The 142,885-nt window shown below is 38.7% G+C and overlaps 12 protein-coding genes and 1 pseudogene across 29 annotated transcripts in view; 5 read left to right on the plus strand and 8 right to left on the minus strand.

Moving 5' to 3' along the window:
* The first annotated feature begins 900 nt into the window (after nt 1-900).
* LOC103709544 (probable 2-oxoglutarate-dependent dioxygenase At3g111800) lies at nt 901-5,075 on the plus strand. 2 transcript variants are annotated; one of them, XM_039124291.1, is made up of 3 exons: nt 901-1,801; nt 1,963-2,296; nt 4,724-5,075. In XM_039124291.1, exons 1-3 carry the CDS (start codon nt 1,311-1,313, stop codon nt 4,967-4,969), a joined length of 1,071 nt encoding a protein of 356 aa, XP_038980219.1. In that variant the 5' UTR covers nt 901-1,310; the 3' UTR covers nt 4,970-5,075. The 2 variants fall into 2 exon arrangements, with proteins under 2 accessions (XP_038980219.1, XP_038980220.1); XM_039124292.1 differs by having other exon boundaries at nt 910-1,801; nt 1,966-2,296.
* Nucleotides 5,076-12,682: 7,607 nt separating this feature from the next.
* On the minus strand, nt 12,683-18,918 carry LOC103709524 (annotated as a pseudogene).
* Nucleotides 18,919-22,180: 3,262 nt separating this feature from the next.
* On the plus strand, nt 22,181-26,881 carry LOC103711125 (trihelix transcription factor GT-3b). Its single transcript, XM_039124293.1, has 2 exons — nt 22,181-22,603; nt 22,693-26,881. Exons 1-2 carry the CDS (start codon nt 22,316-22,318, stop codon nt 23,230-23,232), a joined length of 828 nt encoding a protein of 275 aa, XP_038980221.1. The 5' UTR covers nt 22,181-22,315; the 3' UTR covers nt 23,233-26,881.
* Nucleotides 26,882-33,518: 6,637 nt separating this feature from the next.
* LOC103709517 (zinc finger CCCH domain-containing protein 33) lies at nt 33,519-36,234 on the plus strand. Its single transcript, XM_008794927.4, has one exon. It carries the CDS (start codon nt 33,709-33,711, stop codon nt 35,746-35,748), a length of 2,040 nt encoding a protein of 679 aa, XP_008793149.3. The 5' UTR covers nt 33,519-33,708; the 3' UTR covers nt 35,749-36,234.
* On the minus strand, nt 36,027-39,848 carry LOC103709513. Its single transcript, XM_008794913.4, has 2 exons — nt 38,372-39,848; nt 36,027-38,287 (listed from the first exon to the last, which is right to left on the minus strand). The coding sequence occupies exons 1-2, from the start codon at nt 39,225-39,227 to the stop codon at nt 37,923-37,925; spliced, it is 1,221 nt and encodes a 406-aa protein (XP_008793135.2). The 5' UTR covers nt 39,228-39,848; the 3' UTR covers nt 36,027-37,922.
* Nucleotides 39,849-45,534: 5,686 nt separating this feature from the next.
* LOC103709505 (omega-3 fatty acid desaturase, chloroplastic) lies at nt 45,535-48,547 on the minus strand. Its single transcript, XM_008794899.4, has 8 exons — nt 47,797-48,547; nt 47,608-47,697; nt 47,416-47,482; nt 47,224-47,316; nt 46,951-47,136; nt 46,768-46,848; nt 46,149-46,286; nt 45,535-46,053 (listed from the first exon to the last, which is right to left on the minus strand). The coding sequence occupies exons 1-8, from the start codon at nt 48,312-48,314 to the stop codon at nt 45,862-45,864; spliced, it is 1,365 nt and encodes a 454-aa protein (XP_008793121.2). The 5' UTR covers nt 48,315-48,547; the 3' UTR covers nt 45,535-45,861.
* A 4,084-nt stretch (nt 48,548-52,631) lies between these two features.
* On the minus strand, nt 52,632-81,566 carry LOC103709502. Of its 5 annotated transcripts, XM_039124295.1 has the most exons (26): nt 81,181-81,566; nt 80,749-80,907; nt 79,704-79,784; nt 77,504-77,634; nt 73,770-73,854; nt 71,577-71,630; nt 69,992-70,083; nt 69,769-69,872; nt 67,295-67,364; nt 64,656-65,118; nt 61,189-61,521; nt 60,872-61,072; nt 60,693-60,791; nt 60,528-60,600; nt 57,162-57,289; nt 56,766-57,051; nt 56,436-56,674; nt 56,221-56,348; nt 55,474-55,591; nt 54,327-54,382; nt 54,144-54,237; nt 53,861-54,056; nt 53,702-53,779; nt 53,512-53,615; nt 53,376-53,438; nt 52,632-52,961 (listed from the first exon to the last, which is right to left on the minus strand). In XM_039124295.1, the coding sequence occupies exons 3-26, from the start codon at nt 79,704-79,706 to the stop codon at nt 52,854-52,856; spliced, it is 3,306 nt and encodes a 1,101-aa protein (XP_038980223.1). In that variant the 5' UTR covers nt 79,707-79,784; nt 80,749-80,907; nt 81,181-81,566; the 3' UTR covers nt 52,632-52,853. The 5 variants fall into 5 exon arrangements, with proteins under 5 accessions (XP_038980223.1, XP_038980225.1, XP_038980224.1 ...); XM_039124297.1 differs by lacking the exon at nt 79,704-79,784; XM_039124296.1 differs by lacking the exons at nt 79,704-79,784; nt 80,749-80,907 and having other exon boundaries at nt 57,162-57,247.
* A 2,828-nt stretch (nt 81,567-84,394) lies between these two features.
* On the minus strand, nt 84,395-98,941 carry LOC103709488 (phosphoinositide phosphatase SAC8). Of its 2 annotated transcripts, none has more exons than XM_026805244.2 (20): nt 98,600-98,941; nt 98,002-98,076; nt 96,489-96,616; nt 96,200-96,291; nt 95,910-95,967; nt 94,838-94,894; nt 94,723-94,756; nt 94,373-94,453; nt 94,125-94,231; nt 92,575-92,661; nt 92,397-92,474; nt 91,569-91,633; nt 87,279-87,377; nt 87,041-87,140; nt 85,601-85,709; nt 85,433-85,505; nt 85,261-85,354; nt 85,058-85,144; nt 84,780-84,846; nt 84,395-84,681 (listed from the first exon to the last, which is right to left on the minus strand). In XM_026805244.2, exons 1-20 carry the CDS (start codon nt 98,844-98,846, stop codon nt 84,650-84,652), a joined length of 1,770 nt encoding a protein of 589 aa, XP_026661045.2. In that variant the 5' UTR covers nt 98,847-98,941; the 3' UTR covers nt 84,395-84,649. The 2 variants fall into 2 exon arrangements, with proteins under 2 accessions (XP_026661045.2, XP_008793079.2); XM_008794857.4 differs by having other exon boundaries at nt 84,395-84,685; nt 98,600-98,939.
* A 1,585-nt stretch (nt 98,942-100,526) lies between these two features.
* LOC103711117 (gibberellin 2-beta-dioxygenase 6) lies at nt 100,527-103,562 on the plus strand. Its single transcript, XM_008797135.4, has 3 exons — nt 100,527-101,084; nt 102,721-103,045; nt 103,142-103,562. The coding sequence occupies exons 1-3, from the start codon at nt 100,627-100,629 to the stop codon at nt 103,370-103,372; spliced, it is 1,014 nt and encodes a 337-aa protein (XP_008795357.3). The 5' UTR covers nt 100,527-100,626; the 3' UTR covers nt 103,373-103,562.
* A 2,316-nt stretch (nt 103,563-105,878) lies between these two features.
* On the minus strand, nt 105,879-116,401 carry LOC103709481 (acyl-coenzyme A oxidase 4, peroxisomal). The gene is made up of 13 exons (XM_008794844.4): nt 116,132-116,401; nt 114,493-114,597; nt 111,416-111,522; nt 109,874-109,951; nt 109,676-109,799; nt 109,476-109,549; nt 109,339-109,398; nt 109,080-109,189; nt 108,705-108,864; nt 107,727-107,803; nt 107,485-107,656; nt 107,289-107,381; nt 105,879-106,181 (listed from the first exon to the last, which is right to left on the minus strand). The coding sequence occupies exons 1-13, from the start codon at nt 116,154-116,156 to the stop codon at nt 106,050-106,052; spliced, it is 1,317 nt and encodes a 438-aa protein (XP_008793066.1). The 5' UTR covers nt 116,157-116,401; the 3' UTR covers nt 105,879-106,049.
* A 2,212-nt stretch (nt 116,402-118,613) lies between these two features.
* On the minus strand, nt 118,614-122,917 carry LOC103709465 (metal tolerance protein 1-like). The gene is made up of 2 exons (XM_008794812.4): nt 122,734-122,917; nt 118,614-120,011 (listed from the first exon to the last, which is right to left on the minus strand). The coding sequence occupies exon 2, from the start codon at nt 120,009-120,011 to the stop codon at nt 118,746-118,748; it is 1,266 nt and encodes a 421-aa protein (XP_008793034.3). The 5' UTR covers nt 122,734-122,917; the 3' UTR covers nt 118,614-118,745.
* Nucleotides 122,918-127,829: 4,912 nt separating this feature from the next.
* Nucleotides 127,830-130,992, minus strand: LOC103709460. Of its 6 annotated transcripts, none has more exons than XR_003386070.2 (4): nt 130,849-130,992; nt 130,069-130,211; nt 128,300-129,384; nt 127,830-128,207 (listed from the first exon to the last, which is right to left on the minus strand). XR_003386070.2 is itself a non-coding variant. In XM_026805411.2 (4 exons), exons 2-4 carry the CDS (start codon nt 128,809-128,811, stop codon nt 128,115-128,117), a joined length of 522 nt encoding a protein of 173 aa, XP_026661212.2. In that variant the 5' UTR covers nt 128,812-130,211; nt 130,849-130,992; the 3' UTR covers nt 127,830-128,114. The 6 variants fall into 6 exon arrangements, 1 of the variants encoding a protein (XP_026661212.2); XR_003386062.2 differs by having other exon boundaries at nt 127,830-128,218; XM_026805411.2 differs by having other exon boundaries at nt 128,300-128,480; nt 128,564-130,211.
* Nucleotides 130,993-133,684: 2,692 nt separating this feature from the next.
* LOC103711112 overlaps nt 133,685-142,885 on the plus strand; it is a 20,636-nt gene continuing 11,435 nt past the window's right edge. For all 7 annotated transcript variants that reach the window (XR_005510924.1, XM_039124299.1, XM_039124300.1 and 4 more), the window contains exons 1-4: nt 133,685-134,113; nt 134,512-137,705; nt 142,302-142,431; nt 142,510-142,598. Coding sequence is in view for 6 of the 7 variants with exons in the window: in XM_039124299.1 (XP_038980227.1) it covers nt 134,757-137,705; nt 142,302-142,431; nt 142,510-142,598 (3,168 nt within the window). In the remaining variant the exon portion in view is untranslated. The remainder of the gene's footprint in view (nt 134,114-134,511; nt 137,706-142,301; nt 142,432-142,509; nt 142,599-142,885) is intronic.

Below are 142,885 nucleotides of genomic sequence, written 5' to 3' on the forward strand. Positions count from 1 at the left end.
CACAAAAGACCCAGAAGGGCTGGTCATGGGTCTACCAATGAAAATAATAAAATAAATACCCAAGCGAATATCTCACATGCTTAATAACTTTCGTGGGCCGGCCGTGAAGACGGAATAGAGCAGTTATTTTTGAGAGCGACCCAGCCACGATTATTGGTTGAATCCGAAGAATCACTAGCAAAAAGTGTGAGCGTCATCCTCTACTTTAAGACATCCAAGCCGTGGTTAGTGGTGGTGTGGCGTTCCACGCCAAGCATATATATAGAGAGGCCAACAGAGTCGCGGATTGGATGGCCAATCACTCTAGAGGTACCCTATGAGTGGAAGAAAGGAAACCTGGGATGTATTGTTTTTTGATTTTTTTTTTTTTTGATGTGTCCACACTAGAGTTATATAAATCATCAATCTCTAAAAAAAAAAAAAAAAAACACCTCATGGAGAGGATGAACAGTTCCAAAGACAACGATGTCGGCAGAACGTTCTTGATCCGTGCCGCATTTTGACTCCTGCCACTCCACATTTAGGCTGCACATACGCGTTGATCATTAGATCGCGATCTCAAAGCATTATAAACTCTTTCATACATCCGATTATACGGATCTCAATGCGATGATTGCGCCATATAACGGTGGATTCGCGCGAAAGATACAGCCCCTGTGCTGTCCGTCTCTCCCCGCGTCCACTTGCTATTCACGCTAGCTACAGGGAGAATGGAGAAAGACTTAACGAGAAGCAGCCATAATACCACGTCTTGCGTAACCACACGGTTTGTCTGTTCGTATCCTTCGAGTCGCGTCTGTTTTAATTTTCTCGGGCTCGTGCTTGTCGGCCCTGTCGACGTCGCAGCATTATAGGGACAAAGGCCCAGCTTCTCTCTAGTTAAAATAAAAATCCAAACAAAACAAAAATAAAGCCTTCCATTTGTTATCCTCCCTTGGCATCTTTTGTTATTGAAAGGGAGGCGATCACCGCCCGGCTATCTCCCATTGATATCACGTTTGCGTCTACGTCCCTTTCGTCCATCAAAACCATTCACAACCCTTTCCCTCTTCCACCCTCCTCCAGCTCTTATCCACCTAGCTCTTTTCCCACTCCTTTTACTGCTTCCACCATTCCCCTCTCTGGCTTTCTCAAGTGTTCTTCTTCCTCCTCCTCATCCGTCTCCTTTTATCTCTTTATATATGAGAGTGAGCATAACATGGTTTGCCGGGAAGAGTCGTGCCATACCATCGTCGTCGTACAGGCCTTTTGTACTCGTCTCATAGAATCCGGTCTCGGCGATTGGATCAGGAGGTGAGATATTGTGATGCATGGATTGCCTCCAAGACTGGCCCGAACCAATCGTCCGCGTCCAGTCCCTTTCGGACAGCGGCGCCACCGCGATCCCCGACAGGTACATAAAGCCGCCCTCCGACCGTCCTTCTTCGGCCCCATGCGCCAACCTCGGCATCCCGGTCATCGACCTCGCTTCGCTCGCCAGCGGTGGCACCGCCGACTGCGCGGCCGTCGTTCAGGCCGTATCCGACGCGTGCCGGGACTGGGGATTCTTCCAGGTGGTGAATCATGGCGTGGACCTAGCGCTGATGAGAAGGATGAGGGAAGTGTGGCGGGGGTTCTTCCATTTACCCATGGAGGTGAAGCAGGCGTATGCCAATTCCCCGAAGACCTACGAGGGCTACGGCAGCCGGCTCGGGATCGAGAAGGGCGCCATTCTTGACTGGGGCGACTACTACTTCCTCCACGTCCTCCCCCCCTCCCTAAAAAGCCATGACAAATGGCCTGCCCTCCCTCCTCCCTTGAGGTACATAACAACAAGCTTGGATCATTAATTCTTCCTTTGTTTCCAAGTTAAGATGGGAGCCACATCGACAATTCGTTAGGATAACAGAGAAAGCAGAAATAATTGGATCGAATTCGTATTTCTTCGCATATCTAAACGTACCCGCGGTTATTTTGGATCAGCAGGGAGATCACCGACGAGTACAGCCAAGAATTGATAAAGCTGTGCGAAAGAGTGATGAAGGTGCTGTCGTCAGGCCTGGGACTGGACGAGAATTTCCTGCAGAAGGCGTTCGGCGGGGACGACGTCGGTGTTTGTATGAGGGTCAATTTCTACCCCAAGTGCCCCCAGCCGGACCTCACGCTCGGCCTTTCCTCGCATTCGGATCCCGGCGGCATAACCGTGCTCCTGGCCGACGACCGCGTCAAGGGCCTTCAGGTTCGTCGAGGCGATGGCTGGGTCACCGTTCGGCCGATTGCCGACGCCTTTATCATCAACGTCGGCGATCAAATTCAGGTTCCTCTCTTTCCCTCCCTCCTCTCCCTCTGCACTCGTTCACCGCGACACGTGCTGGTGGCTCAGTGGAGACAAACTATCTGCTGTCGCCTAGCTGCAAGGTTCCGATCGAGAAGCCGGTCTCCATCCTTCCCTGCTAGTTCTTTGCGTGACCAGCTGCATTGAGTGGTCTATATATACCAAGGAGTGGTCCCATTGCGAGGGCAAATAGAAAGAGGCCACCTCGGACCAGTGCCTTGTCTGCTCGACCGTGACCGTCCATGAGCCTCGAGCCTCTTTTTCTTTGCCCTCTCCAGGACAATGCCTCCGCAAGCTCCCAAAAAACGCCGGAAAAGTCACCCGCAGGGCAGCTGGAAAACCAGCTCAGTTGTAGGCTAATTAATTTTCACCACCTGGACATTTTAGCCGCCTAAACATAATGCTTTAAAACAAAATAAAACCAGATTGGGCCAAACAATTCACCTCCGCACTCGAGCCAATGAAACCCTAAGTGCTCCGCCTTCCTCTCTCCCTTTCTTCTTCTTTTCTTCTTCTTTTTTTTTTTTTTTTTTTTTTAGGTGGAAGATGTTCGAAAGAGGTTCGATATCACGATATAGATGGTGCTAGCTCGGCAGAGATTTTAGATTCTATTCATTTGGGAGAAAAGGACGTAACGCTCAGCTAGGATTTCATCCACTCAAAAAAGAGATGAGGGTTGTGGCGCTCGGCTGAATCATTATTATTTTTTTATACTAAGATGATCAAAATATCTGGAAATAAATATGTGTGGTGTATCATTTAGCTAGCACACAAGGATAAAACCTGTAATTGTGGCAATCATGTTGCACAATTTAGCATGTCAATTCCAAGGGAGCAAGCAGAATACGCCACATTGGAATGACTTTTAAGAGTACCTTTTTGAATTAATTTAGCATTTTCCTGTTTTACGGCCGCTTGGATGGTTCTGTGCTCGTACACGTCTTTGGACGTTCTTTTCGTGACCCTCGTGGAGGAATTGTAAGTCTACTTTTATTTAGCCTTCAACACTCTTGTCTTATCCTTAATCTGAAGGTCATTTTCTATTGCAGAAGCTCCTGGATGCCTTTGAAGAGAAAGATAGAAAATTTGCTAATCGACCAAAGTTGAATGTATTTTTTAAAAAAAATATAAAAAATAGAAAAATTAACAAGTGCATGATCTAGATTTTTTTATTAATATATAATAAAACTAAATTACAAAATCTCTATTTATATTAGAAAGATCTAAATTTATATAATTCAAGCTGAATTTTTCGTTTAGTTAAAAGATGTTATATATATATATATATATATATATATATATATATATATATATATATATATATATATATATATATATATATATATATATATATATATATATATATATATATATATATATATATATGATAAATGAATATAAACATAAAAAGCTAAATTTTTACGAGATGTAGATATCGGTTTCTATATCAACTTTATTTTTAGTCACTTTATTTTTTTCTTTCTCAATTAAGAGATGCCCGATCAAATTATTTTTGGAAAGATTTTTTTTTTTTTGATTGGCCTGTTTCAAAGTCCAAATAATAAAATTTGATCCTAATCTATTGGCACATCACATTCTTATAGAATGGTATCTCGTCATAGAGCTTTAAAAATTATCTGATCTATAATATATATATATCTATATCTATATATATATATATATTTATTTCAATTAGATGGCGCAAGGACAAATTAAAATCTTTTGGCTTTCCGCTTACTCTTGCACCCATACCAATTCCACCTGCAGCGGCAAGGTAGTTTACTTGAAATCTAGTGATCATCCTAGATCATGTCTTCAATCAAAACCTGCTGATTATTCATGAGCAGGCTATGGTCTCAATATTGCTGAGGCAGGCATGATCAGTGAAAATTTAGAAAAGTATAGCCGCCTCTTATAAAAGGATAAAGTTCAGCAATGGATAGAGGAATCATGTCACATATTTCCCAACGGTCAATATTTTAGAGAGCAAAGGGTATTTCTTGTCCAATTTCAATCCCACGTGCTCATTCTTTTGGTCCAAGCCCTCCCTGAGTCCCCACATGCCACGCCTCCCATCCTGCTGCGACACCACCGCATCATGGCTCCTCTAATTCTCATTAAAAATTACCAAGAAAATCACTAATTAATTGGTCTTTTGAGTCACCATTGATGTCGGATGCGCTACCACCTTAGCCAAAATTCTATATAATACTGGAGAGTCAGATCTTAAAATAGATACCACTTAAAATTCCACATGACATTATTATCGCATGAATACTTTATGTCGACACACTGTGCTTATTTTTAAACTCCAAAGAAATCATATTATATCATTACTCATTACATACAAGCTTACAATGGATATCCATAAGATATGATGAAACAATATTTGTTTCTAATTTGTGGCAGGTGCTGAGCAACGCGACGTATAGAAGCGTGGAGCATAGAGTGGTGGTGAATTCGGATTCGGAGCGGATATCTTTTGCCTTCTTCTACAACCCAAAAAGCGATCTGTCCATAGGACCAGCCCCAATACTGGTGACACCTGATCGCCCTGCACTCTACCAACCGATGACCTTCGACGAGTACCGCCTCTACATCAGGAAGAAGGGACCTCGTGGAAAATCCCAAGTAGAATCGCTCAAGGCCATCTAATGTTATCTTTGATCTTCCTCATCTCTTGTATTCTCATCTATATATATATATATATATATCATTGGTATCGCAATAGTAAGAATTCATACATGTAAATCTTTGGCTACGTCTCTCTCTTTATTTCTCTTGCATACGTGGAAGATTGAAATGGAAAAATTCAAAGGAAAATCTGTGGTAGACCCGGTAATACTCATTGGTGTCCCCGTTGGCCTTTCGCGTGTAGGGTGGGAGAGATGCTGATGTCGGGCCTACCACGAAGCATCCGCGATGATGCTCGAAATACGGCCACGTGTGATGCGTGCGTAATAGGGCGGGTGGGTGGACGGGTGTACGATGGACGGGGGCTGTATCTTTCGCGCGAAAGAAGGATTCGCCCTCCTCCGTGCGAATATATCGTAAGATCGCGCGATGGTCGCTTCGAGATCCGTGCAGACGCATGATTGGAGGAGTTCGGAGTGATTTGAGATACGTGCAACGGTCGACGTTGCGAAAGGAGATCGATCATTCTTTTGCGCGGGAGATCAACCCGAACCGGTTGCATGATTGGAGATCGAACGGTACGATGCCCGACAACCAGGACCATCTCGCCGTCGCGCTCCTAAGTGAAACAAATACCACCGACCGAAGCGGGGCCTACTTTTCTTCTTTTTTTTCTTTTTTTTGTCCCCAGAAGCCACGTACGAGGTGATGATGGTACCATTGCTACATTAATAAAGGAGACATAGTTGTTGGATACGCATGTTTTCTGCAACTCTAATCTTGGTGGATAAAAAAAATAAAAAAAGCACTAGGGGTAGGAAGTTTCTAATGTTGCTATGATGTATAATGAGCTTATCAAGCCAATAATATTGGGTTTGAGATTTTTTTTTTATATGCATTAACCAGGAGCCTCCAAAGTATTTTATGATTTCTACTGCCCCTAAACCCTACCAATGGAACAAAAATACAGTATCATAATGGTGAATTATAAAAAAAAGAAACCTAGACTAGGTTCTCTCGGCCTACGGAGACCTGCCATTTAAAAAACTATAGAAAATTTTTGCAACTTGAGTCTAAGAGGATCTACGGAGTTGTTGATGATTTGAGATGCCACCGGATAGGTATTATGTCGCAGCTGCAACAAGCATGTGAAGTTGAAAAATATATGGTGACGCGACAAGCTACTAAAATAACCTAGCCTCAGGGGAGTGGCTTAGATTTCAATTTGATAATATATTATTATTCCAACTTCAGATTGAGTCTGCTTAACTTCGATGAGAGAGAGAGAGATGCAACTTCTTCGAACAGCATATTTCATAACTTGGTTCAAACCATTTCCAAGGTGCTTTCTAATAGACTTGCCTCTCTATTCCTTGATCTTCTTGATCCTGCGCGAAAGGCTTTCACCAAAGGCAGGTGTATATTGGATAGCTTTCTTTATGCATAGGAAATAATTTATCACTGCAAGAAGAAACACCTTTATAAGCTGGACTTCGAAAAGGTTTTCGATCATCTTGATTGGAGCTTCCTATTCAAGAGGCTCGTAAAGGATTCCCCTGTTTATGGATTAAATGGATTAAGATAGTTGAGCAGAATTCTCAACCTAAAGAGAAAAAGAAAATTAGTATATGTGTTTTAGGGGACCTCAACTAGGAGGTAAGCTTTTGCAATCTGCAAGCTGCGATGATAGTAGTATTTTCTATCAAGCCAATGCAGACCAGGTGGCTGTTCTGAAGTTTATGCTCTACGCTTTCGAGATAGCTTCAGGTCTAAGAAATAACTTTGCTAAAAGTTTTGCTGTTGATTTGGACAAAGAAAATACAGATGGCAATATGTTTGCTATCATGTTTAATTGTATCGGAAGATTATTTTCCCATCAACTATTTAGGACTGCCTCTCTCTGACTAGTCTCAAGCAAGCGGACTGGCTACCTCTTCTTGCAGGGTTCAGCGATAAAGTAGCTGATTTGATGGAAGCACCTTTCAATTGGAGGAAGAATCCTTTTTGAGGATGCTGCCCTTTCTAGTCTCCGTTATTACATGTCAACTTTTAAGCTGCCAGCTTGGGTGATGAAGACAATAGTACATCTACCTAAATTCCTCCGGAAAGGAGTTGCTAAAGTGAATGGATTTTGTTGCCTTGTTAGCTGGGGTGAGGCTTATAAAGCCAAAGAATGAGAAATCAAAATATTAGATTCTTTTACCGATCGATGATTATTAGATAATAAAAAAATAGAATTAGAAGCCTTGAGGACAGCAGCGGTCAGATGATAGATGACTAGTATCAGTAGGAAACTCCTGCAGTTTTTTAGATTAAGGTGGATGGCTCGGATTGGCAGAAGTGGGTTGTCCTTCAGGCCAGCACTGACGGAGAGGATATCAGAGGTGGATAACGCAGTCCTTCTCCGCTCGATTTCGGCCTTTAGGAAGCTATTTGGTCTTTGGGCGAAAATAAGACTCTGGAGTCGGATGGGTTTCTTCCAGCCTTCTTCAGGAGATATTGGTTTATCATTAAGCAGGAGGTGACTACGGCCATCCAACAGTTCTTCGAGACGACTCTAATGCCTAGGGCCTAGAAGAGGATCTTTATCGCTCTGTTTCCGAAGAGCCAGAACGCCACGGTGCCGGGCCACTAGAGAATGATCGGTCTATGCATCACTTTGTACAAGGCCACCATGAAGATTTTAAATTCTAGTCTGAGAGAAATCCTGCCCTGACTCATTAGTCTTAAGCAAGGGGCTTTCGTTGGGGGTTGTAGTATTTGTGACAATGTCCTCATTGTCCAGAAGTTCATGTTTGGTCTCCAAAGAGCCCTGTGCCCAAGAAGCTTTATGGGTATTAGGCTTGATATGGAGAGAGCGTACGATTGGATGAGCCGGTGCTTCTTAATTCGCTCCTTGGAGAGCTTTAGTTTTCACAAGACATGAATCAGATGGATTATAGACCGTGTTCAGGCTCCTTCCTTTGCCATATTGGTAAACGGTATATCTACGCAGTTCTTTGAGTCTTCGATCGAGCTTTGACAAGACTGCTCACTTTCTCCTTTCCTCTTCATTATCTATGCAAATGCCTTGTCTAGAGCCCCCCAGGCTGCTTCAGTGTCTCAAGCCTTGGAGGTCCATAGGCCCGTGTATGATTTCGTGCCTCCTATTTGTTGATGATTGAATGCTTCTGGCTAGAGCGATGAAGCAGCCTATGTAGGTGATTCGGAGAATCTTGGCAGAGTACTGCATAACTTTTAGGCAGCAGGTCAACTTAGCCAAGTCAGTTATGTGCTTCAGTTCGAAGATCAAACCGCGGCTTAGGACCACTATTAAAAAATTGTTGGGTGTGGGCGAGCAGGAGGACATCTTGAGATATCTAGGGGTACCTATCACCAGTCGATGCCTTCGCAGGTCAGATTGCACCACTATAGAACAAAGCATCAGGAAAAGGCTTGAGGGATGACAGTCGGGCGCTCTTTCTATGATAGGCAGGGTCACCTTGGTACGGTCTGTCCTTAGTTCTATTCCGATATATCTACTATCCAACACTATTATGCCCATGGCACCATTGAGGACTTTGGAGCAGATGTTTAAGAGCTTCGGGCAGGCGGGAGAGCAGAAGTGGAGTTCACCTGATGGCTTGGGATGTGGTTTGTCAGCCTCTTAGCAGTAGAGGGTTGAGAATTCACTCCTTACTTGTGAGGCGAGAGCTCCTTGCTACCAGATACGTTTTCAGGTACCTTCTTGAGCCTGAGAGCCTATGGAGCACCCTGCTGAGGGCCAAAAATGGCACGTAGACCTTGGCCCTTGATTTCCATACTGGGCAACACGGTTCATTCAAATGGAGGAAGATCTGTACTTGTGCACTGGTGGTACTCCTTAGGATCAGATGGTCTGTCTATTAACATGATGGATAATAGATGGCTGACGGAGCGACTGCTTGCCTTGTGGCCTACCATGATCGATCTGGAGAACTTGGCCGGCTGCAGAGTTTGTGACCTGATTATCTCTGAGAAGAGAAAATGGAATGAGAATACTACAAAGAGAGTCTTTGAGGTCCAGTTGGTCGAGAGAGTCCTAGCTCTACCGATTCCAATTAGGGGGGTCACGGACAAGAGGATCTAGAGAGCAACCGGCAGGTCAAAAGTCAGTGCTTGAGACCTACCATGATCGACTTGGCGGATTGATGGTGAATGGATCTGGAGGCTTCGCATTCACCCTCGTGTTGCCTTATTCATCTAGAAGGTGGCAAGGGGTTGTTTGTCAACTAGGAGCATGCTGACCAGACGGGGGTTGAAGATCAGTCCTGCCTCTGATGGGAGCCCAGAGGTCGAGGAGTCTGTCACCCATGTCTTGTTTGGTTGCCCGCGGGCAATTCAAATTTGGAGGGGGACTACGGCTGTCTCGAGCTTTTTGCAGTCCGGGTCCTCGGCTGAGGACTTCCTTGGCTATCTGAAGGATTCTATAAGGAGCCCTACTACTGTAGCTCGAGGTATCAAGTGTGTTTATGTGGTCTATTATGTTTGGCTAGACATTAATGCCCGCATCTTCGAAAATAGAAGGATGCATTTGAGGATCGTGGTGGATAGGGCACTTCTACATGCTACTGAAATCACTCAGCCTTCTGCTCTTATTTCATCTAGGATAGCTAGGAGCATCTAGGATTCCCATTCAGCTTTTACAGCGATCCGAATGGTTTTCATCTCTTGGGAGCCTCCACCTCTGAGCTTTCTTATGTTAAAATTTGACGGCAATGTGACTGATGGCGGCGGCAAGGGAGGTGTTGGCTTTGTGATCATAGATCACGACTCCAGACTAATAGTGGCCAAGGGTTGACGCATCTTTGACATGTCTACCCCCGAAAAAGAGTTGAGAGCCGTCTGGAAAGGCCTTACCTATGCAGAGCTCGTTTTGGGAGTGGATAGGATCCATCTTGAAGGAGATTATGCTACGATGATCGAGTAGATTCAGAATCTGCACAGGACCGGTGATGGACACTTATTGCTGTTGGACATTTGCAGGCTGTCGAGAGGTTGTAGTGCATTCCGGGCTACTCAAGTCAACCAAGAGGCAAATGGGGCTGCTGACTGGGTCGCCTCGTTTGCTGCACAGCATTCGAGTAGAGTCCTCTGGGAGAACCACGAGGCTACTCCTCTTCTACGACAACTCCCTTTTTTTGACTTTCTTGGTTCTACTCATGCTAGATTGGTACGAGTCACCATTGTACCAAAATAAAAAAGGCAAGGAAGAGAAAGACCTTGGCTTAAAAACTCTTGATGACATGAAGGGAGCTCTCCTCGCACGATTACGGGAACTTCAAAAAGATGTGAATAAGTGAACGGTAACATTGAAATAATATCAGCAGAAGCAAGTCGTTATACAACAAGAAGTGTATGGCTTGTGCCATTGCTCTCCTTATATAGGAGATTCGGTAATATGATCTATTGTACTGCCTCGTACTGTACCATACCGAAAGAAAACGGTATGAAATTTAACTTCGAGTCGGTACAAATTCAGACTGCCCTATATTGAGGTGTATTGATTTGTACCAAAATGTACTGAGGCATACCAAAAAGTACCGAGGTATGTACCAATTTATAAGGAAGTGTATCGACCTGAATCGAGACGTACGGAGATAAAAATTGAGAAAAATAGTTAGAAAGCTATTTTGGTACCAGAGTATATTATACCGTACTATACTGATAAGATATTGAAATGGTATTTGGTACTTAGATTGTAGATCTTGATTAATAATGTGCCTATTCTGCACCAAGAACGATCACTTGTCCCGTCTGCAATACTGTGTAGAAGAAAAACTTCCTTGCGCTGGTGTCCTATAGATTAAACGTTATTAGTGTCATTTTGCAACTTGAAAAAGCCACGTCCATAGCAGCACGGAATTTTAAAACCCAGTGGGGCACTTAGCTCAGCTACTTTATATTGCGAGCACATTGTGATCAGTACTTGCGGTTTTATAAAGGCATTCTTTTTCTGCCAACATAGATGCTTTTGCTCCTCAAGGGAAAAAATATACATAATGGCGATGAATTTTCCCTACTTCTCTAGAAGAAGGAATAGAAAAGAAATACGGACACATGATTGCAGCTTTAAAGAGTATATTTAGAATTTAACATTAACCACCAATGTGCTGCTACAATTTTGAAATTATCAAACTATACGTACGTAAGGCCATATATTTGCATTTGTGTTGGAAGACATTGATTGAAGGTGTTGAGGCCCTTCCCGTGCACTGCAATCATTTTAAGTAACGCAAGGAATGAACTATTAGCAAGAAAGATCCTAATTATTTTTACCTTTTTTCTTTCTTCTTGAATGCACATAAGTTGATATCTAACAAAAACACTCACAAACCAGATATGTCCCCATAATCATAACCATAACCATTTTATTTTTATCTTTTCCTAACTATTTAGGCTGCAAAACATATGCATGAAAAGAAAATGATCCTCATTTTCCTTGATGAAGTTAACCTGAATCTAATCAAATCAATGTCTAGCATCGTAACGACCCAAAACCTCATCCAAAAAGTCTAGCCATAAGGTATTAGCTTGGGTTCCTTGGCCTGCATAAGCATCGAAAATCTTTTCAATACATAATTGACATGTGACTAAATACAAGCCTGTATAGATCCTCACATGCTCCTCCTGTTTAAAACCCATTATCTTTACTAGGCTAAAGGTCTAAATCTAGTCAAATCTAATAGCTAACACCATAATTAACAGTCAGTATAAAAATGGGCTTTTGCTTCAATGTTCACTAGTCCACATGGACCATGGGCTATGTCTATTTTGATATCATTTATAATAATCTAGGACCTCATCCAAAAAAGCTAACAAGACTGTATAAGTATGCAAGATCTACCTAATGCATAGCCAATATGAGACTAAAAACGTCGACATAGATCCTCATATACTCTCCTTATATAAATCCAAGCAAAGATGTGCCCTCACTATGCTAAGGGTCCAAATCCAATTTAATTCAATCACAAACAGCATGATTGGCTCATAGTTAGTCCCAAAAAGGATCCATGTTGTGATGCCCTTCAGTCCACATAGGATATAAACTGAATATGCTCTAATACTATTTATAATGACCTAGAACTTCACCCAAAAAGGATAGCCAAAATATATTATTTAGGTTCCTTGGTTTTGCATAGATACCCAAGATATCTCTAGCGCACAACTATTGTAGGACTAAGCATATGTTCGTAGGGATATTTAAATACTCCTCCCACTTAAGACTTAGCTTACTGGCCACTCTAAGAGGCCAAATATAGTCAAAGCCAATTACAAACATCACAATCAGCTCATGGTCAGCTTCAAATAGACCCATGCTGCAATATCCCCTAGCCCACATGAACTATGAACTAAATCTACTCTAATACCATTTATAACAACGACCTAGAACTTCATCCAAAAAAAATTAGCTAAAAAATATTATTTTAGATTTATTCGCCCTATATAAATACCGAAGATGTCAATGCATAGCTGATGTGGGAGTGAACACATGTCCACATAAGTCCTCACAAGCATACCAATATTTGAATGAGGCTAACAATAAAGACTGCAGAATATATAGTGCCGATACCTAAAACTTTATATTGAATGAGGCTAACGATTCTCATCAATTTCTTGTCCTCTAGAGTGAAGGAAGATGCCTTACCAAATCAGGTAATGCAAAATTAAAACATGCAGTCGAGGCCATCACTACCTGAAAGAAGTATTAGAAGCTTACAAGAACTCAAAATTGATGAATTACTACATCCGATAAAAAGTGAAAAGTTAGTTAAACAGAAGAATCTTTATATTGAAACATACAAGGTAGCGGCACTCTGCTCATTCTTGCAGCAGACAAACAAATTACATGGAAAGGCCAATCAGAAGGGGTTACCAAGCAAGATTACTGACAAGAAACAATAAATAATAACAACAGATATTTGCATTTGGAAAGGCCAAAATAATAACAGGCAATGAGCAAAAAACTCCAGTAATTAGTTCCCTCACTGCCTATGTTTACAGAACCATCTTTCGTCAGTCTGATGCTCAGACTGTTGAATCTTCCATTTGAATAGTGTTGCGAAGCCTTTCTCCAATTGGTTCCTGTTCTCGTCACATCAACAAATACATCGTAGCTTATCCATCCAATCCTGTAAGAGCTCAGGAAGTATATCCATGAGAGATGAGGGTAAAAGAACATCTCGTTCAGCAGTACAGAGATTTGGTTCACCTTGTCAGCGTCTGCTTGTAAGATATCATTTGAAATATGTGCTGTCAGTAGCTCCATCTTCCACCAAGGCCTCTTGAAACTTCTCTGGCTCTATAGCCATTCCTATCTTTATCAAAGTGCGAAAAGGCCCTATCAAGATGTTCATCATTTGCCATCCCCTGTAAATGATGAGAGGGAAAAAAATAAACATCTCGTTCAGCACTACAGAGATTTGGTTCACCTTGTCAGTGTCTGCTTGTAAGATATCATTTGCAATATCTGTGTTGTTGGCAGCTCCATCTTCCACCAAGGCCTCTTGAAACTTCTCTGGCTCTATAGCCATTCCTATCTTTATCAAAGTGCGAACAGGCCCTATCAAGATGTTCATCATTTGCCATCCTCCGTAAATGATGAGACAGCAAAAAATTCTCCATAATCAACCACTTCTTTTCCATTGCTATCTACCTGTTTGTAAGAAACATATTTGGTCAAACTCTACAGCATCATCTGCTGAGCAAGGGATGGGATTTCAATCTAAATATGGTGAAAGTCTGTACCTGGACAAATGGCATAAAAATTGATGCAGAGAACCAAATTATAAGCACATCACTGACATAATAATAAGAAATAAAATAGAGCTATCTGTTTTTATCAAATACCTACAAAACGAATCTTTCTAAATCTTTCCCCTGCATGATCATCATGATAGATGCTGTAAAGAATTCTCCAAACAATGCTTTGATCAACTTTAAATTACTTCAGGATAAAAAGTTGGGTATGTGGTTGAGGATTCCAATTTATGTATAAATTAATCATATAGTACAGATCCAATATATTTTTGACATAGACAATTTAGGCAAAAATTGTGCAGAAGTTAAGACAATGTTGAAGTCTAACATTTCTATAAAAAAGGAAAGGATTCTTTTTCATGGACTCTCCAACTCTGGAGTCACGTAGCACACAGCACCGAATCAGGGTTTGCCTACCAAGGACCTAATCCACCAACTGATTCCCTTTGCCCATATGAACATCAGATCAGCAACCACATCTAAATCCAGTATTTCCCTGCTAATGGATCTTGTGCCTATGCAGCTAGGCAAGGTATCCAGCTTCAAGGTTTAGGTATCAGATCACCAAATGCTTCAGGGAACAATCTACATGATATGAGGGCACAAGGGGAGGCAACTATGATAAAGGCAGCGCTTGGCTACTCCATTTCCACAGCTATTTCTTTTGGAGATATTCTTCTGTTTTCAGACATGTGAATCAGCATCTTTTAAGCCCCCTACCCATGTCCTTTGTCCTTAAAAATGCTTTTGAATGTGATGAGCAGCACATGATTGGAAAACAGAAACTTTGCTATTTTGCATGAGATGAAGACTTAATAACACTCAATAACAAAACTATTCACAAAGCAGAAAATAGATAGTAGGGAGGATTTTTTTTTGAGAAAAAACAAGAAAACTGTTTATATAAGAACAGAAACAAAATTGAACAAGGGGTACAGGATCGATGTGCAATTTTGACGTGCTTAAAAAAAAATGGATAAATTTTATGAATTCTTATCAAGATACAATTTAATGTCATTTTAAACACATATTCCTACCATTTTACTGACAGAGATGATGGGCATGAAGGTTTAATGGATGTTCTCACAATCTTTAAGTATATAGCAAAAATTAAAACTTTTTGCTTGATGAAATTGATTTCAGCAATTAGACTAAAGATTTGAAAGCCAGTAAGCATGTTTAAATTAAATTATACCAACATAAACAATAGGAAATAAGGTTACAATTTGTTCGATGTGCATAGTTGATTAACATTTTTGCAAAACATTGTCTGGGAAAAACTTCTTTTTCTATGTTTTCACTCTAAAATTCACTCTCTCATGATGTCTGCTTTACATTCTCTTCATCCCATTTAACATCAATAATTCAGTGTGAACATGCCACCATGAAGGAAAAAATGAGTGTGAATTGACATTTTGCCTTCCTATCCTAAATTTGCTTCTTCAGAGTAGCTTATAATGGATATTTCACAGATCCTAGTCACTGATGCAGTACACCTGTGCGTTTATACTCATAAACACTAGCATTCATGCAAAAGTATGACCTTCGGTACATGTTTTCATCTTGGATTGTCCTCCGGTGCATGGGGCTCCAGCCACCGTGTGAAGGCCAAACGCATGCAGTCTTACCCCCGTATACGGAAAGGCTGTTGCTGTGTTTCGAACTCGTGACACCCAGACCATAATGAAGCAATCTTACCATGTGCCAACTGCCAAGGATCACCCTCTCGTCTTGGATTGTCAAATAGGTTTGAATCAACCCAAAAGAGTCCACACTAAAAAGTGGTCAGCTTCCTGTTTTTATAGTCGAGTACCACATAGCATTTGCGGATACTAGGCAATGCTGTGCATCGTTTCTATCAATTTGAGCTAGAAATTAGCATTACAGAACATGGGATGGATTAGACTCGGTATCAGGTAGTATGTAGTAATCAGGATTGACACGATTTGAGCTAGAAATTACTGAAGATATATGGAATGGATTAGCCTCAGCATCAGATAATATAAATTAATCAATATTAACATGATTTCAGAACATTTTGTGGATTTTTAAGAGTTTGATGGGCCTGCACACGTACACACAAGAGATCTCCTCTTAAAACATTAATCTTCTTACACTAAAAGTTGGTCTAGGAAATTTGCCCCATCACCTGACCCACAACACGCACAGACAAAAAGAAAAAAGAAAGGAAGAAGAAGCAAAGGGAAGAGAGCTGTCCATGGTGCTGCTGAAAAAAGAGAGATCCTATTAGTCTGATGCAATTCATTTAGGGTTTCAAAGAAAAAAAGGGGCATTTGAAACACAGAAATTCAACATATCCAATTTGATATTTAATTTACTTCTAGTGCCATTTGTGGTATGAACAAACTACTCTTACAAGGTGTTATGAAACCCCCCTCCCACAAAAGCTTCTCAAAAGAAAAAAAAACACATGAGAGGTGGTGAACACATCTATGTCCATTTGTCATTTTAACTGCTTTTTCCAAATAAAGGTACCTACAAGCATACATATTTTTGATATTTCAGAAGCCCTGACTTGTATAATTTTCAAATGAAAATCTTGTTTGCTGATGTCTAGTTCACTGCACTCCTTTTAACCTTAATATTTTATTTAGCAGGTTTAGAATCCAACCAACCAATACAGGGTATAGGTTAAACTGTTAAAGTCTGAAGTAATAGATGTATATGGTAGAAGTAAACTGTAAAACTGTTAAAGTCCGAAGGAATACATGTATGTGGTAGAAGTAAACTTACAGCTTCAATGAGCACCTGCACCTTAAGACTCTGCAAGGTGGGAGCCCAATTTTAACAAGGCCAGATTTTAGTTCTTCACAAAGAAACAGTGCCATCATTAACTGTGTTGATCATCTTGAACATTTCTCTTATGTCTTCAACTTCATCGACAGAAATGATCAGCAATAACATGTCAGCAAAAGTCATCAACACCAAATATTTTAGATATTTACAGCACAGGTGTGAGAATAAGAAAACAGGACAGGGGAGAGAAAAAAACTAATAGGATCCAGAAGTTGAAAACTTCACCAAACATACGAGCTTGTCTTTTGAATCTATTCATCATTGAAAACTGCTTGTCTTGACTTGACAATATCTCCAAGAGGAACGTTTGGAGCCTTTTTAGCATTAAGCCAAGGATGCTCTGCAATGAAGAAAAAAGGGTATATCACTGCCAGTCTAGTAATGTAAAAAAAAAGAAAAAGAATAGGTGGCAATCCACACTACAGATATCCTACAGAAAGCTAGCAGACAGCTTCAATAGGTGGCATGGTAATTGAAAGCAATGTGCAGTACCGAGCACTTGTTTTGCATTTGCCCTGAGTTTTGGGTCAGGCTCCACATCTGCGAGACCAGATCCTTGGCACTTTCTGAAACACTTCGCCATGGTTCAGATTTTAAATCAATAAGCCCGTGAAGAATAGCTTGTGCAACCCCTATTCAAATTCTGTAAATCTACTCGTTCATAAGACAGAAAATTTACATTACAAAAGAAGAAAAAGAGATACTACATAAAAGCTTATCACTTATCAGAAATGTACAAGAAGTGCCTCTTTACAACAATATAGCAGGCAGAGAATCTTACCGGCCCAAAAGGGTGGGTCCTCCACATAACAAAATATAGAGAATGACTCCTGCACTCCATATATCTATTTCTGGTCCATAATTGCACTTTAATACTTCAGGAGCCAAGTAGGATGGACTTCCAACAATTTCAGAGAACCCTTCACCTATGATGTTAAAACAATTAATGCTAAGGGAAAATATACACCAAATATTTAAATTAATAACACTGTATAGTAAAGTCAAGCATGTGGACTGTTGATGATATGCACGTGCCAAATGATCATAACAACATTTTATATTTTGAAACATGTGACTGTAGAAAAAGGGAGGGTGAATCTTGGCACAACAGTTAGGTTGCTCCACTGTGAATTGGATATCATAGGTTCGAAACATGGAAGCAACCTCCTTGCACATGGGGGTACAGTTGAGTAAGTCCGAACATTCTCAAACCCTACATAGTAGGAGCCTCATGCACTAGATCGCCCTTTTTTTGACAATAATAAGGGGCTGCTCTCTCTCTCTCTCTCTCTCTCTCTCTCTCTCTATCTTGGTGCATGCATTGGTACATGCATGAAGAACATGTTTGAATCCTTCCATCTTGGCATTATTGCATGACTTATGATGTATAAAACTAGATATTTAATGCTTTTGCAGCCAAGAAGGCTCAATATGATAGTGACTGCTCCAAGCAGCTGAATATGATATCCTCCAAGGATTGGGGTCAGTCCGCAATGTTACATAGTTGAATTTTTTTTTGCGAACATCCAGACCAAGCTGATGCAGTAAATAACCATAACCAAGAAGACTTGAATGTATTGTTTGTGAGTCACTTTTACGAATCACTCATTTGCCAACAATTCTTACTAAGAGCTACATTCTCTAGCTATGCAGCATTTTGGAGTCTTTCCTCACAAAATACATACAAGTGATTTAGCTTAGGCCTTTCCCACATCTTTTCAGACCCTAGGATATATCCATTTAAGTCATTCACCTTTCCAAGGTTTTCAGAGATGTTAGCTACAATTGCCGATACCATTTTAGTTGGATCTCCACCATTATAAGGTCATTTGGGCTCTATCCTTCCTAATTTTTCTACACATCCACCTCAGCGTTCTCAATTAGGCAAACTCAACAAATTGATCCTGACAACTTTTTGGACCTTATTGTCGCGAATTCCCTTGGTATCTCCTTTCCAATGTACAAGCAATCAAGAAATTATCCGCATTTTGTTCTATTCGGTGCAGCATTGACTTCAGATTAGTATCCCAGATCAGATGCAGCTCCCAAAATCGAATTTTTAAACCATAATTCATCAGACCAATCACAACTCGAGCAAAATCATCAGACTCGAAAGTAATAGAACACTCACCGGGCTTGAGGACTACGGACAACCCGAAATCGATGGCTTTGAGGAGCGAATTCACCTTCTTGTTGGCAAATAGGGAGTTTTCCGGCTTGACGTCGCGGTGGAATGGATCACGCCGTGCTGGTCGTCCGGGTCACAGACGCAGCGGCCCGCTTGGTGCAGTGCCCGAGGGCGACGATACGATCGAAGGGGGGTCTTTTACTTTACGAGGAGTTCCCTATCTCGGCGAGACGTTCAAGAACCGCATCGCTTTTCGAAACGAGAAAGAACAGGGTGCACGGAAGAAGGTCGAGAGAAGGACTGAAAGAGGAAGATGGCGAGTAAATAAAATAGCAGAAAATATGGACTCCGCCGTCCTCCGAGCTCTTGGATGATGAGGGGGAACGGCAAAAAAGGACGCTACGAGGCTGTCATATCATTGGTTACCAGGCAACCGAACGCGTAAAGTGGCCGGTTGGTCCTTGCCGCAGCGCTAGCCAGACGTGTACGGAAAGTGTTTGGTAAAAAGCTTCAAGCACCGTACCATGTAGTTACCGGGCATCAACGACAAAGCCAGGGCCTGAGGCTGGAAGGGTTCATCCCTGCAGCTGGGTTGAGGACAGCTCGGAAGACATCATCAAATGGCAGATCTTATTCATCTCGAAGATGACAGCTTGGTGATTGGATAGATTCGACCTAGGGCAATAGGCAGACATCCCCTACTGCAAGATATTCATATTGACGTCACCTTTCGTGTAACAAAATAGCAAATTGGATTGCACCGCGTTCACATAGTATTTTGTAGGCCAAATCTCTAGACTGATATTAAATCTCTTGGTAGGCCAAATCTCTAGATAGGCCAACGGCATAGCTTGTAACATTTTGCTTTGTTGCAGGAGGAAAACAAAGAAAATAAAATTAATAGAATAAATTTTTCAAGTTGGTGATGATCATGGAATGATTGAAAACTGATATGAGCTTTTTTAATAGGTTGAAGAGGATTGAGGATGGATTCAGTGTAGGACCAGACTAGAATCAGAATGGCGGTGTTCATCATGCCTTTTTTTTTTGTAGTCTGAAAAGAAAAGCACCATATCTTTCTGATCGGTCAAGCATATAAGGATGGGCAGCGACTGCTTTGACTGGATCCGAATTTGTCAAACTATGATTTAACGTGCTGATGTTTAGCTTTAGGTTGGGCCCATGCATAACTTATGTGCCCAAAATTATTCTGTCGGATGTTGCAAGGTTGGATGGGGTCTTCGTTTGGCCCTCCACTAGCAACCAACTGGCACTAAAAAGCAACCGGCCACTCTCCTCTAGCCACATGTTCATTTATATTAAATCTAGATTAATGTAGTTTGCTCTCTAATAATACTACTCAAACTAGATTTGAGAAGCTAATAGATTCTGTATGTCGTTTTGGTTTTGAGAATCATTGTACTCGAGCTAGAAAATGACAAACAAAAATAATGTGGGAGGTTTTCGTGTCGTCCGAAGCAACAAGAAACACTGATCTGCAAGCAACAATTATTTGAGGAGGATCGATCCTTGTAGAATACAGAGTTTGGCATTCAAATGTCGGCCGGACTTTATAATCAGTTAAACATTAAAATTATAGGTGAACATCCAATACATCAGCTTTGATCTTCAAAGGCCATGTAGATATTTGCGCTAATTCAGTCATAATCAATATCATTTTAAGATTTGGCACAGATTATCGAATAGACCACAGATAATGGAATTGCAGGTTTGCATCGCTAGCTCTGTTAATGGACAACGCATTAAAGGATTCTTTCTTATCATTACAGGACTCTACGTCAAGTGGTGAGCAAGATGATGAGTTCACACACCTTAAAAAGGTAATTCATAATTCAATTCATTCACAACTCAGTCAACATAGATCCTTTCGTGGCGAAAGAGCTGGATCAAATTCTCAAGCTGGTTGAGTTCCTGAGTTAATTAATTCATTAATATAATTTAGTGAATCTCAAATGTGGTCTAAAGTTAGTCTCCTTATCTACATATGCTAACTTATACTTATTTTTTTCAAAAAGAGAAAGGAGGGAGTGTAGCTCCATTCACTTCATTAGATTATTTATAAAGCATTAATTACATTTCACATCCTTACATGGCCATATTCATTCATGATGAATGTATCAAGTCTCTCTATGGAATTGATTCAAATGCAAGATCATTAAAGATTTTCATGTTAAAAGTATATTTAGATGAAAATAACACTAATTCTTATTAAAATAAATAACATGTCATAAATTTAAGAAGTGCTTCCACCCCAAATCTAGCTCCTTCATCTTTACATAAGGATCCTTATAACATTTTCCCCAATAAGGGTCAGGGTTAGGATGAAAGAGGATTGTACGGACCACTTGGAAAGGGTTTCATAATGAGAAGGGTAACCATTATGGTATTTTGTGCAATCAAGCTTAAGGAGAAAAAAAAGGATATTTTGGATGTAATAACATGTATCAATTATCACATGATAGTCATGCGATAATTTATATGCAATACTACATGGTTAACAGACATTGGACTATATTATTACAATAAAATAATTCAGTGATGCCAATCGAAATTGCAAAATTTTGGTGTGTAAATGTAATTTATATGCAGGCATGGCTTCAACCCTAAATGCGACATCCATATATCGATGAGAACTCTTAAAATTTTAAATGTTATACAGATATGAAACATTAACAAAATATTACGTTATTGAATAAGAAAAGTAATTCTAGTCACGCACGTGCAGCCGCATTTCCCACGCTTGGTTCTGTTGGAAGCAATACAAGGTGCAGCCAGAAACTCTTGCCAGGTGACAAAGGCAGGAATACTCAGCCAATGTGAAACCCAAGCCGGATGTATAACCCAAATTGCACTAAAAGCCTAGATAAATAATAACATGAAGCAGTACGAGATGCGGCGAACAAGACTAAGCTGCGTCCATCTGAAACCTGAATCCATTTCCCCATGAAAGACTTAGCTCCATCTCAGAGCTTCGTTCAGATTTTGCGTTCATCAGCACGGTGGGAATAAAGCGCCGATCGAGCTGCTCCCTTGCGAGCAATCAAACACGAATCGCGCGCAAATCATTCATTTATTACAGCGCGTCCCAAACCACGCGTCAATATTCCCCGCCGCCCGCAGGTTCTCCGAGGCGACCTTTCGAGAATTCACACGATGGAAACTTAGCAAGCAAGGCAATCTGAGCGAGGGAAGCTAACGCTGCACCGATTCCGTTCACAAGACGAGGTCTCCATCTACGTGGCATCCAGATGATTAGTGGCCGTGCGATCGAGTGGTCATTTGCGACTTCTCGTGTGAATGACAGGCGCTGCGTCGCCTTGGCCACGGTGAATTCTTCCCTCGCGTAAGCCTGACGCCACCCGGACTCATCCGCTGGGACCCGGCCCACAGAGAAAAGCAGTGGGAACGCGAGCGGTTTCCGCGTTGACGGATAAAATGCGACCACGACTTGCCCGTCCCCACCCTGTGTTCCCCTCCCACAGATCTCTCGATTCCAATCCCCATACCCCCTTCCCTCTCTCCCCCGCGCCCACCACCCTAGCTAGCTCAGTTCACACTCTTTCCCCTCTTCTTGTTTCTATAACCCCTTTTCCCTTCTCTTATCTATCTCAAGATAGCTAGCCATGGAGCTACACCACCACTACAACCCTTATTACATCAACGTGAACCCCGTACCCGAGGGTGGTGGTGGTGGTGAGAGAGATCGAGAGCGAGACCGGTTTCCCCAATGGACTCACGCCGAGACCAAGGAGTTCTTGGCCGTTCGAGCCGAGTTCGACCGGAGCTTCATGGAGACCAAGCGCAACAAGCCCTTGTGGGAAGCCATCTCTGCTAGGCTCCGGCAGAAGGGCTTCAACCGCACCCCGGAGCAGTGCAAGTCCAAGTGGAAGAACCTCGTTTCTCGTTTCAAGGTCAACTCGATATGTTATTACTTTCTCTCATCGCTTCCTCTCTTCTTTTTGTTTTTTTGGCTCAAAAACATATGGCTTTTTCGGAGCAGGGGATCGAGGCCATGGACGGGGAGGGCAGCAGACAGTTCCCCTTCCTCGAGGAGTTGCGGACGATATTCTCAGCGAGGATGGAGAGGCTGCAGGTTTCGAAAAAAGATAAAGGGAAGGGAGTGCAAGTCCAAGGAGAGGAGTGGGGGGAGGAAGAGGAGGAGGAGGAAGAGGAGGAGGAGGAGGAGGAGGAGGAGGAGGAGGAGAAGGAGAAGGTGGGGAGGAGTAAGAAGAAGAAGAGGGTGGAGAGGACGAGGAGATTTGAAGAAGAGGTGGAGAATGCTCTCAAGGAGTTTGCAAGGCGGCAGCTGGAAATGCAGGCTCGATGGATAGCGGCGGCAGAAGCGAGGGAGGCGGAGAGGAAGGCTAAAGAGGAGGAGTGGAGGAGAGCAATGGACGCTTTGGAGGAGGAAAGGAAGACGATGGAGAGGACGTGGAGGGAGAGGGAGGAGGAGCGGCGGGCGAGGGAGGAGGTCCGGGCGGAGAGGCGAGACGCTCTAGTAACCGTCCTCCTTGCGAAGCTAGAAAAAGAAGGGTTGTAGTTCTATAAGGGTTGTAGCTCGTTGTTAAGAAATATAAGGCGATGGCTTCCCTCTTGATCGTGGTATGAGACGGGGAAGGAAAAGAGAAACAAAAGGTTTGCACTTTGAATTTGGCCTTTGGTTTTGAATCTGTGCTGCTATGCTCCTTTTTGTGTTTCTCTTACCTTTGCTTAGAAAAAGAGTTAGGGTTTATAAAGAAATCGAAAAAGGATACTGCTCGATTATCTTTGAGAGATTTCGCTCGGAAAAGATTATCTTTGAGAGAAGCTTTGCCCGCCATGAGAAAGGAGTATCGGTATCATGATCCCGTAGAAGCATGCAAATGCCTCTTCTTCCACTAGATCATTTTTTTTTTGACACCTGAAAAGGGGAAAAGAAATCATGATCTACTTTTATGATGGGTTAGATCTTTAACAGCACTTCTTTCTTTACTCAAATCAAAGCAGCTAGTATAAGTTCTTAAAAGAATGCCCCTTGTGTTCAGAACTTGGTGAAGGAGAGCAGCATGCACTGGACCGTTATATAATACTGAAATCTCTAATCTCTTACGTTGCTGATACCCACCTCCAAAAATCTCCCAAAAGAAAATCTAGGTTAATTTATATTGGAGAGAGAGAGAGAGAGGAACATGCCATTGTTTATGACATACATGTTCAGATACATTATTTTCTTTCTAAGGAAAAGTCTAGTTTTTACTTTTCTTTTCTTTGACAGAATATTTCTTTCAGATAGCGTTGAAAACGAATGAGAATGTTGTTTCGGAAATTTGTTGAAGGATAGCCGCCTGTTAGCCCCATGTGTGGTATAAACTTTACGATTACAATAATATGGAGAACTTGGAAGGGAGTATGAAGAAGAAGATTAGATTTGGATAGGAGTATGGAGAGGTGCAGAACATGCTCGGTAGTGGTAATAAAATGAGGTTTGTGGACTCTTAGAATTCCTATTGACTCGAGCATATGTGACGAAGTGCCTAAAAATATAAACCCAAATGACACGGTCAAATAGTAATGTTTTTCTTTTCTTTTTCAAAATAGTCAACAGGCTCAGTGATCGAAGAAAGGATTAGGTTTTAGCGTTCAAATATCTAGCTATGAACCTGCAAAAGAACTCTAATTTTAAGATTAATGGTCATATAATTGTATATCTTTGTGAACTGAGATATACACTTTCAAATACAATAGAACTGATTGTTCTTGTTGTTTCTTAAGTAGATTATAGGCTTAATTTTTTTTTTTATTTCTATATTATAGGTCTAAGTTTTGTTTTAGAAAAAAATCATATTCCTGTTTCAGATACAATTGCATGAGATGGTAAAATGGTAAGCCCCGTTCATATAAAATGAGAAGCTTCTACTCTTAGGTGGTGGTGAAATTGTATGGCTCGGTAATCTTGAAAGTAATCAAGAGCAAATTCAAACAGGTAACTATGATGTAGAAATGATTCATAGGATCATCTTTGTGTATCATTTGGTTACACGAGTAATATGTTGCTAAAATCTTAAGCAACAAAAGGTAGCAAAGTGTTGTCCGTCTAAATAAAAAAGACATAAAATTACATTGACCATCATGGATTCCAAAGTTTTTTTTTACCCTAATTTATGCGTCAGGACCTTAGTATCAAACATATGAGACAACATTTGTAATTACAGGAGACGACCTAGTGTTGATCAATGTGAAGTATCCGTTGGAAAAATCTACCTACTAAAATTTATTATTTTTTTATGTGGTTTTATTGTTTTACCTTTAATACCTAATTAATGTCTTTATGCACACACTCTAAATAAATAAATTAAGTTTTAATGTTGTCTAGTTTGAGCCACGGAAAGGTGCTTCCTTTAGAGTAGAATTAATCCTGCCCAGGTCCAAATAGTTGATGACGGTATACCCTAAGATACAACAAACTGCTTAGTGTTCTCCTTAAAGTGCGCTCTAACAAAGGAGAATCAGGGTCAAACTCGAACTAGCTAAAACTAGATTGAAGCAATTTCTCTCAATCCTATTTTATGTAGATACAATCCTCTTCTCAAATGTTTAATGAGTGCACTTAAGTTCACTCACTTAATGCTCTCAATTCTTTTTTCAAATTTGGTGTTATTCAGATGGAAAGAGGACGTTGTTCTGATAGATGGAAAATATGATCCCTTTCCTATTTATAGATATAAAAGGGTGGGTATGTTTAGGTGCTTAAGCATTCTTTCGTTTAATACAATCCTTCACATATTCCATCCATTCATCAAGGGTTGTGTTCCTTTGGGATCACTATCAGATCAGATACATCTTTTCGTAAGAATGCATCTCTTCATTTATGAAAGTCTTCCGAAGAGATAAGAGTTTGTTTGCAAATCATCCATTTGGGATGTCTTCTGGGAAGAGAAAGCATCTTTATGGTTCTTTTTAGGATATCGCATGAGAAAAAATTATAGATATGTCTATAGAATTTTCATAGAATTTCAAGAGAAGAGAGAAAAATAAAGTTAAGTTATTAAATCTTATCTATTTAGAAAACCAAGTTATTTGAGAGTAAGACAAGTTTTTATTTTTAGCTAAGTTTATGTTTAGATAAATATCCAATATGGAATTCTAAAATCTCAAAATTTTGAATTGAACATTTTATTAATAAACCAATGATATCTCCCCATGCTTATGATCAACTAGGAGGCATTGGGAATATTGTTTTAGTTGAACGATCAAGTAGACTTTAGGAGAATAAGAGAGCTAAATCGGTTTTAGAATGTACTTCAGATATACCTATTGTTAATTTGTTTGCCAGTAATGAAAACAAACCATGTGCATAATTTGTTGATAGTGATGAGTAGATCTACAAGGTTGTGCAACTTTGAATACTTTAGATATCCTTGTGGGCTATTCTTTATAATTTATAATTTATGATCTTTGTTGTTGTTGCTGCTGCTCGTAATGCTAACATGAATTTCAGAGTGTTGTTTTTTTAAGACAGGAATTTTCAGCAGTAAGGAACCTTTCAGATGTGTGAGTCACAAATACGTACAATAACGAAACAACTTATGTCCATTCCCCTAGGTATGCGTGTGATTCACACATCTAAGCTGCTCGTCTTAGAATTATGTTTAACAAGGTTTAATCATCTACTTTGCTTTCTTTTCGATGTAAATGGTTTGTCAATTTGATGTACTTGATAAATACCTTAAGATAGTTATAACTCTTATTTTTTTTTAAGAATAAAGCATTATTTCTACTTTTTCAAGAGAACGACAGAGCTCTTTAATAATAGGTGAAATGAATTTAAGGGTGCAGAATGATACAATGAGTACATGACTAACACAGGACACTGGCATGTAGGAGAGATATAATGACTGTGATGAGTCAGGCAGCTATGATTTGTGGATCATGAAAGGGGGCAAAGGAGAGACCAAAGCCTCATGAATAAATACTAGCTACACAGGATCATCATGGATTCGTGGTGTTTCTGTGTGAGGATGAGGGGTTTAAGGGTTGCACAAGTATAAAGTGATTGAGCAATGATAATGTTAGTCTGCTCATCTCCTGGGTGTCAGACACTCTTCTGGAAGATTGGTTTAGTTTAGGATGAAGATATCTATGCATGAATGGATGGTGAAGAAAGATTAGTGAAGCCAACACTTTAAAGGAATAAATAATGCTTCTTTACAGCTATCTTTCTTTTTTGCTTTTTGTTTTTCAAAAAAACAAGAGAGCTTGCAATCTTCCTTTGAAAGAGATATTGTACTCAAAAGACCAATTAACATTATCTTAGTTGGCTGGCAACACTCTTCTAAGGGTTTGCTGTTGGAAGTGATCCATGGTTCATATCCAGGACTTGCTTTTGGAAAAGATTCAGGATTCAAATTCTAGTGATGGCAAACTAGCTAGCACCATATTGTTCCAATATAACTGTATTCAAAAGATCAGAAAACAATATTGCTTGTAGACCTAATGCATGTGACTTCTCTTAATACCATGCTTCCTTTTTCTTCAACTTCTCAAAACTGCAATTTGGGACATGAGTATATATCATAAGTGAATGTAAGTAGTCATCGACTTTTTTATTCATTATTTTTCACTTGGGGCATTATGTACACCTGATTGAGAAGATCTAATTATTTCAAATTTGTTGAGGGTGGTCAGGAAAATGTTCAGTTAGCATTGGAAGCATGTGCAGCGATACCATTGGCCATTTACATAATTGTTCATGTGAATGTATTCAAAATATACAACAGATGTGAATCTTAATATTGTAGGAAAAATTGGTTTTATTGTTTAGGCTTTGCAAAGTGCTCAATAAAAAGAAAATACTTCTAGCTATAAGAAAGTACCAAAGAGTAGAGCTTGAGATATTTTTTTTTCACTGAGTAGCGAAGTGTTTGATGATATAAATTACAGCATTGCTCTGATTTTTTAATCAAGGCATGCTGCCTTGAGGATTGAGGTCAAAAAAATGAAACCCAGAGAACATGATAATATTTTAGTTTGTCCTACTAAAGCTTGAGTTTTAGCTTGACCACCTTTTTAAACAGAACGGCTTGCACAACCTATTAATAGTTTGACTGTTTTGTGCAACATGGATTGGTTAGTTGATCCTAGCTCACGACTCCAAAGTTTTTCTCCTCTAAAACATATATTCTTGTTACTGGGTGGACCACCACCACCACCTAGTAGTTAATTTGGACAAAGAAACAAGATTAAGATAACATGACCAGGAGTTGTCAGGGACTAAGGGGAAAAGGTTCCATGCCCAAAAAAATTTCTGAATTATAAGGTACCTGCCCAATAAACTAGTCTCACAATTGTAAATGTCGAATTTCGTAGTTGCTACCTCTTCATCATACTCACAGTATGAGAGGGTGGGCATAGTATTTTTAAGTGTTTCACAACTTCTCCATTATATGGCTGGTGGTCCATGATCTGAGTGGTGTTTCAGGCGTGTGACCTTTTATACACGTACGTATACGATCAGGAAGCATGTTAAAGAGAAATATAGTCCCAAAACCAAATTTAAGAAAGAGTAGTTCAGCTACTCCTGATCATATACTGCTCCCGAGAATATTATATGTTGGAGTACATTGTCATTGTTGACTCTTGATAGACCCCAATAAATAATTTTGGCAACTTCATTGGATTTGGATTTTGATACAAGGATCTCAAGTTACGTGTTGAATCAAAATTCCATGCACAACTCTTGTTTGACAAGTATGTATTCATGGACTCTAAATGGACCCCTTAAGATATATAGATTTGAGTTGGGTCCATATAAATAAACTTTCCCATATCTAGGTTTGATATTTGGCCAGGGTCATCCTAGGACGGTGGACCAGACCCGGTCTGAACTCGGGCTCGAATTCTATTGCTTCGGTTACAAACATCTTCTCTTCTGGTACTCATGCTAAAGTTATTATACATGTTCGGGTAGTTGCATCTATACCTAGCTACAGCATTTAACACCTAATTCTTCATCAGAGCTTTATTATTTTAATTGCAAGGCAGTTTTTAATTGTGATGATACTTGTGTGTCAGTTAGAGAGATGATGCTATGCTATTCGATCTTAGAAATTGTCTTAGAAACACCTGATCGAGTAAACCTTCGCTTGATGCTTGGATGTGGGACCATAAAAAGGACTGCTATATGTATTTATGTATGTATACATATGTATGCGTGTGTATGTATATATTTTTTTTGATGCAAAATGTATGTATGTATGTCTATGTATGTATATTCAAGTTTGAATCTGAGATGTCTCACTTGAAGAGGTTAAGTATCAATCAGCTGAGCTATCAGCTGTTGATGAACACCAATAAATGTACATAGTTCTGCTTGCAGTATTGCCATCCTCTTATGGATTACAAGTGTGGCGAATTAGAAGGCTAAGTATGATGGGCCTGCTTGACGATCATTTGGAATGGCTTTGGGCCTCCCAAGTAGGTTAATAAGATCCCTTGGTCCACTAGGTTTGCTCTACCCAGTATGTTGGCCTTTTTAGCCACAAGCCCTTTAACTCACCTGAACTTCTCTCCACAAGGTTACGGTGCGTCAAATGATAGACCTCCGAGGATCCAAACCACCCCCACCCCTATCAAAGCCACCTGAAAGCCCATAAGAACTTAATGATCTTGTGCTCGTCAGAACTTCCTTTATACTCGGTCGTTTTACCTTTACATCCAATTAATTCCTGTTGTTACACGCGGGTTAAGTTTTTCGAATGATGATTTAAACAAATCCATCCGTGAAACAAAGTTTCAACCCAAGTCATGATTTGTAATGTTTCAAGTTGGGTCATGTACTCTTGATTTTAAGAAGAGTTGCTTAGTTCGCTCTGAAATTTCATAACCAAAATCTCTTTTTTTTTGAAAGTTAAACCAAAATCATTGGAGCTAGATCAAGCAGGTTGGATCAGGTTGGGAAGAGGTAACCTAACGCTATCGAAGGTTAGATTGTTCGTATTGTATCATGAGGTTAATTTGTGGCCGGATATGGATCCACTTGAAATCTAATGCTGAGTCACGGTATACATGGTCGATCAAGATTATAGATGCATCTTAGCTTGATCTGATCGGACCTAATTGGAAATGTTACGACCCTTGCACACAGCGGAACTGTTTTACATGCAGACTAAGAATTAAAATTAAATAAAATGACAATACCAATCAAAGATTTAGATTTAAATAACGGGATTTAAACATAAAATGGCAGTCAATGCAGGACGGAGATGTTGATTCCTTTTCTTGAAATTTTATTTTCTATTGATAGTTTTTCTACTCCCACTTGGTCAGGATTGTGTTCTTTGCATTTGGAACGATCTTTCCATCTAGAATGTCGGCCCTGGCAGCCAATCCTCTCAACGGTCAACTTTGGTGTCTCGCATCATCATCTTTCTTCTCTGCCTTCTCTTTATCAACTTGCTAAACGTCCACCATCAATCTGGCCTCTGCTTATAATGTCGCAAACAAATACATAAACTATAATATCTTTTGTACCTCTCAATAATCGATATAGTAACAATGCAATATTGTTCTTTTATTTTCTTTTGTCTTTTTTTGTTGTTGCTGTTGAAACCGAGAGTCATTGTAAGTTCTATATGATTTAGATTCTAATAGACCCATGAAGAAGCTCCTATAGTTTCTACTGGTAGAAAAGAGGGGGAAAAAAAAGGGCTCTTTTATACATGCGCAGAAGACACCAACTACAACATGTTCAATTTGTTGACTGAGATTTGATGGGGTTTACTGCATAACCCAATCGCTGACTCCCATGGCTGATTTATTGAGCAGGGAATGAAGTAGCGCAGTAAAGCTTATGCCAATATAGGCTCAACATTATAGCATAATTTTTTAGAGTCTAGAAGTTAAAATTTGCCGTTTTGATACCGAACTTTGTATCGGTGCCACGCTAGCATATTGCCGGTACGGTATAGTACAAAATTTTTTTGGCGTATTGAATGTCGGTATGCTATTTGTATTGGATACTGATACCGAACTGGTGTAGTACGGTATGTTTTACGGTATATCATGTTAGGAGCTATTTGAGCTAAAATTTAGTGTTTTTGGTCAAATTTATAGTCTCTAAAATTTTTCCATGCCACCAGCATCTGGATACCATTCTCTCCTCCTTGTACCTCGTACCTTTAGTCTTAGTTTCTTCATATCACTACTTGTACCTCATGCATTTGTCCTTACAATATGACCATTTAATTATCTTCAACAGCTGCAGTTGTAAGTTGATGCATTGTCCTGCCTGAACCCAACCTACCATTTGTTTCAAATCCATTATATTAGTTAGTGCGTGGCTTCACTATTTGTGCACCAGTTACTGGATAAGATCAGGGCCCTGACATTAATTTGTCTTCAAGTATAACTAGTCTACATGGACCTCACCTTAACTACCAAATGATTACCTCGACATGTGATTAATTTGCTCGTCTGCTTAAAAAAAATTATATGCAAGCTAATCCCATATCAAATGATTCATATTTAAATTATAAGTTTGGTCATTTGCTGGAAAAAAACAAATTAATGTGTAAATGTGACAAGACTCAGATGATTCCCTGCGATGAGAGTTTAACTTGAATACGTGCGCATAGACTAGTACAATGGGAAGCACGGGACACATCGAGTAAAGCCATCCACTTGAAAATCTCTAAATCAACTTGATCTGAGTGAAGAAAATGATTAATTTGTTGATGTAATCTGCTCCTCAAGAATTATTTTCACTGACCATAGCATTTTTGTTCTTTATATAGTGTTATTGGACTGGCTATAGACAACTATGACTAAACAATTTTTTATGTTATTGATAAGCATTTTGATTACAATGAAGTTTGTTCATTGATAGAGGCTCATAGTCAAGTGATTGGTACATTTTTTTCTGTGCTAAGAGATTTAGATAAAAAGTAGATCTAGGTGGGTAATCATGGTGCTTCTCAGAGATAAAGCACCAATGCTTCTTCCGCACAGAGTTAAGTACTCATCGAAATCAATCTGAATAATGAAATCTAGACAGAAAATAATACCATAGCATTTTTATACGTACATATATATCTATATTTTAGTTCATAGCTTACATGAGAACTATGTGACATGGAATTTTTGGACCCATGCAAGTTGGTGGGGTTTCTGGTCCTGCGTGCACCCAGCTCCTTTCCTTCCCGGGCAAGGACTAACACATCATCCTGCAAACAGAGGAAATACTAAATGCGTCAATTAATACCCCAATCTTTAACATAAAGGACAGAAAATCGCCGCCAAGATAGTAGCCTGGTGGTAAGGGGACGATAATTCCGTCCAAATTGTCCGGATTCGAAACGCGCGGGCGTCGATTAAATTAGAAGATCGGATGCTCCATGTCTGACTGACTTATTGGCGATTATACTTTCCTTCCATTTGTATCAAGGTGGTGCTGGAGTGACGTACCCACATGTGAGGCGGTAAACCCAGTGTGGGGGGCAGGAAATCAACTAGTGAGAAGAAACATTCAAATCAAAAAAAAAAAAAAAAAACACCGTAGCGTTTCCTTATCGATGAGAATGACTGGGCTACACTCCGCATCGCGCCAAAGGGCAGACGAGTGAGAACACGATCCCTCCCTTCTTTGACTTCCTGTTCGATCATGACCGTTTGATTTATGGTCCCCGTCCATCATCTGAAGTGCCCCTGTCGGCCTTCTCCATGTCGTTATCGTCACCTCCATGTAGCCTATTATTAATCTATCAAAGTTTCTTTTTTTATTTTCTTTTTTTAAATAAATACGGCAACTATCGTAATAGAGTTTAAAAAATGGAAGCATCAAAGATATTTTTAAGATGTTGGATTACAAACTCTTTTGAAAGAAAAATTTGTAAGAAATATAAATTCAAGAAAAAGTATCATATTGCATGGGCAAAAGCTGTTATTATGAAGGTCAATGGAGGCGGTAAGATCGTGGAGGGTGCCCCAATCCCCGCACCCGTGAGGAGGGACGATATTTTTGGCAACTTACTCCGGATTCGAGATTCCGTCTTGGAACCCGAGCCTGCAGAGTGCGTTACATTTATTAATAATGAATAAAAGAATAGCCAAATTAATAAAATAATAGCTAAATTAATAAAAGGCGGGATCGGGAAACTGCACGGTGATTCGCTGCGATTGGGAACCCAAGTGGAATGCTGACCGCGCATTCACCCACCGTGCTTGCTTCCGGTCAAAGCCGGTCAAAGCACCCGACACGTGTCCAACCTCTCTGATTGGGGGCGGCGGGCGGACAAATTTATCCTCCCCACATTTATTAGCCGGGAAGCACGGATGATGTGTCGATCTCCCATTTGCAGACATAAAGGCCCACGGGGCCCACCTCCCACTCCTTGGCTTTCCCGTAGCATTATCGACGCGCATTGAACCGCCTTCAGCTTCGGACGGACTCTGGGATGCGAGGGTGCGAGCTTCTTCGAGTCATTTGCTGTAATTCTCGCTTGTAAGAGAAATTAGATACTTTATTATCATCTATTAAATTTAATTTCGTCGGACAAAAAAAAATAATCTGCTAACTAGGTCTAATTCGAATTATGAAAAGATTGATTAAATTAAGATGGTTTGGATCATAATGAGATGGGAGATGAGTCATAGTGAGTGGAGCAGCAACACGATGAGGTGAGGTCCGTTACATGGTACCAAGAGTAAGGGCGGCAATGAGATGCCGCGAATCCGGTCCCTGGGATTTGAATTTCATTTTCATTTGAATTTCATTTATCATTTACATTTTATTTTCATTTGAATTTCATTTAGAGGAAGTTTGCGTTTCATTCCGAAGTCGGGGAAGACGGTTGGCGCCCTCTCGCGCCGTGCTGGCGGTCCAAGAAGGCAACGCCCGGAAGCTACCTCCTTCCTATTTTATCCTCTCCACCCCAACTACAAAAGCCCCACCCGACGACCAACTTCCTCTCGACCCCCCGTGCCCCTCCCTGGCCTTCCCTTCCAAACCCAGATCGCGGTTCTCGTAAGTCCGAAAAAGGATATGTGTAGCGGCCCCAGGAAGCCCTTACCGCCTCCGTCTCCCCCCACCGGCCCAGCCGCCATGGGCGCCGGCGGCGACCCCGAGAAGCTGCCGGCCGTGGCTTCCCTCGCCTCTCTCCTCCTCGAGCTCTCAGCCTCCGACGACCTCCCCGCCTTCAAGCGCGCCGTCGAGGACGACGGCCTCCCCCTCGACAGCCCAGCCCCCTGGTACTGCCGCTCCCCCGGCCGGCGGACCATGGGCTTCGAGCAGCGCACCCCGCTTATGATCGCCGCCCTCTACGGCAGCCCCGCCGTGCTCGCCTACATACTCTCCATCCGCCCTGCCGAGGCCTCCCGCTGCTCTCCCTCCGACGGCACCACCCCCCTCCACTGCGCCGCCTCCGGCGGCTCCCCTTCGTCCCTTGGAATCGTCAAGATGCTCGTCGACGCCGCCGCCGACGTCGACGCCCCCGACGCTGCCGGGAACCGCCCCGGCGACGTCATCGCCCGCCAGTTCTCCGCCTCGACCGCCCGTTCCCTCGAAGTCGTCCTCAAAGCCTCTTGCCCTGGGGTTTCATCCCCCGGAGGAGCAAAAGAAGAGGAGACGAAGTCCGGCGAGAAGAAATACCCTCTGGACATCACCCTCCCCGATATCAATAACGGGATCTACGGCACGGACGAGTTCCGGATGTACACCTTCAAGGTCAAACCTTGCTCCAGGGCCTACTCCCACGACTGGACGGAGTGCCCGTTCGTCCACCCGGGGGAGAACGCCCGGCGCCGCGACCCCCGGAAGTACCTCTACAGCTGCGTCCCCTGTCCGGAGTTCCGGAAGGGGTCGTGCCGGAAGGGGGACGCCTGCGAGTACGCCCACGGGGTATTCGAGAGCTGGCTCCACCCGGCCCAATACCGGACCCGCCTATGCAAGGACGAGACCGGCTGCAACCGCCGCGTCTGCTTCTTCGCCCACAAGCCCGAGGAGCTCCGCTCGGTCAACCCTTCTGCCGCCTCCGTCGCCGGGATGATGCTCTCCTCCCCAAAGTCGTCGTCACCGGGGCTGTCGTCGTTGGATATGGCGACAGCTTTGATGATGATGCAGCAGACAGGGTCGGCCATGTCGCCGTCGGCTTCGTCGGGTTTGGGCGCGGCGACAGGCTGGATGAACCAGCCGGGCAGCTTGGCGACTCCGCCCTCCTTGCAGCTGCCGAGCAGCAGGCTGAAGGCACCGCTAAGCGCCAGGGATTTGAGTTTCGACCTGGATTTGCTCGGGCTTGAAGGGTACCGGCAGAATCTGATCGATGAGTTCTCGAGCACCGCCTCGCCTCGGGCCAACTGGACCCCGAACTCCCTGTCCGCCGTCGCCGCCGCCTCTCGGGCATCAGATATTAACGAGCTATTTGGTTCTCTTGATCCATCCGTGCTGTCTCAGTTGCAGGGGCTTCCTCCGAAAAAGACGGCAACCGCCTCATCCTCGGCCGGAGCTCAATTCCAGTCACCCACTGGAGTCCGGTCTCAATTGCTTTCTGGCTACGGAGGCAACTTGCCTTCTTCTCCAACCGTGAGTGCGACTTCATCGTTTGGGCTCGACCACTCGATGGCAAAGGCCATCATGAGCTCGAGGGCCTCAGCGTTTGCAAAGCGGAGCCAGAGCTTCATTGACCGCGGAGCGACGGCAGGTCGCCAGTCGACCCTCTCTTCAATGACTACCGCTGCAGCGGCGGCTGCATCATTTTCCGACTGGGGCTCGCCGGACGGGAAGCTGGACTGGGGAGTTCAAGGGGAGGAGCTGAACAAGCTGAGAAAGTCGGCATCTTTAAACTTCCGAACCAATCAGGCTGGAAGTGGCTTTGGAGGGGCAGCCCCGGCGTCAGCCGCAGTGCCGGGGGGTATGGATGAGCCCGACCTTTCCTGGGTGCAGTCTCTGGTGAAGGACGGACCAGCGGCACCGATGGGCCGGCATGGCCTGGAACAGCAGCAGAAGAGGTACCAACTCAACGCTGCTGGAGGCGACTTCCATGGTTCAGAGCTCCCCTCTTCTTGGGAGGGGAAGATTATGGCCTAAAGGCCATCATCAACCAATACCTATCATTGATCTGACAAGTTAATTTCTTCCTTGGTTTCTTATATTCTTTGAATCAGTTATAGTTTTAGCACTGGCCATTTCCTCGAGAAGAAAACATGCCCGAAGGGTATCTGAGCTTATTAGAGACGACAGTACAAACGTTCTTTCATTCATATATAGCTTGAGAGGAAGAATATACTGATAGAAGATGGCTCACCAGAGTTCCCAATATTATGAAGAAGAGAATAAGAAGACTTGTAGAAGCTTCTTTTTTCCTTTTTTTTTTTTTTTTGTTTTGGTAAAGGCTTCTGCTAATGGACCATCGAATCATGTTAACCCCCTGCGTCCTGTATTTATTTGTTTGGCTGAGCGGCCTTTCTTTGGGCAAGGGTTTGTATGTGTATAGATATATCGAGCAGCTTATACTCTTGCAATGTTGATACTTTGTTTCAGCGTATACATTGTTTGCCATTTGCCCTTTCTTCATGGAACAATGATTTGGGAATCATATTTATTTCAGCGGATTCCGTTTGTCATCTTATATTTGTGGAAGATATCAGAGAATATGTACCTGCTGGCTTTTTTTTTAGCCTGTAGATGGACTGGTTCTATACTTGCTGCAAGGTAATGTGGTTTTGGCTGACTGTAGCTACATTATTTCTCCCATGCGCGAACCGAATGATGCTATCCTCCACTTCTTTTCGTGTCCTCCTACTGCAATTTCCTTTTGTTGCTAGATTGGAAATATATTCCTTGTCTATTGGAGAGCTCCTTTATTTATGTGGAGATTGGAAATTGCTTCTTCCAAAAAAAAGTTGGTCCCTGATCACAAATCATGATCTTTTGTTGTTCCATACTTTGTCTACGGTCTCCTTTCTGCTTTGTCTTATTCTTCATACGCTTTGTTGCCTGAAATTACTCGGACTCCAGTCCCTCAAAGGTAACGTGTTAGGTGAAAATAGGCAATGCCGTTAAATGTTACACAGAGTATAGAAATCATCTGGGACTGAGTCATCTTATTGCTTGTTTCAGATGCAAGCATCATTTTGGGTGAAAGTCCACAGTATCTTAATCCTATGTATGGCTTACTAATACATTCAAATACATCGCTTGCTAAATCGAGTTGGATGCATTCAAACCCCTCGTAACTTGTAAGAATTCTCAAGCCACTTTGTCACGGCTCTTACGACCTCGATTATGATACAGATCATTTCTTAAATCACCACCGACTTGCAAAATTATAGACTATGCATTGTCATCAATCCCATACTTCAAACAATCCCTGTCATGGCAAAGAAATTTAGCACCTTTGCTTTTCTTTTATAATATTGGGATTTCCTTCCTCTTTCAAGACCCTGCTGACTGGTAAGCATGGAAGAAAATCCATCTTCGTCGATAGGATGCGACATCAAAAGATCTCGTTTTTGTTGAGCAAGTTATTTGGCTTCATCTTGTTGAACCATTCTAAAGTCTTCTACATAACTTCTATTTAGCCTGCATCTAGTTCTATGTATTTTCATCAGTTATATTGCCAAATGTCAACTTCCATTTAGCCTGCATCTATTTTTATATGTTTTCCATAAGTTATATTGCGAACTGCCAGCTTCTATCTCGCCTGCATCTAGCTTTATATTTTTTCATCAGGTTGCAATGAATCGAGTCATGTTGCAGATTTTATCGGTTGCTGCAATCTGGCAAAAATTTTAATTTTCATCAACCAATTGATATTTTGACTTAGTACTATTTTCTTGCCATCTTTTCTTTTTCCCTCATTATTAAAATTCCCTTTCTTCGGTCTTAATTGATATCCTAGTTTGCGAATTCTGCAAGGAGATAGACTTTCAGCTGCCAGCGACATCCATGAAACATTCTGGACTATAATGTTGACTGAGAACAGATATAGTCCAATGATGGGAATTAAAGTTACCTGCTATCTAGCAAGATTTCTTATTTTTTATTTTGATTCTTTGACCTGCTCTATCCATTTTGTCTTGCAATTCAGGTTTATAAAGTATCCTTCGTATTCGAAAAAAAAAAAAAAACTCAGTCCATTTTTTGACTAATAAATGATGACTGGAGATGGTGACTTTAACTATGAACTTTTCTGCATTAGTTCACATATTCATTGGAGAAATTTGCAGGGGAACAGGAAGTTTCAAGTTTCATGTACAATTTCACAATGCAATGCAGTTAAGAAATTCACATACCACCTCACAGAGAAGCAGATCAAATATCTCTAGCCCAAGATCAGCTGCAATATCCCCAACACCTTCTGAACTCCACATTTCTTTCGAAATCCATGGAGAATTCTTCAGATCCTCCTCTCCTAGCCTGCGCATGTTTCCCCAAACGTCCGAAAAATCTGGACAGGGTGCTTCTGGCTTCCTTGATCTCTTGCTTTCCTTATCAAGTGACCTCACTCCTCCATCCTTGGAGAATCTAACAAGGCCAATGCTTGGAGATAAGCAGCAGCTGACATCCTCAAAGTTTGATGATAGCTTCCTTCTCGAACTCTGCTCTGCTGTTTGCTTCTCTTCTTCTGCATCATATAGAGATGCGGATCACAATTAGCAAAAAATACAACATTTCAGAAACTAGTGTCAGTATACGACATAGCCATTACCTGAAGATGGGGAATTGTTATTGATGCGGCAGTCATCATCGGCGCATGCGAGATCCAAAACCGAAACGGGGCTGGAATTTTGGGAGCTGCATTCCGATTCCACTTTCTCTCGAGCATTTTCTAGCTTCTTTTTTGCAATGCTGGAGCTGCGCAACATTTTTGGCATTTCTGCGTGCTTTGTGGGCTTGATCAAATCCTCTGCTTTGGTACCTCGACAGCCTTTCCTACGAGCATTCTTCTTTGGAGAATGGACTGCGGAGTCCTCAACTTCATCATGCCTTCTCCGAGGCACATTCTTCTTGCGACGGTGCTGATGCTCGTCTCTCTTCTTTTTCTTCTTCTTTTCTTCAACACACGTGATTTCTCTCTTCCTCTCCTTCATCTCTCGAAAGCGCGTCCCATGTCTCATTCCACTCGATCCCATCGTCTCTCCCTCATCATCGGGCGCGAAGCTCAGAAGCAGGAAGTCCTCATTCTCCTGCCTCAAGTACGTCGGTACTTCTCGGAAAGACAGTGATGTCCTGACCGGGGGACATCGGCTTCTCTCGGAGAGAAACCCAGGCCATGTCTCGAGCGAGTTCGTGGACCGGCTTCTCCCGATCGACTCGGAAGCAGCACACGGGCACACGGGCATAGACTCTAGCCCCATGAGGCGCGCCACAATGCCAGGAGTGCGCGTTGCCTTCTTCTCAGCCTTCCTCCACTCCTGGCCAAGAGCAGCATCAACCTCATCGGCCTCCTCTCCATCTCCGTAACTGCGGAGACTCCCGCAAAGAAAGCGGTGCAGAATTCCCGACAGACAGCCTTCTGCAGCAGCATTCGAGCGAGAGTCGAAAGAGGGGGAAGAGAGCTTCATGAGGAGAGGAAATTGAAGGAGGGGAACAGGAATAATGATGGGAGCGTGGAATTTAACGTCGCTTGATGACTGCCAGAGAGTGAGAATTTGAACCGGCAGAGGAGGGAAGCCAAGGGAGCATTAGAGAGGGTGGCATGCGAGTTGGTGGAAAGGCTAAAAGAAGGTGAATGCGTTGGGGCGGGCTCTGTATTTGAACGGGAGGGGAAGCTGGTGCTGGTTTCAAAAGATGTCGAGGTATGGGTCCCATCGCTCCTCCTTTCGGTCTCCCATTTTATCCACCATTCTTCCGGTCTAGCGTTTCACATTTGGGTTGGGGGATGAAAGAAAGAAAGAAGGAAAGAAGGGTGGAGTTGGTGTCAGAGATTGGAAGAGGTTTACGACCAAAACAGCGGCAAATCCGGTCCTCGCACCAGCCGATGTTTCTGACTTGGTTTTGGCGGATGCAGTCGACATGCATGGGTGGGGCCTCCAATTTGTTTGCGGATTGTGGTGGTACGGTCAGAGCACCGACTCGAGGGTTGAATGATCGACCATGCACCCACGGGAGCCTCGTTTTCTAATTGGCTGATGTCACCGAAACTAATGGGGTATTTGGTTTTGGTGGCAGGAGATTTTTTTTTTTTTTTTTTTGTTTAGGAAGTAAGTGGGACATGTTAATCTTGCATTGGAGATGATATTTTACTTTAATGGATAGGGATGCAGAGCCATGGTCTCTTTTGTTCCACTTGGATAAATGAATGTGGAGAACTTTTTTAGCTGATAGGGACGTCTTGATACATCCTTTGCAAAAAGCTGCCACCCACACGCTAGATGCGAATTAGGATACAACTCTGTTTTGGCGAAAGGTTTCTTGAGTGCGAGCCAGACGGACCCGCTAGGAAAAGAATCATGATGTAATTTGTACAATGTTGAGGTGGTTTTCAATCTAATAAATCTGTGATGATGTTGCTTTGTCCTTAATAGTAAAAAATTGTGAAAAAGGAAAACTTCTATTTATCAACTAAGGTTAAATATTTGCTGATTCCAATAGGATAATGGGATTTTTTTCTTTTTTAATGTAAGGGAGGTGGAAAAATTATGGGGCAGAGAAAAAAAAATCCTCAAAAGTTATATTACAGGCTTACAGTACGGTCGATGAAACAAAACAGAGAAAGAGAGAGAGGGAGAGAGAGTAAAAAAATAGACATCTTAGAAATTAGCAATTTCTAAAAACCCCAGGGGATATTTCTAATCTTCGCCCAAAATCTTATAATTTCCAAAAGAAGATTCTGACTGCATAATGAAGACTAATCGGTGAAGATGCAAAATTTTTCTGATGCTATGGTCGCAACAAATAAATGCTTGTTGAGAAAAATTTTAGAATTTCATTCGTCCAATAGATCCTCACGATAGCCGTGAGTAGCACAAGAAGAACTGGTTGAACCTTTCTTTAAAACTTCCTCTAAATCCGGTCTAAACATGGATACTCCGTACTAGTCCCTCCCAATTGGTCCCAATCGCCGTACATCACTGAAGCAAGTTGTAAATCTTGGAACTCCTTACCAAGTGAATGTCCATCACTCAACTGAAGATGAAGATTTCCTATGAATAGGCTAGTTAATTGGCATCCACAGCCGTTTATTGTTTATCATTTGTAGGAATCTTGATGTAAGCTGTATTTGTTGATCTAAATAAATATGTTTAATTTATATATAACTGGATCTTGCTATAGATAATGAGTGTCTTGCGTATAAGAAACATATGATCGGCTGTAGCGGAGAAGCGATAATCCTGAGGAGCGGAATCAAACTCCTGAACGTTCATATTATAATAGCAATGTGGATAACCAATCTTTTGTTTCCCATAATTTCATAGTTTCATCAAACTCTCCTTTTTTTAAAAAAAAAATTGAAAACAATTGTTGCATGTAATTCTAAGGTAGGTATTATAGATCTCAGACGCAGAAACTCTCACATCTCTTCTAGAGCATTCAGTATATCTCAAATCTTAACTTATACAAAATCAAAAATATCCCAAAGCATATTTATGTATATATATATATATATACACATATATAAATGAGGAGAACATATTCTTATGGCGTAAAAGCACACGGGGCACATAACAGAAGGCCAGTGGGATCATAGCAAGCCATCATTGATCTAACTTTATGACTGCCCGGCCGACATTCCCCATCTAAAAAGTGGCCTGACCAAGATTCTCTTGATTGATTAGATGCATCTTTGTGCGATTAATCCACCACCCCGGAATAAAAATTCGAGCACTCCACCCGATGTTCAGTGGATTCTGCACTCTGGCGAACATTCTGAGACCCGATCACAAGCATCATCCAGTTTTTTAGGGGCGTTTGAAGCAAAGGAAAATTTTAGCTAAATTTAGAAATTTAGTTCCAATTTTTGTTTTTTTTTTCCATTATCCAAAAAAATATTAGTTTTTCAAGCAGTAAAAGTTTTCTCTATCAAAAAAGAAGTTATTGCTTACACTGCCTGCGCCAGTATAGCCGTGAACGCAGCCAATGACCATTGTTGATTTCTATAGACCCCATTCATCAAACATATATCTTGATGTAGTATCTATAATCGGCTGCATGGAGTATAGACAATAACTTCTCCTAACTAAAACATGCGGCATTGCTTCAAGTGCTTGTTCAATGTGCTAATTTGGGCCTATGCCTCCTCCTTTTGTAAAGGGCCAACTTGTCAGAAGAACCAGTTTTAGCTCACTCCTTATGAACGTATAGCTGTATAGCATCATTGGATTGCACGAATTACCATTTTATTCACACACATATAGCGAGAGAGAGAGAGAGAGAGAGTCCAAAGTGCCAATGGACCTTTTTATTCCGTCTTTGTGCACATATATGAGGCCTGGGCTTAGTCTGTTTCTAATTGTAGGGCTGGATAAAGTTCCAATTGGGCCTCCTTCATTGTTACAAGCTTAAGCCCTTTGTTTCTTGAAACTATGCAGGGCTTTTCTTTGCATATATGAGAGCCGCACTTGTTTTGTTGGCCTAGGTCTAGTGGATAAGCAAGAGGATGTGGATGATGTTATGTGGCACTTGGGAGAAACAGTCAAGTGAGCTTGCATGTCTTCTCTCCTACATATATGCAGCTTTTATTTAAATTGAGTCCTATATATTTCTTAAGAGCATCTAGAGTTTCTTAGAGAAAATTGAGGAGTTCTAATATTATTGGTGGATTCACTTCTTGTATGGCACATTTTATGCCTTTTCATGGCATTATGGGCGTTACTCTGGGTGGTTTGGTCTTGATACATCTGTTTGTGAGCCAGAAAAGGCTCATATTACCATTTAGGTTTAGCAAATCCTTCCAACAATCTAACTTGATTTCGGCCTTAGAGACATGGATGTCTTCTCGCAGGCATCATGTAAAGCGCCAACCAGTTGTTCGAAGAATTCATTCAGAAATCTCCATGAAGAATCATGGAAAGTAGTAAGTTATTCACTGCCCCATACCTGTCATCAAGCCATTAATATTGTCATCCATATCAACTGATCTACTTGAGACCATTATGAATCATAATCAAATGTGTATAGCAATAGAAATGGAAGGATGAGTCTGCAGGACTTGAAGCATGGATGTTCATGACCTGCCAGAAACATTCCTCAGATACAGCAAATGGAGATCTATCCACAGACTTCTACCATAATAAACGGCCAGTTGTTTTCAGAGAATTCTCAAGAAGCAATAACTTATATATCATCACATCATTAAATGCTACTGCTAAGATACTATTACACTCAAAGACCCTCTCATCGGACCAGCCTTCGCTGCCTCATCCCAACATAGTAAAGCATCTTTTCTTCTCTGCCAGACAGTCTATCTAGTCCCAGTTTCACAACCACAGCCTAACAAGTCATCTTTTTGAAGTATTTTATATAATTTTCTCAATATTTTTCTACAAGTTCTGCTTCTACTAAATCCTTTACAGCTCCAAAAATCTCCCATTTTTATTCATTTGAATTCCAAAACCTTCATACCGACAGAACCAAGATGGATGTCCATCAACATGAGGAGCCAACTTCTTAATACCAAGTTTATGAGCTTCAGCTAGAGGAAAACCCCTGCAGTAGAAATAGTCGAATTGTTCCATTTTTTTTAATAGCAAAGCAAACTGCATGTTAATTTCAGGTTTAAATATTCATGATTTCAGGTCTAAATTTGTCATAATACAACAGGTCTAAATTTGTCCTTCATGTCTATAATTTCTTGCATAAACTATGGAACAAACTTTAGCCTTTAGGATATCATCTCTTCCCCAAGCAATAATGCTACAACTCAAGTTTCTTTAGAAAAATAAAAATGTCTTTCCGTATTGTAGTCATGAGTTGACTGTATGCAACTTGAGAATCTTATCTAGGCATCTACGTTCTTGCGCATAGCTCATTAGAAGCGAAGTGGCTTAGTCTCTCTCCTTTTTTTAATTTTTTTAATATTGTTTGAAAAGATTATTTAAAATGGCCTATAAGATCATTGATGCCTCTATGTTCTCATGCCGGCGATTTCTTAGAATGACTTGTCCTCAGTATTTGTAAAGGTTGATGATTCATGAGGCCTCAGGCTAAGGATTGGATTTATTATAGCAACCTTTCACTATAATATGACTACTTTTAGCAACACATGCAACAATAATGCAATGGATCAATATCATTTATCCTTGGGTAGGTTCTGAGCATGCTCACTGCGCCAATAACAAATGAATAGGAGAAGATGATTGTGCCATGGCATCGCAAAAAATTTGTGATCTAAACCAAATGCTAAAACATTATTGAACCAATCTCAGAAGAAATCCTTATGTCACAGGGCTAGTCACCTGAATTTTCTTCATACACAAAGGCCTTACCATCCAAGTGCTCGGCTGTTAACCCAAATAGTGATTACTTTGACCATTAACTTTCTTTCATGAGGGATCTTCTCCCCTTTAAATAGATTCCAGGTGGTTAACACCTCCCATTTCAATCAAGAAGAAGAAGAAGAAGAAAAAAAACCTTTTGTTTCATGAGGGTTGTCTGCTGCTGTTTTCCTTGCCGCAACTTTTGCTCAAAACATAAAAAAATTCAGTTCAATAAAATTGCCATTGGATTTGAGATGGCATTAATTGCACGTGTATGCTTGATGATTGGAGAGCAAGAACAAGTGTTACCCAGGTGGAGAAGCAATGCTCGGATTTATATTCCAACTGGAGAGGCTTCTCATCATCCTTTTAGTCTGCTACTTCGACGTCAAATCATACTTAAGATGGGAAAGAACAAGAAGTTTGCATCAAATTAATCACGAATCTCCATTATTATATATATATATATATATATATATATATATATATATATATATATATATATATATATATATATATATATATATATATATATATATGAATTATGGACGTCTGCTTCAGAACTCATAAAGTATGGGCTGGCTGTGATCCCCATTGAAAGAAATAAATAATGGAGTCTCTGAGACCGACCTATCAGCTGTCCCGATCATACTCCATGATGTTTTATTTTCTGATCTTGTTGAATCTATCATCCATCCATCATGCACTCATAATTCATTTAACAAATCGTGTATTTCTATTTTTGCGAAGTTTCTTCTGTCAGCAAAACAAGCTGTAGTAAACCAAGGGTGTCCAGATTCTAAGTTTTTTTCCTGTAATTTTCCCCTCCCATTCATACTATCCTCCTAGTCAATATAGTTTCTGCTAATATACAAAAGACTTCGAGTTCTCCTGAATTTATAGTAAATGAATTATGCTGCCTAACTTCATTTCCATCAGATCCAACTCTCAAAGTAGGAATTGGCCCGAAATTTCAAATATAATGAAACAAAGATTGCTATAAAGCTCAATAAAGCTTTATAGCAAGGAGAGCAAGGAGACTTTCCCACCTTTGTTGGTCCATCAAATCAAACACAAGATGAAATGAACCAGTGCAGCAGACTAAGAAAGCATGCATTTCTGACCACTCAATAAATTGAGAAGGTATGCCACATAAGCAACAGCTCCCACCACCCACTCACTCAGTGACATTTCCTGGCGTGCGCACTGGAACAAAGGGAGATGAGAGAAGGACACCCCTTGCTTTCACCAAGAGCACCATTGAAATAGCCCCCGCCATATGGAAAACGAGTCCCTCTGTCCCATGACAGAGATGGGTGGAATCCATGCTCTTTCGGTCAAGATAGATGGCAAGTGGTGTAGAATTCCTCCGTACAATCAAAAATCTCATCTTCTTTTCATTTTCGCCAATCATATGCACGCTAGACATGGAAATTAAGGGCGCAAGAAACAGTTACCAGCAGTCAGACAGTATTCTTTTTTCCACCTTTTTCTCTTTGATTACTTGAGATTTTCACCTAAAACAATTATAGCTTCGCTATGCTGAGATGATACTCCCGAGCAGCTTAATACATACAAAAATTCATGTTTGATTACATATCATAACAAATTCATTTGAGGACAAGTTTCATGTCAATCTGCAATCTCCTCCCTTCTAGCTGGAAGAGAAAAGAATGGATACTAGGGCCCTAAAAAGGCGTGTGCAAAAATTCTGGTTGAGGAAAGCTGACGATTCGAACAGTTGTGAATCTGAAATTTTCAGATGCATGCGAACTAAGTTTCAATCTGAGTTCTTCTGTGAAAAACTATTCATTTGACTATCATTCTGATAGTACACGACATCTCCAGTATCCCCAACGTAGCGATTGTCTCTCAAGCTCTTCGCAAGGACACCAAATAGGTGAAATGGAAAAGGACCAGATTTCTCAGGTTCCCTGTAGTACTTTCCAAGCACCGGCCTCGCTGCCTCAGTCTGATACATCAATGCATGGTTTATGAGTATTAAAGGTTTCTCATTCATCTTTCTGAAGAATGCTGAAGAAAAGCTAAAAAGCCAGTGATACTTACAGCTTCTACTAAATGGTAATGTGGTATCTGTGGGAAGAGGTGATGTATCACATGAGTCCCAATATCATGGTGGATGTTATTGATCCATCCATAATCCCGATCTAATGTTGTCAGCCCTCCGCGCAGATAACTCCACGCCTAGAGGAGAAGAAAAGCACATTCATTACCTCATAAACACATGCACAAGCAAGAATGAAGAAGCCATGCACAAATTTCACCCGCAAACTACTGTCATAACTTTAGCAGCCTAACTTGTCTTCTGCATATGCTAGGATTTGAAACTAATTTACTCTCTCTTCTATTCTGAGCAAACAGCACAAAAAAGACTATATGCATAACAAGACAGTGATCTTATAGCTAGTGGTTGCATTAATCTTTTTGGAACAAATTGACAGAAATAAGCATGAAGAAGGCCCCCCAAAAAAAATTAGAAAAAAAAGATTTGCCATTTCCATTGAAAGTTTTTTAGAAAACGATTTCCCGATATACTACACGATGAATCCTTAACTTTAAGATGCATATAAATTAAGCTCCTAAATATAATTGTGGCTTTTCTAAATGGTTGGAGATTGATAGATGCACACTAGAAAAAAAGACGTATATATATACGATTTTATACCTTTCCGCGATACCAAGGAAGTTTCTCATCATGCCCATGATGATGCAAGTATGTCACAAAATCCAACCACATGACAAATATCTGCATTCCGAACCACAATTAATCATAACAAAATTCACAACAAAAAAATCCATGAATGCTCTCATTAACAGTAAACATAATTAAAAGAATTAATAGACCTACCCAGTAGGGAATTCCATACAGCTTTATCATTGGAACAAGGCCAAATTTCCATGTTAATCCTGCAAGCGCCACCAGCATTGCTGACCAGCACGCCGTCGACGTTATCACATCCTTCCTCTCATTTGGAAGAAATAGATCGCTACCCGGATGGAAGTGTGAACCTTTCTTCCCTGGACTCCTTGTCCACTGTAAATCAACATACAGATCAAAAATTTAGCTATATTGGGATCCTCAGAGTCCATAATTGATCCCAATTGAAGTGTGGGTGCTCACCAGGTACAAGGGGTATGCAAGCATTGGGAAAGGCAATGTGAACCGCAAAATCCGAGTTGCAGAATCCAGACTTCTATATAACTTCTCTGGTATCTGCAAGAAATCCGAAATGACAAGAACCAATAATAAATCAAAGTGCTTGACGAAAAACAAGAATCAACCCGAAAGACAAAGTAGTAGCAAGAGACTAACAGGATGCCACGACTCGTCATTCTCGACGTGCCCATGGTTCTGGTGATGAGTCCTGTGACTAATCCTCCTGCGGATTTCAGCAGAGTTACCCCGGTACCAATTAGACATCCAAACATCACAGAGACAACAATTCTTCTACTTCCTTGAATCTAATTAGCCACTATAGCTCAGATTGGGAACAGGGGGACATACCAGCCATGGTAAGGCACGAGAATGGAGGAATGGAGCAAATGCCCAACCACGCTGTTCAGCTTCGGATTGCTTGAAAAGCTTCCATGCCCACTGCCAAAGATTCAATTTTTATAAGAATACAGACAAAAATTGGCTTAAGCCCAATGGGAAATAGACGAAAAAACCAATCTTGATGGCGGAAATCCATACCAATCGTGGCCGAGAACGAAGAGAGCCCAGAACATGGTGCCCTGAGCCGCCCAGTAGAGCGGCCACACCATCCAGTTGTTGAGGTAGGCGGCGGCGGCCGCGAGCCCGAACACGGCGACCACATCTCGGACGACGTAACTCATAGATTTCCATGAATCCTTCACCCAGCAGTGCTTGGGGATGGCGGCCCGGATCTCCGCCAGCCCAAACGGCGGCGGCATCCCCGGGTCGAACTCCGGCTCCTCTCCCTCACACCCATTCACCCGTTTCCCGCTAACCTCCCCTCCTTCCCTCTCCTCCTCCACCGTCGCCACCCTCAGCGGCGCGCTCACCCTCAGCGCCCAGTCCCGTTGGGGCGCCCGGCCTCCGAGGCAGATCTGGCGGCGGAAATCCATGCCGCGCACGGCCGGACAGGGTAGGCTCCTCCGCGGCGGCTGGAGCCTGGATTTGGGCCGGGAGAAATACGCCGGCAGCGGTCTTATACCACAGCATTCAGATAGAACCGAACTCGCCATCATAGAAACTAAACAAAAAGCCCTCCTCTCCCCCTTCCCCTGCCTTTTTCTTCACGGAGTTTGAGAAAGTTTTGGTACAAGGTTTTTGAGAGGCAAAGGAGAAGGCTTGGAGGAGAAGAGATGAGCCTCTAGAGGCTGGTCGTCCTTCTCTTCGGAGAGCCTCTCGTCTGCCTCTCTCTTTCTCTCTCTCTCTCTCTCTCTCTCTCTCTCTCTCTCCTCCCCCCCTCTTTCGATGCCAAGTTGCAGGGCAGGAGGGGCGTGCTTGGTTCAGAGGATTTATGGTGAGATTGGTTCGGCATTTGACGGCGTCGGCGCGCGTGAAACGGCTGACGTTTTGACCCAAACGAGTCGCACGAACGCGGAGAGTTTGGTGGTGGTGACTCGGTACAAATTAGGCCCAGAAAAGGGTAAAAATTTATCTCATCTGCCGTATCAGGGTGGCATTGTACTCACATGAGTATTGATCCCAGTAAAAAAAACCCATGGGTCCAAGAAAGTACGCAGAAACTCTCTGTTTCCCGTGACGTGCGATTTTGGGTCGGTCTCCGGGGGTCGGAGGCGATCGTTGACTGGTATGGTTTGAGATATTTTTTTTGTGTTGAAGAGGTGATTCACGTGGAACATTTCAGAGCGCGGATCAACTCTCTCTTTCCTGAAAGTGCGACAACGCACCCAAAAAAAAAAAAAAAAAAAAATCTAATTTAAAAAATATTTGTTATATTTAGCCATGATATTTCACAATTCGCACATATGATATATATATATATATATATATATATATATATATATATATGTCCTATCCTTGATTTTGTGGCTGAGATGGAGCTAGCAGCGCACACGTGATATTTTTTATTCATTGCCCTTTAATTTGTTAACATCATAGACTATTATCCAAGACATTGACAGAAAACTATCGCATGCATTGAAGGCATGTGCGAGTTATATGTTCATTTTTTTCTTGTATTTTTAGTTGGAGCATGACCTTCTATTTTGAATGTTAAAATATGCTATTCATCGAAGCTTATTTATATATAAAAGATCATAGAATTCTTGGATGTTGATCAGTAAAATTGTTAGCATGTTTATTATGAAAAAGTTAGACAAATAGACATTGGCTATGATTCTTGGTTAAAGATTGCAAATTAGAACTAGATTAGCGAACTGGAGTATATCATACATATTACATTTTCGAGCTTTACATGCGAGATTTCAGAGCATGATAGATTGCTGCCATCGCAAGACCTAGTCAAAGGTTTCGCTAATTAAATTTTCTACTAGACCCATAGGTTGAAAACATCAAGCCGGATGGTCATCTAAAAAGATTGTGGAGTGTCAAATTAATTGATGTTGGGTCGTGGGAATCCTTGACTCAGATCAAAGGTTGCAAAAGCAAAGATTTTAATTGAATTGTCTTTATGTGTCTTTATAGCCGACACAGAAATTGAGCTTGGTTTAGATATTATCTATCTATAGAGAAAGATTAGGCATGTACCACGTGAACAAGAGCACTTTTGGGGGCCCCCTTTTTTTTTAATGCGAGGATCTATTCCGTACAGGTTAGATGAAGAAAAACAAACAAATTGCTTTTTAAAAAGTGATGCATGTTATATAATTCATGAGCTTTTTTAGTTATAATTTTTACATAAAATGATGCAAGCATTAAGATGACAATAGCCAATGGAATTTAGTCAGTCATCGATGTCATAAGATTGAGATACAGCCTTCTTTCTGCATGACTACAAAACTATGTCAAATTCTATGTTTCTACAAGCGATCTCAATTTTAAGCTTAAAAATACCATTGGCTGGCCCATAGATTCTCGTTTGTTGTGCAGCTGAGTCCAATAATGTAATCCTTAGGAAAGTCAAATATCCCTCAGAGGAAATACAAAAATGATGGATCAAAACAATTGAACTCATTAATTAAGCATTAGGCTGGAAAAAATTATATTCTATACTACATGCATCATGTGACTGTGTACAATGCCAATCATTTTTTTTTTTTTTTTGGACTTTATTCATCATACAACTTGTCTTGGTAATTACCCCCGAGCAAATAAATGGGATGATTTAGGGAGGGGTAGCACAAGCTCTTTAAATTGCTTTTGATATCGTTGTATTGGAGCATGAAGCTCGCAGCATGGTTTTAGACCTTGGGAATTTAAGCAAGGCAAGGCACCTCGGTATATTGTTTCCATATTTCATACCATGCGTGTTAAATTGGATGGACGGTTTCAAAACTTCCATATTTGAACGCGTTGACAAGACTTTGAATCAAAATTTTAAAGAGGACCGACTGATTTTTTCTAAAGTTTGAAAAAAAGTAACCAAGAAGAGCACGACTCTAAGCCACCATATCTTCTCAAGAGCTGTCATGCTGTTAAAATGATGTCATGATATATGACTTTTTTTTATAAAAAAAACGCCGGTAGTTCCCATTGATTTGAATCACTTATTTCGCGGAACGAAGCATATAAATAAATAGCTGCCGTCGATAATAAGAATTTAGGATGAGGAAGAAAAAAAAAGGAACTTTGAAGGGCTAGTTTGGACAATTGATCGTCCTGATATCTTTAGATTATCTCCTGTACCAGTGATGGTTGCTTGCTAGAGGAAGGAAAGGGCAGGGAAAGTAGCAGTCGAACTATTGCTCGTCTAATCTTGTGTTTTTCCAAGATACCATCATCCATCTAAAAAAGTTATTTCAGAGAACTCAAGTATTGAAATTGCAAAATCAAAGTCTCACCCGTTTCTTAATTTCTCGGTTCTCATCTCTCTCAATTTTCCAACCCGTGTGGGAAATAACAATGTAAAGATCGTGGCTAGTGTGAACTCCTTTGGGGAATTTCGTTGCATACTGGAGAATTTCACCATATACTTGTGCTCATCCCATCCTGCATTTTGATCAACGACTTCCACGGCCTGGACCCAGAAAAGAGAAGGTCATCGGTGCGCATCTTCACCTGATTACGATTTGAATGAGCTCGTAAGAGATGAATCATTATCAGTTAGTCATGGATGATGGCTCCTGGCTGAGCCCCATCAGTACTTGGTGCGAGCCCGTTAAAAGCGAGAGCGCACCTCCAGGCTCCAGGCTCCAGGCTCCAGGCTCCAACTCCTTTGAAACGTGATTCGTAAGTTTTCCCATGATATGAGATGGCCCCACCATGAATTCAAGAACATCTTCTTTCTTTTGGGTAATACAGGCGCGGTAATGGCATAATCCATCTATCGGCGATCATTTTTGCTAACTTTGGGTCATGACCACAATTCTTTTCCCCCCCATATACTCAAGTTGTCTAATGTCTTGAGCTGAAGGAACAGCCACCATTCAATAATGAGGCACAGTGGATCCGTTGCTTTATTTGTTTCCTTTTTTTTTTTTTTGTGATGTGTGGCTCTGCTACTAATTTGATTTTACAGGGTCAGTGGAATTACTGAAGCTGGAAGGACAGACCAGCGATATCAAGTTTGATGCCTCAACCAAGAGATGGCCAATTTGCTGGCACCATACAACCCCATCTAGCTCTTGCTTCTAACTCATCAAGATTCCTGTCCACATGATCGTGTTGTCTAAGTTTTAAGCGCAAGTCTCGTATTCTATATCTTAGATATGGGTTAGTCAATTGAAGTTCATATTTATAAGCATGTTTCATTTACAATGGAAGGAGCTAGTTTTTTTAAAGGTTGAAACCAAAACTTGCATCCTGCAGGAAGTATACCATGTGGATTTCACTGGATTCATGATCGCTGTCTCATGTATGGATGCACACCATGATTAGCAACCAAGGCCTCTCCAGTCCAAACCCAAACTACAGACTATATGGACTCAACCAAGTCATGCAGGTCAAACAGTTAAACCACCTAGCCAAATATCTTTTTTTTCTCCCACGCAACTGTTAGATTCAGCCAAACCAACCTAGATTACATCTGACATCACTTTAATTTTTTTTATTTCTAAAAGCGAAAGTCAAAATTTTATTGTTTTTTCTATTTTTTTAAATATAAATATATTGATATAGTTAATTATTTTTAAAATATAATAAATTTGATAAATAATAATGATGGTGCCGACAGCGACCAGCAGCAGCAACAGTGATTATATGGGCAATTGTGGCTGTGAAAGCAGAGATAACAGTATTGACAGCAATGGTAAAACAAAATATATTTCTTTTCAAAAAATTGAAAAGTATTTTTAATAGCTTCATTCCCAAAAACCATACTTCAGTTCTCAAAAACAAAAAAAATAAGAATTACTATACCAAACAGATTTTTTATCAAAATTTTGGCATTTCAATTTTAAAAAATGGAAACAAAGCAATGAGGTTCAAACAATTGGTTAAAATGTTGTAAAGGGTCTTATTTCAGGACACTGAATATTCGATAATCAAGAGAGAGGATAAGAGTGAACTTGCTTTGGCTAGTAAAGCTGGTGAACAACTCCGTCCAGAAGCGAGTCTATACAACAATCATCCCCATTATGCAGGATGCAGTGGGATAACATTCATGAGCACCCATAGCAAGTTAAGATTTGTGATAACAGTTATATTTTCCACCACTTCTTCTTTTCCATTGTTTTCACTAGTTCATTTGCCATATCAGCGAAATTTTCAGCCCCACTTTGCAACTCCTCAGTTCGTTGGCTCAATCTCTGTAAGAAACATGGGCAGTTGTTAAATGGGGCCTATATTATCATCATTTATAGAGTACTAGCAAGAGAGGCAAAAAGGAAAGGTCTCAAGAAACATTGGCTGAGTGTAGCATGAGGCAAACATTCTGACTTGATCAGCATTGGACATAAACCTACAACTGGACCTCTTTTTGTGTGTTTGTGCGTGCGTGCATGCACGCACAGACTACGTGGCACTTTCAAATATTTTCTATTTTAAAATGGTATCATATCTTTGTTTCAGGATTGTCAATATCTGGATCAACCATATTTTCATATAAAAAGTCAAATTCTGTAAAGATTCTATAGTTTTCTGTGCAACCTTATGCCTATCTGGTATTTATATGAAGTCAATGTATTTAAGATAAGGCAGGAAGTATCAGATGAAAATCCTACCTGAAGCTTTTCCTGCCTCTCTGCAAGCTTATCTCTTGCATGAGCTGCTGCTGCAGAGGCATCCTGGATGGAAAAGAACATCAGCAAATGGAGTACAAATAAGAATTATAAAGAAATACATAAGCTGAAGAATTACCCCTGCAAATCGATACTGAGTCAGGATTTCTTGAGTTGTCCTCATTCTTGGCTTCATATCACTAGTCGAACCCTCAAATAATTTGTTTCTCTCCTCCTCCTCATCTAAATTTAATATAAAGCTTGAGTCCAGTGAACAAGATGAATTTTTAAATGCTTGATATGAAAGAATGACATGTTAGCGTCCATACCTATTGTATAACTCTTATTTACAACGGATGAAGTTGAAGTGGATGTTGTAGGTAATATATCATCAATCTCAATGTCATCTGCATAGAAGAACTTTAAATAGACAGGTAATACAAATAATATGAGAGAGAGAGAGAGAAAGAGAGAGAGAGAGAGAGAACCAATGCTCAGTTCAGCAACTTCCGGGTCACCAGTGGTAGTGGCCGGAATATTGGAAAATGGAACCCTTGAAAATAACTCTTCCAATTGCTGACTAGAACCATATCTAGAAATGCTATCAATATTATTGGGACTATTCTCTGTTCTACCCCCTTTAAGTCCTCTCATGATACCACCAAAAATCCCAGGAGCCGTATTCTGCAGCATTAGAGATATGTCATGGATGAATTTCAACAAAGTCGATTGATGACAGCCCACTCACAATAAAAAGTTATTTTTCTAAACCTGTTTCTTTTTCTGACTTATAGAAAGATTAATGGCAGCGTCAGCAGCAGCTGCAACAACTTTATCATGAAGGCATGGTAAAGATTCTGGAATCCTAGAATAAGCATATAAATATCATGAGTTCTGGATATAAACCTGGTTATGAAATTTACTTTCTTGATTCAATATGCAATCAATAGATACCTGAAGTCATTTGCACTAGCCACATGAGAGAGGAAAGCAAGTTCACATCCATTAACCTGTAAGTTCCTCAAAAAGGAAAAGAATTATGTGATTTGGTTTCTCATGAACAAAGAAACTATGTTACAATATGATCAATGCAATTTCACAAAATTTTAATATACTTACTTGAAAGTTACAAGAAAAATGAAAAAGAAAGATAACAGTAACAACTAATTCAGTACAAACTAGAAGTGATGTTATCAATCTAATAAATGTGGAAGTTAAAGGTAATTTGTGGTAGTATTAGTTAATATAGACTGAATTTCACAGAGCATGAGAATAAGTTTAGTAGCACCAGTATGGGATGCTGAAACATGAAGAAAGCAATTGAGGTGGTTCAATCAAAGTTAGGGATGTCCTTAAGTGCCAGAGATGGCCTTGATAAAAGGTAAGGCTTGAATTTATGTTACAGGTATCAAACGAGAGCAACATCAAGGTTACCTGCATGGGACTATAGAAAGGAGTTGATGAAGTTCAATATAGTGAAGGATATGACCCTGGGTACAGATGAAGTCCAATAAGAAGATTTCATAGTCCAAACCTCAATTGGATGGGATTAAGGCCTGTTCCAAAGTCAGTTAATTTTCAACCAGCCAACCACGTTTTTGTTTAGCTAACCCAACTTAATAGAATTTGAAGTTAATGGGAATAAGATTATTATTAAGTACACTTTCTTTCTGCACTTGAGACTCAAGCTTTTCTGATATCAATTATCGATCTAGATGTCGGGCAGGCAGTCAGTTCAACATTTCTTGAATCAGGTTCAAGTTACACATAAACATAAATAACACTTGTCACCATTGGTCAACTTGATTTAGATCCATAGATTTGAAATGGCTCATTTCAAGGGATAAGCCATTGGGGAAGAACATGCCAATTGCATCACCTGAAAAATTGTTTTTATCTTAATTTCTTTATAGCCAACAGGCAAATTACTATGCTAATAAGTGACGACATAATGTTTTATGAACTTCACAAACATTCCAGTTCCATGAAGTGGAAAAGATTCTTCTAAGTTCCAAGCAAGAAGTGATAAAAGTTCAGTCAAATAAACAGTAATGAACATCTCAAGAAACTTATAGCTCTAGAAACCAAGCAAGATATTCACCAAAGCAATCTGCCCGTTATCAGAGGAGCTCATGGTTTTATCCATGTTTGTCTTGAAGCTCCATCTTAGACTTGACATTAAGGACCCTTCGGCCACAGGTTCCAAACCCGGTAATGACCTGTTCATGGACAGAGCAATCAACTTATCACACAAGAAAAAAATACTTCAAACTGAAGGGGTTTTGAGCTCAATAAAAAAGTTCAGATCACCCCAATGCGGGAATGATCCAAGAAGATAAAGCCTAAAAAATTTATGGCTCAAGAAGTGAGTTTCCATGGCAAAAAAGGCAATAATTATTCTTTTACTAGACCCATATCCTAGAATACTGGATATTTTAAAGCTGTGTATATCTGATATGTAATGACTGTTAATACATGTCAGATATGATTATCATACATGCTAGATGCATATTTTATGTATCCTATATTTTGAATTAAGAATGGGCTACAGATACTTTGCAAATATGCTGATAATACTTCCTAATTACCTTTGGAGATAAGGCTGAGGGCTCTTTCTTTCTTTCTTTCTTTCATTTTGAATGTTGGCCTTTCAATGATGGAAATGATGGATGGTTTATTTAATAAATTTGCGATGATTGAGTATGGGCTACGTAATGGTCATAATTACTTCCTTATGGATTTTTTTAAAACTCATGTTAAAAACATATTTCTTTTTTTGTTTTTCAAGATTTGTCATATCATTTGCAGAAATCCAAATAGGGGAAAACAGGGCGAAAGGGTCATTTACCTTATCTCTATATCTCCCGTCTGGTAAAGTAATATCAGTTGACGTGTCTTTTCGTCTCTCTTTGTAAAAGTTGTTGACCAACAACAATGTTTTAAAAGGTTCACTTTACGAATAAAGCTGCTGTCCCCCTAAAATTGAGGGGAAAGAAAAAAACTCAGTATGCAGATGAGACATGTTAAAATCGTCAAAGAAACTAGCATAAGAGGGGAGGGTACCTGGATCACAGACTTCAGAGAATACAACCATATTGCATCCTCGCAACAGAGTAAAAGAAGTGGATCCACCAATGTTTCACAGCAGTCTGAAGTATCACTAGAGCAGTGCTGTTCAACTTCTTGTGTCATGCTTTCATTGGTATTATTATTTTTCTCAGTTTCACTTTGGGAAGAATTATCATCAGAAATATGTTGGGGGTATTTCTCACTAGCCACTTTGGAGATTGCACTACTTCCCTCTAAACATGAAATGTTAAAGGCACAATGTTATTTCAACACAAAATAAGAAGGCTCAACAATTGCCCTCTAAGTTTGCAAAAAATTACTTGCCTATGACATACATGGAGATTGCAACAGAGTCCTTTGGATGCACTTGTTGTGAAATCATATCACCTGTTATGCTATCGATGATTATAACATGTGCATCCTTGGTTAAGATGAGTACTGTCTCTGCAGAGTCTGTTGGCCTTTCGAGGCTTGCTTGCTTTGGACTTTTTACTGGGACACTGTTTTGGGGAATAGCATGCACATATATATAAATTACAGGAGAGTTTCTTCCAGCCATATAATCTGTATGAAACATGACAGATAGTGATTGCATATCAAGCATTGCCACCTGAAATGAGGACCAAGATAAAATGACAAGTTAATATCTTGAAGTCTTCAAAGCAGCCCCCCTCCCACAACACACACACACACACACAAAAAAAAGTGGATGTAATATACCTGTCCATCTTTGAAACCTACAGCAAGTCTGTCTCCAGAATTTGTAAATTGAAGGGTTCGAATGGGTAAATTTAGGATAGCAAAGGCTGCAATGCAATGAAATCCTTTTCCATGATGCACAATTTGAACTGCAAAACATGTTAAAGTAAATGGAAATAGTACTAGCTCAGATGGGAAGTAAGATGTGATGTGTAGTTTGCTAGGACTGTGGAGAAGGAAAAATGGCCCAATCATGCATACAAATTTCTTGAAAGAATGTATAATTTAATCTTGTCTCACATCCCAGTTATTTGCTTCATGTAGACAATATTATACCTGATTTTTTCATTTATAAAATGATTCACTTCTAGTCATTGTTCATCATTTTCTGCAACAAATATTCTTAATTTCATTTGCATGTCTTGCTCCAACAAGCTTTCCAGTAAAACAATTATGAATCTAACTTTTATTAACAAAAATACAAAGCATCTGTTACATGGATACAATTATAAGAGGGTTTCGAATTTCTTTTTCTCGTGTCTGATTTGTCAAAGGAAGATTACTTGCAAAAAATTTTAAAAAAGCTTTAATAGAATAAATGTGAAATGGATCTGAGTTTACAAGTAGTCCGGCAATAATAATAAGTTAGCTTATGAAGGATAAGGAATGAAAGAAATTAGAACAAGATGCCATATCATTCACTCTCTCTCTCTCTTTTTAAGTCAGAAGATAAAAGACCATTACCTAGTTAATATTCCCGACAACCGGGGTCCTAGGAGGGTCCCTTCAGAAGATGTCATAGGAAATTGAGCTTTTTGGTTAACCTTTTCAAAGAGATCTTGGTAACAAGTAAAAAATGTAAGATTTAAATGAAAAAGGTGAATCATGATTTACAAATTTGAATCAAGTTTATGGACCTTTTAGCGACTAATATTGTGGGTCTTGTAACTACAAAACCTTCTTTATTGCCCAACATATTTTATTGTACAATATTGCAGGCCTTGCTACTGCAGCATAAGTTTTTTTCTCGAGTTTCGATGGCATATGTCAATTGCATAACACCTAAGAAGCATCATTTGACCTCACCCATTTAGCCATATTTTTTAATAAATGTCTGTCTACCTCTCACTTCCTCCTTACCAGTGATTGAAGATAATGAAAATGATCGATCTATAATACCTCTTGGCTATATGATGGGCCTCATTTTCATTTTTATTTCCAGTGAAGCTCTATTCAGTACAGTCTGCCTGGTCATACTAAATATTTGGATCCTTCAAAACTTCTTCACCAAGTCCAATTTAGCATCTACTCTAACCATGTCTCATTAATCAATGTCATACCATTTGCAAATAATAGATGCCACCAACTACCATCATTCAATCATCAATGAGATGCAAAAAGGCATAGGCTCTTTCATTCTGTCAAGCATGCCCACTATGATTGGAAATTCATTATTTTGCTACTACTCCTAATGTTCATTGTTGCTTAATACTTGATGCTAATTTGGGAATCATGTGTCCTCAATGCCATTTTTAATTAATGCCATCTACTAGACATTGTTCAGGGCATGCCTACCATTGGCTGAGATGGGATGCCCTGTGCCAATTCATGCCATGCTGTGCAGAGAGAGAGAGAGAGAGAGAGAGAGAGAGAGAGATGATGTCTTTGGCTTGATGTTGTGGTACCTAGCCTTATCAACTACTGCTGGGCTGTAACTTGCAACATGCAGGGCAACACGGCACAGATGGAAGCCCAGTGCTGGCACTACATGGCATGTTACGATTAGCAAGGACCAGCATTTAAAACCTTGCATTAAATATTTTCATAAACTTTGAGATATGTTTGTCATACCTTTTAAGTAAGATACATATATATGTTGTAATGCCTGAACTGGAAAGTGATCAGATTTTGGTAAACTTATTGGAACATGGCTCCATTCTACTCCTAATGCAATATATATATAGCTACAAGTGAGATTGGATATTGTGCTTGTACAGATTGCATAATTAGCAGCGCCATAGCTTCTTAGATTGGTTTTATTTTGGACTTTGGCTGTCGATGGTGCTAGCAGTGACACAAGATGCATGAATCTGTTTTCACTAAGAATCAACACCATGAATCTACCTCATAAAGCACTACTATTAATGGGATGGTATCATCTTCATAGTACACAAATTTGTAATGTCCTTAGATTTAAAGCGAACAACTACCCAGTTTTCAGACAATCACTTTGAAGTTGAACTAGAGGATTGATCATATAACGTTATACATTGCTGAATGGTTGATAAGGTTGGACAAAACTAAAGGCAAGTTATCCAATAGATTCGATTGGACACAAAATCCAGAATTCAGGGTCATGCTTTAAATGTCTTCAGATGTACTTAATTGTAGTACTCATGAAGAAGGTTTTACTATGGCTTTTAGGATGGTACTCTCGAGTGCTGGAACTTAACCAAGGTCCTAGTAGTCATGTCTCTTCATAGTTATTGGCTAGACATCATCTCCATTCTTGTCCACATGACCATCAATGACATAGATTGGTGGAGGAACAAATTTCAAAATTTGTGCATGAAAGGAACAATAAGTGGCATTACTTAATCTCAGGAATCTATAACTTCTTTGGATGTCATATTGACTGATATATGTAAGAAAAAGCTTCAGCCAAAGAAGTCAAAGCATAATCCTTTGTAGATCATATATAATGTAGAAACCCTGAGGCTGCCAAGCACATTTGGGAAGTGTGAACAAGACAACACATGATGTCACAAGGATGATTCTTTTAAGAGATGAAGCGCCCGTCGGAAAGGACTGTCTTAAAATTTGTACGAGGTCTTTCAAGTGGCTTAATTACTTGTGTTGTTTTGTGGATTTACTCACTGAAGACTTATCTTATCTGTTGCCTTTAGTGACATGCTGATATACAGACCTGTGATTATTATTTCCCCCTCCCCACCCCGGTCACTTTTTAGACTGCTTTAGACTGCTTGCCGGTGGTACATTATGCATTTGTTTTAATTGCTTGCTCTACAGTCTCTTAGTTGTGGCTTTACTGCTTTAGACCCCTGCTTTGCTTACCTTTCTATATACTGGCTTCTTATTTGCTAAAACTGCTGAATTTAAGATTCCAAAGATGCTCTCCATTTAACATGCTCCTTTGTACTGTTCCTTTCGCTCAATAATTTTGGTCACGCTTATGGGCCATAAATCCATTTCTTGTTCTTTTCTTTTCTTTTTTTTTTCTTTTCTTCACACTATAATTACTTTGAATTTGACTAAATCCAGCTTATCAATTAAATCTAAGAAACATAATAGCAAAAATACCAAGTCTACTAGAACTTGAGGCTGAGATCCAATAAAGATGCGTTCAATCACATTACAAGCTATTACCTTCATGTTTAGTTTCAGTGACAAAGTGAACAGTTGATCCATCAGTGCTCTCATGAAGCTTATAGACACGAACCTATATAATAACATAAAACAAGGAAATGGTGATATAACATAAACTGCTTTTAGGCAGTGAAAAGGAAATGACTTACAATAAACAGATCTAACCAGACCACATTCATCGCCAACAGCCAAAGTCATACTTATAGAACAAAAGGCCAGGGATGATACTGAAGCATTTTCACCATCTACTTTGACACCTGGGACCTGCAATTAGATGTCAGTAAAAGTCATTCCACTACTAATTTTTCTTAGATATTAATCATAGAATATTAGACAACAATAACCTTGCTTTCTAGAACAAACATTAGTTCCATGATTGGATATGTTACATCCCATATTCTCACAGATCCATCTTCATAACCTGCTATAAATATTCTTTCAACTGCATAATTGTCAGATGACATCTCACTGGGGATCCCACCAGTCAAAGGCCACTTTGTACCCGCTGATAGGTTAGGTATTGCAATTTTTTTAGCGTAATCCTTCTACATGGACAGGAAGAACTGATGTTATGAAAGGAAGGTGAAAGAGTAAAAAAATGATGGTGAGAAAGGCACACCAAGTGTCAAACAGAGCTCCATGATATCTGGAAATGAAATACCTTCAACAAACCCTGGGAAGAATTTCCGCCCATGGGTAGCCGACAGAGCTTTGTAACAGTCATACGTGGATCGATAGTCGGTACTGCATCAGGAAATTTCTCAGCTTGAACAGAAGGCTTTTCTTCAGATGTCAACATAGACAACAAAGCGCCATCATAAACATGTAGTTGTCCAGGATTTGTCAATACAAAAAGTGCAGCAGTGGAACAGTTCTCCAGTGATCCAGCATTAGGTACTAAAATCATGTCTGCAAAAGATCCATTAAGATTGAGGTCCACACGAGAAATGCACCTTAAAGTCTCTATTCCGGAGGACCATTCAAGACTGAGAATCTGCAACAGAAGGTAATTGCCATCACTAATAAATGATTAAATTAAAAAATTGCACGGTAATAGCATAAGTTGCCATCTTAATTATTGAGCTCCCTTAGCAAAATTTTAAGAACATAAAGAAAGCTTTTTTTTCAATCTAAATGGAATATTTTTGGTCTAACAAAAGCATTTTGTAACAAGATTGTTGCTTTTATATAAATGTTTTTTCCCTATGGTCAATATTTAAATAAATAAGCATCCATCATTATGGATAGCGAGGGTTCAATTGCCCTAAAATTGTATGGGAAAGAGGGTGAGATTAAAAATCAAATGTTTCTCTTGAGTCCACTCCCTTTCCAACTCCTGACTTTTAAGTATTTCCCTTGGTGTAAAAACAAGATTGCACAAAGCCCATGATTTGCAATTACTTAATCATCCTATAAACTACATTCCCTAAATTAGGGCTCCATGAGGTTTGTAATAGCCCTCACACAAGCAGTTCAAGTTTCAAGATTCTATAAAATGATACCTGCAAAATATACCGTTGAACTACTAAAAGAACTGAGGCAAGGAAATCCACCACCACCTATCATTCAATTCTACTATGGGGTGATTAAGTCACTTGGCTTAAGGCATAGGGCTACTAAAAAAAGATTTGAATAGGACTGCTACTTATCCCCCTGTTATTAATTTGTAGATACAGTACTTCCCAAAAATTAGAAGCAATTTTGGAGTGCAAGTATTATTCTCCAATGCTCTCTGCAATTTTCAAGGACAATCAGAGACTAAATTTGAGTCACCAAGCATTAATATGGACAACACAAGAACATACAACTCAAAAAGATGATAAAATGATTGGCTGTCATTCTTCGTCTCTTTTAGTTATTCTTTTTATCTTTCCACTACATACATTTATGTGGCTTCTATTTGAAGAAAGATGGAAAAAATAACCTAAAACACAGAAAGAAAGAGAACTCTCCTTAGGATGATACAAAATCCAACATCTCAAACCTCCATACTAAATATGTATTCATTAAATTTGCCGTTAGTATGTTGCAAAAAAAAAAATACATGGAAACTTTCTATGAAGATGACAAGTGCAACCAAAGGGAAGACCATGTTTATGACTCAGACTTGATAGATATTATCTAACTCTTCTTGCAAGATATAACAAGGTGGAAGGCATTGTAGGGAGGCTCATTAATGAAAAACATTGAGAAGACATAACAAGTGGAGCAGAATAATGTCTAGCAAGAAGCACCTCAGGCCAGCTCTCTTGAAAGAAATCTACATATCAGATGTTCATGTCAAGAGGGACATCCAATTGTTAGAGTGACCTTTGGGTGGACAATGCTATCCTTACATTAGTTTCTGTATGTGTGCACGATGGCTTCAATTAATGAGGCGATCCTAATGGACACTTACTAGAAAGCCAGCAACATCAATATATGGAGTACTGAACTTAAGGAGATATTTAAAGCAGAAGGTAATTATTTATTTTTTGATATTCTCAGAGATACATTTCTCACGCATTTTAGTTAATGCTTTTGGTTCAGCGGATCTCTTGCAAATTTTCCAGCTTTCAATATCATTTAAAGTTGTAAACTCATTTACTCAGTTAACTAATGGTAGGTCTTGATTTCAATTATTATCAAGTACTTACAAGCCCTCAACTCATATTATGCCTCTAACCCCACTTTTGCGTCAGTGAAATTGATGGACTCAGCTGTCAGTTAATTCATTCTATAAAACTACATTTAAAATTACAAGATCTAAGACTAGGAAATATATATCTTTATTCATTCCCATTCTTTACTTGAAGATTTGCTAGGTCAATCAGTTCATTGCACATGACGGAACAATGTTACCTTACCTTTCTCATCTTTAATTAGTATCCAGTTCACCAAGCTTCCAGTTAGAGAAAGAATGGATCTCAGAGTAACCAAAATGATATCACCAATTTACAACCACACTCGTTCTATATGATATATTTAACTAGAAAATACTATGGGACCCATAGAATTCAAATAAAAGCATCATTTTACTTATTTATCCTATTCTCGGTGATTTTTTTGGTACAATATCCTACTTTTAGAGATTAATAATCATAAGATTTTTTTCAAGAAACAGAACTTATTTTTACCAAGTAAACTTCGTGACTGAACACATTTGATCATTTCTGAAAAACAGCACTCCTCTCTTACACCAAACCACACTCTTTCCTCTTAACTTAGAACTTCAGCAATAAACTAAAGCTTAGCAGTTTGATGATTGGCTCCCCTTGAGGGTATGCATTCCCTATTTTCCACAACTGCAACATATTTCTATTATAGTTCGCGTAGTCACAGAACACGTAGTTTTGTATGTCAACATTTTACACAATATAAACTATATATTTAGGACATGAAAAGAACAAGCGAGTATGCTGAAAACATTTAGACACGTGAAGAATGAGAAGTTAAAACAAACTTTTTGAATTGAAGACTTCTGTGATAAACAAAGTGCACGTGCAGCAAATAAATGTAAGAATGAGAAAAAATTTGAATGTGTGGCATGCATCAGAAAGAAGAAAGCATCTTAAAATCACATCAAGATACTTGAAGTTAAATGATATTAACTTTACCAAGCAGCCATCTGTTATTTTATAACAATGAAGAAATGAATAGATCTTTACTTCATAATAAAAGGATCCCCAGCATGACTACATAAGGCTATGAGGTTAAAGCCTCCCCAATTCTTTCTTAAGATGATATTTTACAAAGGAAACAAAGAAACACATCAGCAAAAATGTTGAAATAGACATATCAGTTCCAAGAGAGTGAAAAAAATTTTATGGCTAGAAATCTAATCCCAAGCAACTCATCGATTGATGGGATCACAACCATCCATCAAGCAATGTTTCCTCCTCAATCAGTCAAGTGCATTGCTCATTGCGAGTGCTATGCATATACTAAAAAGAAATGCATATAGGACCCCATACCAGTAACTAAACGACACAGTTATGGTCATTAGTTACATCCTGTCATGAGACATGGTACGCTGTTGAAGTTGAACTGTGGAAGCTGGTATACAGTATTGCAAACACTGTTACAAATAGTGGCTAGAGATTAAAAGAAAAGGAAGAATCATATAGTGTGAACTGTGGAGAAACAAACCGTTAGAACTTCTTCAGATCCCATTTCATCACCGCCATATACAAAAAGTTGCCCTCCTTTATCAATATCTGCTTTACCACTTGCAGACCAGTGTAAGACAATGACAGGTAGCCTACGATTTCCAGATGCCAGCTGTAGCTTAACAACATTATTAGATGATATCCCAGTTTGTTGCCCTTTTGTAGAGGAATTTGAGGAAATGTTCCACAATAATATATCTCCATTTATGTAACCCACGGCAAGGACAGAACCAGTATTAGATGCCCAGCAGAGAGAACAAATTTCTTTCTCCTCTTCTTCATGGTCAGCCAAATTGCCTGAAAGCTCATTGGCCACTCCAGTTGAAGAATCAGTGTGCACGTCACCCTTCAATTGAAGATCTGTGTAACCTCTTACAGTAACAACCTGGCCCTCAGATATATCCCACAGAATTAAAAGTCCATTCTCATAGGCAATCAGCACTCTGCAATAGAATGATAAATTCATTGTGTTGACAATTTAACGAAAACAAACACATACAGAGTATAAGAGAGAGAGAGGGGAGAAGAGAGAAAAGAGGGGGGAGAGAGAGCTCATATAGCATCTAAAGAAACTTATGGTTAAAATTTTTCTACCATTCATTTCACCTCAAAAAGAACTAGAGAGGGCCTTCATTATAACCAATTTGAGTGATCACAGTATTGATTTAATGTTTCAAAGATGAACTGGTAAAATTGAAGAACAAATAACACATACATGGAGACATGCACAGACTCTATGTATAGCACTGATTAATCAAATAACTGAACAAGAAAGGATACTTATTCACTGTGTGTGCCAAATAATGCTTATTTTTTATTTATTTCTTGAAACAATACCATGTTTATTAAAACACAAAATAATCAAGGACTAATTTACTTATGGCATACCATAAAAGAGGAACAATGAAAATCTTGTGATACAAATGTGCAAAATGCTTCATGCAGCTGCAAGATGTGAATTATCTTGACCCATAGATAACAAAGTACAATCATTGATCTAAATTTTCTCACAACCACAAGGTTGCTAGTGACCATTGTTAAGCTACCTTAGTTCTTCTTGTGCAGGAACCTTCATGCCTGGCAGTGCTGATCAATGGCCAGAAGTATTTTATGTGACAACCTATCATGAGAAATCATGATAATCAAGAAGATATTACTGCAATCATAGCTCGGACGTATTTCTGATCAACATGGGAAAAGCCCAAAAATATAGCTATTAATGAGGATTTCTAGAATACAGAGAGGGATGGCCCAAAAATCACAACTTTGAATAGCACTTGGTTTTCTAACATTTCTATATTGTTGGACATTGTAAAGGCTAACCTCGGATCCATCCACCCTACCTCCAAGCTTCACAACTGAACTATGTTTGACAGGTGCTGGAACCTGGACGACATTATGAATATTTTTCCCAAAACATGCTAAGCTCATCTGAAATAATGATCCTCATTTTGGGACTTTTGGACTACCTTAGCCGGAAGCCCAAGAAAACCACAGGAAACATTGTCAAGGATGTCTATATGATTGCCATCTCTCTATCTGTGACACACACCACATAATTAACGCCATCACCACTCACATCCTTTCTTGTCAAATTGGGGTCAGTCAAGGAGGGGCCCCATGGACTGAAATTTCTGCAACTGGTAATCAACTTGATTCATCTAACCAAATTCTGGTCCAGAATTCCTAGCAAAGGCAACTCTAAGCATGAGAGAAGCCTTCCTTGAAACCTACAAGGCCAGGTTGTGAGTGGGAAAATCTACTCCAATAGTCTAATTCAAGAGCATGCAAACAGGGAGCATGAAATTCCATGATTAAGAACCTAGTTGATGTTATTATCCTAGATACTTGCAGGGAGCCCAGTCTGCTAAATATTGGCTCCTTAACTAAGGGCTCTACTGTTCTAGTATGATTGCTATAAATAAAAATCTGTGACAAATAAATGTAAGTTCAAGAAGGGGAATTTGACCTAAATGCATTTTGTCTTTCACATGATTTTAATTCTTCTTTTGTTTATGTGCAGCTTGAATACCCATATGCCCAAGAAAAAGATGAAGGATGAAGGAGAAGGTGGAGAAACATCAGGATTTATATAGATGAATGGAGTCTCAAGTCAAGATAGCCCACATATGTATCAACAGTTCAAAGTAACAAACCAATTTTGATATTTTCTTACTAAATACTTTCTTCTACTTTCTGTTTCTCAAATAGGAAAGACAAGGTTTTAAGGTGAATCATGAATTGGTAGGGTTTAAGTTTCAGTCCAAGCTTAAGAACTCATTTTCGTTTTACATGTTAGGGCATTAATATCCTTTGATTGATGAATTTTCAATCAATGAGTCCTAAGACCCGTAGTTTCGGTATTTACAACAAATTTTTCCTCCTATATAGGAGTGCACAGAACAATGATGACCAATTTTGTTAACAAATTTCCCAATGAACTTGATGGACATCAAAAATGCCTAGCCATGTATGCATTAATTGTTATGGGTGCAATACTATTGCAATTCTTGAATGTTAGAATGAAAATAATGTAGAAACATGATCAACGAAAATTTCTTGGATTAGGAACATCATCAAATGTCAATAATTCAACAGAGCAAAGGACACATAAAATACCTAGTCCCAGAAGTACAAGGTTGTGGCAGAATTCCAATAATTGGTTGAGGACTGACAAAGGAAATGCCAGCTGCTTCCGCAACAAAAGAAGTAAACATAAATAGACGTTCGGTAAACTTAAAGCATATGAATGTTCGTATGAATAACATGAGATCCATGCAATAAAAAAAATATGAGAGCTATTTACAAGCAAAGTTTCATAAATATCAAGATGAGCGAATTACAAGCAAAATTTCTTAAATATCAAGATAATGCCACCGAGATAATGTCTATTGATAATTGGAACATATTTTCTAGGACAACACACATAGTTTTTACTTATTTTATATATTACCATATTTATTACGTAAAATTAAATTAACAAAGTCATTGATGTCTAAAAATATATTTTTATTTTTTAAAAATATATATTCGTTTTAAGGTGATTTATGAAGTATGTTCGTCAAACTTGTAGATGGATTCAAGAAGGAAGAAGAATAACCGCTGGAGGTTCAAGTGGTGCGATTCAAAGTGAAGAAAGGTGCGGTAACTAGATTGAAATAGCATTTGACCTATGGTTACCCCGATGCAACTGCACATAATAAAATGTCCACAAGAGATTTGATAGCTGATGAAGCACTTTCATGACCTTAGGGAGGGCAAGAAAAAAAGCCTAGAAAAACAAACAAAGATTGATCAGTGGACAGCTGAGCCACCTCACTCCAGGATCCGAAGGACTATGAGGCATCAAATCCAAATGACATAGAGGAGGCCTTGATTCAGGCTACTATACAAGACTTGATGAGTGGTAGAGAAAAAGGTTGTGAAGCACAAGGCACAATTTGGGCTCTCATAGAACGAGAGGGTTCTGGTTTTCAATCCACAAAAGAAGATCCAAGTTTCAGAAAGAGCCAATCAGTGAGAGATTATTGGTAAGAGTCGCAATCGAATAGCAACTATGTTGGGGGCTTTTACTAAGAAGAATAAAAAGAAGCCCAGAGATGTACTAGCAGGGGCCATCATTCATGACTTAGATCCACGTGCCTTCCTGGCAAAGGCTCTAAGTAGTAAAGCAATGATTCCATGATCATCAAGGATAAGAAAAGTGACACATGGAGAGACATTGCTTCTTCATTCCATTGCAAACACATGCTTACACATATCACAAATAACACCTACTACCATTCACGTATTAGCTCCATCCAAAAAGCTAATCAGCATGTTGATCCTTCAAGGGTGAGGGATATCCATAGTGATTTGCTTGATAATAGCAAGGGAGAGTTGGAGAGATGGATAGCTTCCTATCAATGCAAGTGGGACACTTATGGATTCACATTGATGTGTGATGGTAGGAAAAGACCTAGCAAGCGAAGCATCATCACTCTTTGTTATAGCATGTCAAGAAAATATTCTTTCTCATATTGTTATAGCATGTCAAGAAAATATTCTTTCTCATATTGATGGACGTAGGCAAGAACAGTAGGATGAAGTAGGCAGTGAAGACAGTCCAGGCCGTCATTATGTTCACATATAAACGCACTATGTTGGCTTTGATGAGAAAGCACATCAAGACAAAATACTAAGGCCAATGGTCGCCCACTTCGCCACGCACTGCATTGCACTCAATAGCCTCATCAAGAAGGCAAGCCCATGCCAGATGCTTGTGAGTGCAGTGGCATGAAAGTAGATATGCTCGGAGCGGCATAGAAGAGAGCCATACAAAGGAGTTAGCGACAAGCCAGTAGTTCTAAAAGAAGGCCAAGAGAGTAGTTAGGGCACTCACCCCTCTATATTGAGTGCTTGGAGCTGCAGATTGTGAGAAATACCCCCAGTTGGTCTTCTTGTATCATATATGGTGATTGCCAAGGCCGAAATCAAGTAGGCGGATCCGAAAAATGTTGATGAGTATATTAATATCATTAAGGAAAGATGGAATTACCAAATAGGCGGGGGGTAATAACTGAATTGTAACTAGCAATCCAAGCACAATTCTCAATGCTTGTTTTTTCTTATAATGCTTGCTAATTAAATCAATTGTATGCTTGGCAGCCTACTACCTCAACCAAGGTTCCAATATAATGTCCTGGACTATGAACGAGGTTCCGATATCTATAAGCAACATAGACTCTCCATAAGGGACTAGATGTCAGTACATACTTTGGAATTCAAATATATTTGATATATATATATATATGCTAAAAATTATGCATTATCTTTTTTTTTATTTATTACAATTACATCCATCAAGTAATCATAGGCTTCTCAAAACCAATATGAAATAAAATAATATTAAAATTCCAAGATCCCTAAACCTTAAAATAATCATAACAACCAAAAGTTAAAAAATAAAAAATATTGAATTGGTATCTCACCAATACGCTTCCGCATACCGAGTGTTGATACAATACCATATTATACTAACACAGTACCAGACTGGTACAGTATCTAGTACCAAGATTGTGAACCATTTGCTAAAGGAATAACATCTATCTTACCAGTAACAACATTTGCTGGAATATGATATGGCAACCTCAAAAGCTTTCCATCTTCATCATTGTATTTCAATACAGAGAATAACCCATTCTCATCACCAATATACCTACAAACAGCAATGAAAATATTTGTTGGTTTTTCTGATAAAAAATTCTCCAACAAGCCTGCTAGCAGCTGACAAGAGATGTAACCAAATCAATTTCCAGATTTGTATCTGTAGCGCACATTAAATAGGTTCCTTGGACTACAGCAAAAGCAGTCATGTTGGCTTCCCATTGTAAGCAGTAAACTAGCTGTCTGAATTCCAGATTCCAAACCTGCCAAAGTGAATGAGCCCCATGATAGATGTGCATACATGACAATAAGAGACCAGAAATTGTGTCAGAAGATTAACATTCATGTGAAAATAGGCTTATAGATGATTGCTATGCAAATTAAGTGAGTCTGAGTTTACTGCAGTATTGTGAGATGCATGCAGAGAACACAGGAACAATATAAGGAATAATAACATCTCCAAACTGCAACAACTGAGTAAATAATTTACAAGTGTTATTTTCCCCTTGGGAGCCTAGCTGAAAATTGGGGTGATGCAATAATCAAACCCGGGTGATTGATAAATTCTCCTAAAGGACCTTTTCCACTGGTTTCAACTGATAAAAAGCAGTATAGGTTCCGAAGATTATCATAGACCAACAGAAATCATAGAAGGAAAAAAAGAATAATGCAAGAAGAGAATTGATGAATCTACCTCAAGACAACATGGGATTTACCCTGGAAATTACCTACATAAAAATTACATTAAGATTAAAAACTTTGGAGAGTTAAACTTGGCCCATAGCTTACAGATTTACCATGTGCTAAGGATTTTTGTAGGACACAAAGATTATTTGTCCACAATTACCTGGTGCTGCATGAGATCCCAGGAAAATAAAAGTTGTTTTTTTTTCATCACATCTTTGAGTTGCTCAAAATTTTCTTGCAAACTAATCATCAAACTATCTGGCTAATTTTTCCTTTGTCCAATCTCGGAATTGAGGAATTTTAGGTCCATATTTGGAGCTCGTCTGTAGGGTCATCAAACAGAGCAGACCCTGAACACAGTTTTTCTAAATGCCCTTTGGCCTATTCACGTGATGAAGCAAAGGTCCTGCTATTATGATTTCCCTTTAAGCAATGCTCTCTAACGCTCTCTAGAGTGACATAAGGCAACAGTCATATTCTAAAGCTTTTTGTAGGACCATTGTTATTTCCTTTTAAGCAATGTGCTCTAAAGCGACATAAGGCAACAGTCATATTCTAAAACTTTTGGTTTACATTTCATTTAAAATATTTATTTAATGAAATTTCACATATAAATTTCTCATTTGTAATTGGTCCAACTTGATGTCTTTCTTCTGTGCAAAGAACTCAATGTCTTTATTATATTTTTTTAAAAAAATGAGTCAAGCTATGATCACCCAACTTCAAAGGAATAGAGTGAACCACAATTGCCTTCAAATCCAAGAAGGCCTGCCATTTAGTACAGCTGATAAGGGAATGTTCTTTCCAGAAGTACTCAAAGGCCTATCTATAAGTGGTCTATCTTGTAATGGATGGAGAAAATTATAAATAGGTCCAAGGCAAATGAACCTTGCCAAATAGTGTAATATTAGCAAATGTTCAGCAATCTTTTATGGATATGTTATTTTTATTATGTGCCTGACCATATATGCGAAGCTACTAGAGAAGATTATAAGCTAATATCTGATAATGATAAAAGAAACTGAAGGCATATTATGAAGATAAATAATGCATGAGAAAGAAAAGATACCTGGATTTCATTCTCATTTGAGACACCAACAAGAAATCCTTGGTTATGTAGAAACTGCAATAGACAGTACACTAAATTACCAAAAGAAAGAAAAAGTTTTCTTAAAGAAGATAGTGAAGAAGGGACAACAAATTGGATACCAAAAAAACATACAGAATAAGTAATTCCTTGTGAACCATATTGCATTCGGAGAACTCCATAGCCACAGAAGTATGGTTTATGGATGGATAATTCCATTATATTGCACATATGAAGTAGAAATGTGGCTTATGGATGAATAATTTCATTTTACTGCAAGTATGAAGTAGAAAAATGGTTTATGGATGGATATCTCCATTATATTTGTCTATGAAGTTGTACCTATTTCCAGCGTTATGCATATGTTAATTAGTACCTTATCTAACAAGAAAAACTTTCTGGAAGTTCACGTTCTTTGTTTAAATAGTCTGGCTGAGGACTTGATCGTTTTCCTTTTCTAATGTGTAGCTTCCATTGCTAAAACACAATGGCGTTACTCACATAACACTGAATCACTTTCTAATCCACTACAGTAAAATTAGACCTACTCTACCAGCACAAGATTATCAATGACCAAGGGACCATCACCAGAAACAGCAAAATTAACATACTTAAAACCCCAAAAGACCTCATCTAGATCCATGAACGTTTATCCAGGGTTTCAGCTTAACATCATTCAATTTTGGCCAGCTTGGCCAAAATTTCAGATTTTGCTATAAGTTCAGGCCATATTTCCACTATAATTATCTTCAAAGTTCTATGACAAACATTGAGAACATATCTATCAAAATTACTCACACAAGACTCCTCTTTCATCTTTTTTTTCCCTAGCCCGATCCTGGTTTGATAGATATTCTGGCACCACTCCTATGTATTATCTGTATCATTGATTTCACAGTTACCAGCATATTGATGCAAATTTAAATCCTTTTTTCATACTCCACAATTAACATTATCAAATTTCCTCTCTTTTTTAGGATCTTGAGGAAAAAGGATATCACAGCTTTTTACATACTTCCACTTATGTTGGTATTTTTCTTAATATGCTAGCAGCTCCATATGTGCTATTAAGGCATCTTCTCTCAATCTCGTAACACAATCATCTCATTTATCTTCAATAGCAGAATCATATCAATTTGTTGCTATAACTATAAGAATGGGCTCAATAAAATCCACAAAGGACCCACCAAAGTAAGGCCTTGGTGCAACTGTAAGGTTGCTCCATTGAGACTGGGAGATCACAGGTTCGAAACATGGAAACTTGCTCTCTGCATGCAGGGATAAGGCTGTGTATATCTGATCCTCTCCATACCCCACCATGGTGGAAGCCTTGTGCACTGACCACCCTTTTTTTACCCACCGAAGAAAGTGATATATAAGATAGGAGAGAGAGGGGTTACTATAGAAGATGCCAAAGGAAGCTACTGATGGAGCCTAAGAAACTAGAATTCATAGTGCCAAATATGTCATTAACTCTATTGAATAAAACTTCAAAATATCACCAAATTTCATGATTATAGAGGCCTTTTGATGCAATTATGTGATGCAAAAGCACAGCAGAAAAGATTGATATTTAAGTGTAGATCAAAATAATAATAGTAAGAAGAGGTGTGTCTAGGAGTATATTCTTATAATATTTATTTACCATTGAAAAACTATTTACGTATAAATTTGAAACATAAACTGCTGCTTTCAGCTCTCATCTCCAGCGTTACATGGTTCAATTATGGTAGTTGCTGTGAAAGCAACTTACGTATCCCTGGATTAGCAGAACTACCATTATATCCCATTGGAATACCATACCCACATGGAATAAACACACAATCAGGTTAATCCGGAATCTTGAATTGCAATCAGCATAATTAAAACTAGAAGAGAAGAAAGAAAAAGAAAAAAAATATATATATGTCTCGATAGAGAATTATCAAATTTCAGCATGTGGCTGAAGAAGTGGACCATACCTCTAAGTTACAAGGAGCAGCTATTGGACATATAGGTATTAGGGATATCAATTACAGAGATTTTATTTGGTATGGAATTATTGTGTATTTGCTGAATTATTGCTGCATTATTCAACGCCCTCCTCAGATTGCATGTGGAATTGCTAGTAAAGAAAGTAAAAAAACAATATAAACTAGTTGCACGAGATTAAAGCCCCTTTTAAATGTTACAAACCTCTAAGTATTTGTAGGGCACCTTCTTTGGGGATATAAGAAGGCCTTCAATATTGTCACCTCCAATAATTTTTATTCTACCATCCCTGCAATTACAGGTTAAAAAAAAATGTTACGCAAAAAACCCAGGCCAAACTATCAGGAAGGTGCATAGCATATTGGCCATGATGTTAGATCTTGTAACAGGCAAAAAATGAAGGCTTTTATGTGCATGGAGGCTTAGCTAAGCATTTTACATTGCAGGACTGATGTCTCGATCACTCATTTTCTTAAAAAGTTACTAATCTTCACAACAACTATTAACAAACTATCAGTATTATGGCTACAGCGCAGCAGGCTAAGATCAAAATAAAAACTATAGCTATCAGCTAGGCTATGTGGGTGTTGGAGTAAGTTTCTAAGGAAGCAATTACAGTATTTTAAATTCTTCAGTTATGCTTGAAATTCAACAAGTAATAAAAAAACAAGCAATTACTCTGAAATTCAAAAGAACCATGTATGTCCTGGGACTCACCATGCTAAACCAGCATGCAGTGGCATGGACAAATATAAAATGCAGCATGTAGATATGCAAAAGGCACACAAAAATATGGAAATTGGAAAGTATTCAGTATTTTATAATGTAAACTGGTGACATAAAGACATGTAAAAACATCTAAAAGAGAAGTTTGATTCAGCTAAGCAAGCTTACTACTATACATGTACGTTGTTGCTAAAAAGCATAAACCAAACAGATGAGTTAAATACTATTCAGTATTTTTGCACATAATAAGTTCAAAATTGTTTTTCAATTACCTCCAGCTAATGATGGCCAAACTATGCAGCTAGTTCTGGGCATACCGAACCAGATCAGTCAGGGACAGCATAGTTCAGCCTATTAAACCCCCTTCGCCCTCCCCTCTTCGCTCTCAAACACCCCCATTCCCTCTGCATTCAAGGGTTTCCAGTACGTTCCTCCCTCTCCCACCCCCTCCCTTCCTCCCTCCACTCCCCCCCCCCTCTCTCTCTCTCCCTCTCTCGCTCGCTCGCTCCACTAGGGTTAGGGTTAGGGTTTCCCTCAGTCCTCCCCCTTCCACCCTCCCTCCTTAGCTCTCCCCCCCCCCCTCTCTCACTCCGCTAGGGTTAGGGTTTCCCTTGGCCTTCCACATCCCTCCCTCTTCGTCTCTCCTTTTCTTCCTCTCCCCCTTTCCTCTCCATATTTTCGATGCATCCCGGCATGGCACAGTACAGATCCGAATTGTACCGAACCGGTTGCTAGTCGGTACGACCTCCGTTACCGATTCGGTAAACCTTTCCTCCAACATTGCACATAGATCAAGAAAGAAACAATAGTAAAAGAAAAGGAATAGAGTGTTCATCTTTTTCATGGGTATGGTTGTTTATGGGCATGGGGTAGCAACACATTCATTGGTTTGAGGCCCAATTTGGGTTGAGTAAATTTGGGCAAGAAGCAAGCTGGGGGCAAATTTTTAGGACCACAAGTATTTTTTACTAAGTATGGTCAACCCTAACATAGTCCAAAGCCCATATGCAATTTTATTATAGCACTTGTAATCTTCTAGATCTCCTCTTCTAACCCACCCAATTCTCTCTCTTTCCTTACCATCATTCAGTCCTTTTCTCAACACCACTCCTCATCCTCATCTCAACCTATAATTCCCTGCATTACTTTCAACACCACAATCCACCTCCAACTTTGCCACAAAACCTCATTTTCCCTAGCTTATATATATCAACAAAATAGATTATTATAAGTGTTCAGACTAGAAACTATAGACTCATGCAACTAGGAAGCACCTCTGCAAGGTTCAGTTACCCTTAGAACCTAGAGAATGAAGTAGGCAAGGTTTGATAAGCAAACAAGGGCAGAAAATAATGATTGAACATTGCAATATTAAGTTCTAATGACTGCGACACTAGGTGGATGAATTAAAAAGAAACAGCTGAACATCTTGCAAAGATGGCAAGACGTGATGGAACATGTAGATGTTGAGACAGTGAGTTTCTAGAGGCTATTGAAGGAAGAATGAAGCAGTCGTAAGCCTTCTCTCTCTCTCTCTCTCTTTTTTTTTAAGAAATCTTATGCGAATTGAAAAGCATGTCATGTTCCCACAAGCACACAAAAAAAGAGTCGCAATTAGGTTATAATCACCACCTCTTCATGGATTCCTTCTCCATCTTCTATGCCCATCAAAAGAATCCCAATGTTTATCCTTCTTCAACTCTTGTTCCCATAACAACAATTTACAACCATAGGTTAAATGCTATCTGGAACCAGGGATTTTGTTTCAATACTCAGCATCAAAGCAGGTTCTTTCCTATAATATAAAATCCTATATCATCAAGAATAGTATAAGATTTTAATCGCCTGCAATTGGTTAAGTTGACAAGGAGGCTGCAAAGAAGTTAAAAGGTTATGGAGTAAATTGTTAATAATGGGCCACGAATACGTACAGTCTTTAGTATAGAATATAATCAAGGGTTGTATACTAGAATACAGCCTTATGAATTTGTTCTTAAGAAACTGAGAGCAAAGAGAGATATCTTAGGCTTATGAAAGAAATTTGCCAAAGTGCCCAAATTATAAAGAGGTCAAGCTTCATCCTCATTTTTTTTTACATTGCTGTTTAAACTATGACTTAAAAAAAAAAAAAACATTAACATCAAGTAGATTATAACAGAATTACTAAAGTACAGAGCTGGATGGTAGGAAGATTCTGACAAAGCATGGTAACCTAGTGAACTTTTATGAAGCTTTTCAAGTGGTAAATGTCCTTGGGAATGAAAAGTCCTATGCATACTGAAACATCATGCTTCAATAGATTGCTTCAATTCTTTTAAATTAAAAAAAAAAAGAGCTAGAGCAGGAGAAAGCCTGGTCAAAATCTGGTGAGGATGGGATTCAAACCAAGGTCACTGGTATCAACATCCAATGATTTTGCCAACTGAGCCAGTTGACATCCTCATTCCATAGAACTGTTCCTTGCTCGAGAAGAAAATAAAGGCATTCTCTTCTAGAGAATTTTTTAAAGTCTCTAGCCCTAGTTATCATTAGCAAGGGCCTAAGGACACTGATGATAGATATCTGATAGATGTGAAGGGGAATGCTATGTGTTGGGCTGTGCAAAGGAACGTCATTTGTGCCGCAATCAAGATTACCATCAAGCTCATGAACCTGGTATCTTACTGATGAATTAGTTTTACTTAGATATTATTTGTGTCATTAGAACATGTGGTCCAATATTCCAGGGTCTAGGGAAGGTCAGATGTACGCAACCTTATTCCCGTGTGTGCGGAGAGGCTATTTTTGTGTTTTGAACCCATAACTTCTAGGCTGCAATGGAGCAAAGTTACCACTGCACCAAGGCTCGCCCTCTAAACCACCATTATTAATCAATTCCTAGATTGCCAAGATTATTCCTAGAAGGACAAGATTCTGTAGAAAGCTTCAGCTCTTAGAGGAAGAGGAGACACCTAGATACAAAGGATCATCCAGTTCTTTCCAGTTGATCTCTAATCCTAGCATCATTGAAAACATAGAACACCAATAATACCTACATTTAGAGCCACCATTGTGATTTTAAAAAAAAATCAGGTCAATGAAAAGACACCTTACATTTCATTTAGGAGAAACTTGTCTTGAACTATTTCACAAAGATGGATGTGGAATCTAGGTTTCAGTAACATAAATCATTTAGTTGCAAGAACAGAAAAACAGAGAATTTTCAAACTCACAATGTTCCAATTGCCAAGAGCCGTTGAATTGGGTCAAAAGCCAAATGCGATGCAGTATATGGAATGCCATAATGCACAGCAATTTGTAGGTCCAGGTCAGCTGAGGCCATATATCTATTTTGTGCTTTATGCTGTGCCAGTAAAATAATGAAAAAAAGGTCAACAGAACAAGTACATATCATGTGGATAAGCTGATCTAAATCTAAATAATATCAGCCTGTTCCCATGTAAAACAAAGCATTTAAGGCATGAAACTGAACTATAGAGTAAATTTTAAAAGAACAATATACCACCACCTACATAGTCTGAAGCAACATTAAATGTGTGGAAGAAAACACAAAATGATTATATATATCCATCACATTTTCAAATTGACTTACACTATTACCATCCGAAAGCATATTTGTCACATGCAAATTTTCAAGGAATAAGATCCTAAAGATACCTTGGCATGATGATGCATATCAATTTTTGTTAGATTTGACATGTAACTCAACAGGCCCAACAAGTGGGGCATGCTCGCTAAGAGTATATGATATCCTAGTACAATTCAATGAGTAGGTATCCATAAGCTGATGGAGCCCAGAAAACCTAGAGATGGCTAGCACCAGCCTATCAAGCGACCCTTTTAAACAAGCTCCTGGACGGAATGGTAACAGCAACTTTGCTCATATTAAGGCAGCATGAAAAGTTTCTCAATGCAACACATGGACACTGACAGTGGCAATGCATGTTGGCAACAAGAAAATCTCGATAGCCATGAAAAGGAAGTAGTTTTTCTTTGAGTGGAACTGTGAAAGTGAACAGGGAGTAGAATCGAATCTGGCAATTGTACACAAGAAGAAACATCGATGTGCATATAGAAAGCAGAAAAAGGAAATTATTTTAACGGAACTGGTTGATAATGAAGAATGCCTTTTGTACTAACATGGTCTATTGCATCTTTTGTATTATATAAATCAAATTGGTCGAGTGATCAAAATATTGCTTCATATGTTCATCTCAAGGTTCACAAACTTGATTTTGGCTTCAGATTTGACTAGGCCGAAGGAGTTTTAGTTTCGATAGTTTCCACAATTTCAGCTCCAATATCGGTAGTTTGGCAATAAAAAAATAGAAAAATCAAAGAGAAATCAGAAAATAAGTACATATAAGAAAACATAAACAAGCAAGACCACAAGAACAGTAACTGGGCATCATTTGGGATGATATTATATTATTTGGGATCTTTTTGGTGTATAGTGTTAGTTGCTTGGGCATTGACTAATTACGGATCATAAAGATGTAAAAGAAAAAAGAAAGTACAAGAAACAACATGTTTCACATCATTCTAGGGTGTAATATCAATGTCTGCCAAACTGATCCAAATTGTCAAATTTGCGGCGTATCAAACCAAACCGATGTAGAACTAGATCGATTTGCAGGTTCAGTTTGGAACTCAGTGCGAACCGGCCCAAGTCACTCAAAGCCAAATATAACTACCCTGTTCCGAGCAGTTCCACTCGATTTGGCTGGCCGAACCAACTAGAGTTTATAAAAACCCTTCTAGTTCCCCATTTAATCCTTAGTTGCTAACTACTCTCTCCCTCACTCGCTCTGGCCGCATGGGGAACCTTGCAAATGGCCTCTACCTTCCAAACTCTCCTTGCCTCCCTATCTCTCTCTCTCTAGATACCATGCAAGGCCTCGCCTGTACTCATGGTGGCCATGGCTCCTCTACCAAAGCCACCACCACCATCATCTCCAAGACCAATATCCACTGATAAAAAGACAAACCCCTTTTTCTCCCTCTCTACCTCCCTCCTCTCTCTCTCTCTAAATCTAGGGCAAAACACTAGATTGCGTGAATCTACACTAGATTGGCACCAGTATGCATGTCATGTGTTGGTATGATACTGTACCGAATTATACCGTGCCAATCGAGTACCTGACCAGTATGGATCACAATTCCGATTTTGACAACAATCAAGCATATAGGAACTGAATGTCCATAAAAATATGAGGATAGTTAGTATGAATTGAAAATTAAATTTTCAGTAAGCAACAAAAAAGCAAGAAATCCATATTTTGCTTAGAAAAAATTGCAATATCTTCACTTAAATGTCAAAAAATATCATAATAGATCTGCAATATCTAGTATATTTATAGGATAGGAATCAAGAGACTTATCTAAAATTTCATTTGTGTTAAAACTTCTCACCATGTAGAAGATTTCTCGAGAAACTTGCAAACCTTCTCTTTGGCAGCCCAATGTACTTCACAAAGCCCCCTTCTCTTTCCCCTAACAAGATTTCTCGAGAAATCATAAAATCTCTAAAGCCTTGAAATATTAATATTCATCTTAAATTTCTTTGAACCAAACACCTAAAGATTTCTAACTTCTCAAAAATGTAAAATTTAAGATTAATTTTAACAAATAGTTCTAACTTCTAAGTCTTCTGAAAGTTCATAATGATGAACAAAAATGATCAAAGTACAGTGCAAATTGTCCATATATGCATTAAATGCCGCCTACAAGTCAGTTTTGGCCATAACAATAAAGCAAGATTCGGATTAGCATCCACAAAATGTAATACATCTCAATTTCATTTTGAGTTTACACTGAAACTTTGGGCTATGGTATATTTGTAAGAAAACTTTATGAGTTCCACAAGGATTAAGATAAACATGAATTTAAACTCCACATAGTGGTTCGAGGATTTTAACATTGGCATCATCACCAGATTTGCATGAAAGTATTTCCAGATAAGGAAGTTCCAGAAGTCTGAAAGGTTGGCTAGGAAAAGGTAGTAACAGCAACGCATTATGCAGAGCAAGCATAAACTGCCAGTCATTTACCTTTGCGAACAGATACAAAAGAATCAATCATACAAAGGTGTGTATGCACAAGCACAATGTTTGATGTCGTTATTTAAAGTATCTGTACATATGACACCTTATACATCTGATTACAAACTGGATGGTACAGTACTAACTTGGGGTATTGTAGAGCTTGAAATATTGACCAAGCATCAGCTAGCTCGCTGCAAGTCTACAATGTACAGGGATATGTTGGGCAATCAACACTTTTAGACCAAAAATAACGTCAATTTTTTAAGTAACATTTGCTTTCTTGGTAATAGTGTAGGAGCGACACTTTGTAATCGCAGATATTTAAAATAATCAAGAACAATAAATAAAAATAGGGTCCCTACTAAGTTAGAGTGGAGGAAAATTGAGATGGCTCAAAACTTTTCCTCAAATACCTGAGCAATAAATTCCTTTATAACGCCTGGATGATTGGATAAGTCAATTGTAGATTGATGACGAGTCAGCTTAGTAGAAGGACATCAAATTCAGAACAACAACTGGACCCTCGTTGTTTCGATTCCTTCCTTTTGAGGCTCAGCCACGTCCTTTTTAATCTAAATTGCATTGAAATTGATAACCAATTGTAGGCCTAAAATCAGAACCAGCTTCTTTGGAAGAAAATCTCAAAAATCAGAAAATTTATTCTTTTATCTCAGAACTAGATGTGGGCATAGAATCAAAACCACATTTTTTTGCAAGAAAAATTGAAACTAAAGAATTCAAGAAACCAACAAATATATCAATCCCAAAACTCCAAACAGAAGAATTCAAGAAAGCACAAGCGATCTGATCGAGAGATCACAGGCGATCGCATGAGTTGTTAGTACCTTGGGCACGGCCTTCTGGAAGAGGCGCCTGGCGAACATCAGCTCCGCCTCTTTCCGTTCTTCGATGCCAGCCTCTGGGATTCGTAGAAGAGAAGGGACAAAAGAAAAGAGGATAAGAGGGATCTGGGTTCTCGCTGAGAGATTGCGCTGCACGCCGGCGGGGAGGAGAGAGATCGGTGGGCCGGGAGACGGAGAAGGAAGGAGGAGGCGATGGCTTGGAGGCCGGTTCTTGAGGTGGACGGAAGAGAGAATGGCGGATATACTGTTATTTTGCCCTCGGGGATATCAAGGATTACCTCTCCGGTGCCTCGATGACGAAATCCTACCTGTTCGTCGGACGCTATTTTCCTGATCGGACGGCTGTGTTCTTTGACCAGGTCCCTTGTATACATGCAGAGAAAGAGAGAGACCAGGGATTAGAATGCTGTACATGAGAATTTTTTTTTTTTTTTGCAAAAAAAATAAAAAAACGTTGCGTCTAAAATATGGAGAAAAAAAACTAGCGTACGCGCAAGGTGCAGTTTTTTATTATAATTATTTTTAAAAATAATATAGAATAAATACAATAAAATAGATAATAAAATAAAATATAATAAAATAAATATAAGAGTTTAATTATTTTTAAAATAAAAAATGTATTAATAATATTAGTAATATATTCATATGGCTTGGTGCAAGTTGAGCCTTTATTATTATTATTATATATAATAGATAATAGATAAATAGATAATAAATTATATAATCAAATAGAATAAGTATAACAACTCTATTTTTTATTCAAAATAAAGTTCATATTGATAATATTATGCAAAAATAAAAAACTCTACGTTCCAATTTTTTAATATATATATTAAATTATTAATAAAATAAAGATTTAAAATTATCAAACTCTAAGATTCGCTTTCCAGCAGGATATAGCAGTGACTGGCGTATCAATTTGGGCACGCAAACAGCATGAGATAATATATGTCAAGGTTTAATATTGCAGTTATAAACATTATTACATAATAATTGTTACGGGGCATTATTTGGTGTGATAATAATTTATAATAATACAAATAAGGTAATGCTACAGTACTCTCTATTTTTCTTGAAGTACGTACTGTGTGCCATTTATTTTCAAATGAATCTAATGACAGGATGACCAGAAGCGGTGGTTTTAGGACCTGGTTTTCTTTTTTTTTGTAATTAACTCAAAATTCAAGTTTCATCTTTAGAATCTCTTCTTTCTTTCTTCCTCCCCTCACCTTTTATCTTTTCTTTCTTCCCCACGCTAGCGTGACGACAGATGGAGAATGATGAGGTGCCGTTGCCAAATCAGCTAAAGAAACCAGTACGTCTCCTTCCTCCTTTTTTTTATTCTTATTTTATTATTATTATGTATATTTATTGTTTATTTGCGCCATATCTGATATATCTCGAACAGTAGTGGTGCCCCGGCCGGCGGGAACCCGGCGGCGACGGCGGAGGAGGGGAGGGGCATGCAGTTGTAGGAGAGGCAGAGGGCAACAAATCAGGCGAGGGGAGCGGCGGCGTGAGAAAGGAGGTGAGGTAGCTGTGCTGGGCGTAGAGGGCGGCCATGCTCCTTTTTTACATGTTCCTTGCCACCTCCTCGGGCACTGCCCCTGTCAGTCGATTGTTGTTCAGGAACAGGCTCCTCGCCACCACCAGCACCGCCGGCACCTCCTCGCATAACGTATTGTAGCTCAAATTCACCACCGCCCACGACGGCGATGCCTCCCTGTCGGGCGGGACGACGAGTGGGACAGTTAGGTAGTTGCACTGGATGACGAGGGAGGAGAGGTGGGGAGGGCGAAGAGCGCCGGGGGCACGCGGCCGGTGAAGGCGTTCATGGAGAGGTAGAGGAAGGCGAGGTTTGGGAGCGGAGCGGCGAAAGCGGCATCGAGTGGGAGAAGTCGATGGGAGGAAGCAAATTAAGATTGAACAATTGTAACAGTCTTCCAAATTGTTTGAAATTTATAGCAGAGGGTAGAACTCGGACAATGAATTTGAGTATGAGGAAAATGATCCATACACTAATAAGATAATGAACCTAGATGGTGAATTCAAGAATAAACCTTACTGATGGATGAGAAAGGTTTGACAAGAAAAAAAGAGCTCCTTGCGCATGATCTCTACTGGCGCATGAATTTTTTTTAATTTTTTTTTTAAAATTATAGAATTGTCAAAGTTTATTAGTAAGAAAAGTTTTATTCTTCTTTAATTTTTAGATTTTCTCTTCAAATTAAGTGTAAGAGAGAATATGGAAAAAAAAAATAGTCCCAATTCTATAGCGGCCGCCTCATATAATTTTTGTTCTTCGCAGCAGTATATTTCATTCAATTGTGTAAATACACATTGTTTAGAATAGCCACCATTCAGAGTTTTGGAGTTTGCACCTATAAGCCAAAAAAACAGAGTTCCGCTTTAAAATACCATGCACGCATCTTAACAAAACTTACTCTTCTGCCTTTACAAAGAGAAGAACCCACCAGGGTTTTACTAACTATGAAACAGCTACCATCCTGAGCATCTTCATTGTTCATTCTTCATTCAGTTAAAATATATCATATGAATTCCAAATTGTACCTTAGTTCAATACAATAATATCTTAATTTTAACACTAATGCTTGCTATTTCCTATTATTTTAAGAATTGAACGTCAAACTTGCTAAAAAATATTATACCCCATTCTATGAACAGCTGACTTTAAAAAAGAATACTGTTATTTCACTTTTCTTGTTTATTACTGCTGTAATGACTAATAAAAATCTCCATAAATGTTGCTTCAACTTAATTGAATGTTAAATCAGGCAAGTCATCCACTTGATTAACATGCATTCACGATCATTATAACTTGAGGAGATACATCAAAACAAGAACATATAAAATATCTATGTAAAGATTGAATTTTTTGTGCAAAATCGTGATGATTTTACTTTCTTGCTCTCATCACTACAAATAGATGTTTTTGTCCAATTTCATTATGCAACCATCAGCAAAGCGAACATGACATGGGCATCTCATAGATTTATTTCACAATCATAATTCAGTGCATAAGAATAGGATCAAATCATATCCTCAACAGTGTTAACCTGCCAAAGAATTTAAGAGCTGAAAAAATGTGATGTCAATGCAGTAAAGGTCTCCCATCAAAGAAAGCAGAGATTCTTGAAATGAGAAAAGGTTCTCGTCAAACAAGACTGGAAGCTCCTGGTTCATGAATTCCTTGTACGTTCACATATATCATTACCTTCAACACGTGGATTGTTTGATAATTTGATATTCACATTCGTCCACTATTACACAAGACAAACGAATTCCATTCGTATAATATATTTTTTTTAAGATCACCAAAATCAAAGTAGACCAAAAAGTTACAAGAGGCCACACAAGCGTGGCCTGGAGCAGAATTGCTTCCCATTTGCTTTCACAAGGGCCATCACTCCAGCCGTCAAGCCAGCCCAAACTACAGAAGAAACGAAGTGCTGTGCGTTGTGCCTGGCTGTTAACATAATAAAAACCATTTATTAAATTGCCAAATAAAATTTTGTATTCAAACCTCTTTTGCTAAAAGTCTGAAATATGTGCGGGAAGACCTTGATTTAACGTTAATGTTGTTAATGTAAGACCTCCAACAATGAGAACTGATGCCACTGGAAGATACTGCAGTTTTTTGTATTATTAACCAAATGTCAAATTGATGAATCAAAAGATGATATCAAGAAGTACTTTCAAAAATATGATGAGGAATGCTGAAATAGGAAAAAGATAGATCATTTCTAACTTGAAGTAAAAATCAAATGCTAAACGATTCATCATTGAGAGCTTTGGGATAAAACACATTTGATTAATTAAGACAATACACAGTGCTTACTGATAATGACTCAAACGCATTTAGCTGAAAAGGAGATGGACCATTTCTTCTGACTGAATAACGGCCACTAATAAGATCCATTGCATCCTGAGAAGCCCATAAACAGTTCACTAGGACTTAAGCCATTATAGGTAAAGCTAAATAAACAAGGAGGAAAGAGAGTGCGAAGAGGGACAAGAAAAGAACTTATGGATACAACATACTTGGCGAATGCCATCTTGAAAGTTATTCAAATAATAGCGAGAGAGAGCACTCATGCCATCCTTTATTAATCCAGCCAGAGTCTGTCTCCCATATCTGTACATTGAGTCCAGAACTTAGCAAAACAGAGCTGGACTTCTACGGGTGCAAATTACAGCTATGCTAAAAAAATACCTGACAAGGTCCCCCTTCAGGGCAAGAGTACCAGCATATTCCAAGCTGATCTCATCTCCATGTTGCACCCATACTGCCAAACACAACATGAGAAATTGTATCACATAGTATCAAAGAAAATCAAGGAAATAAAATTTGGTGTATAAGATACTCCAGAAATCTCCTTACATATCTTGAACATATCATAAATGTCATCATACATGGATATGCATTCACTTGAAGAAAATGCTCCCATGTATTGCAGTTGAGAGTTTAACGATTTCCTCGCCATATAACTCTGAGAAAGCAAGGAATAAGACACAAGGTTTTGTACATAGACAAATTGTATCAAGCTTACAAGTGACGAGATAATTTCGTTAAAGAAGATAATATGATATAAAAAAAACTGCATAATCTGTTGACATCTGTTGTAGAAATGAATCAAACCAAAAGGTTGACGTCTAAACAAATATACTAAAGAACTATAGCGTCACAGGCGTGCAGTTTTTCTTGCTCTTCACATGGAAATATAGGGCTTAATGCTGTATGATGCAAAAAAATGAAACAAAACAAAGCTTCAAGCGGTGAATATTAGTTCTCTTCAGTCAGTGAACAGTTTTACTTCTTTCTAAGTGCATACAACTATACTTTGGTCTTGCCATTCTTTTATAGCTAAACAATAGTGTACAGGATAATTGAGCTCCCATGATACAAGGAAGAAAGGTAACATATGTAAAGAAAGATCATATTTGCAGTCTTGGCTCTGGTAAACCCATCTCCAGTAAAAAAAATGTCTCCCTTGCCTATTCCCTCCTTAGAACCTTTTACCCATGTTCAGATCTTCAATGGCTACAATTCTGTACATCTATTCAAAGGTAGCGCCCATTGCTGTGTTTAGCCTTTATAATTCTATGCTTTCACCTTGACAAACATCTACCATATCATCACCTGAGGAAACCATGTAATGCCCACATTTTGGTTCTGCTAAGCCACATACAGATGATCACACAACCATCTGCTAATGCATCTTCACTTCATCTTCATCTTCCCCATTCGAGCGGGAACTTCTTATCTCTTCTTATCCAATTATAAGTTGCATAGCTATAAATCCTAAAGTCACAATGTATAAAATCATTCCTTATCCTCTACAGCATTTGCCACAATTTTACTGAATCATTTAGGCTCATATTCCATCAACTGGTAGGTGCTTCACATGAATAACATGCAAGAGTACCCAGCCATGCCACCCCCACCCCCACCCCCCTCTCCCCGCCAAGGAAAAAAAAAGAAGTCAGCCCTCAACTTTATTTATCCTGTGATGGTGGTGACCATGTCAAAAAATTATTCACGATCTGGACAGATTAGAAAAGGAATGTGAAGAAGGAAGAAAACATCGGATCAATTGCCACAAAATTATGCTGAAGAAAATATGCAGATGTGGGCTCATGTTTCAAAATTACGCTTGGCTTGTTTTACAAACTCGTACAGAGATACAAGTGACCGAGGTAAACATTTTTCAGGAACTTTTAGAATGATCACCAGTTGATGAGAACTCCCTGGAGATATTCAGCATAACAAGAAAAGCAGAATAGAAAATTCAGCATTTCGAGGAAAGAAAATCAATAAAACCTGAGTGACATTCGTTCGGTCGAGGCAATCAATGCAATTCACCCTAATTATTCCATTCTGCTCTGATAGTATTCGTCCTTCAGCATTGACAAGAAAATATCTGCTCAGCTGGCACAATAATGAATTAAGCAAATATTATATGCAACAATTACAATGAAGCTGAAAGACAAATCAAAAATTGCAGAAGCATACATGAAGTGTAATTGTCATAAAATGATTCTTTATTTAACTTGATTACCCTTGTTTTTCAACATCTTCTTTGATTTGATCATAAAGAAGTTGTAGATTATCAAAGTTCCCTTTGCCACAAATGTGATGGAAGTCAAAAGACACGTATCTGTGAACCAAATCAAACAGTCACTTATCACAAATAATACTTCACTATAATGGAAATAATGAAAATCATATGCAAGGAGATGCTGGACTGCAGCATGGGTTATTCACCCACTAATTAGGCTGTTCAATGGAATACCTATACCAACATAACATTAAAAGACAGCAGAAAGAAGTAAAACAAAATTTTAATTATGCATTTAAAAAGTCAAAAGCAACTAAAAATGGATAGAGACAACAATGTTTGAAGAAACAAACAGAAGAGGACGTTACTTTAGACGGTTTCTGATATGCATGGAAGGACCAAAAAGAGAGAACCCCTTAACAAACTCAGGTGATTGTTCTGGTTCTTGTATCAACATGAGCATAGACATAAAAGGAAGAAAGGAACGCCTTACAAATGTAGCTCCAAAGGCTTTCTAAAGTAATGTATCCTTTTATTTTAAAAGAAAGGTGTGAACTCCCCTATAGCAATATGTGGCAGTTTGCAAAGCGATTAACCCACAACCCTTCCTACCATCCTTCAAGCTATTTCAACATTGTATTAAAAGGGGTACATCTGAAAAGACGTCATGAAAACACAAAGCACAATTTGAATCAAGACTACACCATGGACCTATCAAGGCCAAAAGCAGAAGCAGCTCGAGACCATTGATCAAGAGGCTCCTTAGGTTGGAGTACTGGTCAATATTTTAATTGCAACCAGAGGCTCCATCATTAATGAACCACCCAATTAAGGGTCGTGATGTTTTGGAGAAGCATGAAGATGATTTCATAGATATTTGAATCTCCTTTGGTGACCAACAATTCGGTGCAGCACTTATTTAAAAAGGGTTATTAAGAAAGGAAACAGGGAGAAATGTGAGAGTATAGGCCCACAACTATAGCCTTATGCCCTTGCCCACCCTTTTGACACCTTAAGGGGCTTTGCATTCCAATTGGACAATACGGAGGAGGGAAAAGTAAAGAGATGAATAAGAGAAGTGAAAAGATAACTCTCTCTCTCTCTCTCTATCTATCTATCTATCTATCTATCTATCTATCTCTATCTTTTGTCTCTCCCCCATCCCCAACCCCTATCTGGTAGTGCAGTGGGAAAAGAGAGGAAACTTAATTTGTATTTCGCTTAATTAGATTTCAAAGAGGAAAGGAAGTGTCATTTTCTTTCTCCTATTTGTATTGGCAAAATCAGCAATTAGAGAAAAGGGAAGGGTTATTATCCATTCTCTCCACTTTTGGAGAAAAAGTGCATCGGTAGAGGTTTAATTTATTTTCTCTTCTCTTTTTCCCTATAAATTTATTATTTTTTTGAGAGAACTCCTAAATGTGTTATTTGAACAAGGGTCTGCATTTTCTCCTCCATTTTTCTTCTATCCAAATCTCTCATTTCACACAAAGATGCACCAACAGGGGATAATAGAGAAGTAAACTAATTGTATGAGTTTCAAGGTGAAAAGAAAATTCAAAAGAATTTATCTGTTGTAGTCAGTTAAAGAAAGACCAAACTAAAGAGTTAGGTTGTATCCTATGTTACAAACACTCGTGTTCAAGTGTCTGGTGCGCATGCATGCATGTGTGTCAAAGCATCGAATTCCTTCAATATCTAAGAATGTTTTGTTACCAAGCTTTTGTCTGGGTGTCATACAAAATGTCTGTTCTAGAGCATTGGTTTGTGGATATTTTAGGCTAAATTGAATAATCCAAGTAACATAGGCTCTATCTGGACAGCCTAAGTAATCGACATAGGTAACTGAACATCCCTATCAAAGGCTCTCTCAGTTCAAACATAAAGCATAAGGCAAAGAAGCCAGCCACTTACCCTCGCCAAGGGCATCTCAAAATAATATTCACATTCCACGTACTTATATTACCATGGATCACAAAATGAAAAATCAGCAGGGAAGAGTCCGCTAAATTGTGGTCAATTTGACATTGAAGTGATTATTGCAAAAACAATTACGCCAAAATTAATCCCTTAACCCCTAGCTTATTTGTACTAATCTACACTTCTTGTCTAAATTCTCTTTAACCCCAATAATGCAAACCACCTCCTTACGCTACCAAAAATCTGCATCTAGATCTTCAGGTCTTTCAAATGGATAACCCTTATGTAAAAGCAGCATCATGCACCCACAGATATATCATACCTCAACTATATTTTATTTCATCACGAAGCTGCTCCTCCTTCCGTATTGTTCATATTACATGTCAAACATCTTTTCCATATCTCTGACTTCTTAATTTTGTGCATGTTTTATTTGATACCTAGTCAAATAAATAACTGAAAATTTTTATCACAAAATATTTGGACAGTAAGAATCGCTGATATCTGATACTAAATGCAAATTATTATCCTATGGTTCAACCCAAACTCTTGTGAATCCTTAATATGCCATCTTGCTGGAGTAGTCCATACCAAGGATCGGCCACCGGATCGGTTCGACACTGATTCGGACCGAACTGAACCGGTACCACTAGTTCGGCCTAGTTGACGCATCCAAAAGTTCAAAAAAATTTGGATGATACGAACCGACCGATTTGTACCAATTTCTAGCCGGCTCGGGCCGGTACCATTTTTTAATGCCGAACCGAACCGGCTAAAGACTGGACCAGTTTGGTACGGGCTGAACCGGCTGGTACAGGCCGGTTCAGCATTTCTTGGTCCATACCATTCCACCTTCCTACTAAACTCCTAAATGTAATCGTTATGAATTCGGTACATAACTAGCATTAAAATATACTTTTCCACACATAAATCTGAAACTTAAACTTATATATAAGCCCCATAAATTTTCTGTGTCAAACCAATATGTGCACCACAAACCTTGACAATTAATAATTTAAGAATTAAACCTTCTAATTCTTAAATTCTATCTAACCTGATCCTTCAATTCTATCTAACCTGATAACTCTAACATAACAAAGCAATATAAAAACGTCCAGTTAGTTTAGGTGTTCATCCCTACCTAATGCAAAGGCCCATGTCCTCATATGTTACATTGGGTGTTATCTTCACTTTTCGATTAATTGGATTATAGCATTTACCCCTGAACAGATACTGTGGCCGATCACAATGCACTCTTCAACAGGTTTACCTGCATGGGAAGACGTTTTTGTCTCTCCAGCTTTACCTTCAAAATCTTGCAAAGAATGTGTAGACATTTTTTTCACTTACACAAACTTGAGGTAAAACTACAAACCAGTTTTGTTCAAGGGAAGGATATGATAGGAAGAAAGCAGCAGAGTGACTTCTAGCACATATTTTAGAGTTTGATTAAAAATCAAGTGAATCACAAGATGTCTGAGCATGCCATGCAAAAAATGGGAAGCGTGCACCAAGAAAATAAGCCAAAAAAGAAGCACCTATAATCCTCTCTGTGGATAGCAAAATCATTAATCTAATTTACATAATGAATACTTCTACTAACATTTTAAATGGCATAACAGAATGAGTTATTTATGTCACATAGTAGGGCAAAACAATAAACTACTTATTGACATAAAACTGTAATAGTGTTTTCATACAAGCATACGGAACAAATGGCATATTCTTAGTAGTTGCTTTTCTGGATGTAGCCATTGCCAATTTAGCAATGAGCCATGCTGACTCTCATACCTTTTTTTTCATGAATTTATCTATTTCACAGTTTCAAGAAATAGGCTCTGCCCAGATGATTCGACTACCACTTCATTTGCTAGAGGTTGTTATGAGTCATTTCACTGTGTGGCCCTTAGTAATATGCCTCTCTTTGTAGTTATTACCTGCTAGAAATAATATGCTACTGGCTATTTAAAGACATTAGGACTTCTAAATAACATGACAGGAACTTTTCCTTTCCTTTTTTTTTGTGAGTGTTCTCTAAAAGGTTATTTCAAACAGTGACATAGTATTTGCCTATATAAAACTTAACTCTGAATAGGTTGGACAGATTAGCCATTGCCTTGAAAATTGATCTTTCTGTTGCCCCACCACTGTGTTTAAAGGCATAGAATTGTTGTCTCATAGGTCTAGACAGCAAAGAAAATAAGATGATGCTTCTCAGACACCCTCAAGTGTAATGCAATGACGGTTAACAATTATTACTAGATCATTGATTGTTTAAATAGGATGAAGATTGACTGATCTAGATTTAATCAACTGCACAAATGATGAGATAGATAGAGATGATTAACAAAAGAACAAGTTTAAGTGTACCTGACGTGAGGAAGTTTTTCCATTTCAGCAGCAAATGCACGACTTAGCTCACCTTCATCACCATGCTGTAATAATATGATGAGTCACTAAAGATGAACTTAGAAATGTAGTTTGATGAGACCATATTTAGGATTCAAAAATTAAATCCAAAAGAAATCTTATGCCCATGAACGATTTCCTCTCAAAGCTTATTTTTCTTTTGAATGGTATATCCATTGAATCTAGAACGATATTTCAGCACAAACTACTCAAACAGCACCTAGCATTCAGTTGGAATATAGGCATTACACACTACATGCAGGACCTATCCTCTAGGATCTTTAGTCATGATTACAACAGTCCTTTTCAGGGCTTCAAATCCCATGGACGGGCCATCTTTGGTTTTTCCATGGAATGGGATGCGCCACCATCCCACACCATCCTGACATTGGGGACAAGGGATATCCTAGGATACATTGACTAGGATGCTGAGACAATTGCAGGACAGTCCTATCCCGACACTTGGGCCGATACCCTGTCCTGGCATCTTGCAGGACATCCCACCAGGATTTGAAATTGTGGTCATTTTTTTATTAGTAATCACATCCTATCTACAAACAACAAATATAAGTACAAAGAAAAAAAAAGATCCCAAATTATCAAGCCTCTCCCTTCCCTTTTCTTTTCTACAGCACTTCTTCCAATAGCCAAAATTAAAAGTTGCCCTAACAACTAATCTTTGTTATACAGTTCCAATCTATTCAAACCCTTCCTAGCAAATCCTTTTGTGATAGCATTAGATTGATGTATAACAAAGTGAATATGAAATACCAGCAAAAAGACACTTACTTTATCGGTGAGGTCAACTGCCATGGTCTCCCCATATCTTTGTATAAGATCATGAAAATGGCGCTCAACAACTTTTGGCTACAAGCATCAAATATAAATCAAGTTCAAGAAAGGCATATTTCATAAGGTATTAATTGTTTGGATAAGTAGCAGCACATATTGGTACAAAATTTCTCACCGTTTCTTCATGACTAATTATACTAAGACGTGGTTTGTAGCTCAAGTCTACTATTTGTTCCCAAAGAAGTGGAATAGAACCTCGAATCTGGCATATAAATAATGCACTTCAGTCCACTAGAATTTGCAGTACTAAACAAACTCCCTCTATTTCTAAACATAATTATGCATTCATGCATAGAAAGAAGTTCATTAATTTCATCCAACCAACCAAAACTTTTGCACCTATTTAAGCCTTAACATAATCAGTATATAATACCCTGTTTAAGCCTTAAAATAATCAATATATGAAATAAAACCAAAATTTCTTTTGGAAAGAAGGCTTTCTTACCAAAACCAAAGGTAACAAGAAAAGATAATATTAAAATAAATTTTTAATAGAAAAACAGCTTGGTGCTGAAATATTAAAGAAAAAAATCTTTAAACTTATGATTAACATAATATTGAAGCTCGCTCATAGCAAAACATACATAAGTAGCCTTGCCCCATCAGTTTATAGTCATCTTCAAGGATTTTATTTGATATTAATAGCTAAATCTTTCAAAATGTTATGTACCACTAAGGCAATGGCTAGTTCTACTAAAGACCTTCCTTCACACCCTCCTTTTCCCCCAGTCTTCAAATGAAACTCAAGAAAACCCCAAATTACCATCCGCCATGGTAATTACATTGAACACATCTATGTTGTCCTCTATGACTATCTCACTTTGTATTCTGATGAAGCAATTCCAAACCTTCCTCCAATATACTTTAAGCTCTATCTTGGATAAGTTTACAAAAAGTTTCCCTCTACATTTCTTTCTCTACCAAATCTAATATGCTCAGTTTATGCTCATGGACCTTTTCTACCAACATCGTGTTGAAACCAAATTTACAGATGCTCATTCTTAAAACATTTTTCACCAAAACTTCTTCTAAAGACATTTAAAACACCTAAATTGCTTTTTTGAGTACAATAATCAAAGAGGAGCCTCCAATGGATGTTAATACGAGAAAGAAAATGCACACTGCATCCTGTTTTTTAAGATCTGTAAGAAAAAAAAACTACAGCGTAACTCCAGGCATCTCTCTCTTGCATTGAATGAAAAATTATTGTAGACAGCTCCTGAGGAAGCCCCAACAGAGTTGCACCATATTATGAAGGCAACTACGATCTTACAAATGGGAATAAGGAAGGCATTTCTATATTTTACCTGCACTCATTACAATTCTTTGAATTCTATAGCTACTGCTTTTGCAAGAACCAGTGCAATCATCTAAAACAGCCGGAATCTAGCAAATCAAATTTCATAGTATCTACACAATCTTGTCATGGTCTCCTGCAAGGACATAAATTGTAAAAGAATGGTACCAAAATTTTTCATCCTGCCACCCTACAGATTATTATATGTTGTGACAAATGTATGGATGCTAAAAACTGGTAGTCATGGCCTCAGAGAGTTTTGGAAATAATTGCAACAGAGAATATCATAAAAATTGAGATAATCTGTAATATCTGGTTTTTATTACTATATGCTTAATTAAATTTCTTCCATCAGATCATAACGTCACCTGTAAAAATGAGGATTTAAGACCTTCGAACTCAACCAACTGCTCAGTCTCAATAAAATTAGCTGTGTCACCTTCAAGATTAGCTCCTCTTCTCCACATTCTTGTTCCTGAAATATTATTACAACACCAACAGTGTATCAATCATATCAGAGAAGTTATACCAATAGATATAGTAGATTATCATTTTATTAACATTGTTTCAAAGTGGTTGCAGAAATTAAATATGCAATCGGTCTATATGCTTATACCTAGACGCCTGTTGCATCTTCGTGAAATTAATGTAATTCTGACAGGTGATTTTTTTAGGGTAAATTGTATGGTCTGAAAGCGTAAGCCACTGTTAAGGATTGTCCTTGGTCAAGCATCTTTATCCTCAAACAGATGAAATATACGAACATGCATATGCATAGCTGGCAAACCCAATCACACTGCAAGTAACAGGGAAAATCTCCACCGAGATGCATCTGCACGCAAGGTTATAGAAACTAGAAGTACATTCACCCATAGACATGCAAGTAGAAACGCCCCTTACAAGGACTAATGCACAAAGACAATGGAATAAACGGATGTTATGAAAGATGTTTAAGCTTCAGGATATTTCCTTGTATCAAGGGGATGATGAACGCATCAAGCTGCAAGAACAAGATAAAAATGAATATTAGATAGTACATGACCAGTTCATAATTTTATAAATCATCTAAAAACTATGTAACCTTTATTTCTATAAGCTCCTCCAACATGTTTCGGTTCCAAACAAAGCGGGGATCACCCTGAGAAAGGAATAGGAAAATTGAATAATATATAATTAACCACAGAAGAACATCAGATCTCCAAGATATAGCATAGAAAATCATGCTCCTCTATATCACCTCTATATCATGGGTGCGCGTGGATTTTTGTGTAAAAGAATAATTAAAAAAACAATGAAAAATTCTGTACATCTAAATTTCTGGTCATCAAGAATCTATATAGGACCCAACAAACATTAGGAAGATGAATGCGAGACTCAATAGTTTGCATGTTTCAATGTCTATCACAGAAAAAATTAAGGGCCTGTTTAGGAAATCCAGCAGGACTGGGCTGGATTTGTCATAGGATCATGGATTATATGGTCTATAAGGCCCATATCAACCTAATCACTTACCAGCCCAAATCCTGTGGGAGGAAGAAAAAGACCTCCATAGGTTTTTTTTTTTTTATCCTGCAGTCCAACAGATCCATAGATGGAATTTAGGTAAAAACTAGGATGGGCCTTTAGAAGAAAATGGACTGGGCAGGTTAACTCTAAATTCCTATAGAAAATCCAGTCCAATCCCGCCAAAGTTCCCAAACAAGCCCTAAGTATGAAAGGTAATATACAGACAAAGAATAAAAAAATATATACAGATCCTAGACTTCAGTTCAGGTTATCCTGAAGCAAGCAAATCTTTGCCTAGTAAGTTTAAACATCCAGCAGCATGCCATTATAACAAAGGAATATAAAAACTAATTTATAATATATTAACTTAGTAAGCATACTTAGTGAATAAAAAATTAAAAGTATAACAAGATGTTAGTAACCAGACATGTCATAGACTAGAAGATCAATATACTCGTTAAGCACAAACAAATCTAAGCCTCTATGTATCAAAATAATTGGCCATGTTAGCTATCAAAAAGTGTACACAAACCAACAAATTTATAGATCAAAGCTTATCTTTCCCAAATATATCCAAAAATAACATATGAATATAAATACTGATTTATTGTATCCCGATAAACAACACATGCCAGACAGTAACAGACCTGTTTCCAGAGCGGTTTGTGCACCCTTACTTCATCTAACGTGCATGCCCTCTGTAAGCTAGAAGCAACAACAACATGCGAGCATTGTTTATTTTGATATCAATCATATTTTAGATGAAATCACCTATCAAGTATCAACATAAATGCTTATAGAACACTAGGATTACAAATGAATCAAATGCAATGCAATGAATGAAATGCTGAATCAACTGTAATGCACGTAGATGGTGAATTTCGAGAACCCAGTTCCAACTGACATGTACCATGATATGCATGATAAAAGTACTTACTTTAATGTTATATCCCTTTCATATGAATAATATAACCCAGGGGTTGATTCCACAGTTCTAAGGAGAGACATAAAGTAAGCCTCATCTTTTTTCTGCAAATAGGAAGCATTACATAATGTAAAATAGCTGATCAGAAATTCAAAGAGTAACCAGACAGCATAAGCACACCAGCCCACCCCTCTAAAAAGATTTTGTAAAAAAAAATGCCAAACCTCTTTTCTTTCCAGAAAGGATTTCGTGATAATATATAACAATTATAGTGACAAATGAACAGATAGGTAGAGCATACTTCTTGGGAAGTTGAATGCCTCAGAGCCTCATTGCAGGAGAGAAATTTCATGGACTTCACATGGTAAATAGAATAACCAAGATAGGTACCAACTTCCTGACGATCAGTGATAACTAGAACATATGTTCCTGGAACAAAATTAAGTATTCAGTTAAAAGGATGCAAATGCAAGTTATAAGAACAAAAGCAGCTGATAAATATTACTTTGAAGAATTATTCATTAAGTGGTATCATATAGTAAAAAAAACTTTCCAAACCAAGGCCACTCCTGATATATGATGCTTATCATTACTTCTCCAAGACTCCATGAAATATGCTCTGTAGTAAAATTTCCAGTTAGAAGGAAAATGAAGAGCCTACCAAAGTATTGCTATTTCCACTCCATTATTGTGACTAGGGCACAGGCAAAGCAATATTTAGAAATGTGGAAAGGCAAAGACTTGAGCAACAGATAGTTAGGCATGCCTATCTCTAGAAGGATTTTCCTTGAGTATGGACTCTCCAAAGTCAGTGAGATGGTTACATCAACAAAATCTGTTATATAAATGGAATCACCAAACATCATCCTTGAAACTTGAAAGCAACCAAGAGCTTTTGCAAAAGAGATTATGTTAATTTAATGGTGATATAGGCAAGCGGTGCTCAAGGCTGAAGCACCAATGGGGTATATGTTACCTAATGTTTCATCCTTTTTCATATTCCCTTGTGACACCAGTAGTCTATTAATAGATGATTTGCGAGTAGTCCGCTCCCTTTGGAATACTCAGCCACTCAGAGAAACGTAGACTCTTAGAGACTCTAACGAATATAACATAAGTTGACTTCTGACATGAGCTCTAATGCAGAACTCTTAGTGCAGAAATACTGTAGGAGGTCATCTACAGAATATAACTGCCCCATTAAAGTGAAGTACCCATGACATAATCTTCAAATTCCCTTTCAGATGTTGCAAACTGCATGAAGGTGGGCCTCTCATAATAGCATAGGTGTAAGATGTTCTATAAATTAACAGGGTTGATATTACCCCAAATAATTTCAAATAATGGTTGATTTGCCACAGCCTTTAAAGTAAAAAAAATTGCCAAGTCAGGCCTCAGAAAAGTTGAACAACTTCAAGTTGGACCTTGAATTGGCAGTCCAGTGGCAGAATATAAGATGACATCAAATTATAAAATGAGCTGTACTCCAACAAGAGACACCCAATAAATCAGAATTACAAGAAATTGGTAGTGGTGCCCAATATAACCGAAAGAATTATATGTGAATCCAGAATAACTACAACGAATAAACATTATAGGAGAACTATAACCACATAAAGCCCCAAACGTTAGTAGCAGCTCGCCAACTTCTGCAACCTTAATTTCAGAAAGTCTAAGCAACTATAACCCCTCCATGTATACAGTAAGCGCCAGCAACCTTTTGTATCATAACTAAGATAATACCATTAAACTTGGTAGTGAGTACGGAGAAAAGGTGATAAGTTTATACAATTGTACGCTGACAAGAAAAATACCTGCAAGCAATCTTATAACGCCAACCACTCCATAAATTGTTGCAACTTTAAAAGGAGTTTCAGAACCGATATCTCCTGCATTGATAAATGATAAATCAGCAAGAGGCGACAGCTACAATCATTAATAGATTTCGAGGTACTTATTCACAAAATTCTCTCCTAAATCAGAAAAAATCGACTTCAGACTCCAGTTTGCATCTTGCTCAAAGCACAAAGAATAAATCAGCAAACATGAACAAGCAACAAAAATATCAAGCCAAATGCGCAATATCATTCTTTAGGCGAGATTCTTGAGCTCCTTCAAAAGAAAATCCGTTCCTTCTTGCCCTAATCCAACTCAAGATTCAAGAACTCCAAGATCAAAAAGATTTCATCAAATAAATCCAAATATAAGGTATTGAATTCCTTTTCTTGAAAGAAAGGAATTTTCTTCCACCCAATCTACTCCATAACCCCGATACCAAAAGATTTAAACCAAGAAATCCGCATAAACGGGACAAGATTCTTCTTTTTCTCGAAAGACAAATGTGGGGGAGGGAGATCTAATGGCTGGATCAGGAAACTAAAGACGGGATCGGAGATTGGGGGAGTGTCTGACCGGAGAGGGTCTGGAGATGGCCGTCGGAGCGGTCGACGGAGAAGGCGTGGTCGGGGGCGTCGGGGTCGAGCGATCGGATGACGTACTTGTCGGGGAACTCCTGGAGCTGGAGTTCTCGGCAGCAGAGCCTTCGGGGAAGCCCCTCACCATGGCGCTCCGGCGTCGTCGCCGCTGCCATTCTTCTCTCTGTCACCTCCCTCTCTCTCCCGATCCAACGTTCGTCGCCGTGCAATAATGGCTGACCCATTTATTGCACGCAAGAACGCTTCTTCCCTGAAAACACGGTGGAATGCATCGTAGGTGGGTCGGAAAGCTGCGTACCCGAGAGCCTCTGACCTTACAGTGGGCTCCCCCAAGTGGCCAACTTGGATTGCCTACTTTTGCTTTTATTTATTTATTTATAATTTGAATGGGAGAGGAGACGCCTTCCAAATTAGGCCAGTAGAAAAGGTCCAATTACGGCATTAGCACTAACAATATAATTGAATTAGCCAATTGCATCAATTATCTAGTGATTTTACCAAGTCAAGCAATTGGCACCCCCAATCCTCTCCATATTAGTGCTGCCCTTGTGATTGTGCAAGTCACTTATATTATATAAAATTTATGGGAGGTTCTTGCCCACTAAGTCCATCTATTTTATTTAATATTGTGGTAGTACCATTTTGTCTTGTACTAGATTGCTATTTTATGGTCCAAGTTGCATATTAAGTTTAACTTTTTTTAAAGTAAAGAGATACTATTTAAGAATAAAAATGTGAATATAAATTTTCTTATCAAATAAAAAAATAGTGAAAATATAACTAAGAAAAAGAGAAAACTCTCTCGTCATCCTACAGGTTACTTTGAAGCGTTGGACGAGCGTTTTATGCCTCAAGGCTAGTGTTCTTATATCATATAAAATTAGATCCTAAAGTCACACCCTAGAAATGTAAACCACCTACTCTTATACGCTCCTTCCTCTCTCTCTCTCTCTCTCTCTCTCTCTTTCTTACAGCTTTGTCTATGCAAGTATAGAATAGAACCATAAATTAATTGTTCATTGATTTATCCCTTCCTCCCAAATCTTTTAGAGTTGGAAGTTGGTAAAATGGTGAAGAGGAAGTCTAAAATCGGTGAAGTAGTAGAGTCTATGTAAAGTAATTTCTTCTCTTATTTCTTTTTTTGCTCGAGGCTTCTTATGAATGAACGATTATGATTGAAGGCTTGGATAGAGGCTTTTAATTGGTGGATGAAGCGAGTCAGCAATTATGTGTAAGATGGAGATGATATTGTTCTTGATCCAAGGATAAGGGGTAGAGAAATAAGGAGACAATGAAAAATTCTTAAAATTTGGCTTCCTCCTTTTCTCTGTTTGCTCACACTACTCTCTAAAAAGAATGAGCCACACCAAAAAGCTCTCTCTCACTCTTCATCAAGAAGAAAAACTCTCACATCTTTGTTTTCTATCTTTTTTCACTCTTCTTTGAAATTTTCTCGAGCCATACCAAAGAAGGCACCAAAAGGTCTCTTTAAATAAATAAACTTGTCACTGCTAAAGAATAAGGATAAGACTTATCCCTGCTAAAGAATAAGAATAAGGCTTATCACGGCTAAAGACTAAGAATAAGGCTTATCACTGCTAAAGAATAAAAATTTTTATAAAATATAAAAAATAGAACCTTAAAACCTTTAAAACTAACCAATGAAACAAGAATCTATTAGATTAGGACTTAGAATTTCAACGTTCCAAATGCAAACAACTTAATAAGTGTTCGATAATTGGTCATCACCGCCACGCTTTCTCGTCTCCCTTTTTGCCTTCCTAAATGTTAAAGACTATCTAATAGGAAACGCCAAAGTTGGTGGCCGTCTTCCTTTAATCCTTATCCAAGTACAATAATAGGAAAACGCCGCTTCCAACGGCGCGCTGGCTTGTTACGTGGCAAAAGTTGTCAGGTGACAGAAAAAAAAAAAAAAAACCCCACTTTCTTCGCTGCCTCCAACGTAAATAAAATGGTCGACCACTCTCCCCACGAAGGCCTGCGATGGAATCAAAGGCGGCGGCGATGGAAGAAGCAGCGGCGAGTGATCCGTCCTACCCGCCCCTCTTCCGCCGGCCCAACCCCGGCTCGAATCGCGAGGCGGACCAGCGGCCGGCTCACGGTAACCCGGTCTTCGACGTCCCGGTGATCGATCTGGAGGACCTGGACCCGGTCCGGCTCGACGAGGTGTGCCGGGGTGTGGGGCTGTTCCGGATCGCCAACCACGGGGTTCCCTCGGCCCTGATGGACCGACTCCTGGACCAGTCCAGGGGGCTCCTCTCCCTTCCCTTCGAGTCCAAGCGAACCCTGTTCTCGGACCCCATGTCCTACATCTGGGGCACGCCGGCTTTGGGCGCGAAGGTGGCCAACCTCAATTGGGTCGAAGGCTTCCACGTTCCCCTCGGCCAGCTCAAGTCCAAAGGACACGATTTGGACTCCCAAGGCTCGGCTTCTTCGTTCAGGTACGGCCGGCTCTCCGACTCCTTGTCGCTGGTTTAGTCGGACACTTGGGGACTTTTGAGTAGGATAGGGCATTTAGCTCCTGTTTGCTTGTGGGATAGCAAATCCTGGATTAGTTATTCCAAACATTCACAAATCCTAACATTCAGTAAAAAAAAAAAAAAAGTGGGGGTGTTTCTTTCTAAGGGTTTTTTTTTTTTTTTTTTCAGAGATACTCTCCAAAATATCAAATTTTATACTAATATCTTTTAAAATTGATATTTATATGTGTATTATTGTAAAATATATATTTTTCTATTCTACCATTTTTTATATTTATTTTTGTATATGTATCCATGCTGGCCGTTAAAAAATTAACGATTTTAAATTAAAATAATTAAAAAATTTTTAATAGATAGATGCATAAAAAAAAACAACCTAATGACTGCGATGGAAGACAAAAAAGTAATTTTAAAATTTTATTTTATTTTTGATTAAAATAAATATATTTTTTATTAACAGTGAACCGTTATATTAGGACATTTATGCAAACATAGTGTTTTATGAGGGTACAAAAATAAATATATATTTTAAGAGGTTACTCATGTAAATTTAAATTTTAAGAAGGATATTCATGCAAAAAAATTCTTCTTTCAAATATAGAATTAGAGATACGATAAAAAAAAGTCTGGGGAAAAATAACAGAGTGAATTAACCTTTGTACGTTATGATGCGATGGAATTAGGCCTGATATCCCATTTTTATTCTGTCTCTCGGATAACTTTAACAGCTTAGAAAATTATTCTACTATCGAATTAGTAAAATAAGCCGAGCGGGGCCTTAGGATTTAGAACAAAAGAAACTAAAAGGAAGTTGTGGAAGAATTTGTAGGTGAAAATTCATTCAAGAGATATCTGGTTTGACAAATTTTATATAAAAAAATCAAAATAAATGAGTTTTATGAAAACAATTACTTGATTATTTTTCATGCCATAATTGACATGTCATGAAAAATAAGTTTTACATCATCACACCAATTCAGCATTAGACCATATTCTCAAAATAAAAATTAATGCCACAGTACAGATTTAGGGACCGCATTGCACCAAATCCAACCAATTCATACTCTTGATGCTGTAAATTTAATAACTTCATTTGATTTAGACCATCGAAACACGCACAGTAAATGTTTGTTATTCATAAATGAGTCAACAAAGGGAAATGAATATTCCAAAGGTAAAAACGGAAAAAAAAAAAAAAAAAAAAACTAGACAAGAGTTCAAGAATTATTCAGGATTTTGTCTAGTAAATTTAGGACCAAGCTCGTCATAACAAAAAATTAATAAACAAGTAAGACGACAAGTGCAAAAAATACACAATTCAAATGGATCCACAAATTTATCGAAAGTTCGGTAAAAACTCGGAGTAAAACAAAATCGATGAATTTAGAATTAGTATATATGTTTAACTATTCTAGTTTAGACTGTTTGGTTCATCATCATAGTATAAAAACTCAACCACTATGATAACAAAACTTCCTTAAGGGAAAGGAAAGTAGATGGAGAGAATGAACCCTATGTCTTCTTTAAGATAATTATAATGAAAACATACATAATTAATCTTCTCCTTCTCTCTAACATGGTTCATCTTTCTTGCAAGGTGTTTGGCAGATGAATATGGGAGGCACATGGCACGCATAGCAAGGACTCTTTTTAATGTTGTGGCTGCCAATCTCAAATTGGATGCTAAGAAGGCAGCTTCTTACTTATCTGAATTTGATGGCACATTTGTTCGAGTCTATCGGTATCCATGTTGCCCTGAAGCTGATAAATATTTTGGGATGAATGCTCACACAGACAGCTCCGTTTTATCCATCTTGTGCCAAGATGAGTTGGGGGGCCTGCAAATTTTTCATGACAACCAATGGTTTGACGTAGCACCAATCCCTGGCATGCTTACTGTAAATCTCGGAGACATGATCCAGGTGACTTCTATAATCAGATTATTGCTACAAAAGTAATTCAAATCATAACGTTTCAAGTCTTAATGAGGTTGTGGCTTTGCTCTAATGACGTTTCAGGTTTTTGGCAACGATGAGTATAGAAGCGTCAAACACAGGGTGCTGACAAATAGAAGCAAAGAGAGAATCTCAGTGTGTTATTTTGCTTTTCCAATGGAAGATGGTCTAATTATCAGCTCCAGATATAAGACATTTACTTACAGAGAGTGGAAGGCCCAGGTGCTAGAAGACATCAAAGCCACCGGAGACAAAGTAGGGCTTGCGCGATTCAGAATCGGAGATCCAAGCTAAATCCAATGACGAGACTAAATTAAAAAGCCTGGATTGCAAAAATATTGATATGTGGCACTTGCTTGGTCACATATTGCATGTTTGGAAATCTCAATAAGGCATTTTCTTGGATTATTGTGAGTTGAAACTGTGGCACCACGTTGACTCTAAATAATTGATAAATATGCTGAGAGACCATTCTTATGAAAAATTGATGAGATCCCATAATGCATAGCATAATTGTAAAAGAATTGTTTAAGTGTGAAAAAGAGCACCTCACGCCAAGCAAGACAACATGGACAACAAAGTGATTTAGCTCCTAATAAAATTATGAAAGGTTTTCATGAGACCAAAGAAAAAATATATATCTACAACTGCATAGATTCCGTTTTCTCAGAGAAGACGCTCCACGTAACTCCATGATCGGTACGTGGAATATCTGTTATCACAAAAAATTAACCTAGTTCCCCATTAAACTATGAATTACAAGTTCACATAGGGAGCAAGAAATAGCTACGAGGTCACCATAAAAAATCTGTCGAGAAAATTATAAATAACTTTTAGGTAAATAACAAATTATGAAAGAGTTGCTCAATTGCTAGCTTCATATATTGGTGACTGAATGGTTCTGCAATCATGATACGTTGAGAAAGGTACTCAGGAAAGTGGAGACTGGCCTTCGTGACCGGCGCCTATATAGCAGCACTCTTGAAACGTTGGACCCAAACCGTGGCCACGAGAAGACAGGACAGGACACGGCAACGAGTGACCGAGAACCAGTAGATAAGAGAAAGTGGAGGCAAGTGCACCCACTATAGATATGCAAATTATTAGGATCTCGACTTTAGAAACCTTCGATTGAGACATTCACCCAATGACGAAACGAGATGCACCATTGACCATGAATTAACGGCTCAAGATGGTTGAGCCTTTTTTTTTCTTTTCCTTTGGTTTTTTTTTTTTTGGTACATGATGGTTGACCTTGTTGCACGTACCTAGAAGGAAATTGCGACGTACCCCGCCGTGCGTACCGTCCCTACGTGGATCGCATTATTTAGATCGGTCAACTCTTTCCTCCAATGCCCCTTTAACACGTGGCCTCGACATTGCTCCCGTACTTGCCTCCTACAAAATGGTGCACCTCCTCTTCCAATCTGTTGTGAATACCGGAGTCTGGAGGAGATGGATTCAGGGCTACGTTGCTTTCTTCGTGATTTGTGTTTCTTCTTCTTTCTTGCTTTGGCTTTAACAAGCAACTTCACTTTAGTTTCAGGTAGCTCTTTCTTTTTTATTTTATTTTATTTTTATTTTTTATTTTTTCTCCTTTTTTTTCCCCCTTGTCTCTGGCATATTCTGAGGCCTACTTGTGTCGTTCTTTTTTTTTAACCATGCAACATTGGATCTTGTCCATGTTGTAAACCTAATTTAAGCGTGCAGTTGTTCATGGGAATCTCTCTCCGCAGCTGTCCTTCAACTAGTCACTAAATCGAGGAGATGTGTGCTAAGATCACAAACACGCAAATACATATCTATATGTATCTAAGTGAACTAGCGAACGACAGATGGGCAGCTAGCTGTCCACTAAATTTCCATGCTCTGAAGATATGTATCCTAAAGCCAATACTGAGTTTCGACTAAAAGCCGGCCTACGATCCAAAGAGATTCATACGACACACTTTGTAGTAACTTTCGAGCGAACACTCAAACATATCAAAATCTATCATATATTGCACGCAGATTCGACTTTAATGCTAGCCTCAAACGCATCCCTAGAACCTGGACTTTAGCTGCTTATATAACCAAGATGGTAGTTGGATTTTATTAATTGTCATAGGATAGCGCTTTCTCCTCCTTCTTCTTCTCTTTTAGTAGCAGATGTCATGGGACAGCGTCATGCATGAGAGCGCTTGACGAGTTTGTTTCCGTCTGAATGGTTAAAGCAGGAGAAGAGGCTTGGGCGGCAAAAGGGGAGGCACGTCGGTCTCTCAAGGTGACCACCAACGACTACAGCGACCCGCGGGCGAACCAAGGGCACAACCCCAGGGTGGGCCGAGGTGGGGGCAGGAAGTAAGTTCAAGTAACAAGACATCCCAAGAGCCGCCACTAGCCGTCTGATGCTGGATGGATGGATGGATGGAGGAAGCCGGTTAAATATTTTACAGCAGCGGTTACTTGGTTATCTTCTTAATGTTTGGTAGTTTCGTAAGTTCGTAGTATTTCATGATTAATATGGGAATTCTGCAACTTTGGAATGGTGAGGCACATCAATAAGACTTGGGATTTTTAGTTTTTGTTGCTTTCAAAAATCTGATAATCTTTGATTCCATATCTAAATTTAGCTATACCCGGAATTTTTTGAATATTTACTGTAAAATAAATATCCACATGGATCTTCATATAAAAGTGGGCATTACGAGTCCATCCTGTTGGTTTTCAGCTTTATTTGCATCTCATATCTTAATTTGCAGTCCATGATTTTTTAAAATTCAGCGAAATAGCGAGCTGAAATTCCTTTTTTTGCAGCCACTGCTAGGAAATTATATGGAGTTATTATTATTATTTTTCAAACCATAAGCTGTGTTATAATAGAACCAAGAGTAAAAATAAGCTGCGATATCATACAAGAAATTATCCAGCATGGTTCGTTTGCAGGATTATAAGAGAAATTAAAGGTTTGTATGCATTCATACCACTTAATTTAAAGCCGACTTGCCTTGGCCAGGACAGCAGGTTTAAAGCTTGCAAACCCTGTGATTTCTCTCGCTGTCACCAAACTGTTGATATCGTAGGTGCCTTCATATGAGAAAATAGGCTCCAGATCACAAAATGCCTGAAACAACAAGATTCTAGGAATCAAATAGTCTTTCAAGAACAGGCTCTTGTTGGAGCACTTAAGGTTCCCTACCACATCAGACATTACAGAGAAATGGACCCAGGTAAAATCCATAAAATTTTAAGAGAGTAGTCAATACATAGATATGAAAAGCTCCCACAACTAATTCCCGCCCACCGCTAGAAGGCGACAAGACAATAAATAGCTAGATATAGAAAAGATCCTATAAATTGACTAGAAAGTCGGGAATTTACACAAATAATGAATAACTAAGGTACCTAGAACATGATGAGATTGATCTAAATTAGATTTGTAGTCTGTCCATATAACCGGTTCATTTGTCACAAAACACCATACCTCCATCTTTCATCCAATGATTAGTCCATATCATCTGCTAATGAGTGATAAATGGTAGTATGGATTCATAAGGAACCATCCCTTCAAAGGTCAATGATATGTAGCTCAATAATTTGACCCTGTATAATTTCTGAACTATTTTTAAGTAAATTTCTTTTCAAAAGAAAACTGAAAGCACCATATTTCATCAAGCTCTGTCCCTAAGGAACTAAACTGCAAACAAAAGAATGTACGCCAAACAAAATTCCAGATAAATCTTTAAAAAGGAATGACAATACTTCATAGGAGCAAATCGAGAGAAAAAATCATTAACATGTTAAGCATGATTATTGCAATTAAAAGTTGCATTCTTCAAAAAAATAAAAAAAACTTATAGATAAATTATGGCTAATTTAGCATATTTTTGTTTCCCAAAAATTTTGGGCCTTCCTAGGACAAGGAGATAACAGGATAAGGCATTATGAATGATTTTTTTATATAATTTTCAAGAACAGTTTCATGATAGTTAAACAGACCGAGATATTCTTTTAGAATTTCCCCGTTTTCTCTTTCAGTTTAAGAGATTTCATGCACTTAAATTTCCTGAACATGCAAAATGCAAAAATTGAAAGTAGATGGTTTTTTTTGGTGATAAAGGCAGATGCTACATCAATTGGTGCAAACCAGTGATGTGTAAGATTCAAAATTTAAAAAAAAAAAAAAAAAAAAGAGAGAGACAAGAAAACTATAGACAAGAACTTCCTGTACCTTGGCAACTAGAAAATCAGCCAAGATTCCATTTCCACCAAGTAATTCTCGACCAAGAGAGACAGTCTCCCTTGCCTTTAAGGAAGTCCATGCCTGAAGAACAATAGTGCATGATTCCGGTGATAAAGATTGTTAAGGATATTAGTTCTAATAACAACAATAACAGCCAGAAAGAAGTGTCTTGCTCATACGCAACCTTTCCCATGCTAGCATGACCTGGAGTCATCTTTCCAGATTCGTACAATTTGCATAAGCGCCAACCAACAAGAAGCATTGCTTGAATATTACCAAGCATGCGAACAAGCTTTTCTTGGTTAATCTGAAATGCTGCCAATGGAGCTCCAAATTGCTTCCTCTCTTTCAGGTACCTATTTCATCTGACCCGTTAGAATGTACCATGCATATAAGATATGCAGACACCAATTCATTTTGTTATACCTGTGACACATATCAAATACGCCCATTGATATGCCAATAGGTTGCCATGCAACCATAACACGTGAAACGGCAAGGACCTGCTTCAAGCAAGCAGATATAAGTGGCCCAAGTAGCAAAAAGTCTTATCTACGAATATTGAAAACGAAATGCAATTTCTGGGTCAAAAGCATAAGGAGGACATATATGGAGAAAAAGAGAGAAAAATTTATGAAAAGAAAAGGTGAGGATAAGCAATTTCGGCATGGACAACATTGATGTTGACCAACTGAACTGATAAAATCCATTGCTTACCTTCATTATAACTATTGATTTTCCTTGATATATATTTGGTCATCAGAGCCCCTTTTTTCTAGCTATGAATTCACGTCCTAGACTACCAATCATTCAATCTTTTTAATAAAAAGTTAAAAATGAGAATATTTGTATGTCAGAGAATATTCCGATTAGTCATGATGCAAGCCTCATTTATATTTGGCTTAATGGGCATCCCAAGATTAGGTTGGTCTTGAAGCCTATTCTATGACTACCAAATCATCACCCATGAGAAGGTCAATAAAGATGGAAAAGGACGGAACTCCACTCAGACTTGTTACAAAAGGCAAATCTGCTGATTTGATCACAATTCGGGGATCAAAGCGTACTGAGTATCACCTGAAAGCTCTAAATAAGGCCTCAACTATGTATACAAAGAATGGATGATGCAGGAAAAGCAAAAAGATATATTTTCAACAAGTGTATGAAGAACAAGAATTCACTTTTAATTCAGGTAATGAGTTAAATCATTATTCTCATCCTCTTTTTTTTTTGGTGAACAATAGTTGTAAGAGATATAATTTAGAAACTAACCATATCTGCTACTTCTCTTTAGTTGAACTAGAAAGAAAGGTCATACTAGGCTCCAGAGGAAGGCCTCGATGGAGTCATACCATTTAATTATCAACCAAAACAAGTCAGAATATAAATCACGTTTCGCAATACCTTGTTTGTGTCCTTGAATGAATTAACACCTGGCAACCTGTCTTCATCAGGAACAAACACTTTCTTAAAGAGAATATCACCATTCTGAACAATCCTCAGACCGATTTTGTTTTCAATTTTTGTGACCCTCAATCCAGGGGCATCTTTCTTCACAATAAACCTGCAAGCAGTAAAAGAGGCTGTAAGCATTTCAACAAAAAAAAAAAAAACAAATGGTATCTTAAAATGTTTCAGTTCCTTAATACAGGATAATGAGTATGAACTCCAAAACTTTTTTGCACAAAAACAAATTCAAGAGCTCTTTTGTTTCACTGCTGGAAACTTTGAAGCCACTCGCATACAATTAAAATATATAGTAAGTGCAGTACAATTTACCCATTTATCTGGTTGGTACTTGTGTTTCTAGCGAAAACAACTAACACATCAGCAAAGGTACTGTTTCCTATCCATCGTTTTTGGCCATCTATCATCCAACCTCCTGTTACCTGTTCCACCACAGGAATTGGCATACCACAAATACTAAGCAATTCAAATTGCACACATAAAGAACGAAAGCAAATTGCAAGTACATAGTAAAAAATCATATCTAGTATAAGTTGGTATAACTTGTCAATATAATACTTAAGTATTGAACCTTCGTGGCAATGGTTCTCAAGGAGCTTGCATCACTTCCATAGTCCGGCTCAGTCAAAGCCTGTGATATATAACTCGATTAATGGAAAACCAAACTGATTCTCACTCAACATATTAATATAAGTATTTTACACTTACCCAGCAAGCAACAGTATGCAACTGAGCTAATGATGGCAAGTATTTCTGCTTTTGTGCCTCTGACCCACACAATGCTATTCTTGACAAAAAGGAACAAGATATGCCAAGGCAAAACTCAGTTTTCAAAAATTTGTTCCTCAGCATTTTCATGAAACTAAACAATGGCCATAAAATCTGGAATAACAAACTGGAATTTTTACCAATAGTAAGCATTGCCAAGGAAGAATGCACCAAAATAAAGGTTGAACAGCTTGCATCTACTCTGGCAACTTCTGCCGTAGCAATAGCACTTCCAGTAATAGAGAGCCCAGGGCACCCATAACCCTGTGAAGAACAATGTCTAAAATGCCTTTCTACACAATTTTAAACCTCAGTGAAGGATGAATATGGAACAGTACCTTTATAGTTCCGCCTGCGAGACGCAAGGTAGCAAGCTTAGGAATTACATGAAAAGGGAACTCTGCCTTCTCCCAATACTGAAGAAACAAAGCTTGTACTGATCACAAATATAGAAGCACCAGCACCAGAAATAGGTGTCTTACAATGCAAGAGCTTAGATATTGAAATAAACAAATAAGCAAGAAAATATTAATATAGCAACTAATAAATCTAAATTGGCACTTGCAGTTTGATCTAGTCTGCATTACCTGAAACTCAAGGCAATTTTTAGACATAGGAAGCAATACCATATAACTTATGTTTGGGTTTATTACACAGTCGAAAAAAGCAACACAACCTTTTGGGATATAACTAGCTCAGTACAGAAAGAATGCACCAAAATAAAAGAAGAATGCACCAAAATAAAGGTTCGTCGTCTTGGAACCGGATCCCGTATTGGTGCCACACTAGCACAATATTGGTACGGTATGATATGAAATTTTTGTGGCGTACCGAGTGTAAGTACACCACCCATACCAGGTACCGGTACGGTACGCTCCATACCGTTCGGTTTGGGCCGGTACGGCGTACCATGAAGTGAAATACTCTTTTACTTCACATGATGAAAAAAAACTGAGTACAATAATAAATGTTAAACAAAATAAGCTCACAACCAGTTGCACTCAAATCAAGAATTTTCAACTGTACTCTAAAGCATCTTTTCATAGTAGTCATCAATGTCGTTCTTGGTTACTTTATCATGATGTTTTAAATTATTCTAGAAGATATTACTATAATTTCAGAAACTCATGGATTAAATGTTTACAAGAAAATTATATTCACAGGCTATCGACCCACCTTAGTTGGATCAGAAAAGGAGCAAGAGCAGTAAGTGTCAGCAAAATACGATCATTGATGCATTATTACATATCTACAAGCTCAATTCAGTGACCTTAAAAACATTATACCACAATCTTTGTCCACTTTGATGTTTTGAGTACCAAGTTTCCTGTCAAAATGATGGGTAATGTCTGATATGCTAATGGCTTCAGGTAGTCTAGAGTGGTGCTTTTTTTCAGACTTTCTATGGGAATGACTATGCCCTTCTTATTTGACATATCCTTCAATGAGGTGGATTCAGTTACAGAATGAAATAACCTGATAGAATCACTTTCGAATCATCCTCGAAAGTTCATAGGCTAAAGAAAAGAGATTCAAAAATAATGGACCATCCCATAATCATATTTCAAACAATGCGCATGATTCAAGAATATTAATTGGTTGCAGCAGCAAGAAAAGTTCCTGGGTTTTAATACTACCATGAATTACCAGATCTAGAGTCAGAAAAGAAGGTTTATATGGGTGCTATTAGCATTCAAATCCATGTGCATATGCATTTATGTAGATAGTGTGAAAACAGTAGCCTGAATGAGGTCACAAAACATAGAAGTAGAAGTATCTCCAGCAAATAAGTTATGATGAATGTTGTCCTAGGCAAACGGCGTATGGTACTTTGGAAAACATTTGGTACTTTGGAAAATGCATGAAAAGAAGAAAATTACCGCTGCCATTATGGGAGCAACTTCTTTTTCCATGACCTCTCGGACTTTTCTCCGCAAAGCCTTTTCTTCAGGACTCAATAGGTCATCAAATTGGTAATAATCTGATGCTGCAAATAAGAGATTGCAAGCCCATTATGTTAGCATGAAGTTAAATAAGAGAGTGGAACACAAAATGTTGATAAAATCTATTTACATTTGAAAAGTTTATAAGAAGTGATAGGCCCTTCTAAATAAAGGATAGTGGCTTTCCCATTTGATCTAGTATAAAGTCATCCAAAACATCAGTTTAACATAAGTCTGGGAATTATTGTAAACTCATAGAGATCAATGTATTTCAACATAACTCTTATTTTGTTGCATTGACCCTTGCTTCTTGTATCATTCCCCAATAAAAGGCAAGCAGGGAAAGATCAAATATTACAAAGTGGTCGTCAATGAGGCGAAACATTGAAACGTAATAAGAATCCTAATTTAGCAGGCCTTGTCTCATCTATACGAGTTGAGTGTATAGGTTATTAAATGAGCATTAAATGTAACAACCTCATGCTATTAGCCCCTGCCATCTACCATCTGTGAATTAATGCCTAATTCTTAGCCAAGTCAACTCTGGCAAAGAATGATGCCCATCATGAAACCTAGAAGACCAGTTTCAAGAAGGAAATGCTACATGTTGGTTATTGGCATTAGTCTCTCATGAGAGTAATGTGTATTAACTATCACATAAATAGTACAAAATTTGAGGTTTGTATTAATATAGCAGCATGGTAGTGTCTTGCCATGTGTATGCTGGGGATAAAATCTTGCAAGATTTTGGTTAAGTCCCATATTATGCTCAAGTCTCATTTGAGTGACGGTTGTATGAGAATGAGAGACAGCATCGATGTGGGCCAGGACTTGGAAAACCACATCATCTTACATGAAATAAAGTCAGTGGCTGAAGGTAGACAACTATGATCCATGTCACACGTTTTCCCAAAAGATGATATGGACAAAAATAAAACTATTTTCAATTCTTGAACTCAATATGAGACCAAAAGAGACTGCTTTTCGGAGCCCATCTCAACATATATACATCAAATGAGATTTCTATTAAGTCAGAATCATATTGTCTCAGGAAAAAATGAAGACTTAGCCCCTACTATTATTTTGGGCTTAACAGAGAATGTTAACTACTATTTATCTCAGTTCTATGCACTATCAGCTACTTAGTTTTTTGCTCTTTTATGAGAAGAGTTCCAGATCAAATCTTGAGTGGGAGGAAGGCTGTTGATGATGTACCTTGATTGGGGAAGAAAGAATTTTTTAAATGGATTTAATTCGTTCCAAGGAAGGTTCACTGAATAGGTACCAGGGGGTCATATAGACTGGCTACTAGTTTGGTACGGAATCATACCGTATAGACCCAAGGCACACCGAAACCAAGGATAGGGAGAGAGGGAGGAGAGAGGAGGGAGAGAGGAGGATGGGATAGGAGTACCCCCGACCAATACCTCGTCATCGTTTGCACCAACGGTAGAGTGGTGATGAGAAAGAAAGTGGGAGAGGCGGTGGCATGGCGAGGAGAGAAGAAAAAGGGATGGTGATTCTCATCGTCATCATTATCATTGGTGGTAGTAGCAGCCATGGAACCCTAACCCTAGACAAGGGAATCATAAGAGAGGGGAGAAGTCGTGAGAGGCAAGGAGGATCACGAGAGGGGAGAAGAGGGTTATAAAAGAACTGAACCTAGTTGAGTTTTAAAATCGGCCAAAATTACTTGAAACTGGGAAAAATTAAACAATTCAGCCCGATTTGGGCCAATTTTGACCTGGGACCGAATCAAGTTACTATACCATCTCAATCTAGCCGGTTTGAATACACCCCGAACCATCTGGTTTGGGAAGGTTCGATAGTCCTTGGTTTCAGGTCCAATCACAATAGATTCTTGGCCCAATTTAATAGGGTTTACGCCAACTGAAATAATAATATTTAGGACGAGCAATATGGCATTGAATTGGAATCTCAACCAATATGTGCATATAGGATAACTAGTTCCCTTTTGAAGGTGATCTCCAGTAACTTGAGAATCTTGGTGCTGTAAGTCTGCAGCCTCCTTCAGTTCCTCGTCCTCCTCCATTCCTCTCCTTAAATGAATTAAAGGCTTAAATTGCATTTCCCACGCATAAACAAAAGTTTATACAAATATATAACAAAATCCAAACACCCCCACTTTTAATGAAGTAGCCAAATAACACAACGAACCCTTACATGCAATTGTCGATAATCCGTTAATGCATTCTTAAAAGAGTAAATTACAATAAATTTTTTTTTGAGGTTTATGTTTATTATACTTACAACCAATAGTTTGTAAGACCTATACTTACACCTAGTTAAATTAACGACGTTAGTAAAACCATTTACCTCATGTAAAAAGTAGAAATTATCCTTGAGTTGGAAAGAGAATATACATATTTTCTTATATCCTTAGCTGGTTGTTATGTCACTTAAGGTTATTTTGGTCATTTTTGAAATTTTTCTAATGTGGCATTTTGGGTCTCATTTAAGGTTTACAGTTTCACTAATATTTTGTTAAGGTATGAGTTAAAGTGTTGTATAAAAATAAACCTCAAGAGGATAAAGGTAGGTTTTTCAAACTATTAGGTATAAGTGTACTTTACCCCTAATCTTAGGGGGTTTTTGTAATTTATTCTTCTTAAAATTTCATGCAGTCTTTATCTATGGTCTGCAACATTGGTGGAGGTAAGGCAGTGAATATTATAGTTATGTTAATGTTGCTTCTGAAGAACATGCAAAAAAAAAAAAAAAACTATGCCCTCCATTTCATAGGCTAAAAGTATTTGCAAAAAGATTTCAACTTTTGACCTTGACCATGAAATGCAACTTCACATTTCATTGAGCATCTCAAAAAATAAGACTTAATTTTCATGTGGGATTCACAATTGAACACAGAACAGCATAAAGAGTGTCATGCCAAAGCCCATATATCAATTATTATGTGTTGATAATGCTGATAAGTGATAATCATAATTGTCAGTAATTAGCATAAACTATTGAGTCTTGACAATTACCAATCTTACCTGATGGAGGAAAAATTGATGCAGGTGTTGCCTGAGGAAATGCAGCAGAGATATCTAGTGCTGGCAATCCAATATGCGAACTCTTGACTTCCTTGAAATGATCACCTGATGTGTAAGTAAAAAAAAAAAAAAAAACTCTTCAGTTGACTGATTATACATGGATCAGTAGCTTGGTCACTCAAATATTATATCATGAAACAATATTATAACTTTACTGCAAAATTGAGCATCACAGATTTGACTCTTTTTTTTTTTTGCATAGAAAGAAACATGTTGACACCAAATAATAATAATCTCATAGCTATAATGTCCTCAAATCTGACATAGTCTGACTCCATGCATGATGATACAACATTTTTGGTCAAATTGGGAAGTCATGTTCATGGCCACACCCAGGAATCACTTGATGTTTGTGCATGGGACAACCAGGTCACGAATCAGCTTGTCGTATTTGTTTTTATCTCAAGAATAAATTTGCGAAAAACTGTCTCTTTGATATGCAGAGGTGAGCTAATTATGCAGAGGTGAGCTAATTAAGGTTAAATTGCATGCAGATAAAAAATGCGAAGACAATCTCCTCAATTGAAAAGATGAAGATCTATGTTTGATGTAGAGATGTTTCTATTTTGTTTCTCTTCTCTGGCCCCTCTCTAACAAGTATAACTGCTAACACTATAGAATTCCTTTGAATGTTACTTAGTAGACACCACTTAATCATTTCTCTCACTTCGATCAAAAGAAATCAAGCAATGTTCCAGAGACCAAGCTGCCTAATGCCAATGAAATCCCTTTCATAATCAGTTTAAACCTTCCATTAATTATCCTCAAATAAAAACATTAGCAGTCCTGCTTTAAGCTTTCACCACAGGGCTTTCCCTTTAACTCGCTAGAGGATTTGTTTGTAATAGGGTGAGGAATTTTATTTGGACCGCTTAATGGGACAACTTTAACAGGACAATTGATAAGGCATGACTTTTGCATCAGCATAACAACATTAGCTAGGTGGACAAAACTTGCATTTTGGTATCACATACGAGGCTAGTCAATGACATGTTGATGCAAGAACAGCAACAACACATCGCATTAAGTGTTCCGCCAAGAACTCTCCTTTTCTTATCAATCACCTTTGCCAATGTTCTGGTGATATCCATCTTAGTACTGGAAAAACCAGTCCTAGTACCTGACAAAACCAGGACAGAAGACCAGAAATGGTTCCTCAAATCATTAGTTGATTTTGGTGAATGTCGAGCTGATTTGACTCGAAAGCAACAAGAAATTTTCGCTGTTGGTTATCATTGCAATGATGTTTCCGACAAGAAGAAACTTTTTCTTCGGTAAAATCGATGCTATTACAAGTTTTCTTCCCAAGAAACGAATACCTGAATGCCTTTAAGCCCCTCTGCTTCAACAAAGAACACTTGCCCCAATTAATGTCTATAAATACATGAAAGATATAGATAATCTAGTACTTGTACTTTCCCGATCAAACGATATCCATTAACAATTAAATTATTCGATAGTATCCGATCGAAATCGCAAGCAAATAAAAATCTAACGAAAAAATAAAACAAGCAATGAAGGCTAAGGCATCAAAGGATGCCAAGAGAAGTGCTTCTTATGAAAGCAAAGAACGCCTGACCATGTTTCGGAGTCGAGGTGGCCATGGCTGGAGCTAGGAGGATGGATCGAAGACCACGATCTCGATCTAGGGCTTAATTAGATCGCGGGAGAGGAGGAGGAGGAGGAGGAGGAGGTCGCGAAAGGATTTAAGAAAGGGTCCGGTGACTTGGGATTGGGCACGATGAGCGAGGATGACGATATCAAACGAACATGAAACGCCAGCGCTCGTGGCGCGTCGCCCCTCAAGCGGTCAAGCCTATCCTCGACTTTCCGTGTAACAAACGCGACGGCGACGACGACGCTCCCACTTCGCGGTAGATTTGATGAAGCCCTCTGTCTCGCATGGTCACGAGCTTGGGGCTTGGGCTGTTCGGCGAGTGCATAAAAATGGTCGTTTGCTCTCTCTGAAAGAGCTTTCGGCTGCTTAGTTTACTGAGATAATGATGATTGCCGAAAAGTAATTTTCATGGTTTTGAATGTTTAATCATATAGTGTAGCAGGTCATATCCATGTATTTTGGATGTTTGAATGGGTTAAAAGCTATTTCCCACTTTCAAAACAGTTGGGTCCACAACCGTGGGATATGTAGCGCTCCAAAAATACTTTTAAATAAAATAGAAGTGTTTAATTAAAAAAATTAAAAAATTATTTTAGTTTTGTAGAAAACTAAAACAGCCTTTGGAGATTCTCCGAAAAAGCACTTTTAGCCCTGTTTTGAGTTATAAATTTGTTTTCTTTTTACACCAAAATACCTATATAAAATAGAATACTTATATAAAATAATATTATTAATATATAATGATAATAATTATAATATTTTATACTTTTATTATTATATTGTACTATAAATATTATATTATATTATATCATAATATATTGATATATTATGTTATATAATATAAAAATTATGTTATATTATTATATTATAGTATATAATATTATATTACTATATTATAATAATATTATATTACATTACAGTAATATTATACTATGATATATATTTATGTATTAATATGTATTATATTTTATTATACTTTGTTGTATAATACTATGCAATATTTTTTACGATCATTTTGTTATACCAAAAGTATTTTCTTAGTTTATTTACCAAATACATATTAAAGTCTCATAGCACTTTAAAAATATAGTTACCAAATAATAAATAATTTTTTTATAAAACATCTATTTCAACAGGCTATACTTCAAAAAATTACCAATAGCTCTACCAAATGAGACCATAACATCCACCGCAGCAGAGGTGATGTAGTGCAACCTATCCACCCAGACGGGCCAGACCTGTGCGCTTGTCGGAGCCACCACCAGCCTGCCTGGCTTGTAGGGTGAAGGGACACGTATCCAGGGGTCCAAGCGAGTCCTCCGTGGGCCTGCCCAAGACAGCCCAACGCCGAGGACGTGGCGCCTCTCTATGTGGCGTCGAGCAACATTCAGGGGTGCTCACTTCTCTAATAATCCAGGAACCCTTCTTTCCTTCGGCCTCAGCTCCACTGCTGGAGTTAAAAGGGTTGGGAAAGACGGAGGGTTAAAAAATATGGAGGGCATTTTTATTCTCCAGAGATTGGGAATTAAAAAGAATTTAATCTGTAGATTGGCTGCTGTTAGTTCTCCCTTCTTTTTATTCTATCACCTGGACCTTCTTTTTTATCACCATCAGTGCAATATGTTTCACGCACACGCGCGAGTCAATTCTTTTTTTCTGAAAGCAATCAAAATTTCCAAAACTCCATGCTAATCTGGCTAATCTCATCTATCCAACCGCCAAGACCGGATTGCTTGAGATGATAAGAATCTGAGTCTCCAAGCTAATCTACCTATTAAACGGTCATCTAATGATGAAGTGCTCGCATATACACAAAGATAACTAAAATCATAAACATGCACAATCATAGCGAAAATCGTAAAGCAAACGTCTGTCATTATAATGCGTGAGGAAATGACACCTTAAAAGCAAAGCATCATTTAGAAACTTCCTTCGTAGCTCCAGGAAATGGACCACAGCTCAAGCTGTCAATTCAAATTAACGGGTCTTCGGATCCCGAGAAACGAAAACCAAAAGATCTTGGATCTGATTGCTGCATATGCTGCTGAATGTTCGAATCAAAGTTAACATCAATGGCCAAAAACTCATCCGATAATAACAAAAACTTAATCAAACATTTGTTATTGATGCCCATCTATCTAGAAAGGAGGAAAAAAAAAAACTACTACCGATCAAGATGGAATTGCAGAGAAAAAAAAACACAGCCAAATAACCATAACAAGGCAACAAAACTTGGAGTAGATGCCTCTGAAGGAGTTGGAAGTACAAAATTTGAACGCAGAGTTCCCTACTACTGCTTGTTATGTGACAAGTGACAAGCAAACATGGCTGAACCTCCACATTCTCATCAGCCACTACTCTCAACATGAGGTGATGATCCACTGTTCCTGCAGTCTCCGTCTAAACATCCATTGTCTGCAGATGCGTTGCCATATCATCCATGAAAGAAATGCACATAGGATCAGCTGAAGCAGAAAATAATTGAGTTTTGAACACAGTGAAACCACAAATAGTACATAAATTTATTGCAACTGCCGACTATCGTCGGGTACTCATCTCTAACAAAACAGATCTACTACAGGCGCTCTATCTGAATGGTTACATGACTGATGTTATACTCCCTCCTGATATATCCTATCACGTTGTCGAGTACACGATCAGCATCCGCATCTGGTGTGATTGTTACATGGCAAGCTAGCAGGACCTTCCCCACTGTGATGGCCCATATATGCAGCTCATGAACAGCAACCACGCCATCCATCTCACACAGCCCCTTCTCGAGCCTTGTTGCATCAATCTCCCGTGGTGTGCTCTCCATGAGGACCTCCAGTATGTTCCTTAGCATCTTGATTGTAGTCAACAGCACTATAACAGAGAAGACGAGTGTGCATATCAGATCAATGATCTTCCATTCAGGCTTGTACCATATGATAGCCCCTCCTATCATCACTCCGATGCTTTGAATGGAGTCTCCAAGCACATGCAGATAAGCACTGTGGACATTTACGTTCCTTTCCTTCTTGTTCTTCTTCTTCCTAGTTCCCTTGATACCAGAATTCCCATCCAAGGAGTCCTCTGAATGTTTAAGGAGTGGTTCTTGCTCATCCTTGAGTATGTCCTCCCTCGAATGATGGTGATGGGTTGTGACACTAATGCCATGGCTGTGTCTGTGCTCTATACAATCCGAATAGTCGTCGTCGTGGTCGCCTTCATGGTGAGAATGATCATGGTCGGACTCACCATGACTGTGACTGTGTCCACCATGACCATGGCTGTGCCCACCATGGCCATGATCATGACCCAGCACAACAGCCATGACAATGTTAACCAACAAACCAAAGGCTGAAACAGCAAACATTAGGAAGCCATGTACCTCCCCACTGTCATGAATAATTCTTGCAATAGCTTCATAGACCAGTATGCCAGCTAAAAGCCATATCATCTGAATAGAAACCAGTGCTCCAAGTATCTCTATTCGGAAGAAACCATATGATTGCCGTGGTGTTGCCTCCCATCCTGATGCCCAGAGTGAGAACAAGGAGATAGCAAAAGCTGCGACATCTGAAAGGAGATGGGCAGCATCAGTCAAGATTGCAAGGCTGTTAGCTTTAATGCCTCCAACAACTTCTACACTCATAAATACGATGCAGAGCACAACAGCAACTAGAAGCTTCCTCATGGATGCAGCTCTCTCTTTGGCATCTTCTGAGCTGGTTTTAGAATCAGAGAAATCACAAGCAGCACCTCCACAAGTCTTGTACCCACCTAAACCAGACAACCCCACAGGCATGTCCACATTTACTTCAATGATCTGTGTTGCCTGGGAATTTGAAGTTTCCATCTGAATTCATATAAGATGAAGCACAACCATAATTAGTGCTAAACTAATCAGCAAGAAAGTGTAGGATTATATCTTCGTCTATGAGGATAAATCAAATCATATATCCTTTTATTGCTAGCAAGCAATGCGGAAAAATGGGTAAGATCAAAGGGTTATAGTCCTATAGGCAACTAAATAAGATGAAATGGGTAAGATAAAAAATGCAAATGGATACATTCCTAGAGATCAATGTGGTGAGGTTAAGGGAAAGCCTTGTTCCCATTTACCAATAGCATGAGCAGTATCTATCCACGTTGTATACACACTGCGTCAAATCCTGCTTATCACTTTCAATTTTTCAGTACCCATTTTTCAGGTCAATGCTGACGTTTGAACTTACTAGGTCCCTCGGTTTCTTTTTTCAGACATTCAGTCACCCAGGTGTAATTTTTCCCTTTGGTAGAAGTAGTATCCAACATGATGACAAAAAACACTTATCAACATTGAATATGCACACGAGACTAATGCTACCCCTTCCTTGACCATCTCAACTTTTTTGCAGCTTTGATAAATAAACTTCTAATTCAAATAATAAATTAATAGAGATAACTGATTTCTCAACTAAGTAACCAAGAACTAGTTAATCCAACACCTAATATAGTGGATAAGGCATATCAGTTTGGCTCTTAACATTTAGCTGAACTACGAAACTTGACCCATTTAGAGGAAGCTGGTTTGATTCAACAATAATGAATGCAGTACAACATAGAGTGAAGGTACTTAAAAATGCAATGATATCATAGTAGCCTATATAGAACTATCACCTCACTATGTCAACTAGACATCTACACGGTTTGGTCCCACTGGTTTTCATTGTTCCTCACATTGAAGTTAGTAATTCCATCGTTCTAGAAAACCAAGTCATCATGCCATTTGGCCATTGAGCAAAATATCCTTCTATTATTGGAAAGAACTGTAATTTTTTAACACCAATGTGATGTCGTCTGCAATTGTAAACCTTTTCACAGCAAGATCAATCAAATTCTATGTAATCAAAATATGCATTCGAGAGTTCAAAACAAAGTTTTACCCATACAGGATTCTGACATTATTACTATCTTTCTGCAATGTTTTGGAAGTACAGAATCAACATAATAGAAGAATATAGTTTTGAATAGCTCCATTGCCTCTGTAGCAAGACAAACCACTTTACACCCTATTTTTCAACATTATTACGATCTTCTGTACAAGTTAATAATTTCTTCACATTAAAGTTATTAATTCCATCATTCTGGAAAACCAAGTCATAAGGCCATTTGGCTGTTGAGCAAAATATCCTTCTATTACCGGATACAGCTGTAATTTTTTAATGTAATTGTCAAAACATCAAAATGATTGATTTATCTTGAACTTTCCAACGCTGATTTGACTATGATCATCGAAAGCAGAAACTGTTTCGGCTATTACACTTTTTTGCAAAGCAAGGTGACATTTGTAGGGAGCAATGTGTAAAAAAAGGTACATGTAAAAGGGGTCACGCCCTTCTCACTAAAAGAGTGTATATATATATATATATATATATATATAAAAACAAACAGAAGATGACAGGAAGTACGAAAAAGTAGAGATGGCCAAACCCATAACATCATGATGAAAAATAAAACAAAAGTGTCCCCCAACTATACCCAACCAAAACACCCTTAACCTCCCCATCAAATTGCGACCCAATACCATTCAATTCTAGACTTACCCTAGAACAAATTGCCACATACTTTCCTACCATAAGCCCACCAGCTTCAATCATTACTTGAGAAAATGGTTTCCATCAACTCCCTATTCCAAACACAGAGTTGGATGGGGTATCTAGGAAGGGACAAGAACTAGAGTTATAGTAGTAGGATGGTGACACCTTATTGCCTGGATCATCTGTCATTCCTCACTATGTAGCTTTTAAACTAGTTAAGATCCCTAAATAACAACATGCCAAAAAACAAGGAAAATCCTTAATCAAATTCCAGATATCAAAACGGACTTGAAAATCTTTTCCTTACCGTCCCACCTCTAAATAGAGCCTTTAAACAGCTTATGGAAAATGTGGCAGTCATATAAAGCCTCGAGAAGAGAGGTCTAAGCGCCCATCCCATTCTTTCCTCAAATTCCACCATAACGATGGGAACGGAACTATTTCATTTCCTTTACCGTAATACATCTCGAATTCAGTAAAAAACTAATATAGCTGAGTGATTCCTATTAACCTTCCACCTCAATTGGCGAAGCAATATGTCAAAAAATCTCTACGGAGACCTTGAATAAGGTAATCTACTCATCAAAAACTTGAAGTCAAATTACAAGAAACTCTAGAGCAAGGAAAAACAATGAAAACATAAGCAAGTCTTAAGAATCATAAGAACAGAAACAAAAGAAGCAATCTTGTCTCCTCCAAGATTGGAAGATCAATTCCTAACAGGAATAGATTACTCATAAAGAACTCCAGAGGGGGGAATAATAATAATAACAGGTGAAACACATCAAACTTCAGAAAAAAAAAGAAAAAAAAACATAACCGAAAGAAAATAATTCAACAAAGTAAGCCACACAAAAATAAAGAAACTAATTCAAGACTACTATAGACCGAATCAACAAAGAATCAAACCATATAAAGAGTGATAAAAAGGAAAAAGGGAAAGGAAGAAGAAACGAACAAAAGCGACGGCGATCGAAGAGACAAGCAAGGGAAACTTACGAGAGGCAGACCGAGAAGGATTGTATCTTGTGAGAACCAGGGCTTTCTCTTATTTTTTCCCCTTTCCTCCGGCGGCGGCACGGCCTCGAGGACGAGAGGGCTTCGGGCGGAGGAACGGCGTCGCAACAGAGGTCTCCGCAAGGAGGCGCTCGATATATACGGCCGGGGCCGAGGAGAAGACGGGGGTTGAAACCAATTCGATTTCGGAAAGCAGCCACATTAAAAAGCATACCAATATGTCGACCCACCCTAAAACCCTGTGCGACATTCACCAGAATCAGGGTCTAGGGACCCACCCACAGGTTATTTGCGATCTTAGTCGAATTAGGTGGTTCTATTTCGGGCCGTCGACTTTAAAATAAGGCTACGTTTGTTCCACGTATTTGGCCACATGGGAGAACTGCGTGCTCGGCCACGCCGGTGCACGACACCAAGCACGGAGACGAGCGCGCGATGACTGGAACCCACATGTGGCACGCAGGGATTGGTAGGGTTCACCAGCGTGGCCGTGTACGCGGTGCGCGCTATAACTTTTCCGAATTAAGGATCCGTTTCCTTTCATTATCGGATGCGGGAATATGCCGGTGGACCAGGTCCGGTCCTGCTGGCCTGTTCGCGCGCATATTTGATATTTTCGTGGGCCCGGGCCTGTACTTATAAAACAAAGGCCCAACGCGAGCCTCAACGGCTGATCAGGCCGGAACGGCTCCGAATCAGCTGTCTAAGTACAAACAGCAATCAGCATTCCTTGCCTGCCTGTCACGCTTAGATTGGACATATATAGCAAAACACGGGTCCCCTGTAGGTGGTCGTCGGCGACACGCGGTTGGTTTTTTCTTTTTCTTTTCTTTCTCTCTCTCTCCACGGGGAAATCAGGAGGATTCTCGAGGGGAGAAAGGGACAAAGGGTACGAGCTCATGGAGTAGCTTGTCCGTTTCCTCACAATTTCATTCTTTCTCTGAACAGAGTAGTTGGGTTGGAATTTGTTCCTTGCACATAAAAAATCGTCGTCCTCAGTCCTCACTTATCAGAGTGGGTTTCGCTTCTATTATTATATTAGGTGTAACAAAGTCGACATTATCCGCAAACAAGTCTGTCCTAAGAATTAGACATAGAAGGGAGAGCTATCATTTAAATATAAGCCACACATATAATATATGTATATATAATCAAATACTCTATCTTAAATACAAAAGAAAACCTTATCAGTCTGTTGATGTCCAAAAGCCAAGGAGTTCTCCATCATTGTTGATTTTTTCTTGCGTTCATAACCCTCCTTTTGGCATTTAGAACATGCTTAAATTCTATTGGCACTAGTACTACTTAAATATTTTATGTGTTTCCTTTGTTTGAAGCATGTTGTCCTTATGACATTGATCCCTAGTGAGACATTGGACAACTACACGTGGTGGATCCGCTGTGTTCATATTCATTAATTTAAATGTCACCGTCGCTGATGGCTTCCTGCTGGTGGGTGCTCTGCCCCGACCAGTTTATTGAACAACATGGCAGTAAGTGCAGTGAGAAATTGCTGCTTATACCAATCCATTGAAGATGAGACTCAACCCAGTGATTTTCAAGAATTGGAACTAGGACTGCATGATTTGCATTGGGACCACCTTGAGCTAGGCAACAGCTGTGTGGTTGAGGAGCGAGCAAGCCCTCATATGGCACATAGTAAGGAAATAACTTGCTGAAGAGCACCCATTAAGCCCAACCATGAACAGTTGCCCTGTCACTAGGGATACCAAGGGCAAGTTCCCCTTGCCGCTCCTCTCCTCCTTCTCCCCGCTGCCTTTGCCTTTGCCTCCGATGGTGCTTCTCCCCTTCTCTTCACTTCTCTATTTCTCTATGGATGCCGAAAGTTGGCCCACTTCTTGCAAAATCTTGAAAAATTGGGTCGATCTAGGGCGTTAGAGTTTGAGGGGAGGAATCAGGGAGAGGAAATGGGTTAGGGTTAGGATTTTGAGGGTAGACTCAAGGAGACATTGGGTGCAAAAATCAAGAGTTTTGTCTAAAATTTGGGGTGGGAGAGATGAATCTCAGCGTTATATATAACCCGGTTGAGTATAGGCTTTGGGTCAGGTCTTGAGCTAGATTTGTGCCTGATTTTGAATCATCTTCGGGCCTAATTCTAGGCTTAATTTCCGGACATGCAGGCTAGGCTAGGTCATGCATGAATTCGAGACCGGCTCAAAATATATTCAAGCCTTATTTTTAGGTTCAAAGCCAATTCAAACCATCTAGTTCTAGCACATGACCAGACCCGAAGCCAGTCTATCCCGAATCCTCTTCCAAACCTAATCTTTGACCATCCCTCCTAAAGAAATGGTACACCGTAGTCACATGTTCATGCAAGCTCACAGTTCCATAAATTCACTCATGGTATAATGTTCGAGAAAGCATGATGCTTGAATGACGTCCTTCACATGTAAACGTGTATGTCATCAAGGAAACAATCAAGCAGTAAACTCAGTACCCACAGATGCAAGATTCTTTACGTATGTGACCATAATTTTGATTAACTTATGAATTTTCTTGGCTCTCAATCAAAAGGCCGGAGCTTTGATGGCCCACGGTCATTGTCACGCTTGCAAGTCACCTCACATGCAGCCCAGTAATACAGCTGCAAGGGCACGAGAAAAGCATTAGAAAGTGAGAGATAGATGTTCGAACGTTATATAAGTTGGCATTATCCTTCCTCGGCGCTGTGCCGTGATTCTTGAAGTGACTGGAATCTAATGTTGCCAATAAAACAAATGGATGCAGCTACGGAAAGTGCAAAGCCTAAAGTTAGCAGCCTGGGAGTATTTGGATATATTTTCCATAATAAGGTGATTATGCCTTTCCTTTTCATGACACGTAGGCCATGGTTACGTATGCGTGGCCAGACAAGTCAACTCATGATAGGACCGCCAGCTCGACCGTAAAATTACTTGACGGCAACTGCACCACTTAGGCTAGCCACGCCAGCTCGACCAATCATCATCTTCCAAGTTCCAGCCATCGCTAAATTTCCATGAAGACGTCGTGGTAGCTTGTGTCCCATCGCTAAATTTCCATGAAGACGCCATGGTATTTTTGATCCACGCACTAGCCGCCTCGCAAGATACGGTAGCACTTTAGCTAAAAATATTTATCATTAATGGAGTGGATGGTTTATTTGGGTAGGCCTATATTAGTTTAATACCTTCTCGGTCCAAAAATTCTGTGGCTTCTTACATGTCAATAAGCCTACAGATTTAGATTTAGGCTAAGACTGAGATGGATCTTTAGAACAATATATATACTGGACAGGCCAATAAACCCAATTTCTATAAAAAATCCAACCCGATCCCGCTATATTTTTCATAGGCTATTCAGTTTTTGGAGTTCTTAGGAAAGCAAAGATGTTGGACATACCGTAGAGAGGACATTTTGTACAAGATGATATAATCCTAAAATCAAGAATGATATGGATGGAGATAATGAGATCAACCTGTTTGGTCGCACTATAATGATCCTACGTAGTACTGATCTTAAATTGTTGCACTCCTCAAATCACAGCCTAACTCAGCAATAAAAATCATACTTAAGGATGGGCATCCAAGATCACCCTATGGCAGTAATCTTGGTTGAAATTTGAGGATAAAAATACTCCTTAGTCTAATGAAAAAATAGTATATTAATACACCACGGGGATATTATGTTGATATTACATGTATAGTATTCATGATATATCATATATTATAATATATTATTAATCATATTATTATCACATTATTCTTTAATTATATATTTTAAATTATAATAGAAATATATTATTATATTTTATATTTATATTATGGGATTATTTAATATATTACTTTTATTTGCCTTATTTTTTCAATCAAAATAAATATTAGTATTAAAGTAATAATGTATTATATGTATAAACAAAAATGCTCATTCTGTAATATTGATTATTATATTTTTATATAATTAATAAATAAATTTTTATGCAATATATTAGGAGTAGTTTTAGTATCATATGATTAGTAATCTTAAATTTTTATAAAATACTAAATAGATTATCTACAGATACTCAAAAAATTTTAATCATTGGAACATAGTATAACGTGGTGATTTTAGATCATCGGAGATCTAAGTATACCGGGATAAGGATCATCTGTAATCTAAGATCATCATAATAATCTCATTTGCATTACTAAATGCCACTCCAAGAAAAGATGCAACTTTTTTATTACTACTGACAATCAGCAGCCAATTGTTAGTACTCAGTAGACACGTACATCAAGAAAATTTCGTTGACAACTACAAAAATACCATCATCTTCCTCACTATTTTGATATTTAACATAGTTATACATATATACATATATGCACACACATACATATACTTACATATATACATACATACATAATGGCAGCAGCAAAAGTGTTGCTGCAGACCACTATAAAAGATTCACCGCAAAAGATTTGTACCAAAGAGTGATCCATTCACATCGACATTTTGTGGCTGGGGAATGTTTGATAATTCTCACAACACTTTCCATGTCTCTCTGAAATAATGTGTGACACCATATTTACGATTGATGTGAAAAAGTTGCTACCTTTCAGCCAAAAGTCTTTTAATACATATTCCTGCTTACTTCATGTTCTAAGAACATACACTGCAGAAAATTATCATCAATAAATCACATTTAAATTTCATATCATCAGATAAATCCCCCTACATAGCTAAAGGGGAAGAGAATATCTTTGAAATATTAACTGCTAGACAAATGCACGGGACATAAATTGCACCGATTCTATCAGATCCATGTAACCCAAAACCAACACTGCCAAATGCAATAGGATTAACTAAGAGTCACCAACACACCCATCCCTTTGCCTAAGCCTGGTACCAACTAAATTTGCTGTACTAATTGGTACCATCCTTATCGAGACCATATCGAGATTTAGTTCAGTATATGAGCCGAACCACTCTGTGCCTACTTGAACTGAGCCCTACAATGCGGGCTTGAGAGATAATATAGCTGATAGTGATAAAAAAATAAAAAAGTGTAGAATGTTTGTGTCAATAGAGAAGAAATAGAACATTATATTTTAAATAAGTATACAAACTGAAAACATACATCTATAATATTACTTTAGTGGGATGAACAATACAAATGCCAAAAAACAGATACCATTTTGCAGAATGGTGACCGTCACAGGATAATGCCTGCACTTAAATAGCCATTATACATATACAAATATTTAATTAAGAGGCCTTCTAATTTCTTATCCCATACGACAACATGATAAAATCAGTGCCTGTTATAGACAGAGGGAGCTGAATTACAACCTACAGCCTTCATGGTCACCAAAAAAAGAAAAAGGAATTGCAGCTTACAACCTTCAAATCTTATTTGAACTCAAATTCTTTCCAGGGACTCTACCTTCGCCAAAAAAATAGGGTGAAAGCAAAGAGACAACCACATAGTTTAGTATCTGCAAGGGATCTAGCACATTATTTTAGTAAAACCAGGAGTTGGAATCCATTCTTTGGAAACATCTATAAAGCAATTTGTGTAGGGATGTACCAAGTATCTCTCGCCCTCAGGATTTGGACCTTTCTCACCACCAATCTCGTTGAAACCATCACTGGCCAGATCAAAAGAGTATATCTTCCAGTCCACCTGCAAGAAAACAACATCAAGATCTGGATGAAAGGCCAGCGGCATAACTGAGTCGGCACGACAGCCCAGCTGACCAAGTTTGCTCCTGCGTTGCTCGATCAAAGCCTCGGTGTTAGCAGCATGCTTCAATACCCAATCTCGAGATTGGGTAACCAAATAACTAGTTACCTATTCTGGCTGAGCAACAAATCCAACCCATTTGCAGCTCTACCATGAGAGAAGAATCCCAATCTATTGCTACTCTGGCTTAGTCGATGCTGGTTGGATGCAGGCATTGTTGACTCTCTGTAAGGAACTGAAGATTTGATAATGCAAATCAAGGTACATGAAAAATATTTTTCACTCATGATATCCTTACTGAGGTTTGTGCTAACAGCTGGTAATGCTGTAGCTATGTCCAAAATAAATGAAGTCATGATGCACAGTTTGCATCTTTACATGAGGCCAGATTAGGGAGGAAGAGCATTTAAAGTTGACCATGTAGCATAACATGAAATTGAACAAAGATTATCATGACCAACTGAACCTCATATAACACCAATAGAAGTAACCAAATGCATGTAGAGATCACAGACAGAGAGATGGCAGATTGACACTTGAGTAAGATGCAGCTGGTCAATGGTGATCATCTTCTGGTCTCCTTGGTCTGGGAAGAAAATCATCCTCTCTTCAGTACCTTGCAATCAAAAACTACACCTTCCAACCAGGCATGATCAGCTAAGGCATCGACACATAACCCATAATTGATCTCAGAACTCAGATACTTGGAGTCAAGGTGGCAAAGGTCTTGTTGGGCTACGGTGAAATTTGGACAACTAGCCTTGATGTTCCTTGTACAACAGTTGATACTGGGATGGACTTCACAAGTTTTGAACTCTGGTCTTTATTCAAGAGATTAGTGTATTCCACAAGACGAGAGTATTCACCACAACCAATGACTACACCCAAATGCCAAGACCCACAAGACCCTTACTCCCAAAATGTAGCACCTAAAGAAAGAAAAATCATAAGTAGAGGTCACAAATAGCAAGATGGCGATCAATCAAAGCATTAGATCATTTAAACTGGTGTTAAATAGCTGTGTTTTTTCAGCAAACACACTTTCAAGAACCAGGATCTGAAAGCAAATGAGTTTTGCATGAATTAAATACATAACAGTTCAGAAGGTTCTTTAGATTTAATAAAAAAAACAAAAGTTTTATACCATTGAAGCATATGGTGACCACAAAATAAGATTTCATTGAAATAATCAAAGTGGTATGGATTATGAATCCAAAAGAATTTCCTCATTAATATAAGATCAAAATCAAAGTGATTAATCCGAAGCCCATAAATTCTCCACAACCAAAAAAAAAACATAAACAGAGGCAGTGAAAGACAAATTGATCACAACTCCGTCTCTAATATATTTGCAAGACAATTAATTGCACCAAAACCATGGGCATCTAATTAACAAATAAATCAATAAATGGCAAAAAAAGGATAACTAGGAGATGAAGCAAAATAATGTTGTAGCTGGAGATATGTTAAGCAGCAAGTAGAAGGCAACACCAGAAGCATATAAAAGCAATGGAAATGAGAGTGCCCGAACCACTTTGTATCATGGCCAACAACCTAAGCTTTGAAAAAAAAAAACAGAAACAGAAACAGAAACAGAAATTAGGATACTGGACCTTGGAATCACGACGTGATGGGCGATGTATACCTCGACCTCCTCTACAGGCAGAAGCTTCTTCCCGTCGTCTGCTCTCTTTGTCTTCTTGCTTTTTCTCTTGCCCTTGTTGGAGTTTTCCAGCCATCGGCAGGGCCTCCAAGACTGTAAACAGGGGTTATTTAGGAAGATGCAGAGGGTTTACGGAATCTTGAGTTCTTAGGGTTATTACGATAATCTTGACATGAGAATGATCAAAAGAAGCAAAGGTAAATGAGAATTCGGCATCTCATTGCGCTGTGTAGGAACCTAACCTTTAAAAGAAGGAGAAAAGAAATCAGGATTTTTGGCATGGAAAGAACAGTAAAATTTGGCACAAAACAAGCACAAGAAACTCCAACATTAAAAGGTCCTTCGGAATGTAATGAATGAAAAGCAAAAATTTATACCAATGAAGCATATAAAGAATCAAATTGGAACGGCATCAAAAGAAACCATCAGCATTATTTATGGATTAACCAAAAGAAATGAAGAAATGCGCATATAATGCAAAACCTATAAACGGAGACGATGCCAGATGATAAAGCTTACACCTCTCCAATTCTTAATCGATCCGCGTGAAGTTAAACACATCAAGAATCACATTAGAACAAGCGGCAAGAAGAAACATTACGCCAAATCACATTATAACGATAAAAAGGAAGCAAAGAAAGGAAGAACTTAGAATCGTATTGCGTTCTTGGACGGATCTAACAAGCTTTAAAGGAAGCAGAATGGAAATCAAGAAGCTGGCGAGGCCTACCTCGGCATCTTCTCTCCGCTGAAAAGCTTCCTCCCTTCGTCTGTGCTCTCACTCTCCTTGGAGTCATTCTCCGCTAGCGCAGACCGGAAGATAAAAGAAAGCAAGAGAGATGGAGAGGAGGTTTTAGGGAGTTTTGGGAACAGAGCTTATGGACTGGGGCTTTCAATTCTATCAGGCCTACCGCTACATACGGTAGTAAATAAATACACAAACAGTGTATTTAAACAAACAGCCAAAAATAGAAATAGAACTAAAGATGGTAAATTAGAACAAACATGAAAACCATAACACAACAAAATAAAGTGAAAAAACATATATTAGTAAAAATAATAATAATCATAAAATGGATAAAAATGTAAAAAGAGAAAACAACGAAAGAAAATTAAAAATATAATGCCATAAGTAAAAGCATAGTAAGACTCAAGAGAAAGGACAAATTTCAAAATACAAAATCTCAAAAAAAAAATTATAGAAATGCCATAACAAACTATGAAGGAATGTATAGCAAGATACATAAGATATATAAAAATAACATCACTAAAGATAAAATGGTATTTGACAGCTTGAAGAGGTTTGGTGCTTTATATAAGAATCCCACCTTGAAGTAGATGTAATGGATAGTTTCATGAAAATTTTATCTTTGCATAGGGATGGTTGGGATAAATGCTAGATTTTTGAGACTTAAATGTAACTTCTTGTATTAAATTATACATCGAAAATCTACAAAGTAGTTTGTTTTTTTTAAATATTGTTGATAGTTGAATCTTAAGCTCACTTCAAACCTAAATTGATATAGATACAAATTTTACCAAATTGCTCCAATCCCATAATATCACTCGTAGATAACTCACGTGATTTATTGGTATACAATTTTTTTCTCACTTTTCTAACTATTGTTCAAATTTAATATAGAAAAAATATAATTGCATAGACACTAGAAATATAATATAATATAACAAATATTGGAACTTATTTATTTTTTGAAATAAATTTTTGATATTAATATTGTGATACACCATCCTAATACAAAAATCCGATATTATATGTATATCTATCAATATAATAAAATATTATATTATATCAAATAATAAGTCATGATCCATCCTGCATATAATTATAAGAAATAGAAAAGCATTGCATTAAAGAATTTTTAAATGCAATATAGTGGGATCATTTGTAGTTTTTTCTTTTACTTTTAGATAAGTTCATAATCAAAAAATATGTAATCAAAATTAATAAAATATTAGTATATTTTTTTTGATTCGTAGGGGATATGGGTAGGGTACATTATTAGTGAAAAATATTTTAATTAATATTAGCATATATTAAGTAAATTTGATTAGCAATATTATTAATTTTTATATCAGTTTAGTGATACTAATAGAAGTTTTTTATTGAATGTGGTTTAATAAGCCAATAAACTTCTTGTTAATCATATTATATCATTATGAACCGTATGAAATAAGATTCTTAATAGATCTATTAATAAAGTTATTAATATAGATGTCTATGCAGTAAATGGAGAGCTCAGCTCAAACAAAGCCTCCATTTATTATATATATACATAATAGATGCCGTAATCTAGCAATGCATACTCGTAGTGGCTCAAACAAGCAACAGAAACTCTAGTATTAATTAGTCACACATTTTTCACAAACAAAAAAGGTAGAGTCCTATGTCAAAGGTCATCCTTTTTCTTTTTCGCTCTTTCTTTTATGGTCAAATGGATAGATTAAACCACATAAGAATGAAAGCAACTAAATTTGTCTTGATACATTTAAACAACAGGAGAATGAAAGCATGTAAATTTACCCCTATACAATTTATCTGTGAGTTTGTGGGGCATTGGCGTGTCAGCATCCCAGAAAAATCCACGAACTTTTAGCAAAATGAGAAGCAACCCAATTTGCAATGTTGTTGGCCTCACGATAAATATATGTATATCGGAACTATCAAGTTGTGTGGACATTCTCTTTTTAATATTTTCTTCTAAAGCTTGTAGATCATATCTAACGACTTTGATGGAAGATCAAGTTGGAGATGCAATCGAGTCATTTTTAAGTTTTTTTTTTTGATGTGGAGATGGAGGAAGGGAAAAGCATCCCCCAGATTTATTGAAAGAGGAGGATTTATAAGGTTACACATAAGCAAATTACAATTAGTGGATAGTTTCAGATATTATGGGACTCAAAGAATCTGTTATAATTCTTGTTTTGGCACAAGAGAATGGAGGCATTGAGCAACATTCTTGATGGACTCCATTTAGTCTTTTCACTACAAATGACCTCTTATTGGTAAAAGGAATGAAGGGTTTTGTGTAAAGTTGAGTTAATGAAAGCTTTCTACTATAGAAAAATGCAAGAATGCACTCCAGCTATATGTACTAGAATATAGCCAGTACCAATTGATCCCATCCCTTCCTCCCATTTGATTTTTTCAATCTCCTTGCTGTCCACAGATTTTGATGTCTTTCGGCCAACCACTAATCTTAAGACATTTTTGTCATGCAAGGGCAAGAGTTTTGAGTGTTTTATTTTGGCACATTTTGGTAAAACAAGCTTGCAAAAAACCAAAACTGAGATGATCAACAAAGAAGGTAAACGGGGATGGCATATTGGTAAATAACAAGACAAAAAGTACAGGTAGTTTATATTTAAATTATTTCTGCATGAAGAGTCGCTATCACAACCTTTTCATAACTAAGTTTTAAGCGAACCGAGTTCTGTAATGTTTGCGAACTAGTTTTACATTAATTTAACTATTTTTATATTAATTACTCGGGCCAAGCATGTAATATTATTATTTTAAAACTTATAAACAAACCTCCTCACGGCAATGGCGGAGGGAAGAGCGATACGGTTGGAAACCGGTGAGTGCGTACGCTTCCCAGCTGGCTGGCGCTGCGAGTACGATCGGAAAATAAGGGGTGAAATTTAAACGGAATCGGCACGCCAATTTTAATAAACCCCACTGCCGGCCATAAGATTAATACTCCAAGATCCAACTCCGATTAGGTCTTGTTTTTTTGGCGAGTTCGAACGATCTCTCTCCCCGGTATCCTCTCCCTTTGTTTCCAGGGGGTTTGTTTTCTTACTTGCTCCGCAATATTTCTTGCATAGAAACCACTAAAACCCTCTCTCGCCCGGCCTCCCGATCCTGGACTCCGATGTCGGCGTTAATGGCGGAGGACACGAGGGGAGGAAGAACAAGAGGAGGAAGAGGATGGACGACCGAAGAAAAGCTTCTCACCGGCGAGAAGGTCGAGGTAGGCAGGCCCCTCCCCCATCGCAATGTGGCTCCGAGCACATGCTTCTTGAGTTCTGTTCTGCTTGTTTTGATGTTTGGATCAGTCCAAGAACGCAATATGATTCCAAGTTATTGGTTTTTTTCCCCCTTCTTTTTCATCGTGCTCATGTGTTTTCTTTGCCTGTGCGTTTTCTTTTTTGCCTTCGTGTCATAAAGATCTCAAACTACCATGGTGATCTTGGAGTTCTTGCGTTAAATTCATGCAGGGTTGTTTTGTTCTTAGTTATTAGTTTGTGGAATTGGGTTTGTGGGCTGCAATGTGGATACGTTATGCTGATTTTATAAGTTTTTGGTGCTTTGATGATGATGTGCATCGTTCTGTCTTTGATCTTTACTCATGTTCAGTTGTTTCCTTAGGTTTTGTATTTCGATGAAGGGCTTCTTGGTTCTTGGCATTTGGGTAAGGTCATTGGTTGTGGCGACTGCTCCCGTCTTATTGAATATACCAATCTCTTAAATGACGATCAGAGTTCGAAACTCGTGGAATCGGTTGCAGTATCAGCTGCTATAGAAGGTACATCAAGGACAGTCCCCAAGTATTACCCGTGGCCAGATAAGACCTTTGCCGCCTCAGTACAAGATGCGAGGATCTGATATCAGATATGGGCTGGTGTGTTGATGCCTTGGTGGATGATGCCTGGTGGGAAGGCGTAGTCTTTGATCATGAGGAGGGTTCTGAACAAAGGAGGGTTTTCTTTCCAGATCAAGGGGACCAACAGATTATCTCTGTTGACCGGCTGCGCATTACCCAGGAGTGGAATGAAGTTTTCGGGGACTGGAAGCCTCGTGGCAAATGGCTGTTGCTTCAGGTTCTTCGGACCTTTGAAGAGGAAGACGGACTTCCTGTTTCAATCAGGGAGATATGGTATGACTTGAGAGCTACACGTGGTTTCTTGGAGAAAATTAAGGGATGGACTTTTGAAACAGGAGATATCTGGCACAGCTTGGTGTCTGAGTTAATACAAGTACTGTGGTCTGTTGTCAGTGGAACAACTGTTTCTGAAATACTTCCTTCCAATCAGTTAATCAATCTTCCCATTACTTCTAACGATGTCCCAATGGATGATGTTCCTCGTCTTGAAGGTACCAATACCCAGATGGATGGCACAGGCATGAGTGGTTGCTTGGCTGGTATTGTAAATAGTATTTCCTCTCCAGAACCATGCATGTCTGATGATCTTTTTTGGCTTGGATATACTGAAAGCTTATCTCAGGGGAAGTATGATAATGGAAGTTGTTCTCAAGCATCCCAAAGAGAGGGGGTCATGGAAGCTTCGGGTGGAGTGGTTTCTGGAGGAAGCCCTTCTCGATTATGCGATCCAGATGAATGTAATGCAAAACCTGGAAGTGGCCCTAAAGCTATATCAGACTTCATCTCAGTATATCACACTAAACCTCTTCCTCCATATTTGAGAAAAAGAACTCATGTTACACGTCAGCTTGCAAAGGCTCATCTTCTGGCTGTAGGTTGGCAGTTCAGGGAAAGTTCTAATGGAAACAAGTACTATGTTTCACCTGATGGAACCCGTTATGCATCTTTTATTAGAGCATGTGAATCATGGAAAGCAGCAGAAGAAAATGCAGATACTCGGAAAGCCGTGATCTGCAGTGGTGCCACTGACATTCCAATATGTGATGGCCAAGGAAATTGTTCCAATTGGAACCTCACATGCAGGGACAATGAGGCTGTGAATAGATCACCCTCAAGAGCTGCTGGAACTTGGAAACCTGTGAAAATAGAGGCTGAATACTCTCCTGAGGCCATATCATTATATGCACCTGGATTAGAAAGTGGAATGCCTCAGCTAAGAAGATTAAGACCAACCAATCTTAATCATGACAATTTGAGGCTAAAAGTGAAGAAGCATCTTTTGGCTTTGGGTTGGAAGATTGAAATCAAAAGAGATGCAATTGTAAGGCTTCGGTTCTGTTCGCCTGAGGGGAAGACTTATTACTCCCTTTATCAGGTCTGTTGTGATTTGCTGAAGGGGCACCAGAAAGTGGGTCAGGGATGCAGAGCTGATGATGATCTGGAGGGAAACTGCTCGAGTCAAAAAGAAAATGCAAATAATCCTGCAAAGATTCATCCTGAACCAGTGTCTTTTGCTGGAGACACTCCAGTGCATTCTTGGTCAATCAAAAGGAAAAAGCATCAGGTTGAGCATTCTACCCATGCTATTGCACTATTTGCAGCCACTGAAGGTGTGAGAAAATGCAATGCACAAACAGAGAGATCTAACTTTTCCGAATTTGTAGACGCTGATGAGCTTCCAAATTCTTGCGCCATTGGGGTATTTTCTTCAGGAGATTATGAGAACCACTCAGAAGTTGATGTTAATTGTGCTTCTTCAGGGAAATTAAGGGAGGATAACATGACTGAGCATCTCAAACCGGAGTATTTACCAGAGGTGATAACAGAGTATGTCAACCACATGGATTCATTAAAGCAAAATGGCAAACATGATGCAGATGTTAAACAGTTGAGACTAAATGTTAAAAGACATCTATTATACATGGGATGGCGCTTTTGGCTTAAAACCAAAGGAACAAAGCAGGAATTATGTTATAACTCTCCGGATGCGAGATCCTATCATTCTCTTGCTACAGCCTGTAAAGCATATCTGGAATCCAAATGTCTTGAAAATATTAATGTGAAGTCTCTTGAATGCATGGCGAAGAGCAAAAAAATCAAGGGTGTTATGACTCATTCTGAATTTGAACATTCTGTCACGAAGAATGAGCAGTATAGATTCCTCAGTTCTTCTGCTGCAATGACAAGTAACAAGTCACAGGAAGCTGCCCAGATATTGCATGAGGAGGCTGAAAAAGATTCTGGAATTTCTTGTAATTCGTCAGAATTTGGAGAACTCGGATTTGGTAAATTGCAATTGAGAGGAGTTAGAAATTCAAAGAAGAGAAGAAGAAATTCTTCATTTTCTCTTGAAGCTTTACATAATAGACTGCTGACTTCTCCATCTTGCCACTCTTCTGATTGTCAACAGTCTAAAAAAAGAAAGGGATGCCAGGCTTCTGTTAGGCAAGGTCATAGATTAGACAGAAGTTTTTCACCGCGTGTGCTGCGGTCAAGCACAAGATCACAACAGGTGGTGGCATCGTCTCTCAGTCAGCAAACTGCTAAGACGGTTTTATCATGGCTGATTGACAATAATGTTGTCTTACCAAGGCAGAAAGTAAGTTATATGCATAAAAGAGATGGCCATGCTATGAAAGAAGGCCGGATAAATCGAGATGGGATAAAGTGCACGTGTTGTCATGAGGTGTTTAGTCTTTCTAAGTTTGAGGCTCATGCTGGCAGCAGCACCCCACGACCGTCTGCCAGTATATTTTTGCAAGATGGAAGGTCCTTGTTACAGTGTCAAATGCAGATGATGCATGCTGATAAGCCTCAAGATTTTCCACACGTAAGACTGAAGGGGGATTACTCTCACTATCAGAGTGACACAATATGCTCCATCTGTCAAGATGGGGGTATATTAATGCTATGCGACCACTGTCCATCATCATTTCATCTAAGCTGTGTTGGTTTAGAGGTAATTCAAGTGTTCAGCTTCTTGAGAGTAATAAGAGTGTCTGTCCGAACATCTATGTTGGCAATCTATTTACATAGCATAGTCTTTCAGTTTGCTTAATGTTTTCGTTTAAAGTTTTCATATAAGGTGTTCTTCTATTGGTAGCTTTGTTCATGCTGGGAACCACCTCTAGTGTTCCAGTTTTACTGAATGGGGGTGGTCACAACCTTTTTTTCTCTGTAATGCCTTTTCTGGTTATGCATCTCCCGTGCACTTTCTAATGTAGCAACACATTTGTAAGAATTTGATTTGCACTAACCTCTAGAAACTACTTATTCTTGAAATATAACTGGAAGAATCTTAAGCCATGCTCTTTTCACTGCTTTAAAAGATCAGATCAGGATCCAATAAACTTGTGTTAAATTAAAGACAGCAAGAAAGTGTAGGAGACGAAATGCAATTTAAGACATGTGATGATGGGTGATTTTTTAAAAATAGGTGGAGTAGGTGTAGTAATGCACATCTAGTGATACATTAAGTATGTTTTCTTGTGCACTTCCACTGATAAACAGCATACTTTTTGGATCAATCTTAGTAAAAATATAGATAAACATGGACCAAGTAAAAGTAACATGTGAGAGACCCCACAATGTGATCATTTTCAGAATCTTGGATCTATCATCATAAAATGGAGGAACAAATGAGGATGTATATATTATAAACATAATTGTGTCAATCAAGTGGAGAGGTGCTTCTGAAAAACTGTATGCTGTGCACATATTTAGATTGGAGGGGAAATTTATGAGACAGCAATTATATTGAAAATAATTTATGCTTCAAAATGTTGGGGCATAATGAAGATTACACAATATCTAAGTCTCATGAATATCCGGACGCTGTACTGGATGTGCGGCAAGTTTAGGTTGATAGGTTTTCGAACAAGTGCATTAAAAGAAATAAAAAGGTTGCAGTTGGTGAGGACAAAGTTGTGGAGACTAGAGCAGAGAATGATTCTGATGGTATGAACATGTGCAACAGAGATACATGGAGGCTTTCATAAGAAAAGGGCTTAGTTTTGTGTTGAAAGGTCAACTAGTAGTATGAAAAACACCTGAGAAAACATGGCTGGAAGTTGTACAAAGCATTTGGACAAGCTTGCACTGCCCATGGATATGGCCTGTAGCAAGAATGATTGGCAAAAGACCTGTACCTGATCCTGAATTGATGGTATAACTCTTTATGGTCACAGATACATATATGTTTTTTCTATAAGACTGGATAATGACCATAGATTGAAAACTAGAGATAGCTTATCGTTTGCTCTATTATTTCCTGCACTCAAAGAGCCTCAAGCATGTCATAAAATGTAAGCCCCCTCCCCCCACCATTTTATGGTTATTTAGAATCTTTTTTTTGTAGGAGGGAGTTCATTAACAAATCGTTCACTGATTTTCATGTTCAGTTAATTCAAGTATCAAAGCTAGTAGGCGTTGAACAATGCATAGACAATAAGTTGTTCAAACTTGAAGTTACTTCCAGACGCTGTATTCTTCATGGCTAACTTCTTTTATGTTACTTTTTTGTAATGCATCCCAAAGTTAATGATCCACAAACAATAGTGCAGATAGATATCATCGAAAGACCGATTAGTACTAGTGCGTACAAATTGCACCTTTCCATATTGGTATCGAACTAGTATGTTGTACGGGGGCTACCAAGTGTCAATACGCCGAACCGACCCCAAACCGAGCATACTGACATTGTTCCAGGATAGTATGGATATGGGATCCAGAATCAAGATGTTTGACCTTGGCGTAGATGATGACGATTTTTTTTCTCATGCCTGGCCCCTTAAGTATGTTTTCACTGAGTGAACAACGGTAAACCAATATGTAGATTTATGTTGCTAGAAAAGGTTTTTCTAACTAATAGACTTCGCGGGTTCAGAAGAACAAAATCTTCACTAGGGTGATTCATTTGATGGTGGGGGTACATAACTTGTACTTTGACTTTAGGGATCTTTGAGAAGAATGTGGGAAGTGGTATATTAATTTAAACCACCACTAAATTTAATCGTGAATTAGAACTTGCAAAATAACTCAGGAACTTGTTTTAGGTGCACTTTGGGGTACATTTCTCATTGCTTACATTAAATGTCTAATTGAGTGCAACATCAAGCTTCTCTCATACTATACAGGCAAATAGTATATGTTACAATGCTGTTACCAGCCTTAGAGGACAGATCCATATATTAGATGACCTGAATGGCAAGAATTGAAATCACAAGCTAAAAAAAGGAATGGCCTTACCTTTTGGATACCTTGCTTTCTCAATTATGGATAAGGGAATGAGGTCCGGGAGCCTTTTCGTTGACTATAATCAGGCACGTGATATGCACATGCCTAATATTGGATGAAGGAATACCTGATGGGTGGCTTTTATTTCATTGCAGGCTTAAGGAAAAAGGAATGATTGATAGATCTATGGAATCGCAATATAGGAGCATTGGGTATTTAAAATCTATGGGGATGGAGGCATGTGGAGCCTCTGCATGATATAGGAAGCTTTGAATCCTTCAAGTTGTGCTTTTGTAGGAAATGTAATAGGTGGCATTATGAGAGCTGCAGAGACAGACGGGAGGGACAATGAGACTCAAGAATTCTACTTATACCCTAAAATAGATGTCCAATGAAAATTTAATCAGATCAACATTTCTCTTTAAGGCAGTTATTCACAATTAAAGGATCTCATTCTATATCTATTTATGTAGATGTCTCACATTCAAATTGTTGGGATCTTATTTGGGTATGGAGATAAGTATCATGTCTCACATTTACCTAAGACTTTTGGATATGGAGATAGGTATCTTTCTGTTCCAAATAGATAGTTATGCTTCTACTTTAGGAAATTATTCTACAAAAATGAAAGAAGTAACATGCAGAACTCATATATGCTAGCATGTCCGGGCAGCTCAGACGCTTGATTACTTCAAGGGGGAGCAGATATGGGAGTGTGTAATGCATGTAGGGCATTTGTCAATAAAATTACAGTAAAGAAACACTTAGGAAGGGCATGCAGAGATGAATTTCTGGGGAGATTTGAAGTGGGTGCGGCATCCAAACAAGAAATTTCCATCAAAGTGTGGCATACCTTTCTGAGCTGAGCTGAGCTGAGCTGCATGGTATGTGCGTCACATTGCCCAGCTAGCTAGCTAAGCTTTGCATGTGCAGGGCTGTGGTTGTTTTGCCAGGAAGTCCACATTGTAGACACATGGCTTTTGCCACCCCATAGAGAGATCAAGATGTCCTTTATAACGATGCCTCAGGATTTTACACTTCAAAATTAGGGGCCTAGTCATGCTTATAACATATCATATGCATTACACACATTGATCTTACAGGAGAAACTGGTCTAGCTCACCTAGCTTTCTGATGGTAGCCTGGTAGCTGTTGGTATTACCAAAGGTGGACACTCTAACTGTTGGTAATGCACCAATGATGCATTCTTACTGTTAGATGCCTTGATGCCTCCAAAGCCAAAGTCTACTGATAGTATTAAAACTCTCTGGGGTAGGTATATTCTTGTCTTGAAGAGATTGAGCTCATGGCATGTCTTCTCCTATTTAGCAATCAGGTGGCTTGGCACCCAATACAGTTGTCAAGCGAGGATCACTAAAGTCCTCTCGTAGATATGGGCTCCTATGGGTGGACCAGATATCTTATTAAGCTGCAACAATTCATCAAGTAGCAAAGAGCGGTGTAATCGGGTCCTAGACACATTACAACTAGTGCGGGCAAAGAGTTGGATGTGGAAATGAAAAGTTTTTTCTCGTTCCATAGGTTACTCAAAGTGAACCACAAGTCCAAGCACAAGAGAGAAAATTGCTGATGTTACAAGATCCTAAAGCACTGGCCTTATTATATGCCTCAAAATATTCTAACCCTAAAACTCTAAACCAAGGTTTGCCGTCTCGGTACCGGACCCCGTACCGGTACCACACTAACACAGTATCGGTATGAGACTTTTTTAGGATAACGAGTGTCGGTATGCCACCTGTACCAAGTACTGGTACCGAACTGGTACGGTACGGTACGCAATGGGATGAAGTCTAAAGGAGAGAATGGAAGCTTGCTCAATTCTGCTTGTTTAATTGGTTGAGTGGACCTTTAATGATCTGATCTGGATGAAAAAGTCATACACTTTGAAGTTTCTAGATATTTGAATATCTGAAAGTACCTTAGCTATTTTCTTGGCTTAGCTCATGCAATGGTGCTGCATGTGCATGCGTATAAATTCTTTTGTCACAGACCATACTAACCTTCTTTGCTGGTCCTAGTTTCATGTTTGTGTTCTGCATCATGTCGAGATGCTCATGCACAAGATCTTAGACATGCAATCACATGCTGCTGGCTTGCTGACATTGTTCGTTACTTTCATTACCATGATTTGGCTATAAGCATCAGTATGCTTATCTTCATCTTAATGTTCTCAAAGTGAGGAGACAATTTTGCTCGTGTTGAAACACCATATCTGAACAATATTTCTGAATTATATTTTTAAAATCTACCCAAGGAAAAATCTCGTGGCAAAACTGAATTGTTGTTGGTGTTTATGTAGGATATCCCTGAAGGAAAATGGTTTTGTCCATCATGTAGATGTGGCATATGTGGCCTCAGTGAATACAATCGTGACACGGAGAAATTTACAGAAGAAACAATGTTGTACTGTGATGAGTGTGAGCGAGAATGTACGTATGAATTCATCAATTTACGTATCCAAATTATACATTTACATATGTGATATCTGGTTTCTCTTCTTTTTGCAGATCATGTGGGCTGCTTGCAAGAAAAACGATTGCAACGGCTAAGTCATTGTCCACCTGGGAATTGGTTTTGCAGCAAGAAATGCTCAAAGGTACATCCAGTCAGATTTTAACCGCGAAAAGATTAGATTTCTTGTCTTATTACAAGGACAGAAATTGGCATTTGATTTGATGTATTTGTTTACTTTTTGGTGGATAAGTGCTGAGTCTTGACTTGGACATGTTGTATGCCGTAGTTTATCTATCTAAATTTTGTTTTAAGTTGGTCTTGGTCATTTTCAACAGAAACACAGATATGACATGAGGGTACATGCATGCAAAAATAGTTGCTTTTGGTATTTGGTAATTTGATACAAGGAGTCTTTCTTAGCTTGACGTG

Source organism: Phoenix dactylifera, chromosome 3 (assembly GCF_009389715.1).
Source record: "Phoenix dactylifera cultivar Barhee BC4 chromosome 3, palm_55x_up_171113_PBpolish2nd_filt_p, whole genome shotgun sequence".
NCBI classification, from domain to species: Eukaryota; Viridiplantae; Streptophyta; class Magnoliopsida; order Arecales; family Arecaceae; genus Phoenix; species Phoenix dactylifera.

Excerpts from the sequence above, each read along its gene's own strand:
- LOC103709544 (XM_039124291.1), top strand. The coding sequence starts at position 1,311 with ATGGATTGCCTCCAAGACTGGCCCGAACCAATCGTCCGCGTCCAGTCC. Across the intron at positions 1,802-1,962 it reads GCCCTCCCTCCTCCCTTGAG|CAGGGAGATCACCGACGAGT; the intron begins GTACATAACAAC and ends ATTTTGGATCAG. Across the intron at positions 2,297-4,723 it reads ACGTCGGCGATCAAATTCAG|GTGCTGAGCAACGCGACGTA; the intron begins GTTCCTCTCTTT and ends AATTTGTGGCAG.
- LOC103711125 (XM_039124293.1), top strand. The coding sequence starts at position 22,316 with ATGGAGCTACACCACCACTACAACCCTTATTACATCAACGTGAACCCC. Across the intron at positions 22,604-22,692 it reads ACCTCGTTTCTCGTTTCAAG|GGGATCGAGGCCATGGACGG; the intron begins GTCAACTCGATA and ends TTTTCGGAGCAG.
- LOC103709517 (XM_008794927.4), top strand. The coding sequence starts at position 33,709 with ATGTGTAGCGGCCCCAGGAAGCCCTTACCGCCTCCGTCTCCCCCCACC.
- LOC103709513 (XM_008794913.4), bottom strand. The coding sequence starts at position 39,227 with ATGAAGCTCTCTTCCCCCTCTTTCGACTCTCGCTCGAATGCTGCTGCA. Across the intron at positions 38,288-38,371 it reads TAACAATTCCCCATCTTCAG|AAGAAGAGAAGCAAACAGCA; the intron begins GTAATGGCTATG and ends TATATGATGCAG.
- LOC103709505 (XM_008794899.4), bottom strand. The coding sequence starts at position 48,314 with ATGATGGCGAGTTCGGTTCTATCTGAATGCTGTGGTATAAGACCGCTG. Across the intron at positions 47,137-47,223 it reads TTGCATACCCCTTGTACCTG|TGGACAAGGAGTCCAGGGAA; the intron begins GTGAGCACCCAC and ends GTTGATTTACAG. Across the intron at positions 46,287-46,767 it reads TTCCTTGGTATCGCGGAAAG|GCGTGGAGTTATCTGCGCGG; the intron begins GTATAAAATCGT and ends CTTCTCCTCTAG.
- LOC103709502 (XM_039124294.1), bottom strand. The coding sequence starts at position 81,219 with ATGTTCGCCAGGCGCCTCTTCCAGAAGGCCGTGCCCAAG. Across the intron at positions 69,873-69,991 it reads GTCCAAGGAACCTATTTAAT|GTATATTGGTGATGAGAATG; the intron begins GTGCGCTACAGA and ends TGCTGTTTGTAG. Across the intron at positions 54,383-55,473 it reads ATAACGGGCAGATTGCTTTG|GTTAATGGATGTGAACTTGC; the intron begins GTGAATATCTTG and ends AGGAACTTACAG.
- LOC103709488 (XM_008794857.4), bottom strand. The coding sequence starts at position 98,846 with ATGGGTCAGCCATTATTGCACGGCGACGAACGTTGGATCGGGAGAGAG. Across the intron at positions 95,968-96,199 it reads GAAAGGGATATAACATTAAA|CTTACAGAGGGCATGCACGT; the intron begins GTAAGTACTTTT and ends TGTTGCTTCTAG. Across the intron at positions 87,141-87,278 it reads GAAGATGTTGAAAAACAAGG|ATATTTTCTTGTCAATGCTG; the intron begins GTAATCAAGTTA and ends CCAGCTGAGCAG.
- LOC103711117 (XM_008797135.4), top strand. The coding sequence starts at position 100,627 with ATGGAATCAAAGGCGGCGGCGATGGAAGAAGCAGCGGCGAGTGATCCG. Across the intron at positions 101,085-102,720 it reads GGCTCGGCTTCTTCGTTCAG|GTGTTTGGCAGATGAATATG; the intron begins GTACGGCCGGCT and ends CTTTCTTGCAAG. Across the intron at positions 103,046-103,141 it reads ATCTCGGAGACATGATCCAG|GTTTTTGGCAACGATGAGTA; the intron begins GTGACTTCTATA and ends ATGACGTTTCAG.
- LOC103709481 (XM_008794844.4), bottom strand. The coding sequence starts at position 116,156 with ATGGCCACCTCGACTCCGAAACATG. Across the intron at positions 109,800-109,873 it reads TCGCAGGCGGAACTATAAAG|GGTTATGGGTGCCCTGGGCT; the intron begins GTACTGTTCCAT and ends TGTTCTTCACAG. Across the intron at positions 107,657-107,726 it reads GTATTTGATATGTGTCACAG|GTACCTGAAAGAGAGGAAGC; the intron begins GTATAACAAAAT and ends CAGATGAAATAG.
- LOC103709465 (XM_008794812.4), bottom strand. The coding sequence starts at position 120,011 with ATGGAAACTTCAAATTCCCAGGCAACACAGATCATTGAAGTAAATGTG.
- LOC103709460 (XM_026805411.2), bottom strand. The coding sequence starts at position 128,811 with ATGACTTCATTTATTTTGGACATAGCTACAGCATTACCAGCTGTTAGC. Across the intron at positions 128,481-128,563 it reads TTGTTGCTCAGCCAGAATAG|GAGCAAACTTGGTCAGCTGG; the intron begins GTAACTAGTTAT and ends CGAGCAACGCAG. Across the intron at positions 128,208-128,299 it reads CTGAGGGCGAGAGATACTTG|ATACTAAACTATGTGGTTGT; the intron begins GTACATCCCTAC and ends GATCCCTTGCAG.